Here is a 118,230-nt window from a genome sequence, read left to right as displayed (position 1 = left end):
GGGTTGGTTTTGATAATTTTTGACATTTGAACTCTAGTCCCAGGGCATAGTTTTAATATTTTAATGTGCGTTTAATAAATTGTCTTCTATGCATTTTGTTATAATATACAGATGTAAACCAAACTGGGTAATTAAAAAAAAAAGTTTTAATTCGGCTAAAACATGGACATTTTAAAAGTTTGCTAAAACTCCTGCTTGTCAAGGAGTCATTCTGAGATCAAAGTGTAAAGGCCTTTGTGCTCCTCTTAAGAGGAGTAAAGTAGTTTCTGTGAGGAAATACTTATAATGAGCAGGACAAATTTAGCCATCTGAGTGTCTCTTGACTCATGCATTTCTTTATCTGTTTTCCCATCCTTCCCTTTCCTCTTTGTATGAATGTTTGTGATGCATCAACTTCTTTTGCTCCCCCACACGACCAAAATCATGTACATTCTCCACCTGTGTGTGTTTCCCAGAACTGGATTGCTTGCCCTTGTGCAGCAACCCTTAAGAATCACAGCAATAAGCCTTTAAGGGAATAAACTCTGGTCCTCAAAAGGCAACTAAAATGCACTAACCAGATCTCAGTGAAGGGCTCCCATCAGAAACCTGGGCAACACACTCAAGCCGAGTGATTAGAGTGCCGCTGGTGGGATTGAATTATACTTGGTCTCCCCGACCAACAAGGACTGCCCCTTACATAGCCAGGCAGCTCCTTCCGTGGCTCTGATCCTGCTGCCCATACTCTGGCACCCTGCTGATTCTTGTCAGCCCTGCTCTCGCTCACAGCTCTCTGGCCGGCTCCTCAGCACTTCTCTGAAAGTCTGTTAGCCCAGTGATGAGTTTGCAAAGAGCATCTTCCAGCAGCGGGTACTTCTCTGCCAGCCAGTGTAGGCTCCTCATATAACAGACAACTCAAGAGAGCAATTTATCTCAAACGAAAACAGATGCCTTGGATAGGCCAGATGCCTAAAGTGATTTGAGATCTCGCCCAGTTTTGTGTGTCTTTGTTATCTTCATCTCTTGCCCCATCGCTGAGGCTTAGACCATACATGGACAGGAGCTGGATTCATCCCTGACTCATGCTGGCTCAGTGGCAGGGCTGGCTGAACATCTCACACACAGCTGCTGTGAAACCTTTTGAGAGGTGTTTTGAACATTCCTCCTTCCCTTACCGATTTTTGGAGGGATTTTTTTTGCCTCTCACCACATCTGAGGAAAATTGGGACACTAAGCAAAACTGGAACTTCTTTGGGAGTGGGATAGGAAGCCTGAGCTGCAAAGCCCCCTTCCCTCACTGACATCTACACACTCCTTTCACCGTTGCCTCTTGGGGAATCTGCAGAAAATGGTATAGTAATGATGTGCCAATTACCCACAAAGTCCAACAGGGAGAGGCTGACTCGGGGATGCGCAGCAGTTTTCTTCTTCATCAGCAAAAGTTTGCTTGATGATGAGTGAAACCCAGCAAGATTAATTACTTTTCTTACAATTAAGCCTCAGAAGCAAATTCATTATCTTTGCAGCTTCCAGGTGGGTTACCCTGGGCAGTGGACTCCTTGCACACAGCATTGCAGGTTGATTGCCCGTGGCCCAGGGTTCGTAGAGGCTAATGGGTGACATATAGGTCAAAAAAGGTTTGTGCTTGGCTGTAAGGTGTGCCCGAGCCACGGTGCATACGATGCAAGCTGGAGCAGTCAACGCTACTGACACTGGTAGCATGCAAGATAATATTTCTTGTGGAAACACAGATACACATGCATTATGAGTCTACACACAGCTGTAAAGAGAGCAACACAAAAGTATTGTTTGCAGGCCACAGCCACCTCTGGGAACGATTTATAACAAAATAATCTTTCAGCATCAAACACTCGCTGACAATTTCCAGAGGAATATTGTGGTCTTGCGGTGCAGGGACACAGAGAGGGTGTGTTGTATGACATTAAGCACCAGTATGGCTGGGGAGAGGAAGGCAGGGCGTGCTCTAGGGCTTTGCAGCTACATTCACTAATGGATATTCTCCCAAGGAAAGGGAGAAAAGGAGAGTATTTGCAAATAATGAATGTGGAAAGGGACGGATGTTACATTAGACAGTGAAGCGTCCAGCACTTTTCAGTTATTGCATTGCACCTTCCACCCTACACAAACAGAGCAACCGATTTTAAATCGGACGTAGGGGAAGAGAGGGGGTGCCGCCATACGCCTGTGATGGACATGGCCATTCGGTAGCACAGACAAAGCACTGAACCGATGATGACTTTCTGAGGAGAAGATGAAGATAATAAATAATTGGGTGTTACTCTGAAACCCAATGACAAAGGCATGTCAGTCCTCCATTTCGGTCTCTGCTTCTGAGATAGATGGAGGTTTAACTTCAAACTCCTGTACAGAGCAGTCTTCTATCATTTCATAGCCTCTCAGGACCAGCTAAAACTGCTTACTCATCAGGATAAGGACAAAACCCTACAGGTTTAGTATCTGCCACAGAGAACAAGATTCACTGGACTGCCTGAGCACTTTATTACAGAAGTAGGTCTAGATTCACAGTTAACTTGGAACAAAGTAACCAAAAATAGAAATGGTTTTTCAACATCATCCCACTTAAAGTTAATGAACTGCAGCTCAGGTCTGCCCTCGCTGCTCTTGGACATTCATCATTGCTAAAAGTAATAAATCTTCCTGGCCAAATACAGGCTTTACAAGCAGGCAGGTTGCATGCTCAATTAGGCCAAGGAAATTGGTCACTTTGCTTAACCCCTGCCGTTTGAAATATGGAGCCCCGCTGCTGTACCATCCTGCCAGAGCAGGATCACGTTTCTTCCACTGACAGAGCAGCTGGGAAAGGGAAATCCTCTGTCCCGAACCAGGGATGCCACCATTCCCCACCATGCCTCACCTTGTGTGGAGCAGAGGAGCTTCCCTGACTTGCAGGCTGCTGCAGCAGGATTTTCCCACTCCGACTGGCGTAGCAATTAATTTCTGAGCCCCAAACATCTTTGGTTACATCCTCTGTGAAATAACAGCCCATTTCTGAATTATCAAATATCATCCCGCCCAGAAGTAAAGGGGATGTTTCAAGGGCAGGGGTGCAGAAACAGATGAGCACAAGCAGCTTTCCGATGCTTTGACAGGGTGCTGTGTTTTCTAATCATAGCCAGTAAAATAAATCTTCTGGCTCCCCGAGCACACTGCACCAAGTTCAGCCTAGCCAATTGTCTGAATAACTCCATGCAGACTAGGGAAAAGCCTACGCTTTCCCTTCGGTTTATAAAAAATGCCTCTTGAAAGTCATTATTGTCACTAGAAAGTCACTGTTTTCTTGTCATTATAGCTTCAGTTTTCTTTGTCTTCCTCATTAAGCTGAATTTCTTCTCACTTTGCTTGACTACTACTTAATACCCACTTAACCAGTTCTGGTTTTGATTACTTTGTTATGAGTTAACTGTCAATTTAGACTGAATTCTTCACAGAGTGTCTTCTCATTGCAGAGACATACTGACTCACAGAGTCCCAGTGATTGCCCCCCCCTTTATTCAAAGATAAATGATTAATCCTGTTCTCACTAAACCCCCTGCCTCCTTTGCCCCTATCTTCATCCCCTTCATGACTTAGCGAAGGTGTGATTTAGCCTCAGTGCTGCAGTACAAGCTCAAGTATGGCCTTTTGGCTTCCCTCCTTCTCGGTACTTCTTTCCTGCCTTGGGTTCGACAGATGATGGCCCAGCAGAAGCTTGGTTATTGTTGTTATTCCATCTTATAGCAAGTCCCTTGCGTGCCAGGTGTCAGCAAAACTGCTTTGGGCTGAAGCTCTAAAGGTCACATAAGCTTTGAGGACCATCTTGTGTTTTTGAGTGATGGACAGTCACACAGAAGGGAGAACTAAAATGAATTGCTGACCAGGGAGGAGTTTAGACATGCTATAAATACCTGGTTACACTCCAAACAGTGGTGACTTTTTTCTTGTTTACTAAGCCCTTTTATCACATACTTCACAGCTTGTGGGCCTGGGTATACTCAAAAACTTTCTGTTGCTTCAAGAGCTAGAAAAAATGATGGTAAATATAATAGGAATGGGATACTGACCTGGTGTAGATAGGCACAGTGTGTTCACCTGGGACCCTGTATGCCACGAAGCAATCGCTGTCATGAGGCCGTGTCAGTCCTGCGCACGAGGGAGGAGTTCAGGCTTCCCAGTGACCCACTGGTTGGAGAGCTTTTCCCTTCAAATGGGAATGGGATTTCATCTGCCACACATGGAGGAAAAAGCTGTTGGATGAGGTGCAGCGGAAGTCAAAGCTGAAATGAAAAACCAAAACAAACCCAGTAATTGCTGTCAGAGTGAAATGAGGAGGGGAAATTTTTAGGGAATAATTCTTGGAAATACCCTCAGCTTTGGCCCTGAGTACCCGCATTTTAGCTTAAAGGTGGCTGCTGGGTGTGGTATATTCTACATTGCTCTGCTGGTAAATACCCGATTTCTATCGGCACAGTCTGTTGGTTTCGAGACAGTTCCTATCATATAGAAAATATTATTTAGACTGACTTTCACACTTTGAAAAAAATAAATCTTTCGCCTCCCTAGCTGTCTTTTCTCCATGTGAAAAGCTAGCAAGCACTAATTTGGTGAATAATTTCGGTAGTGGCAGAAAGAGGAGAGCCTGCATGTGGTGCTTGGTTTCAGGATCGCTATCTCACTGTCTTGGTTTAATAAATACCTATGTATGTTCAACAGCACCAATTTTAGCATGTCCATTTACTATAAAGTCAGGTTGCAGGAGTTGTGGGAAGGAGGGGGAGGTTGCTTGGAAGAGAAAAAACAGTGGAAACAAAAAGTAGTGCAGGTTGATCTGAAGCAAAGTGCAGACAGAAAAGAGGGTGGGTGGAAAAGAGAAAGGATTACCATTAGCCGCCTTCAGTTTCCATCGCAGGCATGTGCTATCTATTACTAATTTAGCTGCATGAGGGAGCCACAATTTCTTTAAAACATGCCAGGACTCCGGTCTGTCTCTCAGCCTGTAATAACCAAACAACAAATTGGGTCCCAGCTGGGCTGTGTTTATCAGCTTAAAAAGAACTGATTTTCTCTTCCACAGTCAGGAGGAAAGCATTGTCTGACAACATGAACCAAGATCAATGCTCTCTCTCTCAAACTCCCTGCAAATGGGAAGTTTCAACCGTTTGGTGGTCCAGGTACTGATTTTGACTCTGCAGACTGTAACTGTGTCCCATAACTGGTGCCACATCCCCACTGTCCATCCCCATCATCCACCCTCATCCCCATTGTCCATCCCACTGGCAGGGTTTATCATCACCTTTTATCCACCACGACCATTTTCTGCACACCTAATTATGCTTTGACCCAGATGCACTGGCTTAAGTGAAAATGACTCTAAGCTGATTTGAATCACACTTAAACCAGCAAGCAGGAAGCCTTGGTTCAAATCACTAGGTTTAGCCTTTTATTGTGCTTGTTCTTGCCTATTGTCTTTCAGGTCGATTTTCATGGACTGCTAACTATTAAAGCACAGTGATTTGTACAATGCTTCCACTAGCCTTGCTATTATGTGTAGGTAAGAATGAGATACTGTATCTAATCACAAGTATTTATTTACCCAATTATATAACATATTTACTTGTATGGCTCTATAACATATAATTTAATTTGTTCTATGAAAATAGTGAGCCTTCCTTACTAGATTTGTGTCAAACCATCTGAACATAAATTGGAATTCAAATAAAAAATCACATTACTTTAAAGTATTCTTATTTAACTATTGATAAAATAGCTCTGATGGGCACAGTGTAAATGACAGTAAAATTGGCGTTTACAACAGACCTATTAGACAGAAGGGAATTGAACTGAGAAAAACAAATCGATTTTTTTTTTCTGCACCATGCTTGAAGTAAAAACTGTGCGTAGAGAAGGGATCTACTCATTTAAAAAATCTTGGTGAGTTGATAGGGGGACAAACGTTTGCTTTCTTCCTCCATCTCTCCCCCTGGGGGGGATCTCCTGGGGGTAGGTGAGGGCTGCGGTGGGACGTGGCCTCCAGCCCTCCCTGAGGTCCGTGTCTGACCTGGTGTCCCCCTCTTTGGGACGATGGCTCTCAGTCCCACTGAAGGGACCCCCACATGCCACCGCTGTGAACGCTCTCAGCAGCATTTCCAGTGTTGTTTGGGGGCTTCTGATGCTGCAACATGCATCTGCCCAGCAAGCCCCAGTGAGCCGCTGCTGAGAGCTGGGGAAACAGCCCCAGGACCATCTGCGTGAAAATCTGCATGAGAAATTAGTGTCTGAAGAGCAGCTCCTCACCTATGGCTTAAATACAAAGCACTGTCTTCTCTGTGGGTTGGGTACCTCCTGACTGACTTTTGGGTTGCAGAGCAGGGAGCTTTATGGCAGGCTCACCCTGGTGGGGCAGCAGGCAGCCTGCACCTACACGAGCTGTGATGCTGGCCCTGCTTGTAGGAAAACAGGAGGCTATTGACTTCGGATCTCTTTGGCAAGATAACTATTGATTGCCCCCTTTCCCCCCCTCCCTTAACTGGTAAGATTTGATATAAATAACTTGCCACACAGAGCTATATACGAAAGGATATTATACGATTGGGAAAAGGCAAAGCCAAGCATTTGGCTGAGTTTAGGCTGTTCTGCGCCTTTCCAAGCACGATAAAATTAACAGTATTATCTCGGGGCGTGTGTGAGCACTTGCGGAAGGCTAATGGTGTCAAAACAGCAAAAGAAAACGAGAACAGGTTTGGTAAGACAGCAGAGTGTTATCCCTAGAAGAGAAGATTTGTGGTTTAATTTGAATAGTGTCATGCTGGAAAGACTCTGCCCTGGATGGAGAGTAAGTTATTCTGAGAGGAACTCCTGCCCATTTCTATCTGTAGGAAGAGATTAAGGAGGACAGCGGCAATGATGCTGTCGGAGAGCAGCACGTGGGGACCCAGGGTTTTTTAGTGGAGAATATTTCCTCACTTTTATTTAGCTCCAGGGCATGGGTGATCTCTAGCCCTCTTCCTAACATACCTGTCTCAATCTGCCAAATACATTTAGCTCTTCTGGGAGCATAAGCAAACAAATAAAACCAATGTAAAGGTCCGTGTCAACAGTTTGTTTTCATTTATGGATGCTTTTAGCACAGAAGGATCAAACTGGACGCTGTCTGTCCAGGTTTCTCACTGAAATTTGGAGTTTCCAGTGAACTGCATCTGGATGAATCTTGATTTCTGCAAATGGAAATGCAGTATGAACTTAGTAGTTTGCAAAGCCATAGCCAGATCTGGCCTCCCTCCTGATGTCTCCCATTGCAGATTCCAATGGTTGACATGAAGACCCACCCCGAGTTACAGCAGTTTTTGTGCTCCTGAGCACCAGTTTTCATCATCCTCCTCATTCTCTGGGCTTGCCTTCACCGCCACTTCCATCGTGGATACACCATCAACTACAACATGTCAAACAAGAAGGTGAGATAAATATTCCAAAGCTGCTTTTGGCTTTGAGGTTTGGCAGCCCTTACAATTACTGTGATTTGTGAGGAACGGCAGGGATCATGTAGTCATACAGTCAGAAAACAATGCAACACCGTACCATTTCAGTGCCAAATTTTCATGGGTTGGCTGACACAAACATCTCAGCAAGGTGGAAGTGTGAGAGCCACAGAAACCCAAAAATGCAAGAGAAAACACCATGCTACAGCACTAACTCCTGGTTAACAGGAACATGCTGTTTCCGTGAGCACAGCACCAAAGCTCTTTTAGGCATGCTGACCTCAGTCCAAGAGGAATAACCTTGGGTTAAACAGCTGTAAAGTCCAGATAACCTGGGGTTAGCTTCATCTGCAGAGGCTGCTGGGCTGGATGCTGGTTACTTAACCTAGTTAAAATTCAGATGATGATGTCTGCTCTGTTAAACTAGCTCACATGAACTACCCCAGGTCAGACACCTTGTGGGGGAAGTTTTTTTTCCCAGCACTGATTTCTTTGTGCTGGATCCCTGCTTGCTAAGGACACCTCACCCTGCGTGGGCTGCTACACAGCCATGAACCCGTCAGTGCTTTGGAGCAGAGTCTGCCATGCCTACATTTGGAATGTGAGCTCAGCTGCCAAAAATCCTGATAATAATGTTCTTTGATCATTTCTTTCCCCGACATTCCTCTCATGTCATCTCTGTGGGAAGGTATCTCAAGTGATGAAAGGTTTGTAGGGAGAGGTGATATTTCTGATCTGAATGAAGGATGCAGTTGGAAAAAACAGGCAGACTTTGGACCAAGGACTTCTCCATGATGCTGTGCAGTGTGGGGCAGGGGTGGCTGTCAAGTGGCCTGTGGGACACCAGCAGTATCAGAACTCCTCCATCAGCTTTTACTGCAGCAGTGGGTCCAACGGAAGGTATCACCTTTCCCTGCATATCTGGTCTTGCTTTTGGCAAGGTTTTGATAGCTGGGGGGGGTGTGTGTGTGGCTACAAAGGTGACTTCTGTGAGAAGCTGCCAGAAGCTTTCCCTATGTCCAATGGAGCCAAGGCCAGCCGGCTCCAAGACAGACCTGCCGCTGGCCAAAGCCCATCAGCGACAATGGTAGTGCCTCTGTGAGAATATATTTAAGAAGGGAAAAAAAACCTGCTGCACAACAGCATCCAGGAGAGAGGAGTGAGAAGATGTGAGAGAAACAACTCTGCAGACACCAAGGTCAGTGAGGAAGGAGGTGGAGGAGGTTCTCCAGGCCCTGGAGCAGAGATTCTCCTGCAGCCCGTGGTGCAGCCCATGGTGAGGCAGCTGTTCCCCACAGCCCACGGAGGTCCATGGTGCAGCAGATACCCGCCTGCAGCCCGTGGGGGACCCCACACTGCAGCAGGTGGGTGCCCGAAGGAGGCTGTGGCCCCGTGGGAAGCCCACGCTGGAGCAGGCCCCTGGCAGGATCTACGGACCCATGGAGAGAGGAGCCCACACTGGACCAGGTTTGCTGGCAGGACTTGTGACCCCCCAGGGGACCTGCCCTGGAGCAGCCTGTTCCTGAAGGGCTGCGCTCTGTGGGAGGGACCCACGCTGGACCAGTTTGTGAAGAGCTGCAGCCTGTGGGAAGGACTCATGTTGGAGCAGTTCATGGAGAACTGTCTCCCGTGGGAGGGACCCCACACTGGAGTAGGGGAAGGGTGTGAGGAGTCCTCCCCTGAGGAGGAAGGAGTGGCAGAGACAGTGGGTGATGAACTGACCACAACCCCATTTCCCATCCCTCTGCACTCATCAGGGGGAGGAGGTAGAGAAATCAGGAGTGAAGTTGAGCCCAGGAAGAAGGCAGGGGTTGGGGAAAGGCATTTTAAGATTTGGTTTTATTTCTCATTACCCTGCTCTGATTTGATTGGCAATAAATTAAATTAATTTCCCCAAGTCAACGTGTTTTGCCCATGACAGCAATTGGTGAGTGATCTCCCTCTCCTTATCTTGACCCACAAGCCTTTTATAGTATTTCCCCCCCCTGTCCAGTTGAGAAGGGGAGTGATAGAGCAGCTTGGAGCACACCAGACATCCAGACAAGGTCAACCCACCACAGAAAGACAGAGCCCAGGCAGAGGGAGGACCCTGCTTCCCCCACCCTTCCCACAGCTGCCCCCGTTCCTGGGGCCGGAGGAGCCTGGCTGGGGTGTGGGGTGGTTGGGGGCACACCTTCCTGAGCACCCCCTGAGCTGGGGGCTCTGTGCCAGGGCACACTGCCCCTCTCCCTCTTGAAATGCCCGTGTGAACACTTTGCACAGTGCTGAGCACGATGGAGCTGCTGCCCTGCTGGGGCACTGGCACCATCTCCCTCCTGAGCACTGAGACAGCTTCTGGGAGACCAAGATTGTTATTTTTTTTCTCCTTTTAAATCTTTCAAACAAGAACTTATGTGCAGCCTAAGCAAAAAGTCCTGAGGCTGCAACTAGCAGAGAAAAGAGCTATAATGACTGTATATGTTTAATGGCAGGTCGTAAATGACTGGTGATGTGTCAGCTGGAGGTCTTCAGCAGAGCAAGACTTGATCTTGAAATGGTAGCTGCCACCCGTTATCTGCAATGAAACAAATGGAAATACTTTTGTGTGTTTGCTTGATGCCTTTTTTATGTTCCAGGTTTGGAGATTTTCCTTGTTCCTGTGGAGCAGACTGTGCTGACAAAAAGGAAAATGGCTTGCAGCCGGCTTCTGTGAGGTGACTCATGCTGCTAGTGCAGCCTGAATGCTCCCGGGATGCTTTCTGGGGCTTGGTCTCAGCTGGGCACCTGCTGCCCTGCTTCCACTGCAGTCAGGAAAGGTGAGGCCCTAAAGACAGAGGCAAGCTACTTCACCTCTTGATCCTTCACCTCTTGCTCCTCCCTAAGTCCTTGTGCCGACAGTACTGTCCCGAGGGAATAGCACTGGCTGACAGTCTGCTTCAACCAAACACAAGTACCAGCAATTGCATCTGCTGTAACCTCGGTCAGACCAGGTTACCTCTGTTCCCTTTATTTGCCTTCCTACCTTTGACCTTATCCACCTAGATTTGTGCTCGTAAAGAAAAGAGTAGTTTCTTACTGTGTGTTTTCTCTTACGCAGTCTGTGGAGTCATACAAACAGTGCATTTTCTGACCAAGTCAGGGAAATGATATAATTCAGATCAATCCAGATTATTTGGCTGGTACAGACCCTCATGGCTTGGAGTTATTTCACCCTTTGTAAAAAATCCATCTATACCCAGTGCAACAACAAAAAAAATCTGTTTTGAAGAAAGATCAAAATATTTTGATGCTTTCCCATTTGCTCTGTCACTGTGAATGCTCTATGAGAGTCATACTAACATCTTGGGACTTTAGATACTTATTTCTTGGGCACTGATTTTGGGGTGGTGTCCATCCAGCACAGGTCCCTGGCTCGACAGCCAGTGCCCACTCCCAGCACAGTGCCGGGCGCTCTTCCAGGGTGCAGCCGGCGTGGGGTCTGCCTGTGCGAGGTACTGGGGGGTGTGGGTTACCCCAGCACGGCTGCCCCTGCACCAGTCCCGATGCACGTGCATTATCAGGGCAGAGCTGAAGATGGCAGCAGGAATTTGGTTTCCCCTACTGCATTTTGTCTCCTTGGGAAGCGCAGTTGTGAGAGGGGCTGCTGCAGAGCGCGATTGGGGCTGTGATATGGGTTTAATTACATTGATCCTGGGGTCACTGCAGAGAAATACGAACTTTTCTTCCCTTGCATTTAACACTATTGCATGCACAAAGAACACTGAAGAAGCCCAGAAATCTCCATATGGGTCTTGAACTGAGGTGATCACTTTTTCTAGAGATCCCCATCTGGTGCAGGGACCATAGGCTGTACACCCAGGCCCACGAGCTGCCTGCTTGCTTGGGCTCTCAGACATTGCTGCATCCAGTGGCTTTCAGGAATGGGCACCACACGGGTTTGCAGTGCACAGCTAGAAAAAGAAAAAAATTTTCTAGATAAATATGCTTTTTGCATGCCGGATGCCTTGCTCACAGGGGCTGATTGCCAAGGGGCTGGCTGCAGGTGGCTGGGGAGGGGACACTGCCAACAGCCCTGGGCACTGGGGTGTTGCCTGCTCTACCAAAGAGGGATTGCAGCATGAGATCTGCCTGGTTTGTAGCGGCAGTCAAGGGAAGGATGTCTGGTGCTCTGCCAAGTATGCAGTCGTGAGCCCTTGACTCTCAAGTCAACAAGAGAGAGACCAAGGAAGACAGCAGGAACTTTATTCTGCATCTTAATTTATAGATGTTTCCTTAATCCTCTCACGGACCTCATCTGGTTGAGAAATCAGGTTCATATGTCATTTGTAATGTCCCCTTCCAGACAAATAGCACCACAGCATCTGCAATTTCCATAAGTGTGTTGCACTTTGAAGATGGAGATACATGGGATACTTCAGCATAGCTTGCTTTTAAGTGCTGCAGGATTTGTCTCATCAACATGAAGGTCTATTTGCTGTTCAGTGCATGCCGGTATTAGTTTCCAGTTGCTCAGATGCATCAAGAGCAGAAGAGCCCATTGCTCCGGGAAGGCACTGTCAGCTGATGCATTGCCCAGATCGTCATTTAGAAGGCAGAAATAGAGAAGAGGCCTCAAAAAAGGGGGGTAAAAAAAAAAAAAAAGCAACCCCATAAACTTTATATAATTTCCTGGGTTTCATTCATTTTGCTGTAATTTTACACATGTCTTCACATTAAGTGCTTATATTGTCAGAGGAGCACTCAGGATAAGTAATGTCACCCAGCGAGTCACAAATGGAAACCATGTCAGCTGGCGTTTCAAAATGGATCTATAACTGGCTTTTTGTCCCTCTAATTTGATTTCTTATGGCTTATGGCTAGGAGGAGAATGCTTGCTGTCCTCCTGCTCCCTCCATGCGCCTGGACTCAATGTCTTCCCCTCTTCTGAATACCCCGGGTTTTGGAGGTAATTAGTCTCTGAAAGTGCAGCACACATATTTCCTGCCTACACCAATTTGTATCTCAGTAACTTGAAGAGGGAATTTTTTTACTTGTCCTTGCCGACATCCCAGGATAACAAGTATCACTCATGCCAGCCCTGAATTTGGAGATCATGGTGAAACTGCATTTGTAAGAAAAATGAGCGAGCCGTTTGGGGTGAGTTATGGAGATCTGCAAAAATTTACCGCTGCAACATGGAGCTGCCAGTGATGGCAGCGGTGCCTGGTGCCAGCCCAGGCTGCTGCTGCATGAAAGCCTCCTCTCCGTGTGTTTATTTACTTGCTGTAGCTCTGACACAAAACCTCCCATGCTGGTGGGTTTCTGTGGGTTTCAGCGAGCTTTGGATCAAAGCTGTGACATAAAAATAAACCATCTATAATGTCTCACAAGCTACCACTCAGGCAAAGAAAGAATCAGCGCTTAATGTACTATGTCTGGTTTAGCAAAAGAGGCGTTGCATCTCAGTATCAAATACGATTAATATTGAGATAACCATGCGCATATGGCAGAGGGCCAACACATTCATCTTTGTGGACGTAGTTTGTGAAGGTCCCTGCAGCCCGGCGAGGTGCTTCCTCTCTTGCTGTCTGTGGAGAGGTGGCAGCCGCTGATAAACCCTACAGACTGGAAAGCTGGGGCACACGTGTGCACCCATGCACCGCTCCGCCAGACTGACCCCAGCTGACACCACTGGGGGGGTAAATCCACTCTACCAACGTAAAGCCTCTCTTAATATCCACAATACGCACCGCTCTCTGTCTCTGGTGCTGACATGCTACAGGGTGTGGGTAGGAGCTGCTGGCCAGCTGCAGGGTCCCAGCGAGGGCGGTTTTAGCACACAAATTGCTTCCAGAGCTGCTGGGATGGAAGACGCCCTATGAAAGGAGAGATAATCACCCCTCATCTTGCTCATCCCACAGATGCCCTTGTCTTGCTCGTTGCCCAAGGTAAGCTCCATCCTGACCTCATGGGCCAGGATTTTGGAAAGAAAATGTGCAGGGCTGCCTTTGTGCACCCTATGCCCTGGCTACCCACCAGGCCCCCATGCTATGCTCCCCTAAAATTTGGGCAAAATTTACTGCTGGCTGTCGGAAGTGGCAGGACAGAGTCCTGCCACGACCCTGGTGAGTCGCTGGTGGCTTCCTGGCACCCTCTTCCCTTGCTGCATCGTGCTCAAGTCATGAATATATGTATTAACTACAGAATAGTCTTAAGCAAACATTTATCTTGCAGAGCAATGGCCGTTGTTAAAGACTCCGGGGATGGATGTTTAGGAAAACAAGCCCATTCGAGTGTAGTGCTGGAAATGAGGACGTTCTCACAATAATTTTTTCCTTGGGTTAACAGTTTCCAAATAAGCAGGTGAAACGGTCTGAGGTGATTAAAGCAATAGAGAAGATTAGTTTTGTTATATATAATCACCTTTGCTTCTCTTTTATGTGTGGAGTGATTTTCTCAGCAGGATGCATTATCTATTTTAGGGAACACTACTTTTTTTTTTTTTTTTTTTAAATGTAAATCAGCTTTTTAATCTTTTTGTGTCAGTTTGATAGACTGTAATATGCAATTCTGTTTGGTAGTAGTTTCCCCCCTTCTCCAAGCACTTCTTTGCCTTTAATTGCCTTAATTGTTCTAATTTGAATAAATCTGGGATCACACCTTGGCTTGTGGAAATTTGCTGAGGATCTGTGATGTTCTTCATGGAGCTGCTCCTTCAGACCTCTGTGTCAGCTCTCACGGTTTGGGGGTAGGTAGGAAACACAGGCAGTGCCTGATCTCAGCAACAAGAGGGTACAAATGCTGGACCTCCTCTAGGATGGGTTATGGCTTTGTCTCAACTCTATTTCACTCCTGCTCTTACAGGGAGTGGACGCCTCCTCCTTCCCCCTGGCTGCCTCCATCTTCTCAGAGGGACAAAGTTTTGGGTTAAATAACGCAACTCTCAAAATATATGTGTGCTTTTTTTGACCGCTGCAACTTTTTCTAGTGGTAGATGCAGTGCTGGGACACTCACTTCTGCAGGGTTTCCTCTCCCCGTGACTCAGAGAAAGGCACCGATTTAAAATGCTTATTTCAAGTGGTGCAAAGCAGCAGCATCTTTTTTCAGTGGTGCTTTGCTCTGCTGCCCTCAGCCCTCTCCCCACTTTGGGGGGAGGATGCTGCTCCCTGTAAGGGGATGTTCCCATCCAAACCCCTGCACCGCTCACTGCCTTGGGGAGCTGCAGACCCTGAGCTGCTGCTCCACTTCGGATTACAGTCAAAGAGAAGGGAAAGGTGTAATTTGGCATCCTCATGCATTTTATTGGTGAGCCAAGATAAATTCACCCTGGTAAAATACATCTCTTCATTAATCCCCAGGGCTCAGTGGGGCATCCTCACCAAAAAACGCGACGTGGAGAAATGCCTCCATCAATACGGGACGTGGCTGTGACAGTGCATGAGCCGATACAGCCTGTCAGGTACACGACGGGGCGGAGAAGAGCCTGAGAAATGATTTCGTATAGAACACTTGGAAAACAGTCTCTGGAGCAGCCCAGATGAGAAGGGCTCCCTTGGGAGCACTGGGAAATCAGTGTTCATCTGTCAGGGACGTCTTTAGGAGAAGGTGCAGATGGCTGTGGGCTGCCTCCTGCGCTCCCGGCCCTGACAGGGGGACCCGCGAATGGGGACGGGTCCCTGTGTTTGGGATGCTGCCTGCACCAGGAAGCTCTGAATTCAAGGAGGAGGTAGAGGGGGGATTAATTTCCAAGAAAATTGCGCCCAGAAGGCACAGGGCAGCCCATAGACCCAGTCCTCCTCACTCAGCCTTTCTCTCCCCCAATCTGAAAGCTGCCAGGATGGGGGGGGGGGGGGGATGGGGGACGGGGGGGACGGAACGGACTCTCGATTAAGCCACCATGGGGTCACTAACCATCTCCGGGGTCACCACCTGCTTTTATAGAAAAGTTAAGGGTTATTGGGAAATAAAGGAAAACGCTAGATGATTATTGGGGAAGAAAAAAGGCTACAGTAAAAAAAAAAGGAATTAAGACAAAAATATCAAGTTGACCGTTATTAGGGAGGGAGATGCAAAGAGATAAGGGGCGGGGGAGGGAACAAACATCTAGTACAGTATATTAGACTTAGGTGCGGATGTAAGTATAAAATGCTCCACAAGTCCTGTAATTGAGAAAATCCATCAAATGTCCTGACAGCTGTTCCAGCATTTCCAGAAGCGATAAAACTTGAATTTATTTCACTTCTGGAAAGGGGGCAGTATCACCTTCTGGCGGCTTTAATGAAATGCCATAAAATTCGAGGAAAAACTGTGCTGTAAAGTAATAAAAAAGGGCAGTCGGCAGCGGGTTGTTTGCTGAAACACTGTTGGAGGGGGTGTGGCGGGGCAGACCTGCTCCTGATGGCCACAGCACCCAACCTGCAGAGCCTTGGTGGGATGCTTTTTGCCCCAGGCCCGCTCCCCAAAGCCAGTGTGCCTGTGAGCAGCCAGAGTGGACCTGAGCATGACTGGATCTTGGCCCTGGCTGGGAGGCACAGAGGTCACGGAATAACCAGCGTGTGCCAAGGCTCAGGCAGGGTTGCAGAGCACCTGGGAGAAGCTCGTGCCGCTTCCACCTGCTGCCAGCCAGCCCCAGCCCCTGGGCCAGCTCAGAGCAGAGGAGGGCTGCAAAGTGTCGCCGCTGAGGAAACTGATTTAATTTTGGGTGGTTTTTTAATGGTATCATTTGGTGACAGAAGAAAAGGTCATCACTGCAGAATGCCTCCCCTCATGTGGTAGCTGCTAGGCAGTGAGCTTGTTTTCCTGTTTCGTTTGTTAATTGAAACTAAATTTGTAATACAATGTTTAACTTATTTGAAAACTCCCAGGCTCTGTAATTTAGCCCTAACTTGTTGGCAGGAGAGCACACCTTTTCCATACATTCTTCTTTTTGGCTCACCATCATCTCTCACATAATTGCTGAGACGGTTTTCTTCCATTGCCTAATTTTGTGTAAATGCTGCAGGCACCTTGGGAACCAGCATTACTACCCCCAGCTGGCAAATATTATGGATCTAGGTAAAATGTTTAAACAAGAGTGGGAGGAGACATCTAAAAATAGAAGAAAGGGAAGGAGTGGTGCTGGCCATGCAGAGGGAGCTCTTTCCTCCTCCCTGCTGGCAGGGGACGGGAGCAGTGCGTACCGGTCACACCTTGCCTTCCCCAGGTGGCACAAGGGGAAAGTGGCCAGAAAAGCAAGGCAAAACCCCCTGATCTGCTTCCAATTGGGGCTTAGTAATGTAAAAAATCTTCCATGTCAGACAAAAAGCTTAGGGTGAGGCCATAAGAACAATCTGGCTAATATGTGCCCCAGTCGTTACAAGCAGTAAAACACTGTGTGATGCTGGTTTCTGCTCCGTGACCTCTCGTGCTGCTGGCAGTGTGGCTGTGGCCACTGCTGTGTTTCTGCAGGCATCCTGCACTCCTGGGCACCTCCTGCAGCTGATGAACCAGGGGAGTAACCAGGACAGCTGTATGAGATACGAAGTCTATATTTTGGTCAGACTGTGGTTTCCAGTAGCTCGGCTGGAGGATGAATTACAGGAGTCATGTGGGAGCATGAGTCTGCTGGAGGGGACTCAAGTGAAGGCAAGCATCTCATTGCCAGCGTGCACAACGTGGGGCTGCTCATGCTCCGCAGCACACTGAGCGCTTTCCACCACAAACCACAAAATAAAGACAGACAAAAAAGGTGGTCTGTAAAAGGACTATCAAATTCCTAAGTGGGCTTGCCTTTTCAGACACGCTGGTGTATACTGGCCAAATGGGAGAGGCTGAGCCCTGCTGATAACCTGTGTGCTTTATTCTCTGTTCCCAGCCTGAGTCCCCATGGCTTGCAGAGGTGTTGAAATGAGCAAGGGAATGATCGCCTTCAACTGGCGATGAGAATTGGGAGCCCTTTTCCCCCGACAGGCGAATGGCAGCTCGTGGCCTCAGCTCTCTTGCTGTGCACTAAAAGCCCAGTGGCATGTGCAGGGGGAGTGAGAGCTGGCCCATGGTGTCTGACCGGGTGTCACAGTCATTTCCTAGAATGCTTGTGGAAAAGATCGTTTTCTACAGTAAGTATGCTGAAGCATCCCATGACTTCCAGTAGGAATTATCTGAGTGTTAAGGAGGGGATTTCCCAAGACTCCGGTGGCAGCGTGTTAGGAGCTGATGCTGAAAGACCCTTGGGCGTGCGCCGGGCAGAGCAAACCCCTCTGGCGAGGGACGGTGCTGTGCTGGCACCGCAACGGGGGAAAATCCAGCTCCTGCCCAGCCGTGGGAAGGATCCTTCTGATTAACCCAAAGTCCAGATTTCTGCGTGAAGGTTCCCATGGCAACCGGGCTGCAAAGATTAAATATTTAAAAATACGGAAGCGATGCTGGCGAGCGAGGCGAATGCAAGAACTCCGGGGCATCCATGCGCCTGGGTTGTGGCCCACAATGGTGTCCCACAGCCCTGCTGCTGCCACCTGGTCTGGCAAGGCTTCCTCAGGCTGGGAGCAGCCGCCCTGCCCAGCACCCTGCCCACTGGCATTGCTGCCCACAGCCTCCGTGGGACGTCTCCCCCTTCTCCACACAGTTTTTTGCAACAGAAACTGCAGGGCATGAGGCCGGCCCCTTTCAGCAATTGCTTCCATTACTACCAGTGCTCCTTAGCAAAGAAGGGGGGAAAATGCAATTTAAGTGAAGACCAAACCTTCCCCAGGCCTCTGCCCAGTGGAACATCATTCGTGGAAAACTTCAAAGTTGCTCCCCGTAATTTGGGGTGGGGGGAGCAGACCAAAGAGCACTGCTGATTTGCCTTCATTTTACAGTGCTGTTGGAAAGCAGTGCTGTTTTGTGAAAAGTAAATGCTCTGTGGAAAGTGATCAGTTTAATGATATTTTGATGGAAAGTTTCTAATTTGCTAGAAGTCAGTAATCTGTTTTGACCTCCTTGTTTTGTTTCTGACACATTGCTTTACCTGAAGTGCATCACTTGGGTGGCACTGGCACTGTTCACTGTGGTAAGATCATTCTTCCAACTCAAATGGTACCCATCCTACGGTAAAACAAAAAATACCACTTACAGCAATGCAGGATCTTCACTGGGAGTTCCACATTTCAACCTTAAGGTAGTCACCTCTTTTCCCACCAGTCAACATAAACTTACTGATACAGCTGTTGAGTAATAGAGGTAATACTAAAGGAAGACAGTGCCAGCATCCGGGCAACTGCAGAGAGGTACAGATGGCCTCTCCAGACATGGCAGAGCTTTAACGGCACCACAATTTCAGCTCCTGTCTCTGGAAAAGAGACACCTTACTTCTGAAATCACTGGAAAGTGAAAGAAGTTGAGTTTTAATGGTACCCACCATACCTATATCCACGTTTAACGCATTGTCTCTAAGGTAAAGAAAAGTGAGGCTCATTAGAGCCCTTTTTCTAATTAGCTGCTGCAAACAGATTTTCTTTTATAAATGCCTGAATGTAAAGTTATTTGTGTACCTAATTTCTTTTTTATGTTACATTTATTTTTAAGTGTAATTCACTAAGGCTTAACATTTGTAATTCTTGCAGGGGCATTACAACCAACGATGCACATTTATTACAACCCCTTAAATTGCCGCATTTTATTTCCATATGTTTTTGAATTGCTATTAAGCTTGTTTTGTGCTCTTCCCATCGTTAAAGTGTATTTTTTTATTGTACATAAATGGTAAATAATTGATACCTGCCATCTGGTGCTAATCATTCTGCCAGCCCTATGTCTCCACCCTGTCCTTTCATTCCTTGCTAGCTCTCCCCCATCAGCTTTTCCCCTTTCTGTCCCAGTTTTCTCTGTGTCTTCACCCCTTTGCTCCCCCCGGAGGTGCCTGTAGTGATGTGGTGCCAAGAAATACACCGCCCTTCACCTCTGCTCAGCCCAAAGCCTCCTCTTCCTCCTCGATGCCTTTCAGGGGAGGCGACTCCCCCGGGGATGCTCATCCTGCCCTCCCTGCTCAGGCTCCTCTCATCCACGCGGTTCAGGTCCCATCATCCAGGGACCGCTGGGGACGCCCTGGATGGAGCTGCTCTGCCCCCGACACTGCTGGGCTTTGCTGCACAACTCCTATGGTGCCCATGTGCCTCGTTACTCTTACGGAGGCGGCATCCTTGCCAGCATTTTCTCCTGTGCTAGCAGTATGTATGGACCCGTGCGAGATATAAACACTGAACTGCAGCGCTGGGTCTCTCTCTGTATAGACTGAGTTGGAAAAAGTCATCCGGGCATTACGGCAGTTAGTGGCAGAAAATTTCAAGTGCTGGCAGCTCCAGAGAGTAGCAACAAGCCAGAAGCCGTGGTGACATGATGCTGTGACCACCTCCTGCCCTGCCAGGGAACAAAATGAAGTCCCTCTGATCCCTGAGGTTGCTCAGTTGTGAGTTATGTGGGTTATGTGCGCTAAAAACCACATTTGCAAAGCATCCAGTTGCCAAAGCCAACGTACAGAAAGCCCAGAGCTGCTGACAACCAGAGTGCACTTTCCACGAGCAAAGCAATTTCTTCCTCTAAGCCTGAATTAAATCTTTCCAGACATAAAAAAACCTCTTGGAGGCAGATTATTGGGCTGGAGAACTTCTGCCTAAATGGTTAAAAGTTTGGCAATGCTGTGAGTGACCAAAAGCAAGGTTTTATAATGGGAAATGCTAGGGAAAATCAGTAGCCAGCATTATTATCAGCCCAGCCCATAATAACAGCTTGCGCTGTGTAGATATGTGACCATTCGTGCTGAGCTAATTGTTGATAAAATCCTAGGAGTTATAATTAGCCCCAGTGGGATTCCTTGTGCTGCTAAACCGAAGTGTGTGCCTCCCTGTTTGCAGGGGGAAGCCGCGGGGCAGGGTGGTGGCCCAGCGTCCCCAGGGTGCAGGATGTGACCTGGCACCAGACCCCACTGGGCAGCACCAGCCCCGGAGCAGGGGAGGACAGGGGCGTGTGGGGCGTTGGGAATAAATGAACCCTTTTCACCCTGTCCCCTTTCCCACCTTTCCACGTGATGGCCAAAATGGGCTGTCGTGTAAGAATTTCACCATTCTGCCCTTGCCAAAGCATGAGCGCTCCAGCTGCCTTTACTGCCTGCGGGACGAGGAGGTTTTGGGATGCTGTACCTATCCATCTGTCCATCTGTCTGTCCTGAGCACTGTCTGCTGGGCACAGATGCTCAACTGCTCCTCTCTGCTGTGGGCAGCATTGTGGGTGCAGGTGTGTAGCTGCACGTGGTGCCTGACCCCTCCAGCAGCCCCTGGCACAGCCCTGGCAGTGTCCTCGGGGACGGGCCCTCGGTCCTCCGCCAGGGCAGGTACCAATGGTACCTCTGCAGGTGATGGGCTTTTTGCTTTGCTCTCAGCACATACGTGTGGGCAAGCTGGACTGATCCCCCTGAAAAACCAAAGTCTCTGTGTGGCTGTGGCAGGTTTCAGACTGTGGCACTGCAGGGGGACAGCGTTCCTTGACGACAAAGAGGGGCAGCAAAGGGAGGGAGGAGGTGCAAGGAGAGCGGTGGGAGGTACAGAATGGGAGAGAGGTGGGGAAGGTCTGTGTGTCAGCACTGGGGCTCAGGGTAGCCCAAGCTCTATGAAGAGGAGGTCGCTGCTGGCCATGCGATCTTTGCCTCTGAATATTGATGACTGAGGGTCCTAGGGGATGGGAAATATGCTGAAGGCTAAAGGCATCCCTCCTGATGGACTGGTGCCTGCAGTGTGTTTAGTAATGAACTGAGTTCCTTTCCATACTGTCTGTATTTTAGAGCACAGGGAACAGCCCTACTGAATATGCCTTGAGCAACTAACTCCCGGAGAGATGCAGATGGTCTTTACTCTGTCCCGAAACCCCCTTTTTGGTAATCTTGTTTCACTGGGGGACCAATTGATCAGTAATTAAAACACGGGATAATTAAAATCTCATGAAAACCTTCTCTGAGTCCTCAAAGTGAAATATAGCAGCTTCCCCACTAGTTACACCACTTGTCCTGATTTTGCAACGTCCCCCAAGCACGGTGATCCAACACGGCATCTTGCTGCTGCGGAGAGCTGGACACAACAGCCTCCAGGAGCGCCAGTCGCTGGCAGCTCCCTCCAGGGCCCTGATGCATTTCCAGCATCGGTTGCATCATTTGCAGAGATGCTGTGTGTGTGGATGTCCTCACACGTGTGCATGCTGGCTTTTGTTTGGAAAACAGGGCGGTTTTTAGCTCCTTACATCCACCAGAAACTGGAATCCCCGGGTCCCTTCGCAGCTGAGCAATGCACCCACCAAATATGAGCAAGAGTCACTGTGAGAGTCCAAAGTCCAGTGAAATCCCACCGCGACAGAGGAAGGCTAAAGGCATTTTACCTGTTTGCTGCCAGGTAAAAGGTGAGTGTTGTAAGAGTTCAACCCTGTAAGCTGGACCATTTTTTGTGTGTTCATAAATCCAATGATGACAATAAAATGGCAGTTTTCCTACGGAAAACACAGGCTTTTTCCAGACATCTAAATGCTAAAACACATCAAGCAGACTTTGAACCCAGAGTGCCCCCTTCTCCTTCTGGCGGAGCAGAGCCCTTCTGCCCAGGGACTCTTTCCTGGGTGCATTCAGGCCTCTGAAACACCTTAGCTAAATGGCATTCATTAGTTTGGGGGAACTTCTATAGAGAAAAAACCCTGTACTGGAGCCAGGCACCACCAGTGTGTGATTAATAGCAAGTGGTGGGGTCTGCACTTGCCAACGGGGGGGCAGAAATGCTCTTTCACTCCCAAATGTCTTTGGCACAAGCCTTGGCAGTTCTTTCTAAGTTTTTCCTGAAAACTGTCTTGTCCTGAACTAACTTGTCCAGAAATCCCCTAACTGAGGGATTAAAAAATGCTGCTGCGTCAGCTGCTGTGCTTATGGAAGCAGGTGAGATGCAGCCCTGACATTTCCAGGTTGTCCAAGCAAGACAGTTCCTGACTGTAGCTTTGTCTGGCTGCTAATGTTGGCTGCCAGACCACATCCCCGGGGCGCGCAGGGAAGCAAGCTGCAGGTGGGGGGCTGCCATCCTCCTCCAGCTGCCCAGACACAAGCCCGCCCCTGCGGGTCCCTGCCATGGGAGCCTGGGTCCCCAGGGGCACGTCTGCGCGGCCCCGCGGCATCCACATCGCTGTGGGCCACCAGCATCCGAAGAAATGAGTGCTGCTGCCAAGGCTGCCAGTGCCCAGAGCTGGCACCGAGGCGGCGGATGCGTCCAAATCCTCCCACGCCCCAGTGAGGCTTCGAGGCTGGCAGCAGTACCCGCCGGCTTCGCAGCGCGCCACGGCAGTGTTGGCGGGGGGGGGGAATGTGGCAGCTCCAGGGCCTGAATTTTCTCACTTGTGTCTGATGGGCTAATTATTATTGATTGACATTTTTGGAATTTTCAGGGCACTTTGGGGGAACAGCAGAGTGTGGGAAGAGGAATATGTTGACAACTTTTTCACATAATCCTTTCCAGCCCCCTCATTTTTCAGTCAGCCATGGAACGTGTCCAAATATCTGGGATTTTAATGAAATTAAAAGCAAGCAGACCCAAACCCCCTTGAAAATACAAGAAAAATACAAGAAAAATACAAGAAAAAACACAAATGGCTGTTTCCCTCCTCTCCAGCCCCTGTGCCGCATGGCTGGGATGGGTATCCAGGGGGGACTGGTGGTGATCTGGGGAGGCTGCTCTGGCCTTTGCTCCTGGCCCCATGCCAGGGCAGCTCTCCCAGACCCATGGTGCCACGTGTCCCCCCTGTTTGGGTGCTCGGTTGGCGTTTGGTGTGAGCATCTTCCCCCTCCATCCACAGCCTGCCACCAGGCCCCACAATAAGACCATCCTCTGCCCACCCCCAGAGCCACACGGCACCCTCAGTCCTTTTACAAGAGAGGGAACCAGTGGTTTTTGTCGAGCAACCCTGCGTGCTGAGCTGTCCTAAGCAACATTTTGAGAGCCATGGCTGCTGGTGTGTATTTATCCTAAATCCCGAGCGAAGCCCCACTGGGAGCTGCACCTTAGCACATGCTGTTCAGAATCCCCAAAGGGCTTCAAGCAGGTTTATCACACGAAAAAAATGGTCTTTGTGTTAGTAAGTTACGATCCACTTTAGCTGAACTGAAGCAAGCAATTTGTATTGCATGTGACATAAAGATGCATTTAAAGGTGGTTACAAGGGCTAAATGATTGCACACTGGATACATGAGCATCAGCATGTGCAACGTCTATCTCAGATGCTCCAAATGCATTTGCACAAGTTTAACCACCACTGATGGAGGTAACTCTCACATTCTATTATATACGATGCAAACTAGCGTACAGCAAATACCTACCTAGCAAGCTGGATTTTAAACTGGCATTGAATTTTCCTTGAAAATGGCAACCTGAACAGCTTGTGTGGCTGGGAGGCATCACTGCATCCTCACTGCCACGGCTGCTGGCACTGGGCAGAGCCGGCACGGCAACATCTCCGAAAGATGCTCCCATTGCGTGCTAATACTGTGAAGGTATAATCCAGACACAGCTGGAGCTCTGGCTCCTACGAGATATTCAGGACTCAGCCTGCAAACACATACACTTTGTATTTTCCCCGGGCAGCTTGCTTTTAGGCTTCCTGGGTTTTGAATTGACTCTGCCTTTTGAGTGGGAGTTTTAAGAAAAGATCCCCAGCAGGTTGAAAGCAAAGGAGCTGGCTGTGCTGACTAACCATTTTGATTTAAGGTGAATGTGGGAAACACTGAGGGGAGAAGCAAAGCCTCCGCTTTGTGAGCAGCGCATCGTCAGTCAGCAGCAGCATGTGCGTAAAATGGATCCCAATACCTGCTGGCCTCAGTTTAAGATTATTAATGTTACTTAACCTAAACAAGACCAGATGGGAAGGATTTTCCCCCAGCATGGATTAGTGAGTCAGGAGAAAACCGAAATTCGGCAGAAATCCTCTTAGTCATTTTGATCGAGGGTAGATTTTCACATCTGAATCTCAGCTGCCAATTTGCATGGATAATCTCAGATTAGCTTTAGTCCGTGGTTTGTTTTTCTTTCCCCCCTCCTAAATAAGTGCACTTTTGCAGTGACAAAGGAGATGAACAATTCTTTAGGATAGCGGCTGTGACATCTAAATAACAATGATAAAAAAGTCCATCTAAAAACGAGCAGCTCAGCACTTTTGGCTCCCCCCTCCTCACTATGCATTATTCATAGTAGACAACAGGACCAAATGTGTACACTCCCTGTGCAATTACCAGGAGAACATATTCAAAGACATATGCTAGTGCCTCTTAGTGAAAGGAGATGTGCAAGTACCCATTATTTACTAGGCACTGTTATAAAATCTGCAAGTTTGACTCCAAGGTTGCAGTTTAATTGACTCCCCCTGGTAGCTCTTGTCATCCATCTAATTCAAGCCATGCGAAAGCCTGGTTGTTGTTTTGTGTGTGTACAATACACTGGCTGCTTTGGCACATGCTGGTGGAAGAAAATGTGGTTTGCATCAATTAGCCCTTTTTATAGCAAGGAGAGTGGCTGAATGACAGGGCATTTGAGAAGTATCTAAAATTTCCGTGCTTCACTCAAAGCAAATCATCACTGAGGTCATACATGTTATTATCACAGCTGCCTTTGGCCCCTCTCCTCATGAGCACAGAAGCCTTGATAAGGATCATCTGCTCAGTTTATCAGCTTCTTGATCCAATAAATATATTTCCTGTGAGAAAACCCTTCTGTGGGATTTATTTAAATCAGCCTCCCCAAATTCATCTTTGCAAACTTCCTTCCTCTTCCTCCCACACCAGTTCTCTCTGCATGCCATGAGCTGCAAGGATCTCTACACCGATTCCTTTCTGTACCCACTTCCCAGGCAGGCAGTAACCTCTGTGCACGTGGAAATAATTTTCCTCCAGTCACCCAGACCAGTCCATCTCTTTTTCTCCCCAAAGCGCATCCTCCAGAGATACATGCCCCTTTAGAAATGATGTACCGACAGGTGGTGGCATAGAGGCACCACCAAAAGCACCAAAGAAGGGTGCTTTCCTCTGTTCCCTTTCACAGCTGAGACGAATAAATCTGGGGTTATTTATTTTTAACAGAGGTGTTTGACATCCGTGGTACAACTACTGCCAGAATGGAGAGCTGTGTGAGGGACGGGAGTGCCAGCGGATAACTGGCCATCCATCCCCATAACGGATGACAGAACTTCCCTGGGTAGAAGGCTGGCAGGCTCACAGGCATTACTGAGGCAGTGACTGAAATGAGAGAGAGCAGCAAACTCTCTGTTTTGCCACCTGCACCAGGCACTGTCCTGTTTTAGGTGGCTGCTCCATCCAGCAAAGGGTTCTGCAACAGCACCAGGATCAGACCTGACCGAGAGAAGCTTCCTCACACACTGCTGAGGGATGTGCTGGGTCATCCTCGGTGCTGGGAGCCACAGCAGGGCCAGCAGCAAGGTGTTGCCTGTGTCACTGCTGCACCTTGTTGTAATTTATCTGTAGATCCTCTCCCCTTTTTCCTCCTGTTCAGTCTTACACCAGACGGTGTTTCCTGCGGGCTGCCGTCTGTTGGGAGAGCCATCCTCTGGTAACGCTGGCATGGCAGAGGCCAGGTAGCCCATGGCACCTGGCTCTCCCCAGACAGGACCCTGGAAAAAAGCAGCAGCAGCAATGCTGAGGATGCACAGGTGTGGAAACGTGGCACCTCTTTCCTTTTAAAGTGGGAATGCCCCAAAAAAGGAAGGTCAACATTTAAACCAAGTTTTGGGATGACAGTATCATAGAGTTCCTTAGCTGGTCAAATAAACGTAGGAATCTGTATAAAAGTGCTTATCCTAATTTTGAGTGCGAACAAATTCGATTACATAAGGATGTTTTTGAGAAGTCGTGTGCAATACGCACACTTTTTTTTTTTAAGCAGCTTTGCTCTCTGAAGTGCTCTGGGAGGTAAAGCATCAGTTCCAGCTTGCCTAGACTGGGAGGAGCAACAGACGCGTCGATCTGGTGTGCTTTCCACACGAATCCTTAATGTAGACATGCTGCAGCACCGCAAAAGGGAATTGACTTCACTGCAAATGAAGCAAGGCATTAAGTGCTTTATTGAACAGCAGCCGAGCTCTTTGGTAATGAACAACAGTGACAAAAGAAATAAAGAAGCAAGCCGTGATAGCCTGATGTGGTTGCAGTGAAGTAGCTGTTTCGACGGTTGCTGGTGTATGAGATGGCATGTGAATACAATCTATCTCTGCACATTGCTGCAGTCTTTCACCAGAGGCTAGTTTAAAAACCTTGAAGACTTGGCAATTAAGAGGACCTCTAATTGAAACAGCACAACGGTAGCATTTTAATTGCCATGCAGCTCCCCTCCAGAGCATCGTGGTCTAGCAGAAATCCAAGGTTTCTACAAGCTGATTTAAAAGCAGGGTTTTAAATTCATACAGAAACCATGTCATGCGTGTGCTTTGCCTCAGGAGCGGTTTTCATCTGTGGAGAAGGGACTAGTTACTCCACAACACCACGGCCACACATAGGGGTAGAAAAGACATGCCGCTTCTATGGGTGACACTTGCCCTGGAAACCATCATGTTGGAGGACAGGGAAACCAACTGCAAGCACCAGGCAATTTAAAATGCATTAAAACATGCTCTGGAGCCCAGAGTTGAGTCTCCTTAAAACAAACCGTTGGCTAATAATGATTAGCAGCTGGACAGGGACAGGGAAAACCCACCTGTGTTGTGCAAACGGGGATGGCGTTGTTCTGATATGCCCTATGGAGGTGCTGCAGAAGTTCAAATTGCATCAAAGAAACAAGGACAACTGGAAGTCAGGATGTTCCTTCCTATTATCCGGGTTATTCTTCAGTTTGGTGGCACTGATGTGAGGCTCTTCAGGGAAGACATGTTCATTCCTCGTATAGCTGGGAAGAGAAACAGTCCAGGTAACACTCAGAGGGATGACAGCAGTGGTCTCACCCGGCACAGAGTAACTGTAATGTTGTGTGGTTGTGGAACCCTGAGGGAAGAAGGGAGATGCTGGAGGTGCTGGGAGTGGTGCCAGTGTTCCCTGCGGTGGGTGCCAGGGCCTGTGCTGGGCAGGAGCCGCTGGCAAATACGTGTTGTAACATATTAATACACTTGTACAATTCCTTTCATTTCCAAGAGCTCCAAGACATGCCACAGCAGATAATCCTGCTGATTAGCCAAATCAAAGATTTGTGAGAAAAAACGACACCCTATTTAGGGAGCTGTGCAATATGAAATCGATGTCTTGAAAGAGCACTCTCCACAGCAAGCGCTGCTGATTCACAGCTCCTGTCAGCTTCCCATTTCAAGGTAAGTGACATCCAAAGAACGGTCGCCGTGTTGTTTTCTATTGCTAATTATCTGCTGGTCCTGGGCTGGATGGTACTCAACATGGAAAAGACACTGTCCCTTCCCCAGGGAGGTGAGGACCAACACAGAGAGGGAAAACTAAGGCCAGGAGAGGAGGTTTCTGCTGTACAGTCTGTGCAAGACATTGAATCTGGGCCGAAGCTGCAAATGCGTTTTAGGAACAAGTCTGCAAAAAGTGGTGAGCAGGTGCCTGGCACAAGGCGGGCAGGAAACACAGAAAAACAGATGCAGAATAAAGATATTTTCCTTCACCCAAAAGCTGTATCAGGAATCAGTCTAAAACCGGCCAAAGTCAAACCCTTTGCTGGGAGCTTAGGATTGGCCCCTTATTTTTTCAGAAAATCCCACTGTAAGGTGCTCCCATCTGCAACTGGTTTCCGCTGCGTGTTTCAGAACAGGAGGTCTTGGTCCTCCTCGAGGGGAAGGAGGTGGCAGTGGGGTGCCAGGGGGAGCAGCACCCCACAGGACCACCGACACATGCCCCCCCTTTGCAGCAGGCATAGCGGGGCACCACCAGCACCCTTGTTTTCATCCCCCCCAGCCCCAGCGGCACCACGGCAGCCTGATGCTCCACCATGGGAAGGACCCATTAGATAATTGACTGTATCCCCTGCCAAGGCAGGAGGTAGTCTCCTGACAGAGGCTGTAACAGATATTAAACATATTGCTCTTGATCTCAGCAAAAAAAGGCCACTGGAGTAATTTTTTTTTAACCCGCTAAGTAAAAGCTTTCTAGCTAATATTAATAGGTTTTATCTGATGAAAACAGTACATTCATCAGGGAAGGGCTTTTCTTTTTTTTTTTCTTCCTCAATAAACATTCAAATAAATGTTTTAATTTTTTTTAAGCTGTCATTGATTTTTTTTTTGTAAGCAAAAATGGACATGTTCAAGCAGAAAAAGAATCCATTTCACTGTAAACCAATTTTCATTTAGTAAAACATTTCAGCATACAATCTCCAATTTGATCTCATTGCATCTTCCTCGTCCTGCTGTTACACAGGTCAAAACATTACTGAAGACTGATAAAAGTGCAAAAAATTGAGCTTGTTTTAGCAGGGATTGGAACTTTTACATTTGTTTCCAGACAGTTTTGTCTTGCTGGTTTCCTCTTTGTCTGTCAGCCCAAGAGACTAATGCCCTCTGGTAGCCACATGTTGGTGCTAAGCCCATCATGGGGAGATTTGCCCCTCTCCCTCTTCCCATTTCTAAATGACCTCCTCAACCAGACATGGAGTAAGACCCATATTCGGGTGAGCAGGCACCAGCACCACCACTGCAGATGATGACCAGCCAGTAACTCCCCCGTTAAAACCAGTCCCCTTGCTGACAGTGCCTGTCCCATGCTCCCCAAACAAAGCCTTGGTGCCCTCAGCCTTGTCCCGCTCCCACCTGCCCGGCCGGGGCTGTGCGGGATGTGGAGCGGGGTGGGGAGCAGACTCCTGGTAGGGTCCCGCTCCCTCCAGCTCGGAAGCACAGGGTGACCAGCATGGTAAGCTGCTCCACTCACCTGGACAACATCACCCCCCAGGCTTTCGCATATTGCAGCTGCCCCTTGGTGCCAGTAAATACCGGCATTGCTGGTGGTGCCAGTGCTGCACCTTTTAACCTCGTGCGCCTTGTGGCCTCATTAGCCTCAAATTATGTACAGCCAGGGCCATGGAGAAGCTGGTCTCCAGCAGCCAGGGCTTCCTGCTGCCAGCTCGGCACCTCTGCCTGCAGCCTTGCGTGTATTTTGTAGTTGTTTGGGACTAACTGAAGGAAAAGAAGGAAAAGGTGAAAACAAGGAAGCGGGCTCCTGCATTGTTTGTCTCCGAAGGAGGGAGGGAAGCTGCTGTTACAGCCCGCAGGGGCACCGTCTGCCATGAGTCAGCAACCAGCCAGATTTACTGCCGATTGATTAAATTAACATTTGTTATAAGCCAGGGAAGGGAGGAAGGGGGGCAGAAATCCTCTTCATGGCTCTTGAATTATTTATGCCCTGGAAGCCTCCATGCCATGCTCGGAGCAGGCGGCAGCAGTGCAAGCTGCAAGTCCCTGCACACGGGGACAGGCTGGGCTCCTGCAGGACCTCTTGTCCCCTGACAAATTATAGTAACATGGGGCGGTACGAGGTGTGCAAGATGCGCCGCTCCAGAGGGCGTTTTCCTCCATTATTTTGGCTACGAGCTCTGTTTTCCCAATAACAGTGTGACGGATGGTAGAGTCACTGTATTTCTAATGCCCTCTGCTCAGCCTTCACTGACTGGCACAGGAGTGAGGGCAGGTTTGTGCGGGCACGGGCAGGCAGGTCTGGCTTTGCTCTGCTCCCCTGCAAGGGAGCCAGGAATGGGAAAAAACCAAGCTGAATTCCCACCAATCCCATGTGATATTTTTCTCCTAGGTGTCAATAATGATTCTGGATGGAGTCAGCTGGATGCTCTTAGATCTCAGCGAAACCCGTCTCCGTGTGCAGCGCGTGCGAGGGGAGGTGCTGAATTCGGGACTGGGCTTGTGTCGCTCTGTGGGGGCTGTCTGGGCTTGGCATGTGCCTTGCGGGGATGAGGAGAAAATGTGGCGGCACTGCCAAGAGACGTGTTAACATGGGCAATGCCTGAGTGGGCTGGACCTGCTGGGAGAGAACATCCATGCAAATCTGGGCACTCAAGCTGCCAAGCCAGTGAGGAGCGGGGACATGGGTCTTTTGTTCTTGTGGCTCACGTTGGGTTTCAGAGCCAGCCAGCCCTGACACAAGACCGTAGCCCTGACCACCGTGGCCATCTATCTGCAGGGTTGGCAGCTGGCCTGAGTGAGGCTGACGGCTGACCTGCCGTACAGGGACGATGCTGTGAGCCCCTCATCCTCCCGCAGGGTGGCAGGTGAGAAGCTCACTCCCTGCAGGGAAGGGGAGACATGGGGGGATAGGAAAGCAGAGGAAGGAGAGGAAGAGCCACCAAGGCACAAGGACAGCAGCAGGGGTGATGCTGGGAGCAGTGCTACCTCCTCTCCTCACCAAGCCTTCCCGAAGCCCAGCCACTGCCTGTGCCTTTGCAGGGTCTCATTCATCAGCCCATACTAGCATGTGGGTTCTTCCTGGTCCCCCATAGCCCTGAGCATCCCCCCACGCCCCCCCATGCCCCAGGCTGCTGTGCAGCTCCTCGGCATCAGCAGGGCAGCCAGTGTGCCTGTACTAGGGAATAAATTTAGGTATTTAAACTTCTTGTTACAGTCAGCCATCAAATATTCATAGTAACAGATAAACGAGGAGAGGAGGGGCAAGCCTATTGCACAAGGGCTGAAAAGGGAAATAACTTTTTACAACCAGTCGATTAAGTTATAAATCTGGATACGTCCAGGAGTTATTTAACGCGCTCTCTGGATGAGGGCGTGCCACAGTTGCCAGGGAAAGCTGCAGCTGTGAGCGAGGGCAGGAGGCATGTGGTTTGTTCAGCCCTGGGACAGGAGTTGGAGGGAATGGTAAGAGGAGGTGGGGGTCAAGGAGGAGAGGAGCCTGGTGTTGGGAGTATGGGCAGAAGTCAGGGAGAAAATCGAGGAAAGCCCCCCCTGCACAGCCTGCAAGGGGATACAGGGGTGCATGGCAGTGGAGGGTGGCAGCAGGGCTGATGCCCAGTGAGCCAGGGCACTAGGCAGGTCTCTCCCCCCTCATTGCCCAGTTTCATCCAGTCTGCAGGACACTATAATCCTCCCTGCTGGGATTTAAGCTGAGGGCTCTGGTTGCTACTGCAGCACAAGATGAAGAAGGTAGCAAAAACTGAGAGGTGAGCTCAGGCCACTGAGCCTCTTCCCACAGGTGCCCGAAGGGCCACTGCCCAAGGACCGTTTCCCACCACCATCAGCTGTGAGGCAAAAGGCCTCTCTCTCCAACGCCTGTGGTAAGAAACATCCCTGATGTCCTAGTTTGCAATGGTGTGGCTTGAAATATGCAGGGAAAAAGCCACATCCTTTATATGAAGGGATGAGATGTGGCACTAGGGAGGAACCACATCTGCTGGCACCATCCAAAAGATGCCCAGGTAGCCCCTCCAGTCCCAGCTGCACCGCGACAGTGGTTTGGGTTTCCCTTCCCCTCTGAGCAGCTGCTCAGCCTGAGCTCAACCTTCGGTGCCTGGAGAGACACACCGACAAGGAGCTGTTTCAGCAGATTTTCAGTTAGTGGAGAGCAGGTAGTGTACGGAGGGAGCTGCCTGCTGACCTGCTTGCTGAACTGCCGGTGGGCACAGGCGCCCTGGAGGTACACAGCAGCCCCAGAGGTCATCGGTAGATCTTCCCCCTTCACTGACAGGAAAAGGGGTGAGTGGGGTGGGAAGGCTGTTCTCTCATTGTACACCCCTTTCCCAGAGCCCTCTCCCCATCCCCGCTTTCTCCCCGATGACTGTGCCTGCTGAGGGGCACTGGCTGGTGCAGGAGCCCCACAGTGAGGATGGTGCCTCTGCAAAGCTTATTTCTGCGCAAGGATTTTCCCTCAGCTAGGCCAGTATTTTCCTAACCCCCAAAGGCCCAGCCTTGTAAAGGTCAGGGTGTATCTGAGAAGCACAGCGCATCCGGCATGACGAGCGGATGCCTGGACCCTTCTCCCAGCGGCTGGTGCAGATTCCCGGACAAGCTCCTGGTTCGTGAAGCTCCTGATTTTCTGTGTCCCAGGGAGCACAGCCATCAGGGAGGGTCGGAGGCATGCCAAGGGGAGTTCAGTTGCTGATGAAGTTTCCAGTCATATTCTATTTTAACGTTAAGATCCTCCATTTGTTCAGTTCTTAAAGGTGACCCGCAAGGGAAAGTACAATTTGGGCTCATGCCCAGTGTTTGCTTCCCTGCGCCGAATAAAAAGACCTGGAAGTAGTTATTTTTGTAAGGCTACTTTTTGGCATTAGAAATGTGGATCCTTGCTTTACCTCAAGACTCTGGGAGGCAAAAGGACTCGCCTACGATGTGGATACAGAAATAACAATGTGAGCTGAGCTGCTGAGAGGTGACCAGAGCAGGCTGTTTGCTGTCTAGTGTTTCTGTTTGTTTTGTTATTAACATCACTTAATTTCAATGACCAACTGACATTTTGGATAGAAAGTCTTCGTTGAAGCCTAGGCACCCTTCCCCCTGCTATGGTACGCTTTCCATGGACTCATCCTCCATCTGCTTCAGCAAAACATATTGACTATCGCTTCCATCAGCTAAAACAGCAAACAGAAAAAAATCTTTAATAGCTTTTCCCCTCCAGGACTTTTGTCATACAGAAAAGATACCTACGAGACAGCAACCCAAATAAGAAAAACCCAGCCCCAGGCCACAGGTGCCCCCAGGGCTGCCCTGGCTGCACAGGGCTCTGCTCTTCAGCCAGCCATGGGTGAAAGTGAGTGTGGTCCTCCTGTGAGCACATCCCTTCCTTAGCACAGCCACCCCCTGCACCCCATTCTGGGTCAGGATTCATGGCTGTCCTCCTGTCGGAGGCTGCTGGTGTGAAGCCTGTACATCTTTGTGCAGGTTTTGTCTCAATCTGTGTGTGTGTCCTTGGAGCTGTATCCCTGTCATCCCTGCAGAGACTCCCCCACCCCTCTCCTCTCTCTTATTTCTGGAGCCACTGTTAAAGGCTGGGGTAATTTCTGACCCCGGGTGTATGCCTATACAGCTGACAGTAAAAACACTCAGGGAAGTTACTCACTAACAGAAATTGACTCCCCATGAGACTGACACCACTCTTTGATGCATGGAGGTTTCCCATGTGATGCTCCCACCTTTTCCAGTCCTTGCTGCTGGGGCAAGGCTACTGCCAGCCCATAAGTGCTTGCCTCTGGGTGGAGCGTGCCAGGCGTGCTGGCAGGCAGGAGGAGGGCAGTGGCGCAGGGCTGGGGATGCTGCTGCAGCTCTGCCTGTGCTGAGTCACGCCTGCCGGACGCTCCTGCAAATCCCTCTCTTTCCTACACCGCTGGAAAGGTACCAAGAGCATTAACATTGCGAGCCCAATCTCTGCAAAATAAGACAGCCTGATCTTTGCAGTAGCTCCTTTTACAGCCCGTGGCTCCCTTCCCTGTGTCCTCCAGCCACCCGTCTTGCCTGGGTCAGGCAGCCTCCCTTCAGTCTGTGCTGCATGCCTGATGTTCAAAGCAGTATGCTTGGGTCTTCTCCAAAACCAGACTCCAGACCTGGTAAGCTGCTGCCATAGCCTTATTTACAGACTGTTGTTCCCCCTTCCATGCTCCTGTCCTCCAGCAAGTACAGTGATGGCTCTTTTTGCCCCATGCCATGGCACTGCCCAGCTGTGGGCACTACATTCACACAAGGACCAGACAGACACCGAAGCGGCCTTCAGTAACAGACAACTCTGATGTTGGCCTTTTGTTGACACTTGCAAGCATGGGGGAAGCATGGGCCGGGATGTACTGGCCTGTCCTGTGCCTTGGGAGGTGAACAGCCCACAAGCCCGCCTTCCCTTCAGCCGCAGGCAAGTGATTTATGGCCTCTGTGCCTCCATTCTCCTGCCTGGAACCCAGACACGCGTCCCTCCCTCTCCAGGCTGCTGTGACGATGGCTGTGTTTAAAGCCTGAGGTTCCTGGACACTATGGCAACGGGGCCATACAAATACTTAGGGTTGCGCCAACCTTTGTTTGGGGTTTCTGGAGCTCTGGTGTGACTGATGAGCTCTCACCAGACCAAAACCATCTTGAGCAGGCTCTGCCGGGGCCAGGCTCCTCTTGACGTCAGCAGTATTTGGATCGGGGCCCATCTTTCAGAGGAGATGAAGCCAAAGCTGCTTTTAAACTGTGCTGCTTCTGCTGACAGTGGGTGAAGAGAGAGTGGGATGCAGGTCCACAGTGGTCCTGGTGGAGTCCTCCAGGGATGGAGCTCGACCAAATTCACTCACCTTAGCTGGCCGCCCCATCCACCATCTTGCCCCGTGACACCAGAGCTCCTGGCATGCTCCCTGGCCTGAGAGCCTCAGCTGGTGCTTGGGAAGATGGGAATTCGTCTGCCCAGCTCTTCAAGCATCACCCACCATCCCTCCATACCTTTCTTGCCAGCAAGGATTCCTGAGGGGACAAGGTTACTGCCACTAGGCTCTGCTGATACCTGGAGACTGAGTGGGACTGAGATGCTACAGGACCAGCTCTGGTTGGCATTTGCACTGTGGGAGACACTGGAGAGACCAATGACAAGACCCCATGATCCCAAAGATGTCTCTCAGGCAATACTGCAAATGCCAAATAACCACCAGTACAGGCTGTCACAGGTGTCTCCCCTTTCTGTTGGGCATCTAAGCATCTCCCTCCCAGTCTCGGTCCTTACTACATTGTCAGAGACAAGGTGAAGGTCTGCAGACAGAAAGAAATTCCTTCATTGCCAATTGCATCTCCTCCCCAGCTTGCTCTCCCCATGCTCTGGGTCTCCTGGCTCTGGCTCCTGCTGTCTTGTTTTCAGCTTATACAGTGGCCTCTCTGGGCTCTCCCTCACCCAAAGGCTCCGGAGACTGCTGGGTCACCAGCCCATCCCCTGCGCTGCCAGAGGGGCAGCAGGTGTCTGGGAAGGGCCCTGAGGGGCACTGGGGAGCCCAGCACCAGTGCTCCATGGAAAGGGAGCGCTCCTCTCCAAGCAAGGCGGCATCCCCAAAGAGGCGTGTGTCCGTATGCCTGGTGCTCACTTCTGCTGTCCCCCAGCAGCAGGGCCGCCTGCCACCCCAGTCCTGGAGGCGCTGGGGCTCAGTGCACTCCCGTCCCCCGCTGCCTGGGCAGAGACCACGCCAGGCGCAGCGCGCAGGGCGCCCATACCGCCTCTCCGCCCTGGCTGCCTTCCCCTGGGAAGGAGGGCACAAAGGGAAGGGAACGGGGCAGGGGGGAGTCATGAGGCGCCTGTCCAGAGTCAGGATCCAGCCAGGAGAGGAGCTCAGAGCTGGACTTGGGGCACGATCCCCATGCCCTGGGACAGGGAAAGCCTTTGCTGGTGCTCTGGCCCCAGTGCTCCCAGTGCCCTGCGTGAGGTGCTGCTCCTCTGGGCACGGCTTCCCAGCACCCGCTGCCTAGGCTGCTGGCTTCGGCTCTGGCCTTGCCACCGGCCTGGGGTCCTGCTCCAGGCTGGAGGTTCCTGGGCAGGACTGTAGCATAATTAACTGCTAATATTCCTCCTTCCTGGATTTGTGCAGCTCTGCTAGGTCTCCCTGCTGCTGCTTCCAGGCATTTAATTGTCTCCTGGCTCCTTCCTGCTCACCCTCTTCCATTCCAGGGCTGCTCTCTGAATCCACCAAAGCTGCTTCTTGGGTCTTACACTAATTTTAACAAAGGCTCTTCCTTACCCTGGGGATTTTGCTAGTGTCTCTGTCAAAGCTGCCTTTGAAAGCTTTGCTACTCATGCTCACTAATAATTTAGTGTTTGGCTTCTGCATGGCTTCCTACTGTTCTCCTGGCTCCACCAGTCTTCCCTCCTGCTTCACTCGTCTTCTTCCTCACACAGGTTGGGAGCAGGAACCAGTTAATATTTGATTTCCCTCCTGACTGCCGTGTCTGGGAGGCATTGGGGGATCAGCCACAGCCGCCCAAGGAGGGAGCAGAAGCCCCCCTAGAGCTATTCACAGCCCTCCCAGATGTCTCACTTCTCCGCCTTTGTGCCTCACGATGCCCCATCCCCTTGTCCCTCCCCACACCCACCCCCCTGAAGGTCTGTTCTCCCTGCTGATAATCCATTATCTACATTTAATGCCTTGCTGACGTCCTCCCCTTTGTCTGATGGTGAAACCCTGACCAGATGTGAAGCTTCTTCTGTTACTAATGGCAAATCCTTTTGCAATAGCTGGTTGGAAAATGGGGAAACTATTTTCATGAAATAAAAATTGAAACACTGGACTCATTTTCATTCTGTGGGCCTCACAAAGGAACAGGTTTTGTTTGGCATTATTTCTATCTTTTTACAGAAAATCACTCTTTAGAACTGTGGCTCAGAAGATGGATTTGTATCGTTTGTACTCACGTTGCTAAATGTTCCCTTTGCTGTTCCAGTGTGGTTACTATTGTTCTTATGGTCCACTTGGCTCTAAAAAAATAAATAAAAAAAAAAGGGAGCAAGAGTTGGAAGAAAAAAATGCAAATGTTCTGTGTTCAGACCTCAGAAAACTGGGGTCACCAGTAACGTTTCCAGAAACATGATTGCCCTCTGTGTGTGCTGAGCACGCTTGGGTGGATGTGTAGATGGGCTCCAGGAAGGGGATGAAATGCGGCTCAGAGGAAGGTCTCCAGTTAACCCTCGAACGGTGTTTTTATCATTTGGCATAATTTTCAGAGCCCTCCTGAAAACTCGCTCGCTGCTATAATAAGGTGTTGGGTTGTCTCATAGTGTCACCCCCAAACAAAGTTGCCCTCAACCAAATTCCTACTAAAATACAGTAGCACCAGCTGCTATGCAGCAGCGGAGCTTTACAGCTGCAGCAGAGCTGCAGTACCCAAACAAAACCCTTGAGAGCCTGGAGACGGAGCCGTGCCACGCTGGGCCAGCACCTGAATGGAGACTCCCAAGCTGGAGGCACGCAGATAAGGTGTCAGCATGTGCTCCTTTCTGGCCAGCCAGCCCTAGCGTGGCACTTTGGTCTTGCCATTTGGGCTGTGTGCGCTGGGATCCGCATCATCTTTTTTGCTGAGACAGGTGGTAAGAGGAGACCCTGGACAGCAGGATCTCCCCAACTGCCAGCAAGCTGGGAGAGAACTGTCCTCCTGACCAAATGCTAATTCCCATCACTACAGATGTGCCTATCTATGTTTTTCCTTCAGATGCAAGCATTAATTTTTGCAGCTAGTCAGAAATTCACTGACAAATGCCAGCCTGAAATGTTTCATCTCCTGTTCAATGAACTGTCACTGAACCAAAAAAATAAGATCTGCAAGGACATGCCTGGGCTCCTGGTGGGTCTGCCCAGAGCCAGGGTTTGAGGAGCCTCCCAGATTCATTCATAACATTCTGCCAGTTGAGGGAAAATCTAGACAGTTTTTAAGTTTTGATCTAACTCAGAAGGATTTTTTTACTTTTAATTTCTGGATACAACAGTTTATCCTGTGAACTGGAAAGCCTGTGCACCAGCAAAGCTGTGCGTCAGACCAGTGGGGGTTCTTGTATCCTGTCACTTGGGATGAAGTCGTTGATGGTTTTGATATCCCAAATTGCTGAAACAATAAACAGAATAGGCAAACCACAGACACACAAAGCAGCATCAACACCTACACTGCCTGAGATTCAATGGGAGCTGGTGCAGCAAAGGTGTTGGGATGTGACTTTGAAGATGTCCTGGGGCAAGAAGAGCAGGCAGACAGAAAAGCTGCAAGGGATGGCTGTGAGGAAGCACAAGAGCAAGCTGGCGAGGAGGGCTGGGGAAAAGAGAGGAGAGGGAGAGATAGAGGACCACGCACCAGCAAAACCAGCCCTGAAGTCACGAGAAAAGACATTTTTCCCCATGTGATTTTTCCCAGGTGCAAGGAAATGTTTCTTTGTGAAGGTAGAGGTTGGTAGCAAAGGTTTCTCTTTCCAAGGCCCGGAGCCTGCCGGGCACTGCCTTTTCTGCTCACCACCACCACAGAGAGATGGGCATATAAGGAGTGACTGACTTCAATGAAGACATGGTTCACTGAATCACCCAGCTGAAGACTTTCAACCTGTGAGGAAATGTTTTTATCCTTCCCGTAGTCTTTTTTCCTGGAAGCTTTTGCTGCCGAGGTGCCCTCCCAGTCAGCAGGAGCAGAGCCATCCTGCGTGCAGCAGTGCCACCAGCACAGGGCACACTCCGGACATTACTCCACTGATGCAGAGTGAAATAAAAGTAGGTCAGGAAAGTAGTTTTGACAGAGCCAAGGACCGGACTTGTCACCTGACTTGCTATCAGCGTGGGAACTGAAAACCACCAGCACCAGCCATCAAGAGGGACTGGCAGTTGCTGGGATGCTGGGCAGAGTGGGCAGCCCCTGTCCTCCCAAAGCCATGGCACTATACGCAGCCCTGCTGCTGCACCCACCAACGGAAAAGGCTGAAGATCCCTGCGGGGATGATTTGGGTCTTGCCGGTTCCCCAACCACCAGCTGCACTCGCCTGGTTGATAACTGAAGCAAACTCCAGAGTCCAGGGTGAAGGTTCTAGTTGCAAATACCCACTGGCTCCACTGGAGTGGCAGGACAGCGCTCTGCCAGCTGGTGCGATGCTTCCCCTCACTGGAGGGGTCTGCCACCGGTCACCGCTAGGGGAGCAGAAGTCACTGCATAGGGCCCCAAATACTTGACTTTGCCCCTAGTGAGTGAGCCAGAAAATCACCCACCATGCTGCTGCCTCCTGCAGCAGAAGGTGTGCTCCTTTGTTTAAGACATTTTCTAATGGATGTGCTGCAGAGCCATCACATGTGTTTCTGTGGTGCCCACTCCAAAAGTCCTCATCCAAAAGTCAAGCATTTGGGGACCCCAGAACACTGGGCTCTGGGATGGGACTGGATTTTGCAGGTCAGGGCAGCAGAGAGGATTTCTAACCACCAAGGCAGAAGGGCTGGTGTTGGCACAGAGCAACTTTCTGGGAAGAGAAGTTACCTGTGATAAACCCCACGTAAGGGAGGGAAGATTCAGGCCTTGTGACATCCAAAGCAACTCAACCCGTGGAGACCACGGCTGTATTTTGGCAAGTGGAGCCCTTCCGCCTGAGGTGGAGGTGGCAGCAGCTGGGCCTGGAACGGGCAGGAGCGGGACAAAGCGCCTGCTCCCCGCAGCAGCTGGGGCAGGCAGCCCAAGAAACACGGATGCAGTCGGCGTCTATTGAAACGCCTGTCCCTGGCTGCCCCCCTGCCCGCGGCTCCCCCCGCACAGCTGCCCATGCAACTTTTCTGGGGGCTAAAACCGGTGTCGCTCCCTCCTTGCTCCCAGCTAATTGCTTTAATGCATCCCGAGGCACCCGCCCTGCCTCCCTCCCACCAGTGGCTCATCATTTATTCACAGGGCTGAAACCCTCCGAGCAGCATCCCGCTGGCCATCACGCTGCGGGGGGCTGATGCGGGGCGGCTGGCTGGCCACGGAGAAGGATGACATCATTTTCATGTCAGGAGCCAGGCGCGCAGGGCCCGGGGAAAGGCTTAGCCCACTTATCTTCCGTCGTACACCTACAATTTTCCCTTTCAATCTCCTTCCAATCTGGCTACTCCCACGTGAGTTACTAATATAGGACACGCAACGGGGCTTCTCCCTGCCTGGCCTATCCTCATCTATTTGACTAATTAGCTTGGTTTCGCTAGGGGGGTGTGGGGGTAGAGAGGGGGATAAGGGATGAAAGGGGAGGGGGGGGATCTTGTCCAAAATCCACCCTTCTGCTCTGTCTTCCCCAACCCCTAAACTGGTCAAGCTGAGCACGGCTCTGATGACACTGACTGGCAGGACCCACTGTGAGGCTGGTGCTCGGTGGCTCTAATGACATATCTAATGCCCTGCAAAACTGAGGGGCACTTTGGTCCCTTCCCACCTGCCCGACCAAAATACCTGCCGCAGCAGCAGCCCTGCAGGCACTGGGGCAATATTGACCCTGCCCTGGGGAAATTACAGCTCCCAGCTGGCCAGCAAGGCAGGGTGGGAGGGGAGAGGGGCAAACAGCAGAGGGGTACTGATTTGTTTTCCTCCTGCCCCCTCCTGCAGCCTGTCCCTGCAGTGGGTCCAGGACAGACAGGGAGTTTGGGGGACATCTCCCCCTAGAAGGGAGTCCCCGACCTCCGGGCACCGGGACCCACCAGCACCAAAACTACCTGCAGCTGGACCCATGGCATGTGAGAAGCTTTACGAGTTGTTCGGTGGTGAATGAGTGGTTAATTACTACATGCCACCACTGTTAACCTCTGCAAATATGTCTAATTATCACAGATTAATGAACAGAGCGCAGGCACATCCAAGGAGCAGTCGCTGAGGGTCTTTCCAGGGCCACATTTCATTATCTTTCTGAGTGCTGCCATCCTGTCTCTCCCGCTTCTCCTCCCCCCAGCCATGCACCCTACTGATGCTCCAGCTGATCTCTGAGGAATGTGGCCCCAGAGCTCCTGCACTGCCAAAGCAGTGGAGAAACCCCGGAGAACGCGCTGGGGAAGACAAAAACTAGAGTGCCCGACAGTTCCCAGAGCTTGTCCCACAGACATCAGCATGGACCTACAAGGATGCTCGCGTATCAGGGCCATCTCCTCGCATGGTGTTATGGGGAGCCCTGTGATGTTTGGGTTGTGCCTACCCCAGAGGCCCAGCTTTTGTGGATAAATAATCAGATGAGATCCTCCTGTCTCATCTGGGAAAGAAAAAAAATCATAAAAAACCTGAAACAGTCATTAGCTCTTGTGGTCGCAGGGAAAAGCTCAGGTGAATCTCACTTGAGGCTGAGAAAGCAGACCACGGAAAAAGAAACCATGGTTACTGAATTTTGTTCTTTAAAGCCCACTCCTTCCCCACCACTGCCTTATGAGAGTCCGTGCCTGGGCAAAGGGGAGTCCTGGCACCTGCTGTTGGATGGGCAGCAGTGCAGGCAGCCACCTCACAGGGCACAGCTGCAGACCTGGGCTGAAGACGGCAGGAATGGCAGAAGGCTGGGGTTGGTACGGGATGCAGCCTCAAAGCAAGGAACATTAATAAATGATAAGATTTTACGATCATGTCAGGAAAGCTTACACTTCCAGCATTAAAATAAATAATGAAACATTTTTTTTTAGCTATTCTGGCTTATTTTCAGCACTTGCTGAACGGCTGCTGCTTTGTTATGGTTGCTTACCCAGCACTCAAGAGCATCCTTTCAGATTTGAACCAATTAGCCCACGCTCACCTCGACGACGCCTGCTACAAAACACGCACACAACTGCTGTACTGAGGCTTCCGTGCCAGCAAATCGATGGAGCCTTTTTTTCATTACCCTGCCTGAATTTAAGAAGTTTCTAGCCCCATCTTCATATGGTCTGACACCAGGAGGGGTTTGCCAGAGGAGAAAGGAAATCCGCACATGGGGACGTGCTGCCTTTGCAACCGGCATCTTATTGCCCCCACAGACGAGCTCTGCTGGCCTTGGCTGCATCAGGATTGAACGTGTTCCATCGCCTCCCTCGTGGTGGTTTTGCTGCCGAGCAGCACAAACGCATCCCCGGCTTTGACACGCTGTTGTGGGGAGGAAACCAGCAGATGCAGAGGAAGCTGAATGGGCAAATGAATGTTAAAATAATTGGAGCCACCATTTCAGACTTGATGAATATGTTGCTCAAATTACAGCTCTGCCTTGAAAACAAAACAAAACAAAAGCCTCGATGAATGTAACATTAATTTAATAATAGTGAAACTTGTAAATAATGTAACACTCATTTAAATGGTTGCTCATGCAAGATCTCTTGAGAGGAACGTAAGGGACTTTATAATTTTGGGGCTGGGATGACACATGTTCGGTAAAATGTGATGTTTTATTCATCATCTTCCCCAGGAGCTGGCGGGCTGGGGGGGCCGGGGGGGCCAGGGCTGAGGCACTCACAGGCAGCTCCCAGCCCTGCCACCGGCCACGAGTGTGTCCCCTCCCCTTCAACAGTCCCTTGGGCTTCCCCAGCACAGTCCCTCCTCATGCCTGGGTGCTGGCGGCTCCTCCGGGGCTCTCACAGACCGGGATCCATCTCCCCCATCCCGTGGACATCTCCTACACCCACACATCTCAGACGTCTCTTCCCTGCACTGTGACATTTATTTAAATGTTTCTCTTATCCTTCACCCTCCACCATGAGGTAGAATTAAACTCACAGAAAAACAAGAAATGCAGTCCAGGGCCAAGCTAGTAATTACCATCAAACCCAGAAAAAAAACAGAGCAGAGATACTCAGTTTGACTCTTTGTCCCTTCCATATTTTTAAGTTGCCCTTTTTTTCCTCTTTTTTCTGCTGTGAGAGTCTATTACCAGCATCTACGACTTCCTTTCACCAAGGACCTCTGGGTTTTTCCCTGCCTGCTTCCTCTGCTTTATTTATTGACATATTCAATAATTCAGAGAAATCTTATTTTAAATGCACAGGGCAGAACTTGCCCCCAGGTTTAAAAAACAAAACCTGTCACGTTTGGCAAACAGCTGCATGCAGAAGGCAGACATCAAACATATATATCCAAATATGTAAATTCAAAGAATCAATAGATATGGTGTATTCTTTATTTTAATTTTTCATCCAGAAATAAAAGCTCGTGTGTAATGTTATCATAATATTGCCGTATTGATTTCCTTGCGGTAAGCAGCATCCTACGAGACGTGCCCCAGGAATAAGCTTTCCTCCCAGAGTGAAGGTCAGCCTGCTGCCACGGGGACTATTCTTACACAACCAAAAATGCTTGATGGAGAGCTGATTTGCAGGGCTGGGTTCTCACCTAGCACGAGCAGTCTTCCTCCTCCTCAACCCAGGAGGCACTTAAGTGCCAGCTAAGGGAAGGCCTTACGCATGGGGCTGTCATTGTGAGTCCCATTGTGCACCTAAGTCCTCCCCTAGCAAAGACCTGGGGTCTGAGCTGGTGACACAGGGGCTGAAGCCTGCAGATCAGCACCCACCATTCATTTGCCCCTCATTCTATATTGAGCCTGTGCACTAAATTTATTCTGCTTCAATATGCTTTCCAGAGGGTTACCTCTCCTCTTTTATAGCCTCGTATACTTATTTTTCACTTCTCTGGTGCTCACCACGTTACACAACCTCACAGCTGACCAGTGCTCTCCAGCCATCACTTGCCATGTAACTGCCCAGGTTTGTTTTCAGGTAATTGAGAAAGAAATATAAATGCACCAATATGATTAAGATATACACAGCTGGTGTCACCAGAAATGGGAAAAAGGAGCAAGCATGGAGTATGTATGAGAGAGCAGCCCGTGCTGTTTCACACTGACTCATGCAGGACCGTTAGCCCCCAGATGATGCCAAAGGCAAAGAGGCTGCATTGCAAAACTGCCAGGCTGTGCCTCTGGGATTTCTTCATGCATTATCATTTTCAACTCGCTGCTGTTGGTTATAAAATAAATGTGTACATCGATAGAGTAGTGGCAAGCAAGCGTCTGTTTTGAAGAGATGTTGGCATTGTCTTATAAATGTCAGCAGCTGAACAGCAGCGGGCTCCGTCACCTGCTACCGCTTCTATCGCTTCCCTTTTATTAAAAATACATATTGACAATAAAAGCTCCAGCTAAAAAAGAAAAAACCCCTCCCTCCCCAGAAGAAAGACCTTGATCTGCTCTTCGTGGAAAATCTTTAAACATGTGCCCTGTGAAATGACCTTACACATCTTCTCCCCTCCTGCGAATGCCATTGAAGTGCGCTTTTAAAACGAGGCAGTAAAAAGTGAGGCTCCTGTAAGTGGTTTAATAGCAGTGCTTCTCACTGCCGCTGCAGCAGCAAATGTTTGAGCTTTCTAAAATACTGCGTTTTGTCCAACCCGCCCCACTCCGTGCCGTGCACGCACGTGCGGTCAGCGCACACAGCTGCCCCGCACACAGCCCCCAGCCGCGTCCTTGCAAGTGTCGCAGCGGCACTGGGCACAAATGGGGCTTGTGCCACAGGCAGCAGGGAAAGACAGGGCCTGACACCAGCGCCTGATGCTTCTGGCCGAAATTCAGGGGCACCGAGTGCAGAGGGCTTTGCTACCCCTGGCAGATGGGAGCCGGGCTGGAGCTGCTCCTGAAGGCTTTTGCTCGCTTCTCTGGGTGCAAGAGGTAAGGGGAGGTCAGAAGCTGGGCAGATGTGGTGGGGATTTATCACAGCTGACCAAAGCACTGTGGACGGCACTGTTATAGTTTTACTATGATATCAGCTTAAATTATTTTTTCCTTTTTGGTAGGTGGACTAATTTTTCATTGAAAATTATTTTTAAAAGTGGGTACTGCTTTCTTTTCTAAGTAATGCAGGAGAGAGAATGTAGAAAAGCATCCCATTAAAGCAAATAGACTTTATTGCAACAGTCCCTGCCTAAAGCCTCATTATTTGAGTTTCTTTCTCTTTATTACTACTTTCCTTCACCAGGTATCTTGAGGAAAGAAGGCCAGTGATGTTTTAGGAGGACAGCTTACTGTACACAGCCCACAGGGCGTTTCAGACTCTCACGTGTATCTTGGGTTTGCAGTGGAGGTGCGGTTAAACAAATGATGGTCATGCCTGCAGTTTGCATTCCTTTACACCTCTGTATCAGGGAACCTGAAAGCTACAAGTCCCAACACCATCACAGAAACCCCAAAGAAAATAGGAATACAGCATATGGACACCACCATATAAATGTCAATCACCGCGAATCCTAAACATCGGCCATTTGTAAACTATCTGACTGCAAGTCAAATTCTTTTATGGTTAGAGGAGCATTTAATACACTATGAACAGTTTAAAGTTAGCAATTCGTATTCAGAGTGATTAATGGCACCATATTGTATTTCAATTACTATGAGATACTTCCCCATAATAAACGATGACAATAATATTCACATTAAGTCAATAAAAAGCATTTCAAAGTGTGATGTATAAGTGCCATTATCACAGCCCAATGTAAAAGCATCATACAACAAGTTAGCAACACCGATAACAGAAAACCCAGCACCCAAAGGTAGAGGTTTGTACGAGGCAGAAGTATTGCCCTCTAGCTCGGGAAGCCATACCAGCTTCCCCAACTGCTTCTAGGTACAACATCATAAACTCCAGCCTGGGAGCTGATGAAATGGGAACTGCAAGCACAGACATCCAATAGTCACTTCCTAGGCACTACTGCTGACAAGAGCTACACAACAGGTCGCACCAAAGCCTCCCATACTCTCTTTCTTCTTCCACGTGAAACCTCATTAACTGAAAAGGGAAATTATTTTTGCTCATACTGTTTTAACCTGTTTGCTTGCTTTTTAATTGCTAGCACTGATTTAACTTGAGTGCCCAAGAGCATGCTGAAACTGCTGCTTTCCACAGCCTCACACCTAGAATATAGTTGCATTCCCCATCAGGAAGTGGAAAAGGGAGAAAAAAAACCCAATAAATTAATTCAAAAACAAGAAAATATTTAATTTCAATAAACAGTGAATTGTTTTGCCTTGGCATCTAATTTTATTTCATTTGACTAAAATAAAAAGACACTTGGCTTAGATGTCAAAACAAAACCGCATATATCAAAAATTAGATACAGTATTAAATATCATCTAGAAAAAGATGACGATAAATTAATAACTGTTATGAACAGTGTATTTATAGCTAGCAGAAAATGTAGTAAAATGAGGTGAAAGTTAAACATTTTTGCATCATGGAAATGACAATTCTGTCTCTGTCAAAACAAGGCATTTCACCATTATCAAAACAAAACAGAAAAGTCGAAATGATTCACTTTGACTTTCCTGTTGAAAAGTATGTCCAGATTGGCACATTCTCTCAAAATGCCTCAATTTCAAAAAAAGCTGCATGTTCTTTGGATGAAAATTCACTTTTGCTGGAGAGCTTTGCAGCCACTCCTGCTGAAGGGCTGGGGAGAGTGGGTGCCTCTGGTCACCCCTGGCACCTCTGTCCCTCTGGTTAAGGATTCAGACACTCTGTCTGGGACCCACACGTTCCCTCTGCTCAGTGGAGGCTGGACTCAACAGTCCCCCTGTTTCTAAGCAAACTGTCTCCCCACTCCACAAAAAGCGAGGCTCACCCTTTGGTGCTACCACTAAGAAGCAACGAGCAATGCATCAGTAACAGTGGTATTTCATAAAACTCTCCAAGGAATTTTATTTTTTTAAAAAAAGAAGAAAACAGAGAAAATAAAAACATTTTTCTTTGCAGGTCAGCTTTAACACACCCGGTGTGAGGATTGCAGGACAGTGAGGAAATCTCAGAGGGAGCCATTATCCGTAGATCACTGCCCAGGCAGACCATAACGGCCTTTCCTGAGCTATTAGAGGCAATTGTTTCAATAAGCATTCGTCCTGCAATCGATGGCAAGACAAACAGGGATACCCCTCCAGACTCTCATTGGTCTAGTGGGAAGGCTGTGGCCCTCAGGCGGTGGGTGCTGAGGGCACGGGAGCCCCCGGCCTCGTCACGGTGCGCTGGACGGTGAGGACCGTGCCGGTGCTGGCTGCGCAGGCTGGGGCTCGCCTTGCAGAGCTTCCCCACAGTTGGACCCGTGGCGGCGGGTGCCCTTCGGAGGCTGGGTGGCTGCAGCTGCCTGCCGTGGGCATGGGCACCACGTTACTGCAGTCCTGCATGGAGATGCCTCCACCAACATGCTCTGCAAAGCACTGCTGAGCTACCCTGTACGCTGCACCACGACCACACAGCTGCAGCCCTGCTCTACAGATGGCCTCTGCACTCTTTTATAAATCCCTGATATTATGACCGGTGGCTTTCATTAAAACAAACATTTAGGCAACCTGGTAGAGACCCCAGCACTGCCTCCTGGTGCCGCAGCAACCAAGGTCTGTGTTGGTCCTGCACAGACACGTGGGGTGACCACACGGGCTAAGCTGAGGACCACGTTGTATTGAAACTCTGCCACCGTGCCTGCTCATTTTGGGGGCTTGGGGGATCTTCACCCAGTTTCCTGCAGCCACTGAGCAATATGCCTGGGGACATGCATCATGTCAGCCAGAAGGACCAACTCATCGCAGTAACATCAATGTAATTTTATTAACCGTCTACTCTACTCTGAACAAGAAAATACCAGCTGCTTCAACAAGCCTGTATTTAAGGTTTTCTTTCCAAAGACTGCTTCATTTTGTATTCTTAGATTTTTCTACCAGCTTGTCCAAAGCAGGAACAAAACATACATGACAAATACAGGGGCCATGTGCCCTGACACATACTCTGTCCAAGCCCAGTTTAAAGTGGAAACTACCAGTAGAAAACAAAGAAACCTCCATAGTTTGTCAGTCCTAATGCAATGAATGATAATAATGTAGGTTACTAATAATAGTACATAGCTCTCTTCAACACAATTCCAACTTGTACTGCTTACTGTACAACTGAGAGATAGAGGCAGACGTAGCAGTAAAACACAAGTTGAGTGTCCAGGTCAAACCAGGCCATGCTCTGATCATACTTCTCCTCGCTTTTCAAGTTTCATATTATTCATTTATTGAAACACATGTTCCTACTTAAGCCAATGGGAAATTTGCCATTGACTTCAAAGGGACCCGGAGTGAGTTCCTGCAGCAGTCACTTTCCTTAAGGAGAAGGCCTATGAATCCCCAGTTTTGGCAGGGCACTAGCAATCCTGCCAGTTTATGAAGTCATGGTCCCACTTAACACCTCAAGTGCTGGGTGACATCATTCCTGCCAGAGCTTTGCCAAGCAGAAGGCAGGTGCCTGTTGTATCTGATGGATCCCTGCTGATTTCTGAAACCAGGAGTTGAAGAGGTGGAGATGTATAGCCTTGAAGGAGCAAAGGAGAAGGGAGACACGTACCTTGGCCACCCACAAACCAGGTCTCAAGGCACGGGGTTGCAGAACAAGACTCTTGACTACCATTTTTCACCTGCATGACCTCTTCATTTCTTTCCTAGGAAATAACTTACCAGCATGATTTCTGCAGGTGTTTACCTCCCCTTAAAGAGGAGAAGGGAGGCTGTGTTGGTGACCTCCACTTTATAAAGTTATTTCTCCCACGCCTTATAAAATCATCTCATAACATTCCCCATGACTTTAATAGTAACGGCCACTGTGTAACACTCACTGGTGTCAGGAATTGCTACGGGTAGAAAGGGCAGCAATGACAAACTGCTGTTTACCCTGCTGAGCACTGGCCCAGAGGAAAGGATAGCTCAGCTGAGCTCCCACAAGTCTCAAACTGAGGTGGGCAGCTAGGAGCCTTCCCCAGCCACAGAGGGCTCTGAGGGTACAAATAGCTACAGGCCAGTCCCTACACATTCATCTGCAATTTAAGAGGATACGGTGTTTATTCTGGGTTCTGACTTTGTGACTTTGCGCTAAGCTTTGTCTCTCTCGCATTTAATCTGTGAGCTCTTGTGTTGTGCAATCAGCACCCCCAGAAAAATGAAGCACTCACTCTTGGTGCTACTGCCTTTCCATCAGCAGCCAGGTACCCATTTGATACAGTGATGCAGTGTGCAACACGGGCCGAATGGGTATAAGATGCTCTGTCAAGTGCTGCTCACACTATAGACAGAGCCATGTAGACCCTCAAGGGAAATCAAAGCCAACGAACAAAGACTGTGGTGGGATGGAGGCCCAAATATCAACTCTCCCTCTTGAACAACATCCATTTTCCTTTCAGCAGTCCACAGCTGCCCAGCAAACGAGGGCTGAGCCCCCAGGAGAGCTTCGTTGTGAGCAATTTTTTTTACAGACTATGTCTGCAGGGCCTTGTTCAAAGGTCTGTCTTCAAGCACGGTGAGGGTTGAGAAAAGGAGAAACCCTGGAGGTGCAGCTGATGTTGGGATGGGAAGGGGCTGCCCAAGGAAAGAGCTGGTTCCATCTTTTCATGCAACAGGAATCCCCGAAGAGAAGCTCTGTAGAGGAGGAAATGCTGCGATACCCAGGTGATGCCCCTGTGTCACACCAGCAGAGCCCCACTGATAAACCAGAGCAGGGACTGTGGCCTGCGATTGAGTTTGGCTCTAGTCTCTTTGTATGAAGCCTGGCCACTGTCCTGGTTCAGCTAGGATAGGGTTAAGTTTCCCCAGCAGTGGGGAGGGAGCTCTAGCTGGGTTATTCAATGCCATGCCGAGGTCAGGTCTGGGTGCCCAAGTGTGAGAAGAGCAGGGATGGCTTTTCATCGTCATGGCCACCCTTCGCTGCTGTATCCTTGTGGTATATCTCTGTCTATCTCGTGTCCTGGTCATTGCTATTACTGTTTGTTGTTGTTGTTATTGCTATTGTTGTTGTTTGGTTTATTATTTGTTACACTGTTGTATTAAATTTTTCCCTTATCCCAACCCTGGGGTTTGTATCTCACTCCCTGCCCCGTCTGGTCCGAGGGTGGGGAAGAGACAACGGCAACGTGGTCTCGGGTCCTGGCAGGGCCTAAACCACCACAGCCACGTGTGTGCTTGTGCCAAGCCAGGTATTTTATTCTTCAGGCACCTATGTTGGAGAACATGAAAAGCAGCAGGAGAGCATTGCCGGGACACCCGCACACACCCAGCACAACTCACTCTGGCAGGTGAGCTCGAAGCCTCGACTTGCTTCCCTGCACTCCAGCATTTCCTTATTAATTCACACATTCATGCTTGACTGTGAGAGCCACGTCTTCAGCAACTTCTAATAAGGAATGGCAGTAAGAGAGAAACCACCAAGAGGATGCGAAAACAGCACAGTATGAGTCTTGCAGCTTCCAGCCAAAGACAGGCTTTGCTTTCAATGCACTGCATTTCCTTCATCTGTGAAGTCTAGGGAACAAAACGCGATGATGTGGCTCTAACCGTTGCTATCTGGAGAGCCCTCTCCTTTCTGCAGGCACCAAGTGCTGCGAGTGTTTGCTGTGGCACTGCAGAAGAGCTGTGCACAGCAAGCCCCCCTTGCTGCATGTGCTACCACTGCTGTGATGCCAGCTCTTCTTAAAAGGGTTCTTGCTGGCTAAAGCCAAGACAACCGACGCTTTGTCCCGAGTAATGTGTGTAATAACGGAAGCCAGTCCATGGTTACCATCTGCTGAACCATGCCGGTATCATTCTATTTGTTGTAAGGTTTCCTATAAATTACCCGAGTGCAATCCAGTTTGGTCATTAAAAGGCCACCAACCCAGAGACGCAACACAAAAGTGTCTTATGTCTGCAGACAGCTGCACAGCGTCTCCCAAGGCTGCTGGGACCCCATTCCCAGGCCACCCTCCAGCAGCACTGCTGCACTGCCAGCAGCAGCAGCCCAGGAGGGTCTATAAAGTGTCCGCCTCAGGTGGAAGCTGCAGGAGTCCAGCCTGAGCCCGAGACTCAGAGGTCTTCCTTGAAGCTCATTATTATTTATTATTTGTACTGTAGAAGTACCTGAGAGCCTACTAATATGATCAGAGACTGTTTATGTCAGATGCTGAACACCAACAGAATAGCAATGATAACTGCCCTTGCCAAGAGGTTCAGAAACATACAGATCACTTTGGGCAGAAGCAAGGGACTTAAAAGACAGCAGAGGGACTGTTTAGGTCCAGATGGGTTCAGAGCTCTCAGTAGGACCCAAAGGAGACCACATGTCCCACTGGTAACACTGGAGGTGTACCTAGCTGCCTCTGGAAGCTTTGACCCATCACCATACTGCTCTGAGCATAACTGCAGTGCTCTCCCGGACAGCACTGCTTTGCATTCTGGCTTTGAAAACTGGGAGACAGAGACCAATCCGAATGCAAAGAGTCACAGCCATAAGATACAAATGATTACAAGAAATATGAAAACCCTAGAGCACATGAACAAACTACAGCAGATGAAGACTCCTTTGCCAAAGTGGAAACTCAATACTGCTACGTGCTGTGTGTACTCAGTGCCTTTTCAGGATGTAGGGTCAAAATCCTCTAGGCCAGATCCAGACCAGGCCCCGTCAGCTATGATTTCTAACCTTCCCTTGAAGCATCAGGCTTTGTTTTTGTCTCAGTCCAGAGGGATGAGCTGGATAATGTTTCCACCTTGGGATGGCATGTCCTGCTTTCCCAACAAACATCTTCTGTGTCTGGCTAGTGATCAGCTTGCGCAGTCCACTGAGACTTTGGGATGCCCTAAGCTATGATTATGGGTTAAACCCATTCATCCCTAATCCTGGAGAGTGCTCATTAGGTGCCCTGCAATTAAACCCATTGCAATGGCTGCAGGGCATTGATTTGAAAGGGAAGGAGAGCCAAATGGTGCCTGTTTTGAGGAAGGAGAGGAGTCCTGGGAACATGATGTGCCATGCTCTGGTCCCCCTTTCCGTTGCTGCAGATCTGTGGAGAGGCTTGTGGCTCACTGAGGCCAGGAGGCACCTCCACCCACGTAGGCCCAGCACGGAGATGCCCCCACCCTGCTTCACAGCATGTCCCACCCAGGCAGAGCCAAGTCCTGTCAAGGGTGATGACTGAGCTACAGCAGGACGGTAGCAGCCATGCCACTCCCCAAGGTGGAGACACTCCATGCCCTTGGGATGCTGTTTCTGAGCTGCACCTGCCAGAAGGAAGCGTGAAATGCTGAACTACCCTCCAGGTCACTGAAATGCTGCTGTGCAGAGACAGGAGAAGGATGTAGGGCCAACAGTAGAAGCCTTTCTCCAGGAAACTGAGGTCTGAGGAGGTGGTGAGAGGTTGGGAGGGTAGAAGGTGTTCAACCCGAAGGGGAATGGGAGTTCTTCAGCACCTGCACAGATGCTTCACACTGGGAAAGAAAGTTGTCTCTCTTTTGGCTGCTTGATGTTTGTTGGGATTTTGGTTCTTACCAACCGTGGACATGGACACAGCTGCACAGACACATTCAGGTATCAGGAAGTGGCAATTCTGAAGAGCAGGGCAGGTTTTGAGCTTTCCTGCAGTGCCTCTGGCAGCCTCTTTCCAGCCATGCCATCTGGCCATGAACCACCACGAGTCCTCCACTGCCCCAGCAATAGCCTTCTGCAGCCACTCCTGGAGAGGGTGCAGCTGCAAATCCAAGGACGCTCCAGCAGGCTTCTCAGCGCTCTTCCTCCGCTTTGCTCTTTGCAAGGCTTTACAACCAGTGGCAACCTCAACCCTACTAACCTCTTCCTCTCCGGGAGGGACACTGACTGAAGAACCAACACCTCTGAACATCCCTGTTGCAGGTTTTAAGCAACAGTATTAACTCTCAATTTGAGGTGGGGAAAGGAAGAGATGCAGCTGGTAGCCTAACATGCAGATGTGATGGTAGACGAAAGTAATAGCCCAGACACCTAGAGAATGTACACGTGCTGGCTATGGAGAAGATCAAGGGCTTTAAGACTGCATTATGAGCTGCATGCAGGGGATCTCAGTGTAGCTGTTCTATTGGTACCAAAGGGAGTGTATCCAGTGAAATGTTTAAACTACAAATTGATACACTATCTGGATGGCTTTACCACACCTTGTCACTGCCCAAACCACTAGAGCAACGAAACACAAACCCTACACCCCAAAGCCCCCTGCAAATCGGCTTTCCCTGTTGGGTCCCCACTATGCACCCCTCGCCATTGCTCCCGGGGGCAGCAGGGCTGCAAATATCACAAGGGAAAGCAAACAGAGTGACCAAAATTGTGATTCTGTGCACACCGGTGGCTTGCAGAGACCCAGGCAAGTGCAGGAGGTGATTCTGCACTCCCAACTTGAAGAGGGTAAAGAGGTTGTGGCCAGAGGTCCTGGGGCAGGCAATGAGAAGTTCAAGCTCTTCCCAGAAAACAGTGCAGTCACCTCTCCTCTTTCTTTAGAAGAGCAGAAGGAACAAGGAAATGTTTTCTTTCCCTTCATGAGGGCTAACTACTCCCACTGCCCCTTACTGCCAAAAATACAACCCCTTCCCTTTTCCCAGGTGCCAAGACCCTTCAGCACTATTGCACAACCAGCCATACCACCTCCCTGCATCTTCCCTACATTTTGGCAAGTCACAGGAATGATGAAGTTTAGGCCTGGCCTAAAAAAATCCTCTCCCCGTCCAGGCTGTTCTCTTTACCCATTACAAGACAAATCTGAGCTATGGCTGAAATGCCCATCCTTACTCCCTCCCAGTCCAGCCTGCACCCTTTTCCTGAATTTTTGTGTAGTCCTCTGTGCCCTTGAGCCCAGCTGTGTAGCAGTGGGGAGGTATTGCTCCTCCTCCACGTCTGATTGCGTTGCTCTCCGTGATGGGTGGTGTGGTTGGGCTGGAGCAGGCAATGTGGCTATCTGCCAAGAGTAAGGTCGGTACAGCCTGGGAAACAAAAGAGAGCTTGGCAGAAATTGCTATCTGTTACCTCTGGGTTAGCACAGGTAGATGCTACCTCAGGTGCTGGACCAACAGCATTATACCCAGCATATCACCACATTCATTTTTTGCCTAGACTTTTCTACTTCTGCCAAGTGACAACCCCATTCTGCTCTCTCAACTGACCTCCAAAGCACAATATCCAAGATAATAAAAATGCAATGTCTGCCTGGAAACCACTCAGGCAAGCAGCCAGATCTGTAGCCCAGCTCTTCACCTCAAGGCTCACAGCCAAAATCCTGCCCTCAGACAGAATTCCTCCTGAAGCCAGCCAGGGCAGAAGACCAGCATCTGCTCACCAGACCTGGCCATCAGTTACAGTGTGACCTGGACACAGGCTGGGCTCTGCGTTGGTGTAAAGCAGCTGAGCTCCACAGCTGAGAACAACCTTCACCCTCAGGATGGAAAAGCGTCTCTTTCTGCAGGACATGTGTTCAGCAGAAAGTTCAGGATAAGACAGACAAGAAAAAAGATTTTGATTGATTTAAATGAGAGCTACTCAGTAGCAAGCAGAGGTGACTGTTATGGCAGAGGGGACTCCTGGGCTGCCTGTATACACCGAGCTTTGTAACAAACCAAAGCATGAGCATTTGCATAGGCCAGGTATCCTCTCATGCCAATGTTAGAGGGGAGCTTGGACATCATGATGAGCACTAAGCCTTCTACATATTAAAGCGGTAGTTACGCTAAACAAGGCCAGAAGTATTGCGCCAAAATTTTTTTTAGCCACAAATTACAGAATTTGAAGACAAAAATGTATTTTTAAGTAGCTTGTACCATAAAGCTTTGCTGCTTTTGTCCTTTATTTCCTTGCCTAGGTCAGAAAAAGGCTCTGCATATGCGTATGGCCTTGTTCTGACAAGCTCTTAAGGATAAATGCTTATTGAAAGCTTTTTCTGAAACAGGTATTTATTTCATAACCCTCTTGGTACGGGAGCTGTGTTATGATACCCAAGTGCCGCTGCTGTTTTCCAGATCTAACCACCTTAGTCCAGCTCTCTCCTCTCCTGTCTAAGTTTTCCCTTCCCAAGGTGCCCAGGAAAGGTGTCACTGCCAGATTGAGGCATGCTTGGAATTGGTAACGATGGTCTGTAAGACCTCTCCAGCACCGCTCACCGCGCTAACCTTTCCACTTATCTTCCCACTAGCACATACATTTACGGGTATATTTATGAGAAAGAGCAGTTTATTATTCACATCCAGCCTCACACCTAGTTTTTCTGCTAAGCTAAAAGTGCTGGAGATGGTCCTGTTTGAGACAACCTACAGCTCCCTAGATGAGGACTGGGAAACAGGCATTGTTTTCACAAGCAGCTCACAGGAGACAGCCATCTTAAAGTGAGCTGCCCACCGACCCGCTAGACCCGCAGCCTCAGGGTCAAAGCCTGAGCAAGAGCTCGCACAAGCCATCCTCTTGCTTCCGCAGTGCAAGCATCCAAACAAAAAGTGTTTTTGCAGAGGTGAGACCATTTATTTGAGAAAACTGCCTATGTCCAGTCTCTCCCAATTACTGCAGCTCCTTCAGCAACAGCTTCATTTCTCCCTTTCCCTCTAGAATTTGACTTCTGAAACTACAGTGTGGTGCTTACTCTGCTTCATTCTAAAGTTACAGCAGTGTTGCTTGCTGGCAGCTACAAGAATTTGGGGTTGGTACAGCTATTATCTGGGCTGTCTTTAGATATTCATTGTGAGCACCTATCTTCAAACATGACTTTCAAAATTGTTAACATGGACCCAGTCTTAGAAAAGGCAATTTGTCTTCGCCACCAAGAAAGAAAACATACCATGAACTAATTAGCACTGATGAGTTTTGCTGCCTCATACTTTCACATCAATCTGAGTGGGACACCTGGGATAAGACATGTGTATCCTTGTGGCATCACTTCCACTTACAGCAGCTGAGCCCAGGCTCACACACTCTTATCTGGTTGCAGAAGGAAGACAACAGCAAGTAGAGACACCTTAGTCACTTCGGGCGAGAAAAGTGTGATGCAACTGCTCTAAAACCAGATAGTTTAACAACCCCTGGCAGCATCTGCTTGTCCTGATACACAGCCAACCACCCACCATAAAAGGGCACCAGGGGATGTTTGTCCAGCAGCCTGCTGGCTAGATATGGCCCTGGCAATGCAACAGATGGGACTATAGGGCCCTTTGAGAGCAACAGAGAGCGTATTTCATCTATTACTGGACTCTCCCCCCATCATCTTTAAATGAGCACACTCAGTTCTGCAATCCCTCCAAAAGCAGAAATGCAACCGTGCCAAGTGCCAAGGCAATTCTGGGGAAGCTCTGCACCACACTAACCATTTAAGGTCAAACAGCTTATTAGCCAACCCAAACTAGCACTCAAAGTGGGCTCAGCTCATGGCTAAGCCTGGTTAAATACCACCACAAATGTCTTAATAAGCCCATAAGCAATTCTGGAGACAGCCTGGCTGGCTGACCGCTGAGCACCGCCTGTGCCTCAGAAGCTGGGTTGCTGTGGTCTCTGCATAGAGGCACCGAGCACGTGCTCCTCATACTGGCTGCTCCTGCTCAGGGTACATTCCCACTCTGCCTCCTTCCAACACCCTCATCAGCTGCGCGTCTTCCCCCAGCCATCTGTGACTGAGAAAAAAAAAAAGTGGTTTTCTCGGCCTGGCCACCCTCGGACCCTGGGGACTCAAGCGCTAGTGGCGGGAGAGCAGCACAGGGCTGCGCACCGCGCGGGAACGGCAGGGCAGGCTGCCCGGCGGGCACCAGCTGCGCGGCCCCTGCCATCCCCTCCAGCGCTCAGAGCGGGGCGAGGGGCAGCGGTGGCGAGCGCAGCCACCCCGCCTCTCCAGCGCGGCGACTTTCCGCCGAACCCAGCGCCGCGGCCGAGCCGGAGCGCGGCGGCCCCGGACGGCCCCGCGCCGCCCCCCAGCCCACCGCGCTCTGCCGCCGCCGCGCGCCCCGCCGCAGCCTTATATAGCACCCTAAAAATAGCTCCCCGCGCACCGCCTCGCGGGCCGCGGGGAGGAGGAGGGAGCCGCGCTCTGGCCAATCGGCATCGCCGGCGGCGGCCCGGTACCGCCCCCCGCGCCCCGAGCGGCGCCGCTATTGGTCGCCCGTGACTTCAGGCACGCCGCGGGCCCGCCCCTCCCGCCCCGCCGTTTACCCTACATGGTCACGCGCTGCCTGAGTGGGCCGCGCGGCTGCGCGCTGAGGGGGGCCGGGGGCGGGGCGGCCGTGAGGCGGCGGCGGCGGCGGCGGCGGCGGCGGCGGGCGGGGGGGCCGGGCCGGGTTTGGCGAGGGAGGGTGAGAGGAAAACGGGGAGGGGGTGGGGGACGTAGTCTTCCGAAAATAAAGAGGGGAGGGGGCGGGGACCGCGGGCGCGAGCGCGCGTGGCCGCGGCGCGGGGCTGTGCGGCGGCGGGGACGTGCCCCGGTGCGGCGGCCGCGGGGTGCTCGGTGCGCGCCGGCGCCTCTCGTCCTCCTCGGCCCGGCCCCCGGCCCTCGCCGTCCCTCCGCGCTGATTCTCTCTCTCTCTCTTTTTTTAAAGTGTGACTGAAACAAAACAAAGCCAAGGGGACGCTGGATCTATCATTGGTTGATTTTCCTCCTCCTTTTTTTTTTTTTTTTTTTATGATCAAAAACAACCCCCCACCCGAGCAAACAAACACACACAAAAGCAGAAAGAAAGGGTCTTGCTCAGCAGCAGCATGGATGTCTTGGCTAGTTATAGTATATTCCAGGAACTCCAGCTTGTCCACGACACCGGCTACTTCTCAGCTTTGCCATCCTTGGAGGAAAACTGGCAGCAGGTGAATCATTTAAATTACTCCTGTAAATCTCTTAAGCGCAGACAGTCGATGCATTGGGGCTGCATTTCTGACTTTATTTTATTTTTGTTCTTTAATTCAGGGTTGGTTTTTTTTGGTGTTTCTTTTTTTTTTTTTTTTTTTTTTTTTTTTTCTCCGCGTGGGTAGACCTTTAAATCTGTATTTTTTGCCATGACAAAACTGAGCAGTCCATTCAAATCTGTCTGCCTTCAGTCTTTTCTGAGCAAGCCCGGCAGCACCTGAGATCCGGTGGCATTCTTTAGGGTTTTGTTTTTATGATGACTACTATTTTTATTTTATTTTTGAGCTTAGATTTTTTTTTTTGTTGTTGTTGTTCTTTTAAACAAGGCTGATCACTTCCAGCCAGTGCTGACAACTGGCAGCTGTTGGAAACGGAATAGATCATTTTTATTTTCAGGTAATTAGTATATGTCAATAAAAATCGTAGCTTAAATCAGAGATCAGGGGTGGGCAGGTGTGTGGAAGCAGTAACAAAAGCTTTTAGGGTGAATTCTTTAACTAGGGAGGTGACTTATTTTTCATTCTTTTTTTCGTTTTTTTTTTTTTTTAGAAGATGGGAAGAAACACACACTCTTGCTGTATCTTAAAACAATGACGCCTTAGGCTGGTTCCAGTAAACCGGCATGTTTTGAGGCACTGTAGGGTTAATATGCATACAGAATTAGGATAAAGATGGATATAAAGTATTACGAATGCATTAAAATGATGATTGGTATTGTGAATAAATAAGACCAAGGAGAAGAGTAGGTTACAGAGAAAAGAGTTGTATAAAATGAACTATGAGCCCAAATGCATAGATATAAATAGTTATCAACTGGGATACTGAGGGGAAAGAAAAGACAGGATTTCTCATGACGGCAGGACACTGTGAGTCAATCCTGTTTCTTGGTGTGATTTTCTGGCAGAGGTGATGTGCCAGGTGAAATTCTGGAAACTAGTGTCTCTAAAAGAAAAAAAAAACCAACCACTGGTGTGTAGGAATAGTGGAGTGTGGCTGGGATGACATGTGGTGCTAATGCAGCGCACGGACTCGTGGCACTATCAGTGTAAGAATAACGAGCCACTGGATTTCATCTTGCCAGCGTTCACCTTGGTCTTGGCTAGCATGAGGGTAGCATGTATTAGGTCTCCAGTGAGTGACAGCTTGTGATGTTCATTTAATTTTTCCTCAGAAGTGTGTGGGGAGAAATGTGCATGGTAGGGCTTCAGGGGAGCACTCTGGCTGTAGCATTGTCATCCAGCTGGACTGGGGTTGGATCTTTAAAGGTTTAACCTAGTAAAATTGTTTTGGCTTCAGCTTTGTGTGTGTATATGCACACACACAAAAGGTTTATTGATAGCAACAGTATGAACACATTCAAGATTGCATTTGCAAAATGACCGATCCAACTTTGCTTTATCCTCCGAGGGGGAGGGGATGCTTTCTGTTATTAATATTCAGATCGCACATCCATGATGGTCACATCTGCTTTCCTTTTATATTTTTAACATGCTAATTAAACTGAAGAGGTTAATATAATTTAATTCTAAAAATTCATTTCCTAGCATCATTGTTGTTGGATCAGTTGCATATTCAGTTGCGTATTAGTAACAGTCCAGACAGTCCAAAGCGAGATAATCTGTTGACATAGCCAGCATGCTTTAGGCAGTACTGTGTGTGATACTCTGTCTCCTGCTGCCTTCTTTTATGCGTGGAAGAGCAGCAGTTTGTTTTATACAGTAAAATGTAGCTACCCGAGCCCACTGTTGCTATTGTGAAATTTAAACTCACCCTCTCCTGGTTAAACCCCACTGATTATCCACGTATGTTTGAAGAGAAGTTGAAAATAATTTATTACATTTTCTCTTATTTCCCCTCAAATCATCCAACCAGTGCCTGATGTTTCATAATACATCCTGTATTTACAGTTTGTTGTTATTCCCCTGTTGCTGCGTGGACTCTCCTTGCAAACAACAGGCAACAAAACTGATCTCTCAGTGGTGGGAGCAGCTGAAGCTGGCTGTACAGAGCATGCTGTCACGCAGACTTGGCAGACCCACTGACACACAGACCCCAATTTAATTCCTCTGAATCACTTGCAAATGTAGTCAGGTCTTGGGGATTTATTTATTTTAGGCAAACCGTGGCAAGTCTGGGGCGAGGGGGGTGTGTGCATGTATGTGTGTTTCCAAAGGTATCCCTTCAAACTGTCAGGCTGCAGTCAAGACCCCCGGGAAGAGGGCTGACAGGGCAGTGCCTGATCCCTGTGGGAAGCAGCAGCTTTAATTTTGAGTGAAAACACTTGAATGGGTCTGCCTCCACTCCCATGAAGAGCTCTGGTGCCATACCGGAGCTCCACAGAGGCTCCAGAGCGGTGCTCCTCCCAGCAGCAAAGCTCCCCAGGAGATTACTTCAGCCTCTTAAAAGGGGGGAAGTAGTTGTGTGGGTTGAGAGCAGGATCCTTACCACGTTGTGAGCTCCAGTTGTTTTGAGATTAGCAGCTACTAGTGCTTGATGTGGAGAGTGCCAGTTCCGGCTCCTAGAAGTGGTGTCTACTGTGATACCATAAAAGATGCATTTGCCCCACTGAAAATCAGAGGACACCTTGGGTTGACGGTGTTGACACAGTCCTGTCTTCCTTTTCTCCTGAGTCTGTACCACACTTTTGTAGCTGCTGGCTGAGGACTACACAGCTGGGGCAGTTGCTCATATTTCCGATTGTGAAACACCCATCACTCACAGAGGGCACTGACAGCACAGGCAGGTTGCTAAATGCTTGCTGATCAGCTGATCTCTCCCTTTTTTCCTTCGCACTGCAAGAGAAATGTGAGCAAGTTTGGGATCTGTGCTTTTGACTGTTAGTATTGGAGTTGAATGAGACCAACCAAGTAATATGTACAAAACAAACAGATTTTCTGTAGGAAGAGATTGTCATTGTCTTGTGTAGGTTTTGTTTTTAGGAGGAAAAAATGAAAAAAAAAACCAACCCCTCACTCCACCCTGGACATAGTTTACATTTAAAAGTGGAAATACCTGAAGTGGAAGCTGGAACTGAATCCATGACACGTTTCATGTTCTTTTAAAACACATGTTGGGAAGGGAGGGCTTGGTTTTCAGGCAGCAAAAGCTTAGCTTCACTATGTCAGCTTTGGGTGTACTCCTTCAGGCAAAACACTTTTGAGGTGAGGAGGGTGTTTTCTTGGAGTGGGGAGGTCAGGATCTAATGAATTCATAGCACAACTTCATCAGGAGAGAGAGAACTTTGTTTAGTCTTTGTTTAGCTTTTACAGCAGTGTTGAACCGCCACGGCACTGAAGGAGATTAAAGGAAGAAGAGGTGGGCTCTGTGCGTTGGAAAATGAGGCGTTCGCTCTACGTCAGCCGGCTGGTATCTCAGCATCTGTGTGTTCCTGCCTGATGCTTCATCCTGGCTCTGATTGAACCGTCCTAGTTGCTCTCTGTCCCTGCGAGCTGACTCTGCAGTTCAGCACCAGGGCAGGGGGAGATGTCAGCACCTGCGTGGCTGCTGCGCTGCAGCGGGAGTACCTTTGGCCACATACGCCACTGCTCAGGGGTAGCTGTCTGATGTGGCATCCCCGAGATTGGAAACAGACTGCTGGAGAGACAGCACGAGGCTGAAGAGTGCCTTGTTACTCTGCAGAGGAAGGAAGTGGGTAGGAGGCTGTCTCTGAGGGAGGCGACTGTGAGGAGTGTAGCCCGTGCAGCTGCACGTGGTCCCACTCTCGGTGTGCCAGGCTGCAAAGAGGGAGAGAGCAGGGCTGAGAATTGAAAAGGGCAGGACATGGGGCTTCAGCCTGTTCTTCCTCCTGGGCCTTGGCAATGTCACTTGGGGGGGTCATGAAAAGATCAGTGTGCAGAAGGCATCTTTTCTAGTCAGATATGTGTCTTAGGGGTAACATATCAAGCCATCCCTATTATTCTTCTCCATAGGCCCCTTGGATGACTCTGGACTCACTGTCCTTGTGTGGAGAAGGGGTCTGATCAGGAGACATTTTGGGGCTCTCTGCATATTCTGTGTGGGCCATAGGACAGCCTCTATCATGGTCATTCTCATAATTTCAGAGCACAGGAGCACAGAGAGCAGGTAGATGCACAGGGTCACTGTGTGTGCAGCTGATACAGGTGTATAAAATCAGCAGGATTTAGCTTCCAAACCCGGGCTTACTCTGAAAGAGCCAGCCTTTCCCACGTGTGTGACTGGCTAGCAGAAGTGGCAACAGCATAGTATCGTTTGCCTGATAACCATTGCCTGATAACATTTCCTCTTGCCTTGGCTGACCTGGTTGTTCTCAGCTGCAGCAAACAATGATCCTTCCAAGGGAGATGCATGTTTCCTGTAAAGCATAGGATCAAGGAAGCCTTTGTTTCACTCTTGACTCTGTCGTAGAGCCTTCTTTGCATATTTTTAATCAAGTCTTGAAGTCTCAGTTTCCCCCTTTCTGAAGTGACTGACAACAGCAATGCTAAGGCATGGTCGTTGCGGGGCTGGGAGGCTGAGCTTTGACCTGTTCTGGCAAAGCGCTTTGGGATCACTGTGCTGTGTGAGAGCAGAGTATCCCGAGGTGACTAATCTAGCAGAACTCTTACATCTTAATGCTGACTTCTATTTGGCAGACAGGGTCATTTTCAGGCCTACAGGAAAAATTTCCACTGCTACTGGAAAGGAATAAATCACACTGGAGAACATTCCCGCCTCCCCATCGTCTCCATTGTTCTGGTTTAATGGCATAGTTGGCCACTACATAAACTAAACCATCTCTTTTAATATTGCTATTTCATCTTGGTTCCAGTCACAGTGTAACACATTTCTTAAGTGCTTATAGTACATCATGCCTCTTGAGAATAACTTGCAGAAATGGTTGACTTCCAAGAACAGCCACATGTGTAATGCAGTGTATTTCAGACTCTAAGCACCAGTCCATTTATACCTGCAGGCTCTCTGCTTGCTCCATGTGCTGAAAGCATGCTCCTATCACCTTGTAGAAAGAGATGGAGAAAGAGAGAAAAGACAGACTTGAAATTGCTGTCCCTACTGTTTCATGATTCCTTAATTACAGCATTTGTTGTTATAAGTGATTATTTCTTGGCATTGTGAAAATGTAGAGCCCCGCTATCCACGTTACAGGTCTTAATAGATGATTATGTCTGTGACTTGTGTCAAGTGATTTTGAAATGGAGTGAATGCCTTTAAGCAATGCACAATCATAATGTGGGTACTCAGCTAGAAAATATTTTATTTGTTTGGGATGCTTTAACCTCCCCTCCCCCAAGCCCACACGTTTCTGTATGACCTGTTGAATAAGCAATGCACAGATTAGAGTAAGCTCCATAAAAGTCATGGTATATAGCTAGTCTGCAATGTGATACTTCCATGTGGAAACGGCAGAAGGTCTGCAGTTCCACGCAGTAATTTCACACTTAAGCTCTCCAGGGTGGAGGCAAAGGGTATCATCTGGATGTTGCCGTATTTTTTGAGGCCTTGTCAAATGAGTCTCTGCTGAGAAACATCCAGTGTGTTGCTTCTCCATTTTGCATTGGGAAACATGTTATGGGGGAGTGAGAAGGGAGCTGCTTCTGTTTGACTCTGTAGCTGCATATGAACAACCTCATTTGCAATTGTCCTTATAAAACAAAGGGATTTTGCTCACTGGCTGAGCAGCTTTGGTGTTCAGTACATTAAGCAATGGGGTAATAGTACACCTCATCTCCTATCAAGTTTGTCACATTCTGCAGAGGGGAAGAAAGAATGTAGCCTTTTGATCACCACGCTCAAAACCTCATAAAAAGTTATTCACAGGTAATGTGATTGGTGGCGGTTTTCCTTTCTGATGGTAAACCTAAATTCTGGAGAGTTAATAAAGGTGTTTTCAAGAATGGTGCTGAGTCCCTCTTACTTTCCCTTCTGTTTCCCTGGACTCTGAAGTGCCTGCTGCCCCTTCTGCTTCGTATTTATCAACAATGCCCCCACCACTTCCAAACTCCCAGCAACACTCAGGAGTTGGGAGTGTCATTTTTTTGGTGTCTTTCAGGCTCAAGTTGCAGGAATCACCTACCTGAATTACTGAATTTCTTCTCCCCACAGGTCCTCTTTGTACTATGGCTGCTCTGCCTTGGTCCAGATGAATCTGGATTCACCTGAACTGCAGGGTTCAGCTGGTTCTGTAGCAAACAAATAAAAGAAACCTGCCAGGGAAAGAGCCTCCCTCCTCCCAGATTTTCCTGGGTAGAGAACAGGTTTGGAGTACAGATGTTACACAGGTGTATTCCCCAGCTTGATGCTGTTGTATTTGGACCATCAAAGTTTTCTTCCATTGGATTCAGTCTTGATAGGTGCTACATGTGTTTTGGGTGCCTAAGTTTGGTACTCTGTTGGCTGTGTGCCCTTCCCAGCATTGCCACTTTAAGTTAAAAAATCACGTGCCTGATTCCCAAGACACAGATTGTCCTTAAAATCACAGACATTTTTTAGTTTGATGTTCTTTTTACTTTCCTTGCTTCTGAGCCACTGAAAATTTGTTTTATTCTCTTTTAGTCTCAGAAATAAAAAACCTGGGGTTTTCAAGGCTTACTTAATTCCAGCAGCATTAAGAAAATGCCACTATTGTGGCATTTTGAGAGCTGGCAGTACAGAGATAGGTGTGTACATCATTAAAAGCTCACGTATCTCTGTGTTCACCAGGCTGTATTTGCCATGCCTGCTCTGGCAGCAGCTGGTGAGGAAGTCTGCCTGGCTGTTCAGGTTGTTAGGCTCCCTGTGAGAGCAGGGTTTGTGTCTCATTTCCCTTCTTAAAAGAAATCGTTTCAGCCTTTATGCTCAAAGATAGTTGGACATCTTGGATTTAATCAGGACACCACACCTTTGCTTCTCAGTTTTTCAGTTACAGGATGAGTTGGCAGCTCTTCCATTCTTGTAGGGCTGCTGTGAGGATTCGTATTACGGGTTTGTGGGGCTGGGGCAGGAGAAGGTTGCACTGGGCTACGGGGAGATGGGCAGCTAGCCCCATTGAAGCTGCTGGCCCAAATCCTGCCACGCCAGCCAGCAGGTGCTGAAAGCACAGGACAGCTCCTGCACAGGGAGCCCTCGGCGGGGTGCAGCATTGCCTCTCCGAAAAAATGAAAACAAGGATCCAAAAGGTAAGCTTAAATTGCCCTGCCCAGAGGTCTTTGTTGTCTTTGAGACAACCTGTGCATAGTACTAATTGACCCCTTCTCTAGGTTTTTAAAAGGTGTTGGGGTTGGGTGGAGGAAGGTTGGGCAGGAAGGGATGGGATTATTTTTGATTACAAGGTTTAATATATCATCTCTCATATGTTAAGCGGCTCTGATGCTCTTAATCCTTTCAAAGCAGGTACCCATCCTCTCCCTCTTCTTACACATGAAGGATCCTTTCCAGTCCAGAGCATTTCCTCTCAGTGCAACTGTGTATTCATTGCATGTGTTATTGATTGGAGAACTGTTAAGATGCATGTGGTATGCTTTACGACGTACGCTAAAGAGTCTGAGTCATTTATGCGCAGACTGCGTATTAATGCTTGCTGAAGGTCCAGTAAGCATACTTACTTAAGGGTTGTAATGTTTTTGAGCATGGTGCTTATAGACCATGTCGCACATGTCCTAATTCTCTTGGTTATTTCTCAGCATTGTGGACCTGAGTGCAAAGCTGGGGTTTAAATCATACGTGGGGGTCAACAGGTCCTATTCCACAAGGGATAGAGAAGTAGGCAGTGACACAGGTGAGCTTGGGACACAGTGTGATTGATGGAGAAGGATGTGACAGAGAAGGATGCTGGCTTGTGAGAGGCTCTTCTGAGACATTCCAGTTAGTGTCCTGATTTACGAATCCTGCCCTTAAACCTGCAGCCTCCCAAGGTCAGTTTTAAAGGGGCACTGGCATAGGGTTGATGTCTGACCGTGACAGACCTTTGTAAACCAACATGTTCGGACAGAAACTGCAATCAATGTAATTATCTCCATCTATATAATTAAAAAAGCCCTGGAAGCAGGTTTTGTGTTTTTTGGACAGGATTGTCTTGCCTACCTGCTGCCTATGTAGCTCTCGCGCTGCAGCATTCTTCCCATGCGTCTGGAGTGAAATGACTGGAAATCAAAGTGAAAATGACTGTTTGCTTGGAATGTGCGGTGAGGAAAAATGCATGTGGCATGACAAGTAAATTAGATTTTAAAAATGCTTTCACTACTAATAGGCTACTATACTGTTAGGCATTTGCTTTTAATTCTGACTCTCGAGTGGGCAAAGTTCACTTTCAGGCATGAGGACAGTTCTTAGGTTTGTAAATGTTTGCAATTTCTGCTGACTTGTCTTCACTCCAGCCCAGGAGGGGAATTGGCGTTGCACTGCATTGTTTTGTGCTGCTGGGGTGAAGGAGGGGGCTGCCTTTAATTGCCTGGCTTTATTCTCCACCAGGGCAGGATGGAAAACAAAGGTTCCAGCGAGGAAAGGCCATAGTGAAAAATGTTCAGTGGGTGGAAGAGTAGAAGGGGTGAGAGGCGCTGCTGTCTGCTTACTTTTTACACCCAAAATGAAGAGTGGCCACATCACAGCACTGAGGTGTGATGTTAGAGACCTGGATTTGAGTTGCTTCTTTGCTTGATTTAGGTCTGCCCTTCCAGTTTACATCTTGGATGTGTGAAATTTCAGTGGATGACATGGTGACTCCAAAACCAATATATTCCAATGAAACACTTTAGATTGGACAAAAATGTAATTTGTGGGGGAACGTTTAGTAGAAATATTTCAAGCATTTCTACTTGCTAGAAGTTTTCATGAGAGCCTAGCCCTGTTTTCAGTGAGAGACTTGGTTTAGCTAACATCTTTGTTGTCAATTTTACCCTTCTGTTTCAGGGCTTGTGCCCCTGGAACTCGATTAATTTTTCTCAGCTATTATCAATTTGGCTAGTAAATGGTATCCAGACTCTCTGCATCCTGTGACTCTTGCATCTTTTGAGAACCACAGCCACAACTCTACATAATGCTGTAAGAGATGTGTAGATACTTCTGGTCTCTAACCTGGGTGCCTGTTCTCCCTCCCTCTAGGCAAGGGTCTGGCAAGGCATGTTGATGTGTGAGATGCACAAATCACACATTTTCCTTGGCTCCTTGCAACTTTTTGTCACTCCTCTCTCCTTTGCTCAGCTGCTGATGGCAAGGTGCTGTACTGGTTTGTTGATGAGGAGTCAGTGCACACACCCTCCCTTGGCACCTCTGGCTTACTGCTGGATCTGAGGTGCCCCACATCTCAGGGTGCAGGGCGAGGTGAAGGCTCAGGGGTTTCGTTCTTTTCCTGTGGCTGCACAGTGACTTGAAGGGTGCCAGCCCTGCAGAGCTTGCTGCCTGCTTTGAGCTGGTGAAAAATACTAAATAATCCTGGTTTGGGTGTTGTTTTTTTCTTTTCTTTCTTCTGGCCTCCCCTGTCAGCCTGGAAAATTTATGCTGCTCTGAAGAAAACATTCCACTCATCTGCAAGCTACTACAGCTGCCGTGTGAGTAATAAAGTATGGAAAGGAGGAAGGGAGACGGGAGAAGAAGGATGGGAGCTGGTGTTTCATATGGAAAGCATCAGGCCAGAAGTGGCTTTGTTTCCGACACGTGGACAGTGGAGAGGCTGTGTTTGCTGCTCAATGGAAAATTGGTGCCAGTGAAAAGAAACCTCCCTCATTAGTGACTAGATGAGGTGGGGATGAACTTCAGAGTCTCTTGCTTTTATTTTTAATTTTTAAATTTGTCCACATTTTAAAATAATAAGGGAGAAGCAAAGGGCAGTGGTCTGACTGCTTTGAGAATACGGTCATTTTGGGCAAAATGCCTCTTTTCTGTCTTCATCAGATCCTGCTGTCTCAGTTCACTCTGATGGTGTCACAGCCCTCCTGCAGCTGTTCATAAGCTACACTGGCACCTCAGAGTGGTTGTGAACACCTGAAGGTTGCTGTACGTCAGGTTCTTAGCAAGGCCTGTTTGGTTTCTGGTCTTTTGGGATAGTGTAAAGTCATGCTTGTAGGCTTTCCTGCACAGTCAAGGAAACCGGGAGCTTAGTTTTGGTGCTGAGAAAGCTGTTTCTGATGTAACCAGAAGTGTCTGAGAGTTGGGGCTTTAAGAAATGTGTGAAAGAGTGGTGGGAGTTGCAGTCAAATAGTGAGAGTAAGGGGTGTTGCTGTCTGATCAGACCAGAGGAAGGAAGCACTTAGAGTTTCGGAGGTCTCCAGTATCTTGGAATAAGAGTCAGACTGCTGTGAGTGCTGACTCGACCCAGTGAAAGAGCTTGTAAGATGCTTCTCCTGCAGGTTTGAGAATTTCAGAGTAAGTGGATGTCACCTGGGGTAGTTTCCTACTATCTACTTCAGGAAAACAGTGTTGACTTATTGGCACATCCCTTAGCTCTCCTGTATTTTTAGAGTGAAAAGAAAGGTGGTTGTGTATGACGTTTGAAAATGGAAGGGTCTGGTTTAATCTATGAGGGTTTTTTCTAGAGGGAATGAGTCTTTTGGTGTTTGCTTGTACAGTTAAGGTCAGAAAGAGCTTTGCTGTTTCTTCCACTGATTACAGTATGAAAACCCTCCAGGTGCATGCTGAAATCTCTGTCTCCAGTGCTTCCCTGGATGAAGATGCTTGCTTGAATCGGTGCCTCAGGAGCAGCGGTGATTTGGGGGTTAAGAAGGTGATGCAGGGGCCTTGCTCTGCTCAGTTCACATGCCTCCAGAACAGCCTGGTCCCATGGCACCACCTTGTACTTCTGAATTGACTGCAGAGCTCATGCTCTCTCTTCAGGCAGCCCTGATTTTCTGCTCACTCAAGACAGTGTTGTGTTTTCTGATAGTGACTCCTTTATTAGTTTTTCTTGGATGCTGGCAAATGAGTTTCAGAGTACTCAGTTTAAATACTCTTTACTGACTGTGCCTAGCTCATCTTGGGCTTTCTGAGCTTTGGTGGTTTGTTTAAAATGTGAATAAGCCCCAGTTGTTTGAGGGAGAACTGAAGAATGCCAGTGCAGAGCTACTTTCTGGTGTGACGGACTTGGTAAATGGGTGACTTCCCAGCATAGTTTCTCAGTACTGAGAAGAATACCAGTAGGTGCACAGAGCCCTACAAAGGCTGCATTGGGATTCCTTTTTCTGACATGAGAAATTCGTGTTACATTTCTTTGAAGAACACATTTGAGGGAAAGCAAGGGAAACAAGGCGTGGGTGGTTTCTTACTCCCGAATACCTCCAGCGCATGTGACTTTTAGAAAATGCTGAATACTCATCTTACAAGTCCTGAATGTCTGTTGAGCTGGACACTGAGTGGATGCCCGAGGTCAAAGACTTCTCCTATTGGGGCTGTCTCACATGGATTATCTTCGTGCAGTGAGAGCTATTCCAGCTGCAAGGCTTTGTAATTCAGTCAGTGTTTTGTTTGAGCAAGCTGCATCTCTGGTCAGATGTTGTTGCACTGTGGTATAAGATGGGAATTTCTGTCTCCTTCCCATTTCTTTATGTTTAAGTGGAAAAGGTCAAGGAAACATTTGACATTCAGTTCTGAATGCTTTTTCTCTTTGTAAATGGGAAGAATAGTACCCACATCATGTTGGGGATTTCAGATCAGTGAGTGAGTCAGATCCTGGGCTGATGCAAACTAACGCAGAGCTGCCAGTCACAGTGGCGGCGATACATGGATTTACCCTGGCCCAGTGTCCACGAAGTCACTTGACACCTTGCAGGAGAACTGTCTATACAAATCCCAGGTCTTGTCAGGATGTGGAATAAATGTCAGGATGTGGGCAGAAAGCAGTACACCCATTTTAATGATTTGGTTGAAACAATATTCCTGCTCTATGGTTCTCATAAATGTATTTCCACTGGTGTTGGGGGGAGGAGATATTCTCAAGTGCCATAATGAGAGAGTACATTTTTTAAAATGTTGCACAATAGGCCACTAAGTTGTGCTCTAGCTATATTGGCTTATTTCTGGTTTATAGTGAGCATGGCCTTAGGCATCCTATAAATACCATTTCTTCCCCCCTCTTCAGCTAATAAATAATGGAAGCTGTACCGGAAAGAAATTTTCTTTCCATGAAAGAGTGGGAGGTCCTGAGCTGCCCTCTATAAAACAAAGGATGTAGCATGATTTGTTTTCGTTGGTTTTTCAAATGAAGAAAATGTGGGGGTGGGAGGGAATGAGAAGATGTTTCTGTGTGCTAAATGTGCTCTCCCCAACACTGCAAGGTAGGATGATGTCTGGTGTGGGCATTACTTCCCCCAGGACAGTATTACCCATGTGTGAAATGAAGACAGATGAGAGCAGTTTCTGAACAGTCTCAGTCCATGGGAAGAAGGAAGGATCCCATTGTGATATACCCTTGGGCTTTCATATCCTGCAGTGGAAGCCAACCTGAAATGGGTGTAAATGAGCATCTAAAGGAGCCCTTTGTGTAATTCAGTGGGCTGTGTTGTCCAGGGGTCAGATTAAATTATCAGAATGGCCTTTTTGACCTTAAAATCCACTTCTGTAAGTCAGTCCTCTTTGAGACCTTTTTGCTCTGTTTTAATGGTGTCAAAAAGCTGTAGTGTAAATGTGAGTCATGAAGGGTCCTTGTGTGTGCACATATGTGTCACCAGACACATGTCATTTTGAGAATCCATCACGTGCATACTGTGTGTCAGGTTGGAAATGTGTCTCAGAGGAGAGACCAGGTTTGTGGAGGTGGGGGCTTCCTCCTGCTCTGACTGGAATCAAAAGCAAGTCCATGTCCTGTCCTGTCATGTCATATGGAGGGTGTGGGGCCACATTCTGATTGCAGCTGGGCGTCTAAGGTTAGAGAAGGGTCAGGGAAGACCTTGTGTTCAGCAAGGGGGTCTTACTGGCTAATTTTGAAGGCAAATGCGTTTCAGGAGCCTAGTGCACATGATGAAAAGGCGGTTTTGGTCACTGCCTTCATCCAGCAACAATAAACTGTGCATATAAACAGATCTGGTCCAGAAACAAAAAAGCTTCAAAATTAGTACTGTTAGATCATTAATTTCTTCCGCCCAGGTGCCATTTCTTAGTCTATGCCTTGGTGGTGCTTTCCAGTCTCATCTGAAATCCACCTAGCATGAGGCCCTGCTTTCTTTGGAAGCATCTGCTAAAACCTCATCTAGGAGAGGAATATCTAACAGGTTGTTCTTTCTCCTACCTGAGTCTAATTCCTCCCCCTCCCATATTCTGTCTCTTCTCCATGAGCAAGTCCATTGCTTTGTTTGGGTTCACCCTGTTCATAGCTGCACAGTCTGTGATGCTTTTTCCCATCTTTATCTATATTAACTCTTTTAAGGATTTTTATCTAAATGTGAAACGAGACCCCTGCTCATTGACTGGAGATTATAACACTGACTGCGGAACAGACGTGATAAATAGTAATAAATGTGCATGTCCTTTTCAATTTTGTTATACTTTCCATCTCTGTGTTCCTTCCAGTTTTCCTGTATATCAGATGCTAAGAATGTGTCCTCAAAGCTATATTGGTCTTCTCTGCATCTTATCTGTTCTAGGTCTTTTTTCAGTCTTTCTGGATCTCTGCTTTGTATTGAGCGTGCATGGTGTGTTGCTGTTTCTTCCATAAATGTATTAATTTGTCTTTTTCCAAATTCAATCTCAAGGATTTATTTCCTGCCACTGTGTAGTTTTCTTTATATACTGCTTCTCTTTGCTGGCATCACAAAAAATGTAGCATTTCCTCCTTAAGCCCTTTTCCCCGCTTTTCTTCACAGTGAAAGCTTTTTATCAGTTTCCTTAGTTTTCTGATTTGTTTTTATTAAGCATGCTTTTATAGTGAGGGCTGCAATCCATCAGAGCAAATGGAAACAAAAATTTATGCCAGATTTCTGTTTGTTTGTTTAACAAATCAGATCAGACTTTAAATGGGATGAAGTCAAATTGGTACTGATGACTTGACTTGATGGTAGCTGATTCTGAGTGCTCGCTATTGACAGTGAGTTGTGGAAGGTGTCAGCATTCTGAAGAGCCTAAAAGCACAAGTACAACCATGGGGTTGAAAATAACGTGGTGGTATTAGTATGGGGAAGAGCAGGGTTGCTGTGAGTTGCTGCCCTTTGTTTGGGAAACAGTATCTATATGCTGGTTAGTTAGTTAGTTGAAGACCACAGGTTTTGTGGTTGATGGATGTGAGGTGGGTGTTTAACCTGGATCATGGTTAAAGGGGAAAAGCTGCTTGAATTTCAGTGCCCACCCAGCACACCTCTGCCCTTCTCTTCGGCAAAGGGAGCTCCTCCGATGTGGGCAGGGAGCAGGCCAGCCTGAAACATCCCTCTGGAGGGGGTGTGTGTGTGTGTGTGTGTCCCGAGCCACAACCCTCTGCAGTGGGTGGCTGTGGTGGCTGTGAGTAGGGTGACTCCCAGCCACCCTGACCCCGCTGCCTTAAAGGAGGATTTGCCAAAGCTGCTAGTGTAAGGCAAAGGAGCTCAGGCATGAGCCCAGGGCTGCGTTAGCTGCTCTGAACTGCAAGGCACTCGTCCGTTTGCTTGGCGGGTCACCCCAGGCTCTGGACTTTCCTGCTGTGTTTGTCCACTGGGCTGCTTTTAACTGTCTCTGCTCCTTTGAGTCAGCTTGGGCTGCTCGCATGGTAAAGAAATATTTTCCTGGTGGTTCAGAAGATGGGTGATTCCCTTTCCTTCCTGTGCAGGAGGAAAGCTGATTGCTCCATACAAGGTCTGCTGGGGTTATAACAAAACAGTGGGGCCTTGCCAGATAGGAATGAGGTGTACAGCTGCCTGTGGGCAGCAGTAAAAAAAAACTTTTCAGAGGAACTCTCGTCTTTCTCCCCTTTATTCAGCAAGCTCTTAAGTTGTGGGTATCTGAGGGGTTTTTGCATGGAACACAAGGTCTGTAAAAAAGCAGATCCTAAGCCATGTTCTGTTGCTAATGATCCTGCAGACCAGCATGTAAAAGCCAAATGTTTTAACAGAAATTAGGGAGTGAAGGCGAGAAAGGAACTGCTACAATGAGGTACCACATGGCACCATCCTTATGACTTGATGGTGTGATTGCACTAGACTACATCCTGGGTGTATTCTTCCATCTAATAACTTCCTGTAAGAATTGGAAACAGAGGGATGTGCAGAAAATCCACTGTCCATCCAGATGTTAATCAGGACAAAAGTCAAAGTTCAGAAGTACAATATGAATGAAAAAATTGTGAAAAAGCAGCACTCTGTGCTTACCTCTATTTCAGTACCGGGGACTATGCTGGCAAATTTGTGCAGTCTGGAGCAGCAACAATCCTCAGCAGTTGATAAGTCAGAGGACCTGACGTCTACACTCTTGGAAGCAAAATTTGCAAGTTGTTTTTTTGAAGCTCAAATTTTCTAAGAGCAGTGACAGAGCTGTTTCAGCAGAGAAAAATACATACCCTTTCATCCAAGACCCAGAAGTTTAGAGCATTCAGATGTCTGTTTGATTTTGATGGTTGGGCTTTGAACAGATAAGATGCTTCACAGCCATTGCCCTTAGAGAGCAGGGAAGCTGTAGCATGCCCATTTTACAGGCTGGGAAACTGGGACACCCAAGAGCTCAGTTGTTGGAGAGAGGAAGTCGAGAGCAGAGCTTGAAAAGGATACCGGCTCCCTGATCTCCATTTTAATTAAATTCTTTCTGCAATTGTCTTCCCTGGCAGTTTAACTGGTGGAATGTGGTCTAGCGGAGGAATTTTTGGCTGCAAACTTGACAGGAATATTTTTCTGGGCCAGATCCTTGCTTAGTGTAAATTAAGATGACTCCACTAGCTACGATTACAGTGCTAGCGATTTACTCCTCCCTCTGAGAATCTGGCCCTGGTTTGCAGACAGTGGGCAGTGTCATATAATTTGTTCTTTTTAATTTTAGTCTGTCTAGACACTTTTGCAGCACCCCTTTCTGGGAGGACTTTGTGCCAGCAGCTCTGGAGCAGCACCACACTTCTCTGGTGAGAAATGCTTAGCAGACACAGCGTGGAGGTGGCCTAGTGTGCTCAAACTCAGCTTTTCACCTCCCTGGTGTGGGGTTTGGCTTTGATAGTCTTGGTGTTTCTTAGTGGAGAGGTGGCAGAGGGGATTCATGGCAGGATTTCTTCCTTGCGGAGGGGGAGCGAGTCTGTCATTTTCACCTTTTCTGACAATGTGTTGTCCCAGCTGAGTGCTGGAGAAAGATGGCTCGTGCTGATACAGCATTTCTGTGGTGGTTTTTCTTTCCAGCAATGGATGACACACCTCTCTTTGTGGGTAAGAAGGTCTTTCTCCTGGTTTTAAAGGCCATTTGCTGGTCTTGTGTTTATTATTACAGTCAGTCCTTCCTCCCACGTTTTCAGTGTTTACCACTCAGCCTTTAGCTTCTCTGCTATGTTTTCTCCCACACTGTCACCTGGCATAGGGGTGGTACCTCTCTAGCCTTCTTCAAACTTGTCACGAGGCACACATAGGACCTAGTTTTAACAAAATTCTCAGATTTGCTGGCTGTGATTAAGCAGGTGATTAGCTAGGACTGTTTTTCTTCCCCTTCCATTCTCTTGCCAATTCACAAGTTACTCACCAGGATTGTCTGTGTTTGTCAAGAGCCAAACACAGAAAAGCCACGACTTTGGCTGGGGCTCAGGAGTGGCAGCGATATATACCCTTTTACTATCATTACTTCTGCTTGAATCCAAATGCACTTAACCCCTAACCCTCATAATAATTTTACAAAATTTGCTAATCATAGAAGTCCTACCTTCTGTTGTAACCACCTACATTGATGTGTCTGTACCCAGCCCCCAAAAGGAAGTGTCTTCATTGCTGCAGAAAAAAGCCTGAAGATAGGGATCTTAAAGTTGTTAAAAACAAAATTTCTTCTTGAGAAAACCGTAAAGCACATGCTATTTCTGGGATTTCTCCTGAGCTTGATCAATACTAATGAAGCAGAGCTCTCCCAAAAAGCAGCTTGCATGGAAATGGGTAAGAGATTTTTTGTGCAATCTTAATGATTTTGAGAGAGATGTTTCTCCTGTGAATTGCTGTAGGAGCTTGCACCCCTTCCCCCAAGCTCAGCAGAGGCAAGAACGTATGACTATCCTCATGTAAGAAAGTGCAGTGTTAATAATGCTGCTGTATTGATCAAACTGGGCTGCTTTGTCACCAGGGACATCTGGGAGGATTTGTTCAGACTCCTAAGGCTGTGCCTCGTAAAGTGCACTTTCTAGTCCTTTCACTAGGTGAAGGGTGTGTTGTGCTTTTTGTCTTAGCCTGCAGGAGCAATGCTTTCAAGAGATTTCATGGTGTCCCACCATCAGCTGCCTCTATCATTTCTGCTCTCATGGCTCCCACCTCACTCCCACTCAGAGCTTGATGTGTCTCAAGTTCAAAAATGCACTACAGCGAGATCCAGTTGTTTGCCCTTGGAGAGCGCACTGAGGAGCAGCCACTGGCTGCTGGAATGTGGATAAACACAGGGTGACGGGAACAGGAGAGGCTTCCTCTTTGCTTAGAAAGTGAGCAAAACATCAGTAAGAAAGCAGCGTAGAAGGAAAAACATGTGCAGGGTGGTTTTGTTCACCCCCCCGGCTGTTATTCATGACCTTGTTAAAAAGATCGGTCTGTTTCAGAGACTGCACGTGGTCATTTTTAAGTGTAGGGAGAAACCAAATGTGGCTTTTATTTTTCCATCTGATAACTTGCCAATTGCAGGTTTTACTTACAGAACACTCTGAGTAGTCTGAGAAGAACACGATCACCTTGATATTATATTTATGAGAAAAAATGGTATGAGGCAAAGAAAGCTCTTAGCTCTCATGCAAAGAAGACTTTTAATGCAGTTTTTGCTTCCAGGAATGCACTATTACTCGTGACAGGGAAGGGACACATTAGCAGGTTTGACAGGAGGACTGAAATGCCTAGGGGCACTCAGGGGCTTGCAGGGGCAATTTGACATCATGCTTCTTTGACAGGTGTCGCGAGCTCGGTGCTGGGTGGTGCTGGGACATCTGCAGAGCAGGGAATGCTTAGAGAAATTTGAAATGGAGGAAAACCCCTGAACCTTGCTCTAGTGATGGTGGGAGCACCTTTGGGGTGCTCAGAGCAGAGCCCATGTGTTCAGAAGTGCTGTGATGTAGTCTACAGGGACTCAGGGTGGCAACCAAGTCACGAGTCATGCCTGAAAAATTGTGTCCTGAATGTGTAGGCTGCCAATAGTGCCGGCTTTAGCTAAAGAAGCATGGTATGAGTGCGTTGCTCTCCCTTTCTGAGTCCCAGTTCCTGGACTTCTGGCTCTGAAGCAGATCCCACCAGCAGCCCCTGCCACACAGCATTTTGGCTCTCAGTACAGTTCTGATGTCATGCAACCAGTTGGGAAGCACAACCACTTGGGAAGCCGAGCTGGCTGGAGGCAAAGCAGCAAAGTGCTCCCAGGAATGTTCCCTGCAAAGCAGAGGCTCAGCCTGTGGTCTCTCCTGTGGCTCCTCCTCTCCCATCATAAGGGTTACCTTCGTATGTTTATAACCAAAATAAAATTGCAGCTCCTGAAAGCTATAATTTGTTCTTGGGGAAACATGATATTTGTGTTCAGCTATTGCAGGGATTGTACCAAAGCATGGTGACAGAGGTCTGAAGTGTTTGGGCACTGGCAACAGACTCCGCCTTTGTGGGCTACTTAAAACAGCTTTAGTTAAGCAGTATTGATGATAAACAAAATGTTGTACCATGAGGAAGAGGAACCCCTCCTGGAGTGGGAGAGGCTGTCCTTCCTCAGTTCCCGCTCTTCCCCTTCCCACAAACCAAGCCACGAGAGCCTGGACGCAGCCTTCCAAGCCGTGACACTGGAGACTTCCATCCCATCTCAGAAAGACAATAGAGGGAAGGAGTGGTATACAGCCAACCCACAAAGGCAGGCTTATCTCGGGAGATGCTATATAGGCTTAAATAGAGTGCAAAAGGGAAATTGGGGAAAATAGGACACTTAAGGTAAACTAACTACATTTTTAAAATGTCTGAGTTGGAAATATGCCATATAGCATGTTCACTGTTGGGATTATAATGACTACAATATGTTTCCTCTTTTCCTTGTTGGTAAATAGGTTTTGTTTGTTTCCTTTCTGGAGAGTGTTGAGGGACTGCAGTTCCTGCAGTGCATGTTTGGTAGTGAGCTCAAGCTGTCTACGACGGTTTAATGGTTAGGGCTGTAGTGCTGTGAACATGACATTTTCCAATTCTGGTTGTCATCATTTGGGCTTTTTTGTCTCAGGGAGAGACACAGTATCGAGTTTCATTTGGTTTGTTCAAGGAAGACACTTAGGGATGGGGCTGGAAAGCTGAAGGCCTCACGGAGAACCTCTCAGCAGCACGGGTACAGACAGAAAGGATGCTAAAAGCCTTGCCAGCTGAGAGATGCCTGGTATCATCTCTGCAAGGTGGTGCTGAGTGTTGTGTTCAGTGATGTAGCTGGAATTAATTTGGGAACCCTCCCAATTAATTTTAGGGGGAAAGTTGCCAACATAAACTTGAGGCAGGGTCTGGTGGTTTTGCACAGTATTCTCCAATACATTTCCAGGGGTATTTTGCCAGGAGAAACAGAAGGTTTAAGAGAGAGCATGAAAAGGGACAGTGACTTGCCTTGACTATGAGGCTCCTGCCTAAGAGTGTTGCTGAGGAGATGCAGCATGAAGAAACAAGGAAAGAAGTGGGTGCTTATAGGGGAAGAAAGGCTGAAAAGCAGATCCTCTCTGAGGTCCTGGAGTCAGACAGGTTTCTGAGCAGGGCACAAACAGGTTCTGTCCCATCCTCCATCTTCTTTAGGAAGAGCAGAACTTCTAGCTTCTGTTTCTGCTGCTCCTTCCTCACTGCACCCAGCCTCTGCTTTTCACCAGCCTGATTAGTGTAGCAAAGTACCACCCTTTGGGCCTTTCTGCATTGTAGTCTCTGCAGACTTGGGAGTCTGCAGGTACCCACACAGGGCATTTCTATGACGACATGTCATGTTGACTTATCATATAGCTGGCAAATCTAACAGAAGACAGTCTTGTCCACAGAAACATCTTGAATTAACCATGGTGGCTACCTGAATGCTGGGAAATTGTCATATCTTCCAGGAACACCAAGACATTGCATTCCTTCTAAGCTATTTTCTGGCTGCTTTGCTATTAATAACTTTGTCCTGAAATAGCACTTTCATATTGCAGCGTATTAAAATCTATAACAACTGGGTGGGTGTCCACAGTCAACAGACCAAAGAAAGTGAGCCAGCGCGAGAGCCGTGATTGTGTAAATTGGCTCGCAGAGGTGTGCTGACTCTGAGCAGCTGGTGATCTGACCTGCCGAGCTTTCTCAAGTCAATAAATGGCTGGGCTCTTAATGGGATCTCCCGGCTTCCCGTGCCACGCTGCCGCCAGTAGCTATACAGCCTGCTGGAAACCGCTCTGACATGATCCTTTCATGAGGAGGGAGTAGTGCCTTATCCAGTTCTGACAGCACACCTTGAGTTGCTAATGATATCCACAAAAGGCCCTGCCAGATCTCCTTTTTGTTTGATCTAATTCACTTTGGGGATACAGGTCTCCTCGGATGCCTGTGGGCAGCTGCCTGGGTTGCTGCTGAGTGGTTGGGCCAATAGTGACAGGCAGTTTACCAATGTGCTCTAGAAAATTGCTTCTAAAGAGGATGTGCTGCTTTTATGAGGGTATGTAGCAGCCCAGGTGCACTGCCTGTGAGATATGAGGCTGATCAAAATCCGTAGAAAAGAAAAGCAGTGCTAAAACACCCTTGGCTGTAAGGGAGCATCCTTTGGAGGGCACCTGCATTTTGAGTGAGAGGCAAGTTTACCTACAGTGGGACGTTGAAGCATGAAGGCTGTTGTTTCTGTGCATAGATGATGAAAACTCTGACCTAGAAGTGGCAGAAACCAGTTTGTGAATACCTCCATATAGACTTACTCAGATTTAACAAAAAAAAAAAAAAAGAAAACCAAATCCAAGTATCAGAATGTCTGCAGTTGGTGGTGTTTTTAAATTCTTGCCTTTTTTTTTTTTTCATTTGGGTCACATTGTTCCTAATAAGGCAGACAAGATTTGTAATATAAAATAACCATCTCCAGCCGTCAAAGAACATGTCAAATTCTGCTTCATGTAAGCCACAGAGTTAAACGGCGCTAATCAGGAGCAGAATTTCATGGAGTTTGAGTGTTGGCAAGGTCCTCAGCTGATGTAAACAGGAACCATGAAATCAGGGCTGCTCAGTGCAGATTTACCCCAGCTGAGAATCCGGTTGTGCTTCCCATGGCTTTGTTTCTAGTCTTGAGTGTTTTTTTCTCAGTGCAACAGTGAAACTGAAGTCTGTTGTCTTCTCTTTTCCGTGCCCAGACTGGCATATTTATCACAGTAGCACATGCATCTTCTTGCTTTTTTAAGACAACAAGGTGCCCAAATGATTAAAAAAAAAAAAAAAGTCAAAAAAGCAGCAAATGGCTTTTTGTAAATGTGCTTGGACAGTTGCTGAGCTCACATTAAAGTTTAAACTTCAGCCAAACAGCCCACTGTTCCCTGCATGGCTGGAGGCAGATTTTGGTCCTATATGTTTATTATCATTTAGACATGGTATAAATGCTCTTTTATTCTGTTTTGTTCTGCCCTTACTCTACAACACATTCCCCTCCTTCCTCCTGCTTCCTGTTTCCCAGACAGGTCCCCACCTCTTCCTCCCCACAGCCAAAAATAATACAAAAGGGAACATACAAAAGGTTTTTTGAGCCATGAGATGTGATAATGAATGGGCATCGTGTACAGGGTAGATACAGTAGTCTCAGCACAGAAATGTTGATTACGCAAAGTTAAGATGAGGAATTGCACATTTTTTGGGTTAAGACCTCAGTGTTATGCATCCCCTTGTTTAATATGTTTTTAGGTCAGAGCAGAAGAGATGACTCACAACGCAGGACTCTTATGAAATGAACCATGTATTGAGTGTATTGATCACATCTCCAGGTTTGATTTAATAAGCTAATTGTGAAGAATTGTGCCTACAAATGTGCTGCTGCCTGAGAGTGCACGAACACAACTGGTATATACATTTGTGTCAGCTGCTGAGGAGGAAATGTTTAAGCTATCTCTGGATGTTAATGAAACATCTCTAAAGACTATGTTTTTTCATTCATGATCCTATCCAGAGTAATTACAAGGAATCCAATTCTGCTGTGTAACCCCACTGCAATACTTCGTAAGGATGAATCTTAATTGAGGATCGAGACCTAAAATATTGCTCTGCTTTGTACATTCCACAGCCGTCAGCATTTGCTCTTGCATATCCATTTCCTGTGAGAAGTTTACCACACTCAGGGGCATGCTTTGAACCTGATCCTTTGATTTCAGTGGCAGCTAGGACTGGCAATTCAAGGAGCTAATTGTGCCTTTTTGCTATTTATAATGCTAAATTAAAGCTGCTTCCAAACCGGACGGCAACAGGTTAAATACACACTTGATGAAGTTTGGAGAAAAGTTTGCAGTGAGGGCTACTAGCCAGCTCACTCAAAGCTGTCCAAGGTTGTTATATAAATAAATGATCTCTTCAGAAAGATTTTGAAACATGCTTATGTTACGTATATATAATTTCTCAAATGGTCATTGTATGGCTACTTGCCATCTGGACTGCATGGCAGCATGCAGGGCATGTGCTGGTGTACAAGTACACATAGGTTTTATCGTATTTTGATACTAGCACAATGGGCTGCCTGTGCTTTTGAATTCTTGATTTGGCTATCCTTAATCTTTTGCTGACATTGATGCTATTTTTTGTTGTTGTGACTGGTTGCAGATAGTTTTTCTATCTTTATTAAACAGTCAAAAAACAACAAAAGCCCTCCAAAGCTCTGGTTCAGTGTTTGCAGATTTCTTTCATCCTTTTTTTTTTTTATCGAGATGCCTATCAAATTCAGCCACGCTTAGCTGCAGTCCTTTGTTCAGTATCTTACCACTAGTGCACTGAAATTCTCTATGCTTAGAGCCCAAACACCACAGATTTTTAGTGAACAAATGTGCCTTGTCCACGTAAAAAAATATTTGTTAGAGATGACATATTTCATTATCACTGTTTGGGAGCAAATCTTGATTTTGACTCCTTGGTTAGAGTTATGGGTTCAGTCTTTTTTTGTGTTTGACATATTTGTTGCACCAGCAGAAATGGGTGGTAAAAATTGCTAATTTATGGCAAAATTGGTTTTGATCCTTTGAGCTTTAGAGTCTGATCAGAGTCTTTGATAACGCTGGTTACACTGTACCCCAGAGCAACAGGAAAATGGCTTGTGTTTATATGAAGGTAGTGATTCTGTCCTTTAAGTAAATCTGCAGAACTTTTAACATTAAAATGCATCCTTGCTGAATGTGATTGAGACTTCTGAATTCAGCGTCATTTCAGCTCTGAAGAAAAATGCTGTAGAGAACATCCAGGGAGAAAGCCATCTGGATCGTTGGTAGGAGAGTGTTCATTGAGAGTGCTGTTGTGTATGAATAAGAGTGAATGGGCTGATTTGACTAAATACATTTCTTTAAAGTTCATTCTTTGGGCTGAGACCAAGGGGAAGAATGGGCACAGGCCATTATTATATTGAAGAAATTTGCAGACAGAGGCTTGAGTCCTGTGTAGTGTAGTCAAGAGTTAATAGACTTGTCCATTGCAGACTCTGGGGGCTGGTGAGATCCATTTGGCCAGTGTTAGACAGGACTAGCCTGATGGCTCAGGCACATGGTGAAGTTACCACTGGAAAACCAGTATTTGTGTATCAGATGATCTTTGCTGACTGTGTGTGCGCCCGCTTTTTGCTCTTGGCAAAAGCCTGTTTGTTAAGCAAAGTTAACTTGATTAGCTTCATATATACAAGGGATTAAGAACATGCATGCAGATATTTACCATGAGTTAGCTGTCATTAAGTGTCTTATTGTTGTGTTGTGGTGTTAGCTGTCTTTTTTTTCAATGTAGGCAAGATGTGCTGGCACATGATTAGGAGTTTTGTCTTAGATTCTTTGCAATAGAAATGATTTGCTATTGCCTGAAACTTTTTCTTACTGTTCATTCATTACAGACTGCTGTTTTCCCAAGTGTGTTTTGCAAAACTACTTATTTTAATACTAAAATTGTGTTTATTTTATACTGTCCCAAATGTTAAGATTCTGATATGCTGCAGCTTTTTGACAACTAGCAACTGCCCAGTAGAAGTTGCCAAGAGGAAAAGCTGGAGGTTTTGGCAGCTGGGTGGGAACAGATGACAGTCTTGGAAAAGATGGACAAGAGTATTGGGTTTTGTTGTTGTTCAGGAAGTAAGGAAGGCTTTTGTCAGTGGGAAGAAGATGCATCTTCCAAAGCTTGTTTTAGGGTTAAGGACAAAAATAGCGTGGCATTTCAGGGAAGGCAGGTGAGTTTTGAATCTCTTATTCCTCTTAACTTAAGGGCTGCCTTACAGCATCCAGTTCAGTATGTGCTTCTGGCATCAGCAATGCAAGTGTCACCATTGCTCAAAGCTTTCACTGTTCTGATGAAGAACAAAATACTGACAGTGGGCACTGGACCTGGTGCTGCTGTTTGCTCTGAGCTTGAGTGAACTGTGGTGGCACTGACCTTAGAATTATTGGTTTGTGTTGCCTTCAGGTTGAGGATGCTTTCTCTTCTTTTGCAGTCTTGAGAATTTCACAATTATTTAAAGTTAGAGATGAGCCCCCTTTTTTACCTGCAACTGGAAAGCAATGGGGTCATAATGAAGGTTGGAATTTGACCTTCACTATTGCATGTATAATTCTGCTTTGCTCGTATACATTATGCTGCAAAGAGAATCCTTTCAAGCATTATAAACAGAGCTGGTAGATCAGACCTGCTTGTCAACCACATTTGGCATTTTCATTTTCTGTCACAGCCTGATCTGAGTATCCAACTTCTTAATTAGGTTTTGGATAACTTCCAAGATCGGTGCTTGATGTCCAATTATATCTGCAGTAAAATGGCACTTAGAAGTAACTTGCACTTCCAGATAAGAACTTCCCATGATCTGCTAGAAAAATTCCAAATCAAGATGTTATAAAATACTTCAGCATCAATAAAACAGAAGAACCCAGTGAACATGTTGATAAAGTGTCTTCCTTGACTTTCTGTCTTCAAATCATTGTAAGTGTTTGGGCTTTGTTTTACCTTTGGCAGAACTTTACTGTTGCCACATCGTTCTGTCTTTAGCTGTCTGAAGTGCCCAGGAGTTTGAGTGCTGTAAAGACTTCACAGCATAGGCAGGTGCTTCTGAAGTGACCTCGGATTCTTCAAGAGCCTGTGTGTCTGAGTCAAATTCTGATAGACAACATGGCTGCCAATCGAAACCAGTTCTTTGCAATTCATTGGAGCAAGTTTAGATTTAATACCCTGACAACTGAAAGTTCATTTTGGGTCATCAGTTGGAGTTAGGTTTTCTAGAGCTGTCTGGACTTGAACCCAGATGCCAAACTTGTGTCCCTGCAGAGGCCTCTGGCCTCTGGGCATGTCTTTCTCCCATCATTCTCTAAAAGGGAGACAGAGATGTCGGGTACTTACACTGCCTTGAGGCTTGGCACACTGATGCTGGTGGTGATCCCAGCTGGAGCCTTCATGCTGGTTGCTCTCTGGGGGAGAGTGATGAAGTCAAACATCAGCATCATGAGCGGTGACTCCAGCTCCTTCATATTTGGATTTTGAATGTTCTGGGTTGCACTCTAACCTGGACAGCTGACAAGCACCCTGAAATTTAGGCTGTCTGAGCCAAGCTGAGCATCTGCAAGTCTGGGAGGGATTGGAAAGTCTGGGATTTGTCTTGCTGTTGCAGTTAGTAGCAATACTGTCTTGATTTCTGCTGACTGTGGAATTAGGTGAATGCTAAGTTCTGTTGAAAATGGTAAACATGTATCACATCTTTACTATCAGAGGCACAGGCTGCGTTTCTCTTGGACTGTGTTTCATAGTGGTGAACGTACTCAATGTGCTTCATAAATAACCTTTACTGTCAGTAGATGAGCTTTACATGAGCTCCAGAAGTAAGAATACAGGTAGATTAGAGGTCATACCTTTCTGAGTTGACAGACGTACTGAACGCTGAATTTCCCTGGATCGGTGCTACTGCAAACTCTGAAAGGACTAACAAGTATGTCCTTAGCAGGCATAGGACAGCGCTCAAGTGGCTGTCTGAAGGATCTGGTGCTGCATGTGGAAGTGTCATAGTGTGCAGTTTACATGTCTTCTGCTGCTGTAGTGCCCTAGAGGACTGAGATGATAGTATAATGTGGGGAGTGAAGAGATATTATGAGTTACTAGTGTGTAGGCAGGAAACACGCAGAGTTTCTTGCAGGTGATGGGAATGTGCCTCTGCTGGGAAAGTCAACCTTTTTGCAATTGTATCCAAAACTGAAAAATCAGACTGAGACCTTGTCAGGATTGTCCACATGCCAGACTGCCATCCTTTTCTAGCTGGCTTTCTGCAAGTACGTGGGGTCTCGCAAAGTCACATACTATTATTTGTCAGCCATGGATCATCATTTCTTGTAACTGGCTAAATTGAGGACCAAGGTGCAAGGAGAATGACCCTTGTTAATCGGGGCAGATGGGTTGAACTACTAGGTCACTTTTTATCCCTAGCCTGCGAAACCAGCTTGACAGCAAACAGCAATCTTATGGATCTTCTTGGGCTCATGGAGGGAGCCATCTTCCTCTTTCCACTGCAATTTTTGAAGTCTTTATTAATTTAAATCCTACAGGCAGTATGTAAGAACGTTTAATACCCACCAAATTGCCTGCAACATAGCAACCAAAGGGTAGTCAGACTTAATGTCACATGTGGCATGTATTACAGCCATTACACAAAGCTCCCCCTCTCTTGCATGAGTGGTTAAGGAGAAGCTGGACATCCAGCAAAACTTTGACAAGAACATGGCAAGAGCAACTTGCTCCTGTCTTAGGTATCCTTGGACCATTTTCCTACCAGGCTGGTAGTGGAAGTAGGAGACCTGTGGGTGTTCACCATCATCTGAATCCAGCAGTTTGGGTTCATATCTCTGTGGATAGTGGTTAATATCCTGCTCCCACAAAAAATTGATAGTTTTTGATGCACTCACTGACAAATAACTTTGTGGGAACGGGAATGGAGACCAAAGAACTCCTCTGCCCTTCCTGATGGTTCACCGGGCTGGACTAGGGACCTTGATGGTCTGTCTGACTGGTTTCTCCAGGTCAGAGCTCATGACAAGGGGACGGGCTTAGTTGGCCTTAAAACTGTCTCTCCAGGGCAGGAGTGAAGAAAGCAGGCTGGTTTCAAAACCCTGCCTCACCACTCCCTGGGTGATTTGGGCCAGGAGGAGGGAAGGTCGCGTAAGGTACTTGGCAGAAGGTGGGAAGTGCATATGGGGAAAGACGCTTTGTTTCTGCCGGCAACTGCCTACTCTGGCAAACGCAGCAGCAGGTAGGGCCCTGGCAGGGGGTAAAGGAAGGGCTCTGGCCATAACCCCTCGCCAGGCTTTGTCTGCCATGCAGATTAGGTGGAGGGCTTTTCTGGCTCAGCGTTGCTAGGCTCTTCCCCCCTATTGACTTGGTGGAGAGGCTGAGGGGGGCGGGAGGGAGGGACTGCATTATATTGTTTGAGTTGTTTTTTTCCCCCCTCTATGGGGAGATGGGCTTGATCCACTGGTTTTGGATTTCAGAGGCAGAAGGCAAGACATGACCAGCTGGTGTCTTGAAATGGCACAGGTGCAATGGCTGCGGGAGGGGGGAGCCAAGAATAATTACAGGTTTCTGAAGCATCAGGCTTTGCCTGAAAAGGGCTCATCGAGAAACTGCTCTTTATGGAAAATTAATGGTGAAGCTGGAAAAAACTGTCAGGCCCACTATTGTTGTCGTGGGGTAGTGATGCCTTAAAGGAGCAGCACCTCCTGCTCGCCTCGCCTCCATGGGCAGCCCGGAGCCAGCGCGCAGCTTTCTGATCCCACAGCAATTGAAATTTCATGTCACTGTCATCATATTTAATGGCCCTGAGTCCCTGTCTCTCTCTTTTTTTTTTTTTCTTTTTTCTTTTTTCCCCTTTCCACCACTAATTTGTGATTATGCTTGCTCTTTCCTTTGGAAGCCTTTTATTTATTAGGCCCTTAAACCTGTTTCTACCCCACTGGGTGAAGGCTAAGTGGTCCAGAAAACCCAAATTACATGGTGTGGGGAATTCAAAAGCATTGCCATTGCTGGTGGTGGGGGCTATTCCTGAAAGACTATGGGGCATGTTGGAAAGCTGCTCCCAGAACCTGTTAGGATTCATCTGAGGACAGACCAGATCCCCAGCTAAAGCCATTCCTCACGGTCTCAGAAATGCACTTTAAAAAGAAAACGAAAAGGTTGCTTAAGGCAAGTATTAACTGCTAAGTGTTCCACTGCTGGGCCTGTGTGCAGACACGTCATAGATACAGTGTCATGCCTCTGAAAATAACCTACACACTAAAGTATAGCCCGTCTCACTTGCATATATTGCTGTTCTGTTGCTTTTTGTCTAAGTCCATCTCTACAGCTCTGGTCAGTAATCAGCTATTATTTTAAAAAGAAACAACAGATAACGATCTGGCAAATTCTGTTGTGAACTCTGAAAGTCATCCGACCTAACTGTATCTGGAACCAGCAGTCCTGCTTCCTGGGTACATTGAAAGCAATAATCTTGAATTATCTGTCAGCTCCTCAAGACCTATGAATGGGACCTCTTTACATTCCTGTTGATGGGACCTTTATACCCAGAAGGCAAGAGTCTCTGTCTCTGGTCATGCAAAGCTTTTGGTTCTTGATCAAATGCTGGACTCTTCAGGTTGAGATGTAGTTGGGTCACCAGCACATACACAGGCTGAAAATTTTTGCCTAAAATCCCTTTCATAATATCTCTAAAAGTGTCCTCTGAGGCATAGTTTTTAGAGGTTTTTAAAAAGTGTTAGTTAGGATGACTCTTTCTCCGCAAGTCCTGTAAAATCGCAGTGGTGTTATTAAACCAGCTAGCCTTTCAGGCAGCGAGAAATGAAAAATAGCACTAATAAACTCCATTAAAAGCTCCTGAAACTACAACAAACAGTTTTCTATAAACAATAAAAGTTTATAATGTTGGTTATGGAGAACACTGGGCAGTGTGATGGTGCCTGTAGGCTTTATTGGGGCTAGCTCAGGGCACCTCACAATAAGGTACATTTAAGTAGGAGGCTCACCCCATCCTCATGCTGATGATCACCACTGTGGAGATGCAGGAACGTGTTTTTATGTAGCAGCCTCTTTGACTGCAACTTCACCCGCTTTTTAGTAAGTGTGTGTGTTTGAGTGCAAGTCTGGTATCCTGTACACAGGAGAAGCCCCATTTGACCAGATGTGTCAAAAACCCTCTAAAAACTGACAGGACGTCCTGTTTTTCTGTCACATCTTTCCTTCTCTCAGGCCCTTTAAACAAGCTGTGGTGTCACTGGAAGTTTTTCTCCATCTCCTATCTTAAAATGTTACGCTTCAGAATTGTGCTGTTTTGGGAACAGATTGGGCCCCAGCCAGCTATGCTGAGTTAAATTTGGAGTGAAAGTTAATGTTTGTGAAGGAAGAGGAAGCAGCTCTTTGGAGAGGTGACTTTTTGTTTGTACATGGCCAGGTGATGGGACCGTTAAGATCGCTTCATATGGAAGTGACTATTGGCCAGATTAAGCTTAAAACTGGAAAGGGCCTGATATCCATGGGACATGTACAGACTTCCATGGAAATGTAGTGGATACTTTTTGGTTGTTGTATCTTCACTTCTACCATAATATCTGCTACCGCACATGGATATTCCCACACTCTGCCTTGGAGCAGCATCAAACAAGTGCCAAATCCTCATGTCTCCCAAAATGTGACCATCATGCGAGAAGGTGCTGGTGTGCCCAAGCGCTGTCTCTGAATGGCTCTGGACCACATTGTTCTCCTGCCCTAGGTGGGAGCTATGCTGTAATCTCTCTCTAACTGTGGTTTCTCTTTCACCCCTCTCCCTTCCCCTCCTGCAGACATGCCTGGAGTTGGAGCGATACCTTCAGACTGAACCGCGGAAGATCTCTGAGACCTTTGGTGAGGATTTGGACTGCTTCCTTCATGCCTCCTCAGCCCCAGATGCAGAGGACAATATCCGACGGCTGGACCCCATCCTTTTACCAGTGGAGACGAGTACATGTGACAAAAGCGCCAACATGGACATTATCCTCTCACGGGACAAGCTGCTGTCTGAGACGTGCCTCAGCTTGCAGTCCACCAGCTCTTCCACAGAAGGCTACACAGCCGTCAACCAGGCCCAACTCAATGCAGTAACCTCATTAACGCCCCCTTCCTCTCCGGAGCTCAGTCGCCACCTTGTAAAAACCTCACAAACTCTCTCAGCGGTGGATGGCACAGTGACGTTGAAATTGGTGGCCAAGAAAACTTCACTCAGCTCCGTGAAAGTGGGTGTAGCAACAGCAACTGCGGGGACGATAAAAAGCGGGCAAAGTGACAGTGAACAAGGAGGTACAGGGGCAGAAGCATCCCCAGAAAACAAGAAGAGGGTTCATCGCTGTCAGTTTAATGGGTGCCGGAAGGTTTATACAAAGAGCTCCCACTTAAAGGCTCACCAGAGGACTCATACAGGTACTTGTGTAGGATGCTTCTCTCATCTTGTCCTCCTGCCACCTAAGTGTAACCATCTCCTTTTATTGTCATTTAGAAAAGAAAAAAAAAATCTCTTCTGAAAGTCCAAGCTTCTATCTATGAAACAGGGCAGTGGAAAAATATGGTAGGCCAGCAAATGTACCCATTATTCAATAGAACAGAGGAGTTCACCATCTACCGTTAACCTGTGGGGTTTCATATGTCTTATGGGGCTTGACGCAGAGTAATTTTAGGATGCCTAAGGGATGTCGATGTATCATTCATGTTAAAACTGCAGGCACGCCAGTCTGGGATTTCAGCACTCGCTTCCCCAAGACAACTTTAAAAATGTTAATTTTAGCCAAGTGTTAATTGCTTCAGATAGAAAATAGCACGGGTGGTTTTTTGTTGCCTTTTGTATGAGGGAAGAGAAAATGTCTTTCAGATCTGAGATACGCAGTTTAGGAATAATGTGTGCATGAGAGAGCATGTCGGTAGATGCAGATGTGTAGGTATGCAGATGCACGCAACCTTGAGATACGATGTTGGACTTCTCAGGTGATAAAATACAGTGAGAATAAATGAAAGAATGACATGAAATTTGAATGGAATAGTGTAGGCAGAGAGGGAATAAGAGGTATGGAAAGATGTCAGGCTGTTATTTTGGGTAATATTTACTAATGTTGCATATAAGCTCCACTGTGGAAGCTTCTTCAAGCGTACCGAATTGGTTTAGGTTTGGCTGTTCAGGATCCCCACTATCCTGTCATTTGTTTATAATCTCCAGTAGCTTTTGGGCTGGTATTCATTGGCAGTAATAGCTGTGCAGTTTGCGTGCGTTGCTGCTTTGTTCTAAGCTTCACATGTGATGCGAGATGATAAATTCCCATTAGCACTGTCTTATCATGTGATTATTCTTGTTTCCAGAGGGATTGCTGTAATCAGTTTTCTCAATTTTACTGTAAAATGTGTGGTCTCTTACGATAACTGCACATTTAATTCACGATCTTATCATGCAGGCCGATTCCTAGAAGCGGGGTTGTTCTTGCAAGGTAGAGAATAACATGTTGGACCAGTGCAGTAAATCAAACGAATGTGTGGGTTGTTAAGAGAGCTGCATCCATCAAATGCTAGGCAGCCCCGTAAAAGTTACATGGTCTGAAGCATAAATCATATTAAGACATAAAAGGCATTGGTTTTGATCTTTTTATATGGGCTTTCTAGTGCTTTTACTGGGGATAGCCACCTTGCCAGGAGTGACCTCACTTGTAATCCAGTGATTTGAAAGCCCGTGAAAGTAGTGCAGTCATTTTAAAATCTGCAGCAACGTGGTCAGGAGGCTCCTCGTAGCGCCAGTGCTGCTGTGAGGCCGGCCCCTGCTGGGGCCGGCCACGGGGACATCCCAGCCAAGGCCTTCCAGCAGGCGACGGGGCTCCCGTAAAGGCACAAACGCAGAGTGTGAGAGCCGTTGATGCAGTCATCTTGTCTGTTCAGATGTGACCCCTGCATTTCTCCTTGTGCTGGAAGTGATGGGTCTCACACGGCTGTTCCTGAAGTTCACCAGGGATGTGACATGATCATTGAGAAAGGGTGAACTTGTGGAGTTTTTCTGATTTTGTCACCCAGCAGGTGGAGATGTGGACAAGGAGTCCTGAGAGAGCACTTGCAAAACCCACTACTCCTTCAACACCTCCACCCTTTGGAGTCAAAATCTTGCAAGATGTTGCATGCTTTTGAACCTAGCCTTAGCTCTGGCTGAATTTTTGTCTCTGAGGTCAACACTTTTCCCCTTGGTAAAATCAGCATGTGAAATATTGTGTTTTACAATTAATCCATTTCTCACTGGCCCTGTGATACTTCTGTTGAATAGCCTTAGACTATACATAGTGCCGTCAACATGTATGTGTCTGCCCATCCACAGCACTGCTCAACATGGTGTGAAAGGCAAGTCCACCTTTGCGGGCACTTGGGGAGCACCTGTTTCAGGTGATGAGACTGCAGCTGCCTGGGTGCAGTGCTCACACCTCCCCCTCCCAGCGCCTTACCTAGTGGGTTCAGCTACCCCTCTGATCTTGCCAGGGAAACCATCAGTGGTTTAACCAGCCCCTAAACCATTTACTAGTTTATGGGAGTGTTCCTGTTTCCATCCACCAAGTCCCAAGCAGATAGCATAACTTGTAAGGAAAGCAGGAAGGCAAAAGACAAGAGGGAATACAAACCTAGATGAGGAGCTCTCCTGTCTTTACAGCCATATAACCACTCTGCGCCTGACCACGTCCTAGCTGTGCATAGCTATGTAGAAAGCATGGTTTCATTTTGTGATGAAGACTAGATGCAGCCTTGTTGTTAAAATACATCTCTGATGCAGAACCTGGGAGCAGGTAGGCGCCTGACTCCCATTTTTCTCTGTGGAAAGCAGATTGTCTAAATACCTTTGAACGTTTACATCTTAGGAGCAATCAGAGTGAATCGAGGGGAGGGGTGTGATAAGGTTATCTAACTAGCTTATTCAAGTCCAATGCACGATGTCATTCAGGCCTCTTCATTTTGCTTAAGTGCTCTGTTCCCTTAAAAAGCACTGACCACTGGATGCCTTAAATCAGAGCTGGTACAATCAAGACATTAAATCTGTTCACACTGACCTCTGCAGTGGGGTTTCCCCTCAGGGAGCTCCTGATTCTAGTAAAAGAGAGGGACAGAGAGGAATAGCTATGGAAATTTGGGACTGAATTATAAATGGCAGGGCTGCCTCCTTTCCTGCCTCCAGGGCTACGGACAAGGAGCCCTTTTCTCCATCGGTGCTTTGTTTTTTTTCACACTGTGAGCTGAGTGTGCTGTGGGTTGCGAATGCACCCAGCAGTGCCGATGGCTAGTAGCCACTTGGCTTAGTCAGTGGCTGAGCCAGAGGGTCTGAAATGATTGCGAGATATTTTCCTTTGGCTACTAGTTTGTTAGTATGTCATGCAAGAGCAGTCTGCCAGTGCAGGCTCTGTGTAGAAGGGTGTGAGTGCCCTGACAGACAAAGAACTCTCAGTGTGGGCTTCACAGGCAAGGAGGCAGATGCAGGCTGGTCACCCAACTTGCACGTGCAAAGTCCACTTGCTGGATCAAAGGGATTTACTGCAGTGTATGTAAACAAGAAAACCATGGGCTGGGGAGCTGGGGGGTGGAAGGCAGCGGAAGGAGGTTGCATTCCTTTCGTTCGTATGTAAGGCTGACCAGACAGACACTGGCTGGCGTTCCTCGCTGCTGCGTGATGAGCCGGGCTGGGCTGGAGGCAGTACAGACTGATAGCAGCTTGCTAGATTGGAGACGATCTTCTCTTAGGGCTTTACTTTCCTGAGGAGCCCAGAAACAATCAGACCCCACAGCTCACTCGGTGTGTCCCCCACATTACTCTCCCACATCTCATCCGTAAAAGAATCGGGACAGCGCTGTAAGGCCCATCAATGGTTGAGCTGGTTATGAAACCACCTTCTGGATGACCTTTGGAGAGGGAAAAACAACCATCTGTGTGGGAGAGAATTTAATCTGGAAGGGAAAGGGAAAAACATTGTCTGGATGGAAAGGGAAATGAAAATATTTGACTGAATTCAAAGTAAGCTGGGGCATCTGAAGTGAAGGGTGTGTAAAGGAGCTAGGAGCAGTGGTGGGACTAACTGTCAGAGGGCAGCAAAGAAGCTCCTTGGGAGAAATGGTGGCTGGGCCAGTAAACAGGAGGAAAAGGTGGGCTGTAGGTGTGGAAAGACCATGCTGCCTATGTGAGGGTGAGGTAAAAACATCTAAAGTAGGAGCCACCAGGACTGGCATGGTAATCTAACCATAGCATATTCTCTCACAGTTATTCATGGAGCAGACACCAGTGCAACCAATGACATTTTTGTCTCTTTTGAGACAGAAATTTTTGTCCAGCCCTTACACATGCATGGAAATGACTTGCCAATGTAATGGAGAGTGGAGAGGGAAGGAATTCAAATGAGCCAAAACCCATGTATAGTCATCAGTGCTTCTTAATTTAGAAAACAGGATATTGCTGGCAAGTTCTGGATGCAAGTAAGTGTAAGGGTGAGCTGGCCTGTGACCTATGGAAAGATTAGTCATGGGACGTGGCTGTGTCTCCCAGCTCAAGGACCTCTGGAGGAGATTTCTGTCTCCTGACAAAACCATTCGTATCAGCCTTCCTTGCAGTAAGGTACAGAGGAAGGATGGTGTGGGTGCTTTCTGGACAGAGATAAAGCATCACATATAGACTGACCAGGAAATCCTTAAGATTGGGATAGTGATAGAAAATTATCCTTAGGGGGCTCTGCTGGGATTTTAATTTTATGAGTATCAGAAGGTTTTGGTGTTTTTTTTTTTTTTTCTCCTTTATCCATCTAAACCCAGGATCTGTTACAACCTAAGCTCAAGTCTGAGAAACAGCAGTTGGGCACCTCACATCTATATTTAGGTTTCTAAAGCCTAAACAGGCGGGAGATGCCCATATAAATAGATGTTACGAGTCTACATGCAATCTTAAGATAGCACTTATTTAAGTGGAGTTTGTTTCACATTGTCAGGACATCTTATTTTAAATTATATAGTTCTTTGATCCAAAGTGCTGGGTGAGAGTAACTAAAACAAACAAATCCACCCCGCAGGAAAACAAATTACTACATTTGCAAGAAAAAGATGAGACACAAGAGTATTAGAGAGAGCATTAATGAACAGGAAGGTTTTTGAGATGGGATTTAAAACAACTGAGAAGAGCTTTCCCGAAGTGTTGGAGATAGAAGAGGAAGTGTCCAGAATTTGGAAATAATCGGAAAAGATCAAATTGAGGAGAGTAGGCTGGATGATAGGTAAAGAAGATTAATATGAAGTAAAGGAGTAACAGAGAAAATGAAGACCACCTGTGTCAGTGATACCACACAAATAGGAAGGTGCATTGCTGTGTTGTGTTTGTGTGGTAGCACCCGTGGACAGAAAGGCAGTGAAGAGAAAAAAAAAAAAATAACCACACAGTACCAATTCTGCAGGATGCAAGTTTTTGAATAATGACTTGGGGAAACGCATTCGGGAGAACAGCATAGGTAGCATAGGAGAAGTGAAAGCCAAAGTCCAAGATTTTTTGCTGTACAGAGACGCATGGCTTCATAGTGAGTTCCCAGCTCTGTGTTCAGGGGCAAGGGGACATGGAGGATGCTGAAGCTCCCACAGCAGCAGCTGAAGCAAGAGGTGAATTTGCCACTGGAAGTGAGAGGAAGGGAACTGAGGGAGGAGGGGTGTGAGGAAGACCTTCATTCAGGACTGAATTTGTTTTGGGTACTGTTATGTTGCCAAATTGGAAAGATGTGTTTTGTTGTGGGGTTGTGTCTTTTTGAAGTTCCTTGGGTAAAAAAGTAACGAGTTTATCAAAACTGATTAAAATAAGCCCACTCTGATCACGAGCCCTTTAAAACTTTATGGGTTTGAATCCTTTTAGCCATTTGGCAAGTTTGGAGTGGTGTGTTGTGATTTCACTGTGGAGGGCCAGAGCCTCACTTCATTATAACAGCAAGAGCTTAGGCTGAGGAAATGAGTTCTGTGCACCTCCCAGGTGGCAGGAGGATGGGCCCTGCCAAAAGCAGCTCTTGCCATTTAAAACACCGGTGTTCATCCATTACTTAGTTGCCAGTACCTGAATTCTGTCCTGTGTTTCTGCTCTATCATTTGCCAAATCAACAGCACAGGACAGTCTTACTGTTTGGGTTTGAAAATGTAAATAAGTATTGTTTGGTTGTTTGTTTGACATGTGAGATGATTTTTGGCACAAGGGGGACGCAGAAAGTGGTGTTTGCTATCCGTTCAGCAGCTGCAGGAGGGAGAGGGAGGGCAGGCCCCTCTGAGTATTATGGCAGGCTGCCTCGGTAAGGCACAGAGAAGCCATCTCTAGTTTGTCATCCAGTCTTTCCTTTATACCCACCCACCCCTGAGACCTCCTGAGGCACCCGGCAAGGGGGCAAATGATAGGGTTCACAGAGAAAGACTTGAAGAAAAAGCCCTCAACTTGTCTTCTGCCAATTTCCCTTTATGTTGCTGCTGTCCCACACTGCATACTAATGGCAGGTTAACGACAAGAAACTATGATTTTCTTGTCCAATTTTCCAATGCACTGGCACTTCTGAAATACCTGAGGTCACACCAGGCCTGAATCAGAGATGTGTGCTCTGAGATGCTGTTTTAGGCTAAGGTAGGCTTGCTGGATGAGAAGAGCATGAGCAGGCTGGAAGAGCTGAAGTGCTCTGGGCAGGAAAAGCCAAGTGCACTACCTCTCATCTCAAAGCCAGGTGCCGGGTTAGGCTCTTCCTAAGCACAGTGTTGGCATTTGAGTCTGGATCACATCTGGGCAAGCAGCCAGGAGCCTGGATGTGGACCTCTCCTAATCCAGAGCCTGCCTTTCACACCCCATACGGACACAGTCCCGCATACCTATGTACCACCAGCAGCAACTTGCAAGCAGGAGGAGATGAACTGCAAGGCTTTGTCGAGGCTGACCTAAACACAGTGGCGGCATCCATGCTTCTGCCAAGGGTGGTGGGGTCCCAAATAAAGCTATGGGCACCATGGCATGGGTGGTGCCCACCCTATAGCACAGACCAGCTGCATGTGGGGAGACCAGCCAGGGCTGCATTAACACCTAAGAATAATGGCTGAAAAAATGTATGTAAAGATAGCTAAAGAGCAAGCTTATGATACAGAGAATGCAGGGTGAATTTAATGGATAAAATTGTCTCTGTTTTGCTGCAGTTGGGAGAAAGTGTATTTATGTCTTCAGAAAACTTCTGTCTAACACCACTCTCAAAAGCCAGTTGGTTGCCACATGTCAAGCAATGAATGGGAATGTGCTGCAGTCGATTGAAATGAATGAGAGACGAGGATGTCAAGTGAGGGCAGTTTCAAAGGCTCATGCAGCCATTTCGGAAAGGGAAGGACTAAATACTGCGTGGGACCGGCTTTATCCCCAGGTCTCTGAGAGTGGTTCCATTGGCCAGCTTTATACGTGATAAGAAGGCTGAATAAAGATTAAAAGCTGTTAAAACATTGCAGGCCAGTTTGCAATCCCAGCAGTCCCCACATGGAGATAGGCACCCAAATGTTGCGTTGGGCAGATTTGCTCCTGAAGGTGTCTGGCCTTCAAAACCCATGACTGAACCTGGGACTGCAAAAAAAACTGAATGCTGAAAAAACATTTGAAGGCATGCTAGCTAAGCTAACGATGACAAACATGTGTTTCAAGATAAAAGCTGATCTCCCAGCTGAGTTCTGAAAGAAAGGTGTCCTCACTGTATGGCAGTGCACATTCAGAGGCTTAGCAGGGATTTATTCCTTCCTCCTGTATGTCTGGACTCTTACCACTGACAGAGAGAACTTAATAGATCAGTTAGACAATTTTGTAATGTCATTCTAGTTTTTTATGATGTCCATAAGCTATTATTAGCGCACTAGAAGCTTGTATTAGTTCTTGGAAATTAATGTTATAAAAATGCAGGCATGCACATCTATATGTACTTTTGTTCAATATGTAACTGCATGGTACTGTGTTATGGTTAATTTTGCATAAACTTCTATTTGGACATCTTCTTGTTGGTCACCTGTAACTTTGCAAAGCTTTTCCTTCTTCAGAGTGAAATTTTCCACATTTGATCTTTTTCCAGTGTGGTTATGTTTGTTATTTTAGAAGTTGGAGGGAAAATATTTGTTTTTTAGGAGAATGTGGCATGTGTGTCAGGGAGGGGCAGGAAGAAGAAAGCTGTCCTCAGTGTAACAAGTTTAGCGAAAAACTTGGCCTATGTAATGTCAAATAGTCTTTGAGTAGAAGACTTCTATCTATAAATATCTGGGCAAGAACTTGAATGGACTAAGCTGTGATCTCTTGTTAAATGACTTTCATATGAGTGTGGTATATGTGATACAATTTTATCATTAATTCTTTGCAAAACCCATAGAATCCCAAAGGTGATTTTTTTTCCTGGGCTTTGTTTGTCTTTGAATGTGCGTTAGGAAATGTGTTTCATACAGAAAACATCTTTATTTTTAAAAATTTTCGCCCTGAGGATGCAGCATCACCCAGCAATAGAATTTCATAGTACATTTTTGTCCTCCTTCAGTTACACTCATCTGGCAGCATGAATGACCTGCGTGCTTTCCAGCTGGGTGCTTGTATCTCCCTTAGAGCTAAGGACAGGTAATCATTTGTGTCTTTTCCAAAATCCAGATGAGGAAACTTCCTAGCCGGTAAAATTAATTACCTTTACTCGCTGCCTTGCGCTCTTGACACCAGACTGCTTGGTTCACCAAGGTTTTCCCCAGCAGCATTGCCAAGATCTTTTTACTGAACCCTGCTCACTGTGAAGCAGCAAGGAGCTCCTGCATCGCCAGGCATAGCCTGCCACCTCCAGCCTCAGGACAGGGAGAAAGCACCAGGAGGGACAGGATCTCCCTCAGAAACATCATGTGCCTGCCACCGTGGAGGTAGCCCTGCCCTGACACCAGGGCAGCCTTCACTGGGAGACCTTGCCAGTGTATTTTTTAAGTCCAAGCACATGATTTCCCTTCTGCCTCCACCCCCAAATCAAATCCAATATCTGAATGAATGAAAGCGTCCCGAGTCGTCTTCCTTTTTTTTTTTTTTTTATTGTTGAAAAAACTGGGAAACAGAAAGGATGTTATTTTCTTCTTGTGTTTAATTCCGGTGCTGCCTCTGCCAGTCTGCATCATTTTTTTAGTCATCTTTCTCTCATTTTTCAGCAGCAAAAGGGAGAAAATGAAGTGACACATAAATGTTGAATAGTAAACTGTAATAGTTTGAGTAAGCAAAATCCCACATTCATTAGCAAAAATACAGAGGAAAACCGTTTAAAATGTTAGCATTTGGAAAAGGCGGTGTCTATTCCTCTTAATTTTTTTTCATCAGTCCCTGATACATGTGTCTTATATTTTCTCTGGAATATTTGCCTTTATATTTTGCCTGGAATTTCTCAGAAACTCTTGTCCTAAAATGTGGGTGTCCAAAGAGCACATGTTGGATACACTGCTCCAGATTATGTAAATATGTGCCATGTCCCTTAAAGGGCTGTCTTCACTGTTCATCCCTCTGGGATAATTTACCAAAAACAAAGGGAAAAAATGTATTTCAGGGTCCTGGAAAAATCTGAGCAAATGAACTGCTGAATTTTCTTCCTTTTTCCTCTGTTCCTTTTGTCGTTTCTACCTTGCCTTGCATCTTTGAGCTCGCAGAGCTCCACTGAATCTGAAACTAAAAGCCCTTATTAGAGGAGATTTTTTTTAAAGTTCTTGCTGCTCCTCTGGGGACTGAAGTAATGGCAGCTTGAAGCAGCGGAGAATGTGTAATTAGGGCAAACAGCGATGCCTTGCATGATGGGGAGAAACAGGAGGAGAGGAGGGGAAGCACGCAACAGCCCGACATGCACAGGCTGTTACTAGGAGACCCCGGCACGAAATGCATGAGATGCAGGGTGCTAATGGGCCAGCCTGCCGCCTGGGTACCAGCCCGACCTGCTGCACAGCTGCTTCTGCCCTCCCGTTGCCAAGCAACTCCATCCTTATTTTTTTTATTTTTCTTTTTTTTAAATTTTCCTCCCCCCTCCCTCACTTATTCTGGAGGCTTAATTGGGTAGTTTTGCTGCTGGTGTTGCTGCCGGGTGCCAGCCTGGGCCTGCCGCTCTGCTGCTGTCCCCAGGGCCTGGGGTGGGGGAGGATGTACTGGCAATTAATGGGGCAGAAGCGAAGGTTGTGCGCCCAGGCTGGCGCCGGCATCCGTCCCCTGGCTCCGCTTTCCACCAACCAGGAGCTTCCTTCGGAGAGGAGCTGCAGAGAAGGGGTTTGGAAGGGGAGCTGTGTTTCGAAGGCTTTATCGCTCTCAGTGGGAGATTTGCGTAGACCCAGGGAAATAAAGTGTGGTGTTCCTCCCCACCTTCAGTGCTTGGAATGTATGGCAATGGGCATTCATTAAATGCATCCTCTTAAGTAGAGTAGAAAATGGAAAATTTCCATTTCTTTGAATGTTGTTGCTACATGCTTTGCTTTTCTCTGCTTTTCAGCTAGGAAAGTGGGCTTTGTGGATGTGTGTTAGGTGCTTGTGTGTGTGTGTAAGACATAGTGCTGCAACAATTCATTTCTTTTCATGTCCTGAACAGCTACATGCCAAAGACTGCTGCTGGCTTGGTAGACAAGCTTTGGCAAGGCCCTTAGGGACTAATCCAGAGGTTTGAAGTTTGTAGCAAGACTGATTGGATGTTGGGTCCGTTCTTAACCTCTTTTCCCCCATCTCTAATATAGACATGATCAGAGCCATCTCTCTATAAGGGCACTGCTGACCTTTTTGGATGAAAGGAGCTGTACATCGTTCATGGAAATGTACTGCTTTTACACTTGATCATCCCTGCCTGTCTAAAAATAGGTACAACCTTCTCACATTGTGTATTTCACAATCCCGTCACATTCCTTTTCTGCCCCGTCCTGTCTCCTGCCAGTTTTTCTCTTGTGCTTTGTCACCCTTTCAAAGGCTTTTCCATCTTTCCAGCAGGTGGCAAAACTGTGAATAAAATGCCTGGGTTTTTTTTCTCCTTTTTCTTTTTTTGGGTAGAAAGCATCGGTGAGCCACTTAAGGACTGACCACTGCCCCCCCTTGCATTCCTTTGTAATAATAAATATAATAATTAGGCTTTCTATTCTCCAGCAAAAATCAATTAGGAGTATATTGAGGAATGAAAGGCTCAGAAAGTATCTGAAATTGATTTTTGTAATTAGTTTTACTGGTTGATGGGTTGCACGCACATACACTTAGATGTTAGCATTGATCTCCAGAGGATGTGTGTATTAAATAGCCTGCTCTTGCTTTTTGCTAAAGAAATGAACTTACTAATCCTAAAAAGAGGTTGATGTTGTTGTGCGCTGAGCTGCAGCTGCTCACTAGCTTTTCTGTAACCTCACCAGGAGAGCAGCTGCCTGAGCTTAGTGATGGTAACTTGCTGAATCTAGTGTGAAAGTGGGGATATTTCACAAGCAGCAGGTCTTGGGCTACTCCTCTTCTGTGTCTCATATTTGATGGACCGTGTGTATGTAATGAGGGAGGACAGGCACAGGTGTTAAGGAGATGTGTCTGGTGTCATTATTTCAGGAGTCCTTAAAACTGAATGTCCTTCTGCAACGTGCTTCTATTAAATATCATGTAGCTCTTTCCATAGGAAGAGAGGAGTGACCGGTAACATTTTCTGTTGTGCCATGTGCTGTGTGTTGATGTTCAGTTAATTAGAAGAATTATGTCTCGGCTTCATTGGTATGCCATGTATGTAGCTTGTAAAGCTCTCAGGGACCCTTGGAGATGAAGAGTGCTACATAAATATAAAATATTGTTAATGTGATGTTCCTCATTAGGCGTCCCATTGTGCTGTGGCAGACTTTCGTAATAAACTGCAAAGCAAATACGAATGCCTGCCTTGGTGTTTCTCTGCAAGGCTATCTGGGGGGCTGCTTCCCACCGAAAACTGCACCGGGTTCTGGCATTTCTGAGCAACTTGCATCTGCACCGACAGCATCCCCCTGGGCACTGGCCTCTGAAGGATGCCCTGGGTTGTCCCACAGTAGCATCGCTGCTCTCTGCATCAGCACGGTCCCAGTCACCAGCCTGGGAACAGCAGGTCCCAAAAGGATTTCTCAGAAAGGGTGGTGAGGAAAGTTATTAAAACACACCCTTAAAACGCCAGTGGGGCTACTTGATTCTTCACACATTTCTTTGTACGGCTCAGGCCCCCAGAGCTTCCTTATAGGAGAAATCCAGGCAAGAAATCTTGCGTTTAATTCCTTTTTCAGTTGTAGTTTGCAGTTTGTCTGGTTCTCCAGGAACACCAGTCTTGGAGCAAGTGTAGCTAAAGCTGTCTTTCAATACATATTTTTAGACATTGAGGCTTTTAGAGCTAGTTTCATTTTGAATAGTTTTTAAATCGTAGATTTTAAAAAGGAAGGAAATGTTTTGTATGTCTTTCCTAAAACTTTTTGGGGGGGATCCTGAAACTATATGTAAATAATTCATGATGGATTAGAACTCATGGTGTTTCTGTTGTTTTCTTAAAGACACTTTTGCGTGCTAGTTTTGTGTAGTTACGTAACATGATATTAAGGAGCTCTTAAAACATAGTACAACAAATGGCTTATTTGGATGGCCTTCAGAATGTGCATACAGACAGGATTTGGTTTTTTTCAAGCATTTTTGGCTAAATCAGTCATACGAACAAAAGGGGTCCCCGTGACTGTACCACATTTTAGCACAGAGAGATACTAGCAAGGATTTTGACTGTGATTCTCCTCTGAAGTTCATTGCAGGACTGGGGGCTTAAACTACTTGATCGTTTTGCTAAATGCACTGTAATCAACATAAGTTTGTGGTGTGGTATTTAAGGTGGGGTGCAGGGGAGGCATAAGGAAATAGGTTCAATGGATAATCACATCTTTGTTTACTTTTAATTCTGTAAAGATACAGGGTGAAACTCAAGCCTTAATGGGCATTCTTCCAATAACTTTGATGGAGCCAGGATTTCACCCCACAACATTGCCAACTCAGTGATCTTATCATGCACATCCCAAAATCTGGAGATTTTTCTTCTTCAAGTCCCTGCCCTTGAAATCCAGGGAATAGAGAGCAAACTCCTTTCTCTGTATTTCGTAATAAATGTTTCTAGCCTGCAGGGCTGCAAATAGAAGTTTAAAATCATGGCCCTAAGTTATCTACAAAGCAGAAGGCAAATGATCTCTAAATACTATTTTCTTCTTCTTTAAAATGTCGTTATTTCTATGGGAGACTGGACTCGTGACTCTTTAACCCTTGGGGTTGGCAACAAATAATGTAGATGTAAGATGTATAACATGCCCAGCGTCCATTGTGTGCTATAGTTTTGTGATCATGAGTGTCCTTAGCTGATCTCGGTTATGTACCTCTGTGTCCTGTAACCTAATGTTTCTGCTAGTCACTCTCTGTTGAAACAGACACTGTGAGATGTCTGTAGCAAATGCTGCCTTACACCTCGTGCAACAGAAATATCCCCAGGCCTTAGAGGGTGCCTGCAAGATGTAGTTGGCAAGGACAGGGGGTCTCTGGATTTTGAGAAGAGACAATATCCCCACTGCTGTGTTCTGTGAGGGAATATTTATTGCGAAGGCTTGTATAGGATTTACAGTATAAGTATGTGCTGAGAGAAAACCTGATCTTCTCTTTTTTGTGCCTGGAGAGCAAAGATACAGCTGCCTACAGCTGAGCTGCTTGCCTAGCTCCCTCTACTATCTAAGGAGAGAAATTCACCTCCAGTTCTAGTCTGACGGGTGTCTGATGTGTCACACTCCACACATGCCTTTGCCTCTTCGTTAACTTGAAAAAGAGCCATAGGTGGCTATTTCAGATGATGGCTTTCAATACCTAAAGTTGCATGAGATGAAACTCACCAAGACTGCCCAAGGCTGGAAAAGGGAGGGGGAAGTCCCAAGGACCAGTATAGAGTCTCCATCACAGAACTAGCCCAGCTTTATCCATCGTGTTTGGCTGGGAACCTGGTGTGTGTTTACCATGGTAGTGTTGCTGGGATTGTGTACTTGCTCCCTTACATTTTCAAATGATACATTGTTGGCTTTCAAGAGAAAACTGTACCAATCATCTGTTTATTTTTGTAACTAGATGCCTAATATTTAGAGTCTTGCATTTGTCTTAGTCACCAAAGGAATAGTGACCCGATTTCAGGGCTGACGAAGTCTGATGGATTTTTATTATGACTCATAAATTCTAGCCTCACTATTGCATGTTTCCCAAAAATTTGCAAAGGTCTTTGTCGTCCAGTTACCAGATTGGACCAGGCTGGGTGAAAGAAAGAGGATGGAGGGCCGGACTGTAGTGATATGTGCTTTGGAGCTAGGTTGTGTGAAGTGCCCTAAATTGGAACAGAGAGCCTATTCCCCAAGCATCCCAGTCTCAGGCTATGAAAATATGTTTCAGGAATATGCAAAGATTAAAATGGGCTATGGAGCACAGGACAGAGACACAATGAAGGGAGGCTGCTTCACAGAAGTATGCAGTCGCGATGGACTGAAACCCGATCTGAAGGGCCAATAGCGTTTCTGTACCACTAACTCTTCTGATGATAAGGTCCTTCTAGACGAGTAGGTTTCAGCACAGCACTCTGTGTGCTTGCAGACATGTGCAGGCTGCTTCTCAGGGATCCTCAGCAGGCAACTAAGGATGTGTCTGTGTGGGTGTTTCCTGGTGACCAAGCATCCCGTTTTCAGGCAAGTCTTCTAGTTGCCCCCATTCACTGTGCTTTGGTTCAGCCTGGCAGAGCAAAAACATAGTTTTGGGTGGCCTGTCGCAGGAGGCACTCCACAAGTGCACAGCTGGTGTGTTTCACCTACAGAACCTATGGTTCGTGCCACAGGACCAGGCTGCGGCTAGCCAGAAGTAACACCCTTCAGATGCACACGGTGTGGATGTTGGGTCCTGCGTGCCCACTGTTTCACACAGCTTGCCTTTCCTGCACTGCACTGCTCTCTGATGCACATGCTGACCAAGGAAACTGGAAAGTGGTCAGTAAGCTTGAAATCAATAGGTAGCGGTCTGTGCCTCCCAGGGAAAGAATGACAAAAAGCTGAAAGCCACTATTCTGCATCGGTTCTAGAAGATTTTCCATAAGCAAATGGTACATTGTTTTAACACTAGTGTTTTTCTCAGAAAATTGCATAATTCACTGCTTGAGTGTATGTCTGCATTGCTGGCTGCCTGCCCTTCCCAGGTGCATTTGTGGATGTGTGGAAGCTGAACCGGCCCCACGGTGTGGAGCACGATCTGAACTGAAACAGCTGAGTATTTAACAGCTGCATGTCTGGGTATCAGCCTCTTTTCAGATGTGCATTGGCTTCTCCACTGAGTCCGTTTGTATAAATGTGGATTTATGGCTTTGTTTAAGCACGGCACAGATTCTTGTGTTGAATAAAGGTGACTTAAGGAGTAGAGCCTCCTTCCTGGGAGTGGCCTGCAGGCATGAGTTTTAAGTGTGGTTATTAATTTTGAGGAATTAAAGCCTGAAAAAAGTCATTGTAGCACAGCTCCATGTTCCTATTTTTAATTGGATTTTGAAGCTCATAATTAATTTGTTAAAAAGGGGGAGATCCTGGCCCTGTAGAAGTGAGTGGGAGTTTTGCCATTGCCTTCAGCAGAGGAGGATTTCACCATCTATCCTTTTATTCTCACTAATCCTCTGCAACAACAGAAGAGCAGCCTGGCACATGGAAAGGATCCTTGCCATTTCTTCTCCCTGCCATTGCCAGTAGTGAGGTAGGAGGACCCTCCCCCCCTTCTCCATTCCCATGCTTCCTACATATGTGCACCTCTGCAAGATACGCTTTCATTTCATCTTCAGGTAAGATGGAAGCAGCCATTAAATAAGCAGTTTATGTTCTTAGTCTTCACGTGCAGAGATATGGAGGTGTCTCTCCTCCTGCCCTCTCATGTTTTTGAGTAGCTGCAGAAGGGCAGGAAATCTACCCTCTTTGAGGTCTCTGGGTCAAGGAGCCATCTGACATGGCTTTAAAGGTCACCATGCTCCTTTGCATTTATCTTGTGCTACACAGAGCACTGTATGCCAGCATGCTGTCTGGAGCACAAAGAGGTACTGTCTGACATTTTGTGGAACAGGGGCTTGGGTTAGGAAGAAAAAGCATCTGAAAACAAAACTCAGCTCAGGGCTGTGCAAGGCCAGATCAGGAACACTTGAGAGAGGAGCCCCTGCAGCAAGTAACAGAGATATGTGACATCCATGGGTTTACCAGTAATTATGCCTGGCATTTCTGTCTCTCGTAACCTATATATAGCACTGTACATTTTCAAAGCTCTTGACAAATGTTAACAAGCCAAACTCGGCTTCAGTCCTAATAGCCCTGGTTTCGCAGAAAGCTCAGGATGTTTTTCCTTCACCCTTCTGCTCTGTAGGCGACTGTATCATTCAGATTGGCTGTACCTGCCAGATTTGGTTGAGCAGTTGCCTTCTGCATTCGCTTTGCAGCATGTGTAGCAAACATGCGCTGCAAGGCAGTTTGTATGCCTTGCTGTCTCCACTCTAAGGTAAGCACTAGAGAGCGTCAGAGAACCAAGGAAGCTGAGTTATCATCGAGGCTTGTTTACTGACAGCTCTTAAAACTAATGCATGAACTGTTCAGACAAAACCGGTGCACCATCATAGACATGACCAGGGCTGGGGAAATCCCTGCAGCAAAATCTGCGAAGGGGAGAGCAGATACAGTGTGCCAGATAGGATGTCAAGGGCTGGGCAGGGAGAGCACTGCAACTGCAGCTCTAATGTCTGGGGCCAGCACTGGTGACAGTGTTTGAACTACACTTGAGTAACCAGCCCAGAAACAAGACACCAGCACTTGGCTCCTAACAAGAAGTTTCTTGCTTTTTTTTTTTTGTTTGTTTTTTTTTTTTTTTTCCCTGAAGAAATCCTATTAAAAAGAAAAAAACCCAAAAGGCAAGTCTGCAGAGATGACCAGGCAGGCAGAATCTAAGTGGGATGGTGTTATTGTTGGCTCAGTCCATTGTCCTGTTGCACTTTTTCCCATGGTGGACTGCGGCACACAACACAGACATCCAGACTGGCCTTTCTGCATTCAGGGACTGAGGGACAAATGGATATTTTGGCAGAGTCTTGCCAGCTGCTGCCCCTTCTTCGTTGCTTCACACCAGTGAATCCTTTAATTGAGCTACTGAGCCAGAGAAACTTCTCAGAGGCCAGTAAAATGGCTCAATTCCACTTAATGTCTCAGCCCACTCTGCTGTTCTCTCTGGGGCAGATGACCACTGTGCAGGAGAGCTGCCTGTGCAGTAGGAAGTTGGCAGAAATTCACTCACCATAGAACAGCTTTTTTCATGTATTTTGATGCAATTCTCTTGCCCTTTTTATTTTTCTTGCTCTTTTGGTCTCTCCAATTTGTCACCTGGAAATACATAGGTCTCCCATAATCAGATTTCACTCCTTTACTTGCTGATAGACATGTTAAATATAGAAATCTGCATCTCTGCTCTGAGAAATTTGTCTGCTGTGGCCAAGTGATTGTTTCACGTGACTGGCATAGAGAGGTCATGCAGACTACAACTTCAGTTTGGTCAGTGGTGGGTTTTTTAAGATCATCTTAACAATTTTAAGAAAAACGAATAAGTAATAATCCCTTCTCTGTTTATAATTACCAGATTAGAAGCTTGGTAGTGAAAGTGATTTCTTGTCTGCATTTTATCTCAACTCTCTCCTGATGCATCCATACAGTGTTGACTGCGTGGGGAATAGTGACATGGAGTTTATATAGGAGAAGATGCACTGGAGCATTTGTTCTGCAGGGAGATGATAAATTTGCATGCACACAAATACACTGCACACAAATACATGCACTGAATAAGAAAAGGGGGGGGCATGAGACCTTGGAATTCTTCATTAGAAGGTGTTAATGACTCCATGGATGTTACACCATGACAGACTTGGATCTGTAGAGACTGGTTTGTGTTAGAAAATAGGTAGATGTGAATGCAGCAGACCAGAATCTCTCGTTTTATCACTGCACCATTTCACTGCCTTCAGTGGTATGGTTAATATTTTGGGGCAGAATTACAGCTGATAAAGGTGTAGTGCAAAAAGCCTGAAGAACCAGCTGATTTAAAGAAGAAAACATTTATCCTTTCGCACTCATTGTCCTGACGCGTAATTTCTTGAACCGAGGAGCAGTTTTTGTTGTCAGAAGCAGCTAAAGAAGGTGCGGTCCTAGGGGGCAGCAGGCATGAAAGCTCGAGGGGAACACATGTGAGTCTGGCCATGCGAGGGGTAAATGGCAGCCAGGGTAAAGCAGGCGATGCAGTGGTGGTGGTCACTCTATAGTGGTGTACACTTGTAGCGTGTTCGGGTGTTAGTAGAGCCTCTCACAGGAACCACAGTAATTCATCTGGCAAGGGCAGAGTGAGCTGAAAAGCTGACTGAAAATCAGGCTTCAGCCACACAGCAGGACAGGCGTTTGGGGATGTTCTTTGAAGACTGACTGGTTTTCTTAGAAATGGGAAATAAGGTTGTACGAGAACTTTAGCAGCAGTAAAATTTGGGCTGGATCCACCCTTAGTACAATGCTTCATAAGCCCTAAGTTGTTTCCATCCCACACTGGCCATGAATTATGCGATGGGCTAACCTGCCCGAGTGGGACAGAGGCAAGGTGGGAGGACACAGGGCTTGCAAGCTGAGTGCTCAGTAATCCTGCTGCCACGCTGACTGTTCTCTCCTCCCCTCTGCAGGTGAGAAGCCTTACAAGTGCTCGTGGGAAGGGTGCGAGTGGCGTTTTGCACGGAGTGACGAGCTCACGAGGCATTACAGAAAGCACACGGGTGCAAAGCCCTTTAAATGCAACCATTGTGACAGGTAATGCAGCCTCCTAACACGGTGTTCAAGCAGCATGTGGACTTTGTGAGTAGTGTGGAGCCATCAACTTCCCTGAGACAAGAGACTTGGCTCCCAGCAGAGGGGTCCCTTCTGGCATCCTGTCCCACTGCCTCGATCCCCGAGCCAAGGAGAGACCCTCCACTCTGCCCCTGTCCTCTCTGCCTCAGTGGCCAGGCAGGCTGGCAGAGCAGGAATACTTCCAAAGCAGCCTAAGCTGTTTCCATCCCACAGCACAGAGAAAGATGTGGGACCAGGTGTAGGTCTGACTGAAACCTGCCAGTGTCTGTTGTAGGCACAGGATTCAGTCCGTAGGGCAGCTCTTGTTAATGCTCGTAAAGCAGAGAAGACATCCAGAGGGCCCTGGATCACTTCAGTGATGGACCTCTTGACAAAGCATCTCCACAGCTTTCCATCTCCTGGTGCTCTCACAAAGGCAGAGCTCCCTCTGTTTGCTCTGCTTCAAGGACTACCCCAAACACCACTGCTGGCTGCCTGTGTTTTGGCAGGGTGAGCCTCACAAAACCGGTGGGCCTCACAGATACATGGGGCATGGGGAGTGTGTGTGGCTGTTGTGCAACAAGTGCCCCAAATCTGTAGGAAACCAGCACTTAATTTCTGTTACAACTGAGCCCAGGACTCCATGCTTCCCCAGATGTGACAGGAGAGAGTCAGTAAAAGACAGCAAAAGGCATAATTTTCAAAAGCACAAGAGTGATTTAAGCACATCTTACAATTCATAGGTTGTTTTGTGTAGGATCAGTGATCTATGCACATTCCTACTAATTAGTGAGTCTTTTCCTACAGTTTTAAATCTCACCCTTGACATCTGTTTGATGTGGGAAATACTCTGCACCTTCATTCTTTGTAGGCCCAGATTTAAAATCCTGACAGGTGCCCAGAGCCAGAGGTCCTGAAGAGTCTCTCATGCAACAGTCCTCCTCTGGGCACTCAGAGATGAGGGGCCAATTTTGACTGGTGAGCTGAGCAGCCTGCAGCTCCCAGTTGGAGCCGTGGTTATTGCCGCTCACTGCCGATTCCTTTTTGCAGTCCTCATCACTCTAGCTGCTTGAATGAATGGTGAGCTCTTCTGAAAAATGTGGTCATTCTTGCTTGGTGCTGAGCGTTTCTGAAAGCTGGGTTCTTTGAATTTAGAAACAAAACCAAGAGAAAACCCTCCCCATCCCCAATCCCAATTGATAAGAAATTAGGGTGGAGCAAAAGCAATTACCCCTGTAATGACTCTTGACAGCACTGACAGCATTGAACAATGAGCACTTCTCCCCCTCACACCCCCCAGCTGGAGATTGGCAGTGCCCTGGGTGAAACCTGGATCCACTATTGAGTAATCAAATAATGTGCTTGCATCTGAACATGTTATCCAGCTAATCCTATTTATATATATTTTTAAAAGAGGCTTAAGAAAATTACCTATCTTTTTAATGCAGCACTAAGGTTCTCTGCTCTGATAAGGAAACGTTTTGTAATACAATAAAGGCTCTAGGAAGCCTCTGGGTACACCAGACCAGCCGAGAACATGTGTGGAAAGAGGATGTGTGGGACATAAACAATGGACCCCATCCTTTTATGGGAAGGAAATTCGATCATTTTCACATCCTGCCTGTCCAAGAGCTTCATCTCCTTAAGTGCTCTTCTGCCCTTGTCTCCCCTTTTCCCGTCCCCTTTCCCCCACAGAGGGCTTCCTCTTGGATTACCTTTTGTTCTATCCCTGGATTATTTTTTGTTTGCTCAGAATGAGGGACCGGATAAACCAAGTAGGGACCTCTGGAGTTCTGCTTTTGTATAAGCACCTCTGTGAAGGAGAACAGTTATGTTCTCTGTTTCGAATGCAAGGCATTGTCTTTCTCTTTTCTTTCCTCTGAAGAACAAACTAACCATCCTGGCCCCACAAACACACACACACACAAAGCCCCGGGGTTTTTGTGTCAGGACAGACCGTATTTTTAACAGAGATCTAAAGAAATACGTCAGTATTTTCAACTCCTCAGTCTCTTTCAGCCCTTTGTTAAGTATTCAATTCTTCTCCCTCCACATATTATTCCTTCCTACCTAGGTTTTTTCTTTGGCAGCCAAGTCACTCACTGCAGTCAAGAGAAATATTCCTGCAGTCATTTAATGCATTTTCTGTTCTTCAGCCGAATCTGTAGATGAAGGAAAAATATTTATTAATAAGTTAAGAGTGCTGGGAATTGTGCACTGTTGAAGTCCATGCACATACCATCTGTGTGTGAAAGTAGGAGACAGATTTGTCTTTACTCTCCCAGTCAGTTGTTCCAAGCTCATAGAGTGACAGTGCCTGTTCTTCTTTTGGCCCATTCTGCCATACAACTATTTTTCCTTCTTTTCTCATTCACAGATCTCTCTACTACCGCCTATTGCAGATGTCACCTCAAGCAAGCACTGAAATACGTACCTAAATCTGTCCGTAGCTATTTAGGCAGACTTTTAATGTTAAAGAAGCTTCTTCCTAGGCCAGGGTTCCCAGCTGGAGAACAGTTTCGCTTTAGTTGAACTACTACCCTTTATCACACCCCCTATTATTGACAGGAGTTGTGGTCACTCTCTCAGACATCCTGGTTTGTTTAAGGAGCCTTTTGGAGCTCTTCTAACAATACTGACATAGCACAAAACATATGCCTGTTGTTGTTGAGAGGTGAAGGCCATACCTTGGCAATCAGAGCATGAAAGTGGTGATTCAGATAACAAAGAAGGGGAATGTTGTGCACCCAGTCTGGCTGAAATTCCCTTCCCAGGCTGTTTTCAGATGTGTTTGTGTCTCTGACCTTCTGGCTGCCATCAAAGGAGTATTAATGTCCTCGTGTACAGGTCAGTTTTAAAACAAAAGAGATAAGTGGCGATTCTCTTCTGCTGTCCCAGCCCTATCTCAACACCATGCAACCAGCGGCTCACATTGGTAGTTATAGCTGGCAAACTACCACTGGTTTGAGTAGCACCATATGTACTGCAAATGGTGTGTGGTTTGGTGGCAGCAGGGCAGAAAGGAGAATCAGCTAAAGTGGTGTGGAAAGCAGTGTACAAGTCCCTAGTTGTCCCTTCCAGACACCAGGGATATGCTGGTTATAGCATTCCCCAGGAATTCTGCTCTTCAGAAACACAGGCTAGGGTTATGTTCCTCACACAGTGCAAGCCCTCAGCACTCCAAGGGGAAGAGGATGACAGGGTAGTGGCACTCTCTTGTTCTGCATAAATATGTGTTTAGGAGGTGGCAACTTAGTGCCAGACTATTGGGGTATGTGTTGCTCTGCACGTGCGTGCGCGTGTGCACGTGGTTTCCTTTTTTGACAGCAAGCTAAGAGCACACTTAGCTGTAATGAACACATCTCACAGTGGAGAATCCACAGCTGGTAAGAAAGATGGCCGAGCGACATATTCACTTCTCTCATTGTAGTTACCTTCCCTCTTTCTCCTGCAGAGGCTTCAGTGCCGAGCAGTACTGTGTTGCTAAGGAGATAGAGCAAAAAGAGAAAGCAGGGAATCCTGTTTGGGAGCAGGGAGTTTATGTATCACACATCACTGTATGACTTTCAGAATTAGGATATCTTATTCTAAGCATAAACTGCCCTTTCTAGGAAGAGCTGGATGGGGGGAGAGATGAGGGGGAAGATTGTGGTGGGCCCATGTACAAAGTGCAGAGCTGGTCTGGAACTGGAAGAGGTGTAGAGCCAGAGGTGTGGAGCAAGGTCTTGTCTCATGGGCAGTGCTAGAGACCAGCAACCTGCTGTTTCTTAATTTGTGAAGAAAGGAGTTTGCCTTGACAGCATATCCTGTGGACCTTTTTTCCACTGCTGTGTCTAGTCCCAGAAGGAAAAAAAATGTCTCCACTGATCAATAGCTTTTTTTGACAGTGTGATGTAGCTGCAAAATTTGTTTTACTGTTTTACTGTTGAAAATAAATGTCAACATCCACTAGCCTTACTAAGAGATAGAACTAACCAAATTAGTCAGGAGGAGAATGTGAAGAATTAGTATTGTACTATTTTATTAGCTATAAACTAGCAAATATGGTACCATTTTATTAGCTATAAAAATATTCTAGGGCCGAAAAATATACTAGATGCTAATACTGTGGTTACTGATGTGAAACAATGTATTGAATCCATATTTTTAATAGATCTTGCTGTGCTATGACTCAGCATCCTTTTTCTTGGGTTGCATCTGTAATGGAGACAATTGGAGAGGAAAAGCCGTGCTTGGGTGGTGGTCTTAGGACTAGTCCTAGACTGAAGTGCCAGCTGGTGCGTGTCTTTTTGGCAGCCACTCAAGCTGTTGTTTCGTTTTGGCAGCCCTTGTAGCCAGAGCATGCTGCTTTCTCAGTTTAGACTGACAGAGAGATGTTGGTCCAAGGGTGTATTTTGGCACCCTAGGGCTAGAAAATTCTAGCTGTGCTGAGCCTGCTGTGTTGAAAGCCAAGTGTCCATTGTCAGATTCTCGTCTGTCTCACACTGCTTCATGTAGGAGCTTGGAGGAATGCAGCCTCCCTCCTACTTTGAAGTCTTTTTAAATTTTTTGCCACTCTGAAGGTATTAACCCCCTTGTAAGCTGCTAGAAATCAGTAGAGAACAGCTGATTTGAGCAGAGCTATGCTCATCCACAGAAGATGAGTATCTAGCTTTTCTTGCAAAAGTTGCCTTCTTGCAGATTTTCTTTGTCTTAAAAATGCACATCTTGATTGCTTATCTCTGCATGTAGATGCAGATAGCTTGCCTGTGCAGGGGAGTACTGCCAGCAGGACAGAAAAGAATCCCTAGCTATTTTAAACCTCTTCGTTTTTATAGTTGTTCTCTTTCTCAGCCTTTCTCTGCTTAGGGTGTTTATCCTCTGAGTGTTTGCCTTTAGTTTGAGTGGTCTTTTTTTTCTCTTTGGTTTTGGCTTTTTTTATTGAGTAGTTCAATTTGCTTTTTTATCTTTTCCTTTCTGAATAATACGTAATACTCAACTACTGCTTTTTTGGAAATACGTTCAGTGCCCATGTATGAGCTGTCCAGATTCTCATAATAAACCATCTGGTTATTCTTCATACCAGCGTCGGTGGCTCTTATATACTCTGAATCTGTGGGGCAGTGAAAAGACATTCCAGGCAAGTCAGTTCTGGAAGTAGCTTTTTGTGCTGCCCTCAGAGCCTACAAAACCAGTTTTCTCAAAACAGATATGTGGGGTTTTGTGTGATATTTATAATAGGTGGGTTTTGATTTTAGTAATAATAAATAAGCCAGTGTCTTGTGGCTTAGAGTGGAAAGAAGGCAAGCCAAGATTTGCAGGGAACTTGGAAACCTCCTGGTTTTTAGCGCTCAACTTGAAGTATCTAGTCGAAGTTTAATTTCTGAGAGTGCCTGAGTCCTGCTGCTCTGACAGTCAGGCTCCGTTTTAGGGCTTTGGGGTAGGCAGCCAGAACCACTGCCCGTTTGTCCTGCAGTTTGCTCTCTGGTGCCATACATAGCTTTAATGACACTGTGATGGTGGGTGTGAAATGGGTTGGTGCTTTTGATCTCATTTCTAATGGGTATGAAGTTGAAAAAAAATTCTTGCTTACTGGCAGTCTTGATAAAATGGGGTATCTATTGAATGACAGGGAAGAAAAGCACTTGTCCTCCTGAGAACTTACTCCCCTGATCACTCTGACAATATCTTGGTGAAGTGCCTGAATTTGGGCTGCTCTTCCTTCTGCTGTGAGTGCCCTGCAGCATGTCTACTATAGGGCAGCTGTTCTAGAATAGTAATTCCTGATTAACTCTTTCTGGGGTTGCTCTTCTCCTTGAGTAAGTGTATTTTATTCTGACTATCTTAACCCACTTCCCAAGTGGATTAAGTAATTTCAAAAGAAGACAGTCATAAGCCTTCAGAGAGGGAGTTAATCAAGAATAGATGCTTCATTTCAAATTCACGCCCTACCTTATTCTCAATTAACTGTATGTTTAGACCAGCCCTAAAACTCAACTAGTTCTCTAGGGTCGCTGCTCTGTCCGTCTCATCAGCATCCATCTACATCTTCAGAATGTCAAAACATTATGTTTTCTTACAAGATGGAGAAAAATTACTTTGTGGATAAAGAACAGAAGCCGAAAGCTTCTTTTTTTCTGGTTTTACCACACTTCTTACGTGATTTACAATGTTGTTGCCTTCTCTGTGTCTCAATTTTCACTCTTATAAAATAGGCATAATACCTTATCTTCCCTCAACATCCTTCAGGGAGATAGCATTCATCCAGATCCACATATTAGCACCCAGATTCCAAGTAGAGAGTAAGGGAGAGATATGTAGCCTGACAGATTGTCAGCTTCCGATCTCTGAGCCAGCATTCTTTCCAGTTTGGAGTTAGAAAGGAGAATTCAGTTTTCAAAACTGGCTTTGTACTTTGGTGTTTGTTGCAGGTTCTGAGCACTTGAGAAAGCTGGTGGTTTTTTTTTTAACTGGTGTTGCTGAGCACGTGAGCAAAACTGACTTGGTTTATTTCATTTTTTTATATGTACACACATGCACTTATACTAAATAATTGATTTTATACTACAGGTGCATAGATGAGCACTCTTCCCTGATGTTTGACTGAGTTGAAAGAAGAGGGAGAGAGAGGAACAGAGAAAGGAGAAGAGTAGTCTTACTTAGCTGCTGAAGAGCCAGGATAGTTGGCCATCTCTGGTCACAGAGGTCAATCACACAGTTTGGTGGTGATCCATGGATAATCTAAAGAATGTCTCTGAATTCAAATCTATATTTCCTCCTGCATATAAGGAGGAAGGAGCAGAAACTCTGTATTCCCAAATCCTATATTTATTTCATTTCCCACTTGCTTTATTTTGCAGGTGTTTTTCCAGGTCTGATCACCTCGCCCTCCACATGAAGAGACACATCTAAATATCGGTCAGCTTGGCATGGATGTCATCTGGGCTAAGTGTTGTAAGATGAAAGTGGAACTCAAGTTACAACGCGCTACCTTGCAGGAGAAGAGAACTCGATCACGTGTAATCCTCTGTACAGAGACCACACGCTCACACTGTCATGCACCCTGTTATACTTCAGTACGTACATCGATTCTTTATGCCTTGCCCCAGCTGGATGCGAGAAGATGCAGGCGAGGAATTGGTATAGAGGTGAAGTCAATGAGAAGGAACAATTGCTTACAGTACTTCATCGCTCTTGGATTTGTTTCCTCTGTTTGCCAATGGAAATCAAAGAAAATGGAGGAGGCTTCCCTGCAGGTGGATGGCAGTAGGAGGGGCTTATTTAACTTGCTTCTCAATGCAACTCAATAGGAGAATATGTCGTCTTGAAGTTGCATATTTGTAGCACTAACTTTCTTTTTAAATAGATGGGGGAAAACAATGACCTAGAAAACCAAATCCCAGTTTGGTAGCCAAAATTAACCTCTTGGTTCATTTGTTCTTTGTCTGAGAATTCCCAATGTTCAGTGCGTCAGACTTCTCACAGACACTTTGACCTGTCTTGGTTTTGGTTCTTCTTCCTAGAACTGAGCTATTGAGATCCTTTTAAGTCAATACCAGTGGCCTTAATGGCAGTAGACTGTGGAGTGACACTTGTGACACAAATACCCTCTTTTTGGCCTGAGTTTATGTAGACTTCATGGAGGACTATATTTTTGTTGGTTGTTTTTATTTTAATTTTTGTTTTGGCTATTGCACAACATATGCACTAGGGACTCTGGAAGCTGCTGCCATGACGGCTAAGTAGCCAAGGGATAAATCCCTGAGAAACAGCACCTAATATCTCTGTAGGCCTCACCTTATTGCCATAGCTAGGACTTCTTGTTTATTTGTTGAACAAAAAACTTTAAAAGCTTATTTGGAAGCTTAAACATTTTTTCTCTTTTCTCCACGAACAAGTGATCTTCAGAACTCCTTGTCTTCACCTGGATATCGGTCTGGGACTGGCCACACAGGCATGACTACAGGATTCCTTCCACATCATGTGAGCATGTTAGCCACAACCCACAGTGACTTAGTGATGAATTATGTTGCTTTTTCTTGCTGTTCTTCTATTAACCAATTTAAAACATTAGACTTTTGTTTGTGTAAAGAGCACCTGCAGACATTTTAATTTAAAGCTAATGTTTGTTGAGCATCTTACACACAAAATAATCCAAGCCAAAAATCCTGTTCCAGTCTCTGAGTGGGAAATCAAGAACCTCCTCCAAGTACAATGGCTTCATTCAGCATTAGCCTTTTAAAGAAATTATCAAAGTCCTCCTTTTCCATTCATCAATTTAATGCCGTAGCCCACTCCTATATGGAAAAATGTAACAGTATGAACAGTGAAGGAAGGGTTGGATTTTACATACAGCAGTGGGGCTTTTCCAAATGATTGGTCTAAAGTATTACTAACCTAGAGGTCCATTTTGGCCTACTGTGTGAACCATCAAGGAGAAGTGGAGGTCTCATGCTCATCCTTCAGTCCTATTGATAATTTGATTTTGTTGGCTCAAAGTGGATTGAAGTCTTCATTACAAAAGAAAAACAAAAAAATGTATCTTACCATAACTTGCATTTGAAACTATTTGGCACTGGCCCTGACTCCAAAGACTGCATTTAGGACCATAAAAATGGCCTATGCAAGCAGGCAGGTGGTCATTAGGTTGTATATTTTGTATATTCTGGGACCATCCCTACAAGATGTGTCTAGAAATGAAACAAAATGGCGCGTGGTCCACAAATGGTTGCTGCTCTTTTATACTGTATTAGCCAACTGCCCTTCTTTGACTGTTTTGACTCATTGACTGTTAAATATTTCCCTTAATTTATGTTTTGGGAGGTAAAACTGTACTCTTAAGGGAAAAAAGAACAAACAAGAAACTTGATAGATGTTTAAGAGCCGTCACCGGGATCCTTGGCACTTGAATTCTCAGCATGTTGCAACCTTTGGTTCCAGTGAGAGATTGAATTTAATCAAAAGATGCTGTTTTTCCTCACAGTTTTCACAAAACACTGTGACTGTCAACTGAACACTTTGGGGACAGGGGGGAAATACGATGTCTGGCCCATATGGCATGAAATATGGACCAAAATCTAACCATCTTTTAGGGACAATGATGTAACATTTGTGATAAGAGCATGAGAGAGAGCAAGAGAGAGAGTGAAAGAAAGAAAAGAAAGAAAGACAGAAAGAGAGAGAGAACAAAACCTGAGTTTATTCCAAAGATTTAAAACTAACTATACTCTATATGTGTATATATATATGCTTATATATATGTATACATTTTTAAATTGCGGAGCACTGCTTGCTGACAATCTCGTATTTCTCTACTTCTGTATTTGCATACTTTTTATGGCCATTCCACCCAGCTGTTCCACTGGGACTGAGGGCCCTAGAATCCAATTTGTGTTGGAATATATAGAGCATCCTGCCAGATGTCTAATGGGAACTGAAACCTCAGCTGTGTGAAACTGTAGAGCATCTAGTCAGTGCATTAGACTAAAAAACGGATAAGAGAATCCTAGAATTTCATTACTGTGGTGTCCTAAAGTGTGTGCTCTCAAACCCACCACTATGATATTCATTGGCTGTGAACCTGCATAAATATCCTCCTTTGACCTCTTAACACACCTGCCTTTAGACATGCTATCAGTAGTCTACAAAACTTAATAAAGTGACAGTTTAAGCACCAGACTCTTTAAAATGGAAAAAATTCAAGCAAGACTGTTTATTTACTTCCAGTTGTCATTCATGGTCTTGTTGACATCTTATTCAAATATGGCAGAACAAGGGCCCCATGGAAAAAAACCATGCTGAAATATGTGATTATTTTGTTGTAGAGGCAGGCCTACATCTAAATCATGGATCCAAATTGCCTAAAAAAACATAGAGAAAAGGGGGATAAGAGACTTAACCAGATTTCTGATTTCTCAGGCTCTCTCTGTAGCAGGTCTGGAACTCTGAAGCCAAATTTTGAGCTTTGGGACCATCTCTTCTATTTATAAAGGGAGATATTTTTCACCTGTATACATGATGTACTAAGTCAATCTCTGGACTTCAGTTTTTGGGTGCTTATATGCAAGTGTCTTAGTCATTACTAAAATTTTGAACCACAGCCGGTATTTTGTAGAAGGAGTCTCCATTTTGGAAAGGCATAATTAGTGACACATTCCAGGATTCGTTTTTTACAATGACAGATTTTTTTTTCTTTGCAGATATTTTAAGCTGTGCACTTCAAATTTGTGTAATCTGTTATAGCTAGATCCTTTTTGGGCTTGTCTCCTTGCTGAAGTTGTACAGTTGTCCTCTATTTGTAAACTATGAGTAGAAACAAGACTAATGAGGAAAGGCTAATCATCTCTGTAAGGCTTCTTGGAAGCAAACCTGTAAACAGATGAGTTGGTGACATCCAGCTGTAGAAAGGAGAAGCTTAACCTTGTTTCCTTCATGCTACATTTATGCCTATTTGCAAAAGAGAAGCTGTTATGAGAAAGTCAGATTGTGGTTTCCAAGGCCATGGAACTATAGGTTAAGAACAAATCGAAACAAGTCTCACAAAACAGCGTACGTAGAAGAAGCAACTAAAGCAAATGTGAGTTGTTGTGAATAGCTAAATAATATTTTGCAGCAGGGCAGTCAGCCATAGAGTCATGCAGGTGGGAAGGAGCCTCCAGAGGCCATCTTGGCCAACCTCCAACTAGAGCCGATTGCTCAGGGCTGTATCCAGCTGGGTTTTAAATATCCCCAAAGATGGAAATTCTACCATCTCTCTGTGCAAGCTGGGCCAATAGTTGACCACCTTATGGTTAAAAAACCCACAACTTTTTAAATCCATGTGTCAAGCAGGAATTTTTCATGTTCCAACTTGTTTTCAATGCTTCTTCCACTGTGCACCTCCAAGAAGAATCTGGCTTCTTCTCGACGCCCTCTGTTAGGTATTTGTAGACAGCAGTAATATCTACCCTTACTCTTCTCTTCCTAAGACTGAACCATGTCTCTCAGCCTCTCTTCATCCACCGTGTATTCCAGAACCTGATCTCCATGGTAGCTCTCTGCTAGACTCACTCCAATATGTCAGTAATTTTCTTGTAGTGCAGAGACCAAACCCAGAATATTCCAGATCAAGATGTATTTCATATGCTACAGTGTTGATATAATTTATTTATTCTGGATTTTTCCATTTTCTAATTGCGACAAGCTATACTCTATGACAAGATTCTATTTTGAAAAGTGATTTATGAACAATCGTTTAGGAAGCACCAGTATAAAGAGTTTTCTAATCAGATTTGCTAAATCTGTGTATAAAAATATGCTTCTAGAAATACTCTTTCTATGCTGCCAGTCTGAGGTCTGGCAAGCAAAATTCTGTTTTTCCAACACAATCGTTGCTGGTTTACCTTAAACTAAAAAAAAGTAGTTTCAGTCATACTATATCAAATATGAAGACACATGGTGTTGTATTTTAGTCACTTTTTAGGCAAAACCAACACTACAGTGCATCTTTGTTCTGTTTGGTTTTCCCCTTAAGAGATAAAAAGCCACTTGAAATATTACATGTGTTTTATAAAGGTTGGTCTAACAGAAAAGGGGATTCCAGAGTCCAAAGTATTTTTCACTATCCTAGAGTTGTTCCTTTTTAATAGCCAGTACTCAGCCTAAAAAATTATATTAC

At 46.8% G+C, this 118,230-nt stretch overlaps 1 protein-coding gene across 2 annotated transcripts; it reads left to right on the top strand.

The window, feature by feature from the left end:
* Positions 1 to 57,282: 57,282 nt before the first annotated feature.
* KLF7 (KLF transcription factor 7) lies at positions 57,283 to 117,917 on the top strand. Of its 2 annotated transcripts, XR_012633939.1 has the most exons (5): positions 57,283 to 57,440; positions 87,497 to 88,109; positions 106,454 to 106,577; positions 113,435 to 113,830; positions 114,473 to 117,917. XR_012633939.1 is itself a non-coding variant. In XM_074910479.1 (4 exons), the coding sequence occupies exons 1-4, from the start codon at positions 57,339 to 57,341 to the stop codon at positions 113,484 to 113,486; spliced, it is 891 nt and encodes a 296-aa protein (XP_074766580.1). In that variant the 5' UTR covers positions 57,283 to 57,338; the 3' UTR covers positions 113,487 to 114,163. The 2 variants fall into 2 exon arrangements, 1 of the variants encoding a protein (XP_074766580.1); XM_074910479.1 differs by lacking the exon at positions 114,473 to 117,917 and having other exon boundaries at positions 113,435 to 114,163.
* The last annotated feature ends 313 nt before the right edge of the window (positions 117,918 to 118,230 follow it).

This window comes from Athene noctua, chromosome 7 (genome assembly GCF_965140245.1).
Source record: "Athene noctua chromosome 7, bAthNoc1.hap1.1, whole genome shotgun sequence".
In the NCBI taxonomy this organism is placed as follows: Eukaryota; Metazoa; Chordata; class Aves; order Strigiformes; family Strigidae; genus Athene; species Athene noctua.
Note: the sequence above shows the minus strand (reverse complement) of the source record. Positions and strands in the feature narration are given on the sequence as shown.

What these genes read in the sequence shown, in the direction of transcription:
- KLF7 (XM_074910479.1), top strand. Translation starts at nt 57,339, where the DNA reads ATGGATGTCTTGGCTAGTTATAGTATATTCCAGGAACTCCAGCTTGTC. An exon ending in TGGAGGAAAACTGGCAGCAG is followed by an intron (nt 57,441 to 87,496) that starts GTGAATCATTTA and finishes CCCCTCCTGCAG; the next exon opens with ACATGCCTGGAGTTGGAGCG. An exon ending in TCACCAGAGGACTCATACAG is followed by an intron (nt 88,110 to 106,453) that starts GTACTTGTGTAG and finishes TCCCCTCTGCAG; the next exon opens with GTGAGAAGCCTTACAAGTGC.